Genomic DNA, 144,179 nt, shown 5'->3' on the forward strand with positions numbered 1-144,179 from the left:
ACACTATTGTGAGGTCAGTTGCTGATTCTGAACTTGTTCTAACATTCACTCTTGGACCACTTCCATCATTTAGACACGCATAATGAATGTTTTATTATCTCTATCGTTGCTTCAATCACTGCTCCATTCTGGCTGTTACAGTTAGCCCCATAATGTGCTGTGTGCATTAAAATCCACACACCAAATGACTCTTCTCCCAAAATATATGTCAAGTTTGTATAACGGTTTGTTACAAGGGTTTTACAAACTGACCACTCTGATGCTGCCATTATTCTAACTCCTAACTGTGTTCCTATAGTTACAACTCTATATTGAGTTTCTTGCCTTACAAATGTTACACATCCTCCTCCATTACCCTCCTTTCTATCTCTGCAGACACCATCTGTCAGGGACGGATAAAGTTAATAGACCCTGCGACCTAAGACTGGAGATGCCCAGGAAAGAGCTTTGTTGCGTGGTGAGAAAGCAGCGGCGAGAGACTTTGTGTTGTTTTCCCTGGGTATTGGATACGCTCTACCCGATACCCGTGGACAGAGATGGGCAGTAATGCGTTACAAGTAACGCGTTACTGTAATCCGATTACTTTTTTCAAGTAATGAGTAAAGTAAGGTGTTACTATTGCAAAAAAGGTAATTAGATTACTGTTACTTTCCTGTGAGCACGCTGCATTACTGTGTTACTAAAACTGTGATTTTTGTTTTGCGAGTGTCTCATGAGCAGTGTTGGGTAAGTTACTTTAAAATAGTAATTAATTACTAATTACTTAGTCAATATTGTATTTAAAATACTTATCTAATTACTGTGTCAGAAAAGTAACTTAATTACTACATAAGTATTTAACTAAATACTTCTTAAAATCCATATAAACCTTTAGTGGACAAACAATAGAAATTAAACTCTTTAAATAATAAATAAATTTTTTTAAAGATGGACACTCTACAGTACGCAGCGGTAGCATCTGTTCCACAATGTAGCCTGGCCGGGATGGACTGGGACAAAAAATCGGCCCGGGCATTTTGACTACAGACCGGCCCACCAGGTATTATAGGAAAAACCATAAAGCCTTTGAATGAAAACAAACGCTGTGGTCACAGTGATGTACACTGTCTTGTTGGTATATATGTATCAGTCTAATAAACGTAAACCTACACCATCCTCCCTATTCTGGTATTCTAAACAGTACCCGAAAGTAGACTGCTTGGTCGAGTTATCCTCCTGAACTAGAGGTGAGACATGATCATTACTGATTACTGATGACAGATTAAGATATATTTTTATAAACCATTCATTTGACACATCAATAAACACCATGGCAAGGCAAAATATTTTTTCTAACATGGCAACCTTTAAAAAGTGAGAGGAGATAGAAAGACAGGTGAGAAAGAAAAACTTAATTGACTTTTTGATGGCATTTTACACACAGTACTGGTACAGTATCTAGAAAATGTGGGAAAATGCTGGCATCATATACAGTACTTAGCTACTTCTGAAGAAATTATGATGGGACCCTAAAAAAAATACTATGTAAAATAATGGATTTCTATACATTTTACATCAGATGAAAACATTTGTTGTAAAATTCAGAGCGATAAACAAACAAGAGAGAAAAGCCGATCAGCTGATCACTGATCAGTTTCATGATTGAAGTAGAAACAGGAGAGGGAGGGAGAGAGAATGAGAGAAGAAGAGGCAGCCGTGCAGCAAAGACACAGAATAACTCCAGCTTTGTGTCTTTTTCATTGTAGCTGAACTCCGGGACAAACTGTGTTCCTTTTCACCTCAATACGAAACGTGCAATTTTTTCTCTGAATACGAGACGATTCCGTTTTTTACGGGACGGTTGGAAACTCTAATAACTAACCTTATAAATAAAATAAAATAAGTTCAACATCAATAATATCATAGCACCCGCCCAGCAGTATAGAAACGAGTTATTGTAACTGACTGTAAAAAGTCAGCATAACGAAAATAAACTCCACCTAAACTTGGTTTGTATCTGAACCAGATGGACTGCAGGTCATAACTTCTTACCTGAAGTTCAGTTCACCGCCTCGGGTCTCTGCTCCTCCTGCCTTTCCGTCATCCACCTGCCAGCGTGTTGCATGTGCTGGCCAATCCACCACTTGCTAATGTTACTGAATCTGTAGAAGCTCCGCAATAGCCACCACCAAACAATTGAGTTATTTTTACACATCTCCCTTCATCTGGCCAATCCACCACCTTTCAGTGTTTATACCGTTACGGAAACAAACGAAGAAAAAAAACCCATCGGCCCATAAAAACGAAAAATCATTTGCCCGGTATGTCCGATGGCCAGTCCAGCTATGTAGCCTGCAGTCATTTTTTAAGCTCACCTTCAGACACTTTCTGTGCTGCTGAAGTAAAATCACGTTTTGCTGCTTAGCAGGAGTTGCCGCGGTGTTATCCATGGATGATGAACACGAATCGGTCAGAAGTGTTTGTCTATGCTCTGTGTCAGGCGCTTCAGTAGATTACCATCCATTTGATGACATTTTATATGATGGATTGGAGAAAAAGTTGAATTGGGATTGAAGCGAGTGAAGATCTATCGCTTGCATACCTGTTCAGGGTGTAAATCATGTTTTAAAAAGTAACTAAGTACTTTCAAAAATAAGTAATCAGTAAAGTAACTGGATTATTTTTGGGGGCAAGTAATCAGTAATTAGTTACTGATTACTTAATTAACATACTCCGCCTCCACCCTCCGACCCAGGCAGCTAATCTGCTCGGGCAGCCGGTAGATTCACAGCCTGGCAAGTCAGAGTCATCGTCTACTTGGGCAGCAATATTCGTGCTGCCGCCACTCCTCACCTCACATGGATTTCCAGACATCTCAAAAGCTGGGTGTGGTGAGTAATAATGACAAATTTTCTTTACCCACTCCGTCTGTTTTTTCGTTAATAGTGGACAGTGAGACTGCAAATAGTAAGGTAGCGCAGCCTGTAGCTTATTGTTTTAGCGCCGACGGGGCCAGCTCAGACCAAGCTGGGGGTTTAAGCACCAGGGGCCTGCGTGCCGGAGGGACCGCTCAGCCCAAGCAAAACGTTTTAGCACCAGGGGTCTGTGTACAGGAAGGGCCCGCTCAGCCTGAGGTGGAGGTTTGAGCTCCAGGGGTCTGCATACTGGAGGGGCCCGCTCAGCCTGAGGTGGAAGTTTGAGCGCAGAGGATCTGCGCACCCAATGGTCCCACTCAGCCCAAGCTGGAGGTCTGTGCACTGGAAGGGCCTGCTCTGCCTGAGTCAGCGGTGGTCTGTTAGCTGTCCATACCTGCCACACCTGCACGCCCTCATCCAGCACGGGCTGCACCGCTTCCAAGTCCATCAGTGAAACACCAGCCATCAGCCAAGACCAATAATCACTGGCCACTTTCCAGGCCAACAGCTAAGGAGCTGTTGAGAGCCACCGGAGCCGTTATGTCATCACTGCCACAGGACCCGGGGCAGGCCGGTTGATCTAACACCACTGTCACTGGACCCATGGCAGGCTGCCTGAGCCACAATGCTGCCTCCACTGGTCACATGGCACGCCCCCTAGACTGTTTTGCTGCCACTGGACCTGCGGGAGGCCACCTAAACGGTCTTGCCGGTGTTGCCACCAACCAAGTCGGCCACCAGAACCCTGCTAGGGGGATGGCCATACCTGAGGACCATGCCATGCACCTGCTGCTGATGAGGCTCATCGGGGGGAGATATTTAAGAGTATGAGGAAGCTCCCACCTTTGATTGTTGTATAAGACTCCATGGCTGTATCCCAATTCAGGGTCTGCAGCCTCAAAGTACGCAGCCTCAACGATCCTCAAGGGCCGCGTACTCAAAGACCGCTAAGGCCGGAAGTGCGAGGCTTGTGAAATGGGACGGTCTCCGTCGCGCTGCCCAGGTTGTCTAGCAACCATGATACTGACAGCTGAAACGTGTCAAACGGCTTTGTTTGACAGAAATGAAGGAGAACACATTTAGTTCATTTGTTTCTACATGAGCTCTGTGTGATTTAATAGGTATCTGCACTGTTAGCCTTTGCAGTAATTTCCATAGCTTAGTACTGCAAAATCAACAGTAAAAAACTCTAAAGGATGTTAGCAGTTTAGTACCGTAATTTGCAAGTAATTGTGGGAAAATTCCATGAGATTACATTATTTTTACAGTAACTCACCGTACTCATGGAAACAGCTGTAAAATACAGCAAATGTAACAACTGGTGATGTTACTGAGATTATACTATTACACCATCTGGATTTCTGTTGTTTTCTACTGTAGATCTAAGAGTAACTACTTAAATCCTCATTCAGAGTGTATTACTATAAAATGCAATTCACTGTGAGAGCAGTATAACATATAAACTACAATATACAGCATCATTTGTAACTTAAGGAGTAAGTTGCAGCCACACTAAAATTGAATTCCTTGAACTGAATGGAACCTCAGATATTAATAAATGTATTGTGAAACATTATTACAGCCCACTTTGTATCAAACAAACAGTCTCACTCTTACAAAAAAGAATATTCAAGTATAAGTATACTTTAAAAACTAGAAAACAAGCAAGTATACCTTTAGTTTACTTTGTATGTATTTTCTTCCTTTTTTAGACCAAATTACATTTAAGCATACTTTAAGTACAGTTAGAAGTATACAGAAAAGTATAAGTACATTTAGTCTATACTTGTAGTATAGTAGTGCTTGTAGTATACTATGTAGTATGTAATTTATTTGAAGTATACCTGAGGTTTACTAAGAAGTACAAAGAAATACCCAGCATGCATTGCAGGGCTTTAACTGTGAAATTAAAACAACTATGAAACAAATGATTGATGTTTTAAAACAAGAATCTGTCAAAAATTCTTGTGCAATGTCTTTTACCTTTTGAACAGAGTAAGTGGGGTAAATCATTAATTTAAAAAATGAAATTGTTGAAACCGTGAGTGAAAAGGGTCAATAGTTAATAAACATCAACTCTCAAAAGACTTTCTAACCTATGCACAATATAATTCTGGTACTTGAACTATGGGTGCAGTTCTCTACAAATGAAGCTTTCTGATAGTTAAAACTGATATCTGGGGAATGAAGAGCTTTGTTACATGTGAAAAATATGTTTCAATTGCATTTTAATTACTGTTTTTCTATCAGAAATACCTCAAATATAAACTAAAAAGTAAATTAATAGTATACTTGTAAGGTTAGTATTGTGATAGAGTCGAGTATATTTTAATGATACTCTTGTAGACATTATGACATTATGCTAGTACATTTATGGTGAACAAAAAGTACATCTAAAAGTTAATTTCAAGAATACTGTTATGTACTAAAATGGGGGCCAATATAGTCCCAAGAAGCATTATTAGTATACGTACTAGGTAAGGTATACTTGGGAAATATACTTGAAGTATACTTATTTTTTGTATGGCCAGCAACAAAAACTAATGGCCACATTTAAAGCAATGTTTAAAAATGACTTCATTTAGCAGGGTGTTCCTTTTTTCTCTTCTTATTCTTTCTTATACTGGACCTTCATTTGTTTTGTATAAGGTGGTACTTTTTAAGACACCTCTGCCTAACTACAGTGAACTAACCTAATAATATGCTCTGATCATCATTTTACACAAGTTAAGGTGTCACATCCATGAAACCTACACCGCTAACCAGAATCAGTCCTGCGTCACTCTCAAAATTAATAAATTCTGGGACAAGCAGAAACTGTATTTTAAGCGGTGCATTTTGTGGCTGGCCAGACTGCTATTAAATGCACTCTCCTAAAGAAATAATTCCTTTGTAGCGCCACTTCGTCTTGGTTCAGAAGAGATGTCCTGGATATACGTGTTAATGTAGCACGGGTGTTTATGTTTGTTCATGCTTAGCGCGTTGGGTTGTGTTTTTAAAGCGATTGTTACATTTTTAAAGCTTTTTAATGCGATAGCCGACACCACACCTTCACCTGACGTACAATGTGACGTATGACGCACACGTCGGGTATTCACTTTCAAAACAACAATGGGGATTGAAAATATTGCTCGAGGTGGTTAATGCTCCTTTCGCTGGTTGCCAACGACCATTAAATAACAACAAGAAGAAAATATTGATCTGAAGATCGTATGCTATTCCTGACAACTATGCTAGATTCCAAATTGCTCGTCCATGCGGGATTATCTCAAATTAAATGAAACTACTTAACACTTTTCCCCCAAAACGGACTGACATGGGAAACATTAAAGTTGGATTGACACCAGCTAATCAGTCTGAAGGTAAGTGTTTTTTCACTTATTCGAGAGAAGTCCGAAATGTGTTATTACTGTTTGTTTTGACTTTTAAGCTACCCTACCAGGATATTTTCATTCACATGCTAAGACAAAATCTCAATATCTATGAATGTGGAGACTCAAAAGACTAGTTAGTTAATAGTTGCCGATGGATTTATGACACTTGATAGAAACTTGGACGTTTGCAACAGGTGAATCGGTGAACTACCGAGGTTGGCCCCAAATGCTTAAAGCTGTAAGCTGGTCAGTGTTTTTAGGTGTGCTTGTACTGCCTGTACGGTGCGGAGTGCTGACTAAGTCATGTTAAACCCATTAAAGCGTCGAGCTCAAATATCTTTTCATTTTTGTGCACTGTTCTCTTGTCGGCACACATTTTCTGTTTATTAAAGCCGGAATTGGTCCCTATTGACAATACTCTTATTTTTTTTTATTTTTTGCATTGCACATGTCATTTAGGAAAGGTAATTGGTCACTGAACTTTTTGCAACTATGTGTATTTGTAAATTTTGTGGCTTCCGTGCACACAAATTTATATTGTTCAGTTTGTATGTTAAAAGCCACAAACATATAGGCTGTCTTGTGGAACTGACAACTGTCCTGCCACTTTCAGAACATTTTCTGCCGTTCATATACATATGCATAGGAATCACAGAACAAGAAGGGAGACCACTGAGGAGAAGTTCCGTAAGTTCACTGGTGGCCTCAGCTGTCAAGTTCCTGGATGTGGGTGTCAAAGGAAAAAACCTTAGAGAAGCAAGAAACACAAACTCAATTTATGGCATGTACATGGGCGAGGCTTACTGCGTGGCAAGACACAGGCAAGTCGCACAGAGCCTCAGTCCATTCTTTATTTTATAGCAGAGAATAGATTACACAGCATCTCTAGGTGGAGCATACGTAATAGAAAAATATCTCTAGATATGGTTATCGCATGAGTGGCCGTTATCCATAAGACAAGAGGAACTAGTATCTTTTGTCATATCAGCTTCAGGTTGGAACTGTCTCTGCCTGAGCGTGTGTGACTTTGTAACTTCCTCATGCATGCTTCTGTTCCTTAATCTGTAGGTTGCAGGCACATCATGTTTTCACAAGAAATTATACTTAAGCAAAATAAAGGTTATCAAAGTAAGTAAATGTAAAAATCTCTTAACATTCCCTCCTGTTTTTGCTGATTTAATTTCTTCATAAAACATGCTTAAAACATCAAAGTCTACTTTCTTGCTGTCTACATTTTCAAGTAGCTCGTCATTGTGCATGTGATTTTAATCAAACATGGTTAGATTCACATTATAATTTTAAACAGTGGCATTTTCATCATTTTCATCTTCACTCTCATGATTAGGTTCTAAATCAAGTGGGATACTGACGTATGCTGCAAGTGAGGTGTTAATCATTCGTTTGATTATGGCTTTTAGACATGGGATAATACATGTGGCAAAGAAGCAGAACAAAATTAAAAACACTCCAACTCCAATGAGTAGTCTCTTCAGTACTTGTAGCCATGAGCCGTTGAAAAGCCAGGGGAACCAATCAGTGGTGTTTTTCACATAGTCCTGACTTTGGGCTTCCTTCAGTTGCCTTAAGGCATTCAGAGCATCAGTCATGTTTGAGGAATGCACATTGTCTGGGATGTAGGTACAGCAGGTGTTGTCGAAGAGGACACATAGTCCTCCTTTCTCGGCGAGAATCATATCCAATGCTACTCTGTGTTGCATTACTGCAATGCGCAGAGCGTCGATTTCTTGGTTTTGTTCGTCGTTGATTTTACATGACACGTTCAGAAAGAGTCCAAAGCGATAATCCAATGTTTCAATCCTTAACATGTTTTTTCCGGTTCCAACCCACGGAAACAGTGAGTGGAGGACCTTCTGTCCAGTGGTCCATAGTTTGAATTCCTCAGGCACATCACTGCTGTACACGGGGTCGTGTGGTTGGATACCTGGAGATGTTGATCTTCCTTTCCGTCGTGTGGTTGGGGTGGTGTTTACAGCGGTCATCCTGAAGGTGTGGTCTAGTATGAAGATGGGGGCACAAACTCCGGTCCAGCCTGGGGGTAGTATGAAATAAGCACGTTGTCCACATAGCCAGGCCATTCCTTGGACCCAGTAAGTGCCATTTGAGGGGCCGGTCATGTTCACAGGGGCACCTTCTCCACTTCCAGCGGTCTGATTACAGTTAGTGGTGTTTCCAAGCGGTCTGTTACCGTTGTTTTGCTGGTAGCACATGGAGTGGTTCTTCCCTGGGGTTTGGTCCAAGAACACTGGGAAGTGAATGGATGTGTTCCGGTTTGTCATGTTGAAGTTGATCCAGAAAAGTTGGTCACACGTTCCATTGTCAAGTCCAGCGTCTTCAATGGTGATTATCTCGTGTTGGGGTGGTCCCTGAAAGATACTAAGGAAGTTAAGCGAGTAGATGGTAGATGAGCTTGTCTCGTTGATGGTGATTTTATTATGCTGATAGCCAACGCCCGAAAAGCTGGCGGCACGTTTGGCTTGTGTTTTGTTCATGTAGTCTCCATAAAAGGTTGGATGCGTTGAGGTGCTTGGCATGTGGGAGCAGACGTAACACGCAGTGTTGTTAGGCTCTCCCTTGGTTCTCTCATGCACGTAGCGATACTATGCGTTATTCATCCATGGGTGAATGTGGTCTTGTGTCATGTCACGAAGATGTGAGTTGTCATGTGTCCATCTTGTCTGTAGGTGGTGTTGTTTGTCTTCTTTATTGTCCTCGAAAAGCGCAAGGAGTCCTGCTAGGAGCAGGAGGACAGCTGCTAGGACGGCGAGTGTCTTCATGACAGCCAAACACACCTAGATCCTCGGGTGAGTAGACTACTGGCGAGAAGTAGAGGGCGGGATATACCCAATCAGCCCTCTCTTCACCAGGTAGATCACCAGAAGGTAGGGGTGCTGGAGTCTGAGTCTGGGCTGTCACTCACTTTCTTGCAGTGGCTTTGGTGAATCCAAGATGGTCTCTCTGCTATCTTACAGGCAGTTGGTGTGGTGATAAGCACTTGGTATGGGCCTTCCCAGTGGGGCGAGCTCCAATTCTTTCTATGGAGAACTCGAATCAGGACCCAATCACCTGGCTTCAACCTGCAAGATACTGGAGAAGATTCAGGAGGCAGTTTATTGTTCAAAACAATATCTTTGTTTTCTAGTAGCTTCGACATCCATTCTGCTAGTGTGGTCTCTCTGATTGATTTATCTAAAGGTTCACTTGTGATTGGCAGTGGAAATGGTCTGCCATGAATGATTTCAAAAGGTGTGAGTTTCTGAGAACCCTGTGTTAGTCTCATTCACATTTTTACTAGGCCTATACACTCAGGCCATGGTCTCCCTGTTTCTTCCACACATTTTCTAACCTAGTGCTTCAGAGACTTTGCTGATTACCTCATTGACAAAGTGTGTCCCATTATCTGATCTTATCAGAGTGGGGATGCCATATGTTGGAATGAAATGGTTACATAAGCATTTTGCTACTGAAATGGCATCTGCTTTCTTTACTGGGTAGATTTCTGGCCATTTTGAGAATACGTCTATGATCACTAGAGCGTATTTTGAGCCTTGGCATTCATTTAGTTCAATAAAATCCATGTGGATTGTGTGGAAAGGATGAGGTGGTGTGGGAAAATGACCTCTTTTTGGTCTGAGATTCCCTTGTGCATTGTGGGTTTTTTTTTGGCAAATCATGCATGTTCTGACAAATTCTTTTGCTGAAGTTTCGAAATTTAGAGTGTAAAAGTGTTTTGGAGATTATATCTACTATCCCTCCTGTTGACACATGGAGAGTAACTCCATGTGTCACTAAGGCTGCTGTTTTGTGTAGAGATTTTGGAAGTATTGGTTTTCCTTCATAAATCATCAAGTCATCTTTTAGTTGCGCTCCGCATTTCAGCCATTTCTTTTGCTCAGCTGTGGGAGCTGCTTTTTGTTCATCCTTTAAAACATCAAGTGGTATTTGTGAGGGTAATGTTGACATTAGTGTGTCTACAGTTTGTTGTGCCGCTGATTTTGCAGCTTGATCTGCGAAGTTATTGCCTTTTGTTATGCTTGAGTTGTCTCTTTGGTGTGCTGCACATTTACATATTGCTAGCTGTCTTGGCAGAGTTATTACTTCTAAAAGTGTTTTTAGAAGATTTCCGTGTTGTACTGGATGTCCTGTGGAGGTAACCATGCCTCTATTTTGCCAGATTTTTGCAAAATGGTGTACTGTAAATGTCAACTCGTGGTTTGGTTTCTTCATCTACCTTTCTTATGCAGCAATGTGCATCGCCATCTTCCAGAGTGGGAAGAAGTGTGCTAGGGTTTAGAGTAAAATGCCTACATAGGAAAGTTGTCGTGCATGTGTGAGGTATGATAGATTTGCTTGCAGTAAGATGGAGGTCACAGCATGTGGGACTTTAATGATCAATGTGTGTCCTAAAACAATATCAGCGGACTTTTTAACTGCCTCTGCTGCGGCTGCACAAGCCTGCACGCACGTAGGCAGACCCGATGCAACGGAGTCTAATTTACACGAATAAAATGCAAGTGGGCGTTGTTTTTCCCCAAAGGCCTGTGTTAGAACAGCCTTCATATAACCTGCACCTCCATCTACATGCAAGTAGAAGGGCTTATCATAATCAGGCAAAGCCAAAACTGTATTTGTCTGTAATGCCAGTTTCAAGTTACTGAATGCTTCTTCTGCTTTCTTCTTTGTAAATGCAACACTATATTTTGACTTAGGGCATTTTAGGCAATTCCTTTTTTCAAAGAATTCATACGTGTCATACATCTTACATATTTCAAACTTTTAAGTTAGGAAAAAACTTTGCATTGCTTACAGCTCATAGCTCACAGCTCTAAAACTAGGCATTAATAAATCATATGCCTAATCATTATGTGTCACTGTGATCCACAAGTATGATCACAAATTTGTTTTTCAAACCAACAAAACAAACAAACAAAAACAAAAAACAAATTGCCGATGGCATGAAGGCTTTACACACATGAGTCAGGACACAAAAAGAAAAAGAAAAAGCTGCTGCCAGAAACAAAGCAGAAGTGTGAGGAAAAAAACTGAGCTCACAAACAGCTGCATGTGTGAGCTTTAATATGCAGCTTCTGCTCTAAAAAACAAGTAAAAATAAAATGTGTAATTTGCTCATCAGCTTGGTAGTGTCCACATATTTAATTCATTTTATTCAGCTTCTCAAACCTGTAGCTTTAGCTGTTGTATACAGGGTTTGGCTTATTAGTTGTTAGTATAGGTTTGCTCTTCATCTCAACAAAGTCTCATCTAGGATGACAGGTTTACAACCAGGTCAAGTGTCTCTATGCACTTGATTAGTGTAGTTATTTCCTTATTTTCTTCATCTCATATATCATTATACTGAGTTTGAGCAAACCTTAAGCTTGAATCAGACTACTTTTAACAATTATCCACCTCACATCATAACTGACTGAAGTGCCTCTTCTTATTAATAGTATGTCACTATTAATGTTATTATTGTTTTGTTTTTCCTTTTTTATAACAGCAATAGTATATTACAATACACTACTTTACTACTAATATACAATAGTTTATTATTTTATATTTCATTATGTATCCATCAGAGGCCGATGTGACCTGCAGCTTCACACCTTCCCAAGCTGGAGACATTTGCTTTTTCCTCTTGGAAAAACTCTTTTTCCTCTTGGAAAACACTCTTTCCTTGGCTGAACAATGACACAGCCTTAATATACCTTATGCATTTCTCTATTTTATTTAATATGTTTTGTGTGAATTATCTGCTTTCATTTATTCTATTCGTTCAGCTTGGTTGTCTTCACAATTTTGTTTCATTTGTTAGTACCAATTTACAGGTTGTTATTCTTCCTATTATTAGTTTGAATACATAAGCTCTAATTTAATTTAACCCTTTGTTTATTCCACTATGCATTCCTCTTGTATTTATGTGTATTCAGTTGGGTCTGTATCCAGCCCTTTTTAAACTTTGATCTCTAATCTTTTACTTGATGAGGGATTATTATGTTCTTCCTGATATGGGTGAATGTATAGTGGGACGTTTTGTTTTCTTAGGCTTTCTCCATCTACAAGCACTAATTTGTCCGGCGCCTGGACATCTTTTCTAACCACTGCTCGTCAGCAGTGAGTTTTGGTGGGCTGATTACCCATTGTTACAACACAACTGCAGAGCTTTCTCTGGTATGAGACTCAGGAGTGGTTGCTGACACGGCCTCCAACTCCGAGCTACTCGCGGAGCGGTGTCAGTTTTACGGGACGAAGCCCAACCTACTTCTCCTTTGTCACCAGTACTTCAGCGTCTTACAGCAAATAAAATAACAATAACAACTGGAAGCAACTCAGCAGCGTATTGTGCTGTAAAATTAGTTTACTTCCAACAGACAGAAAAATGACATACACAAAACACATATATTCACTCTTGTTTCTTTACGCGCGCGGGTCCTTGTGGCGGACCAGGCCAGTTTTAACTTTTTCAAGTTAAGTTTTAGACGTCTTAAACCCTTACAGCGGATTACTCTATTTATGCACTCGTGCAGTGGGTCAGCCTAATGCGCTATTAATCCTTGCGGCGGATAAGACCTATGCGCTTCTCTTTTGTGCACCCGTGCAGTGGGTCAGCCTAATGCGCTATTAATCCTTGCGGCCGATAAGACCTATGCGCTTCTCTTTTGTGCACCCGTGCAGTGGGTCAGCCTAATGCGCTATTAATCCTTGCGGCCGATAAGACCTATGCGCTTTTTTTTTTTTTTTTTAAACAAAGAGTTTTGTTTCTCACCTCTCCAAAGGATCTGTAGTTAGGACGGAGATCTCCTCACTGCACCCCAGCGCCATGGACCGTTCTAAATCACCCTGGCCTAGACCCGAATTCACGTCCTAGGGCGCTCACCTCTACCTAGAGAGGGCTGTCGACAGACTTCAGGGTCGGCTTCTCATGGCGTCAGGATGCACTGAGGGTCTCTGGTTAGGAGTCACAGCCAATCAGCTGTTATTTCCCATCCGGCTTGAAGGACCAAGAAATATGTCAAAGGAAAAAACCTTAGAGAAGCAACAAACACAAACTCAAGTTATGGCATGTACATGGGCGAGGCTTACTGCGTGGCAAGACACAGGCAAGTCGCGCAGAGCCTCAGTCCATTCTTTATTTTATAGCAGAGAATAGATTACACAGCATCTCTAGGTGGAGCATACGTAATAGAAAAATATCTCTAGATATGGTTATCGCATGAGTGGCCGTTATCCATAAGACAAGAGGAACTAGTATCTTTTGTCATATCAGCTTCAGGTTGGAACTGTCTCTGCCTGAGCGTGTGTGACTTTGTAACTTCCTCACGCATGCTTCTGTTCCTTAATCTGTAGGTTGCAGGCACATCATGTTTTCACAAGAAATTATACTTAAGCAAAATAAAGGTTATCAAAGTAAGTAAATGTAAAAATCTCTTAACAGTGGGTATGCTGCACAAAACTTCACAACTCTTTGTGCCCATCTCAGATTTCATATCAAAGATGGGGGGGGGGGGGGGGGGGGTGAGTGTTATGTCCATTTGAAGGTTGCTCTAATACTTCAGTGTCCGAACATCATTTTTCAGCCATATTTCTCAAAAACATAAGTAGACAGTTCAGCAGTCAAGGCAACAAGAAATTGTGGAATTTGCCATAATACAAGGACAGGACACAGTTAATCTATTAGAAGACAGTTGACTTTGTGTCATTTAAAAATGCAGGCTAAAATGTTCTTGCCAACCAGCACTATACAGAGCATCATAGAGGAATTTCAGGATCTTTGCAGCTGTGCAATGCACGAAACAGAAGAAGACTCTGAATCTAACACCATTAACCTTTCATTGGTAATGGCAGGACTAAGGGTGGAAATTGTGACAAATTGTAAAATATATTGTATTTTTCAATGTATTTTTCAACTTTTCAATGCAAGACCTTGAGTTTGTAGTTCTTTTGCAGTCCTGGGATTGATTTTCATCTTCAGACATGGTCCCCAAAACTGCCTTTCTGTTAGTACTCAATCCTAATTGCAGGGTTCATCTTTTAGTGAGGACATATTTGTTGAAATAGCCATATAAAGTTGCTTTTCCAATGATCTCTCTCTCTTATTTTTAGATGGCAACAGACCAAAGAACTTGAATGTCACCATTACTCTGGAGCTTGGGAAAGATTTCCACTCAAACTGTTGCATGCAATCACAAGAGGAGACAGAGCTCATCCAGAGGACAGTTGTGGAGGCCATGCAAGTTCACTGCAGAAACCCTAAACGTGCATCTTGTGAAGACGTTGCTAAGATCATTGTAAACAGATACCCTCAAACATTTGCAGATTTTACTGAAAAGGGAGAAAGACTGGGTTGTGGGCATTATTCACTACTAAGAAGCATCAAATCTAGAGTTGAACATGTTAATTGAGATAACATGTTCAGTGAAACTTAGTGAAACAAAGAGAACCAGGAATGAGGAAGACTGCAGTCCCAACAGTAATGCAACCTCCCCTAAAAAAGTTAGATGCCTTGTTGATAGCTATGGTTGTATAAATTGGCAGCCAGTTGAACTTCCTTAGGGGGAAACGCAAGCTTCTTTAGAGGAAAAGAAACACATCCTGTTAACAATTTTTAATTCAGAAGGACCTGGAGCTGTGGAGAGACCTGATGTGGATGACTACATGTGCCTCACATATATTTCTCAGTGGCAGCTTATCAACAGTTGTCGCTCACTTTCAGTAGCTGAAATTCAGGAGCAGTGGCCATTCTTGTTTACTCGGAAAGGTCTTTCGAACCACTTTCACAAACTCACAGGTATTGATATCAGTGAGCGCTTAGGTCAGGCTCTCATAACCAAAGGCAGGATTGTTAACTATTTCTCCAGCCAGAAGCTTAAATGGAAACTTAGTATAAGGACACTCATCCAGCAGAACATTCTTACAAATGCTACCTAAAGCTTTTATAGCCTCTGTTGACCCCCACCTAGTCGTAAAAAGCCTAAACTTACATACCCTCTAACTCTCAGAGAGCCTGTGTTATGACCTTGGCTCCCTGTCTTTCTGACATAGAGAAAGGTGGGGGTAGAACTTCTGTGGAATGTGGTGTCTCCTCCACTATAGGGCTTTGGAGCGTGATGTCACAGGGGTGGGCGTGGAAAGGATTTTGGCCCGATCCGCCATTTTCGGGGTCTAGCGCAAGTGAAAAGGGAGCGAAGGCACACACAACAGCCATGGTTCGTATTTGCTGTGTGGTCGGCTGCAATGTTCGATCGCACGACCGGCAAGAGAATAAGCTTGAAAAGGGTTTGTCTTTTTATTCTTTCCCAACCTGGAAGCAACATGAGGCAGCTCGTGTATCGATGTTACCAAACGAAGGCGTCTAGCCTGGATAGCAGCTGTGAGACGAGCTGATATCCAGCTCTCTTCCATCTCCAAATATCTGTTGGTGCTCCAGACATTTTCATTCCGGTAAGTTATAGATATGTTCATATCACTCTTTATAGCCTATTAGTTTTATTTTCGATGCGCTTTGAGGTCATAGCAAATTAGAACAAACATCCTACTGAGTGATTTTGCAGAACTACCTTCTCTTTATAGAGTTGCTAATTATTTGGCATTATTGCAGCAAACCAGCCTATGAAATGGATGAAACACATCGTGACTGTGTTCCAGCGCTACACAAGGGACCTGCTTCAAACATACCACCATGCCAATCAGATTACTTCTTCCATGTGAGGGTGAAGAGGTGACCCTTCTGGATAAGATGGTGAAGGTTTGCTGCGTTTGTTGAACAGTGTTATAGTAAAACCAGGGAAAATGAAACTTGCTCCTGTTAAATATTCTTAAGTCTTTTGCTGTATAAATAGTGGGGTTTTTTTTTCAAAAGATACAGTAAATAATGTTAGTAGTGGGTGATATCATGTAAACACTGTCATGATTTTATGTAAACATTTTGTCTTTTATAAACTATAAAAGACAAAATGTTAGTCAGTCAGTAACCCACGTCCGTCAGCACAGACCCTCCCCTAGCCCCGCTGCACGCAGCCACGAGGAAACCGTCACCTAAGAGCCAACAGAGCCCCTAATTGGCCATGACCGCTACCCCGGGTTGAGCCCCCCAAGGAAGATGCTCCCGGGGAACCCCCCGACGCCCTAAGCCTGTCCCTACCCCCACACCAATCACAACAGTGAAGGTGGGACCAAACTATGACCCCCCACCCCCACTAGGTGATGGAGCTGATCAAAGGAGCCCAGAGCAATTGATCTGATGTGGTGGCAGAGGCTGTATCAAGACTAATGTAATCTAATAGATAATTTCTATATTGGTTAGAATTAAGATTATTTTTATTTTTCCAGTTCATGAGGACTGTTTTCTTGGCTATGCATAGGGCAGTGAAAACCATATGGGCTATATTCTTTTCCGTAGTGACATTATCTAAGCTGCCCAACAAACATACTAAAGGAGAAGTTGGAATGTTACATTTCAGACACTTTGATAAGTCTTCACATATCTCACGCCAAAACTTCTGAACTGGTGGACAGAACCAAAGAGCGTGGATATAATTGTCCGGTGAATTGGTTTGGCAGTGTGAGCAGTTGTTGGTAGACGTAAAGCCCATCTTGAACATCCGATGACCTGTATAGTGCACTCTATGTAGTATTTTGTATTGAATTAATTGAAGACTGGGATTTCTAATTAGATGAAAGGTTTTTAGGCAAATCTGAGACCAGAAGTTTTGGTCAAAGTTAACTGATAAATCGGCTTCCCATTTTGCAATAGGAAGTGATATTGATTCATCTGTTTTAGAAAGCATTCTGTATATTTTGGATAGTAATTTGGGGGTTTTAAGAGTAAGAAATTGAACCACACTTGGTGGTGTTTGTAGTTCAACTTGACCCGGTTTAAATCTCTTTTTTACTATGGATTTAATTTGTTGATATTCTAAAAATCTTTTCTTGTTGATCCCATATTGTGCAACTAGTCTGTCAAATGAAATAAATTCTGTTCCTTCTAGTATATGTTCTAAATATTTGATTCCTTTACTACTCCAATCTGAAAAGTTTATCATATTATTGTTTTGTAATATGTCAGGGTTGTTCCAGATAGGTGTACGTTTGCATGGGATTAATGAAGACTCAGTCAACTTCAGAAACTCCCACCATGCTGTCAGAGAGGAGCTGATGTTGATGCTTTTGAAGCATTCATGTCGTTGGATGTTTGAGCTGATAAATGGTAGATCTGAAATCTCTAGATTATTGCAAAGTGCTTGTTCTACATCTAGCCAAGGTTCATCTAAGAGGGCATGTTTTTGCCATCCTGAGATAAACTGAAGCCTGTTGGCTAAGAAGTAGTGCTGAAAGTTAGGTAGTTCTAATCCTCCTTTATCCTTGGTCCTTTGTAATGTTTTTAAGCTTATACGTGTGGGCTTATTTTTCCAAAGGAATTTGGACATATATGAATCTAGAGATCTGAACCAATCTTGCGGCGGTTTAGTTGGGATCATTGAGAATAAATAATTTATTTTTGGTAATACCATCATTTTTATAGCGGCAACCCTTCCCATGAGTGATATGGGTAGACATTTCCACCTAGCCAGGTCACCTTCTACTTTCTTTAAAAGTGGGATATGGTTTAATTTAGTTAAATCTGCAAGCTTGGGAGAAACATTAATACCTAAATATTTTATATTTCCCGATTGCAGTGGAGTAGAAGAGGAATTATGGAAGGAGCAATTAATCGGAAGGACTGTAGATTTTGACCAGTTAATTGAGTAATCTGATATTCTTGCAAAAGAGTTTATCAGTTCAATCACCCCAGAGATATTGGTTTGTGAATTTTGGAGAAAGAGTAACACATCATCCACATAAAGGCTGATTTTATGTTCCACGTTCTTGCATTTTATGCCCTTAATTACTGAATTCTGTCTAATTGCTGCTGCTAGTGGTTCGATAAAAATTGCAAACAGTGAAGGGGAGAGTGGGCATCCCTGCCTGGTGCCCCTCAGGAGACAGAAGCTGGAGGATGTCTGGTCATTTGTTCTGACACAAGCTGTTGGGGAATTATATAATATTTTTAACCAGTTGATGAAAGAAGATCCAAAACCAAATTTGTGTAAAGTTGCAAATAGAAATTTCCAGTTAACTCTGTCAAACGCTTTTTCTGCATCTAAAGAAAATATTGTAGTTTCAAGGTTTTTACTGTATGAGTAGTCTATCAAATTAAGTAATCTACGTGTATTAGTTGTTGAGTGCCTACCTTTTATGAAACCAGTTTGGTCAGGATGAATTAAGAGGGGGGTTATTTTCTCTAGTCTCTTTGAGAGAGCTTTGCAGATTATTTTAAAGTCTACATTTATAAGGGATATTGGACGATAGCTTGAGGGATATACAGGGTCTTTGCCTGGTTTTAGCAGGAGATTAATGTTGGCAGAATTCATATTTGATGGAAGTCTGCCATTTTCTTTGATTTCCAACAACGTTCTGTAAAAAACTGGTGCTAGAATCGTCCAGAATTCTTTGTAGAATTCTGCAGGAAAGCCGTCTGGACCTGGAGCCTTATTATTGGGCATACTTATCAGGGCTTCCTGGAGTTCACCTGGCGTCAGTGGCGAATCCAGTGCCATTGCTTGAGTGTCTAATAATTTTGGGAGAGTTATGTTGTCTAAAAACTGATCAATTTCCTTTTTAGATGGGTTTATTTGTGGTGAATACAACTTTTTATAGAAATCCCTGAAAATGTTGTTTATTTGTTTCGGTTCATATATTGTGTTCCCAGATGAATCTTGAACAGCACATATAGTTGTTTTTTCTTTATTTATTTTTAGCTGGTTTGCTAGAAATTGACCGGATTTATTACTATGTTCATAATTTTGTAAGCGTAGTCTTTGTACTAAGAATTTTGTTTTTTTATCAATTATCTCATTTAATTCTAGTTTTGTTTTGCGTATTTTGTTCAGTGTTTCCTGATCTTGGTGGGACGCGTAGGCTTCTTCTAGTGATTTGATGATTTTTTCCAATTCCTGAATATTTTTGTTTTCTTTTTTCTTTTTATGTGATGAGAAAGAAATTATTTTACCTCTCATCACGGCTTTCCCTGCTTCCCATAAAACAGAAGCTGATGTTCCGGGAGTGTCATTAAAGTCTAAATATGAAGTCCACTCTTTTTTAAAATATTTAATAAAGTCTTCATCTTTAAGTAGTGATGTATTAAATCTCCAGTTTTTACTTGGCGTAGTATTATTCTTGTGCATTAGTGTTGAAGATACAGGAGCATGATCGCTGACAGCTATAGGATGAATCTCAGTGTCTGAAATGTCCCTCAGCAGTGAGCTGCTGACCAAAAAATAATCCAGACGAGAGTAGGAGTGATGAACATGTGAGAAGAAAGAATATTCCTTACTGTTGGGGTGAAGGGAGCGCCATGCATCGCAAAGACCAAAGTCGCTCATATACTGTTTGATTATATTTGTGGACTGCCAATTACGCTGAGTTCCTGCTGTATTGAGCCTATCCATTTCTTCATTTAGTCCAAGGTTGAGGTCGCCTCCAAGAACAAGTGTGCAATCTAGGTGTTCGGAGAGTGCACTGAAAAAACTGTGAAAGAATGAGGGATCATCAACATTTGGACCATATACACTTACAATACATAGTTTAATGATTAAGAATCTGCCCTCTGGATCTATAACTGTATCGAGTACTGTGAAATTAATATTTTTATGTATTAAAATTGCTACTCCCCTTTGTCTAGAATTATAACAAGCTGAGAACACATTAGGAAACTCAGGTGTTTTAAGTTCATTCGAACCTCTAAGAGGTCTGTGGGTCTCTTGTAAAAGGACAACATCTGCCTGTAGTTTTTTGAGTTGGTTAAATATTTTTAACCTCTTTTCTCTGGAGCCAGCTCCATTTACATTCCATGTAACAAACCTCAGTGCACCCATAGATGTCTGTGTATAACTAGGGGTGTATGCTGTGTGTGTCGCTTAGACAGGTGGAATGAATACATCACTTGTTCATAAATAAAGAGAGGGAGAGAGAGAAAAAGTGTGTGGCGAGATGCTCCCTGAGTCTGACTATGTGTTTGCATATTTACTAATATGAGTACGCTTGGCTTAAGTGTGTGTATCCTATACGACTGTGTGCGCTGTCTGACTGATGTAAATGTGCTGCCGTTGAGCGCATGACTGTGCGTGATCGTGCTGTGCGTATGTGTCGAAATAAAGGATGTTGTTTGTGGATGAGTGTGGAAGCAGGTGATCGAAGCAGTGAAAGAGAAAAAAGAAAGAAACCAAGGACAAGGGTGAGCAGCATAAAAACAAGAGGGGGAAAAGGAGAGAAGAAAAAACAAGAAGAAAAAAAAAAAAAAAACGGAAACATTCCAATCAAACCATTGACGGAGAGTGACGGTGTTAATACTGCTATGATATCACACTTAAGATGCGATTTGATACTGGTAAGTTAAACAGATAATGCAAGCAGATAATGTGTCCATCTATAGAACGCTGCATGTTATAGGGTAAATCAGCCTGTTCTCTGTCAGAAACCTGCCTGCAGAAAATGAACCTAAAGTATGTAATGCAAGGATGTAATCACTTTAGAGATGGAGAAAGCATAAAGTGACAATTATGAATCACTTAATATGATAAGGAGAATCTGCAGGTCATTAATCAATGTATAAAATTAAAATAAAATGCATTTTTCGTGACACAAGATACAAATATTGAAGCAAGATGTATAATTAGAATTATTTATAATAAATATGAATAAATCATTGCAATTTCTTTAACCATAAAGAATAACTAAATTCTTCAGGACAATGTCACATCAATGCACTGAACTCACTATGTTATCCCTCTAACAGCCTCCACATGTTCTCACTGTAATTTCCCCTCATGAATGAATTTATGCTGCACTAATCTGAATGTTTGCAGGGAAATCAAACGCATTTCACACGCAGTACTTGAGCTGACTTACCTTTGTTTGAATGACGACTTGTACGCGCTGACTCCATAGATAAGGTACGAAAATATGTCAGGCTATAGCGGTTGCTCTTCAGGGTTTCTACTCCACGGCCGTGTTTCATACGGGTCCACATTTCCAATGCACGCTATTTTCTGCAAGTACCGCTGCTTCGCCTCTGGACGCAATCGGTCTCTATACCGTCCGTTTTCTTTGGAGCTGCTTTTAAGCATGATTCTTGTCGTCGTCGTTCCAACACAGTGTCTCTTTTGATTCGTAGACCCCGAAAATGGCGCCGCGCTCCGCGGCGTGACGTCAACTCCAAAGCCCTATCAGAAAACAAGGCCTTCTGCACACAATATTCTCATCTTAACTCAACAGTATGAAATGCAATGAAACAGTGTAAATCATTCACATTAAATCAACAGTATAGGATATTATAGACCTATCTAATAAATCTAATGATTTTAACATTCTTTTTGATTCAGAAGTATAATGCAAACTAAAACTACATACTGATCATACTCTCTAGAATGAGTATGATGTGGCTTGCAGCAGTATAATGATTCAAGCAGTTCGATTATAGGGATATGATAACATATGATAAAATAAGAATCTTACAGACCTAAGACTGGAGATGCCTAGGGAAGAGATTTGTCGGGTGGTGAAAAAGCAGTGGCGAGAGACTTTGTGTTGTTTTCCCTGGGTATTGGATATGCTCTACCCGATACCCGTGTACAGAGATGGGCAGTAATGCATTATGAGTAACGCGTTTCAGTAATCCGATTACTTTTTTCAAGTAACAAGAGATGGACCGATCCGATATTATGTATCGGTATCGGTCCGATACTGACGTAAATACTGGATCGGATATCGGAGGGAAATAAAAAATGTAATCTGATCCATTAAATATCAAAAAAAGCACCTCACAAAACACGGCACGACACGGCGTAACTCGGCTCATAACCGTAGCATGTCGGAGCAGTATGCATCACGTGATAGAGCGGCTGTGTGTAGTTTGTAGCCTCGCTAGCAAACCAGCATTTAATCTCCGAGAAAGTTATCCCAGAGAGAAGTAAAGCAAGTGTGTAAGTTCATATCTGAATGTTTGTAAAGCATTCCCACGTTAAGAATAACAACCGATATATGGAGCGACTGCCTCTCTCTGTCCCTCCCTCTCCTGCTGCTATTTCAATCATCAAACTGATCAATGATCAGCTGATCGGCTTTTCTGTCGCGAGTCCGTCTCTCTTCTTTGTTTTTGGCCCACTTTGCACCAGAAAGAGGAAACCAGCGGCTGAACAACAGCAGCACGTTTAACATTGATAAACTGTTGTTAGAATTTATTTAATATTACTTTCTACACCAGGATCCTTTTCTACGCAGCTGACGGCTGGTAACTGTGCAGGGGCGGATCTAGCAAAGTTTAGCCAGGGGGGCCGATAGGGCATGAACAGGGAAAAGGGGCACAAAGACATACTTTTCTTTCTTATTCTCATTTAAAATGTCTAGCTTTTAATAAATAATTATCTGAATCTTACACCCAAAGTTTTAATCTGATGTCAAATGTATAGAAGTCCATTACTGTATATAGTAACTGTTAAGTCTAATATACCCTAGTAAGCTATAGTACTTTTTCCTTTGGGAAGGTACCATCTGTGCAGTCTGCAATTCTGTTGAAGAAAGATGTTGAATCTATTTAATTATTCTTGAAAAATAATTCATTTCTGTGCAATTTTTCCACACTGCATCAAATTAAAGTTGATTACGTCGATTAAGCATCATGAGGTGGAGAGTGGGGGGTGGTTCCCTTTTTTTTTTTTTTTTTGCTGGCAGTTTGCAACCCTATTAGTTAGGTTGCTTAATATTTCTGTTAAGTACTCTTTAAAATACCAAAACTTCCGACCGGTGGCACTGACATCACATCTTATGAAGACTCTAGAGCGGCTCAACCTCCTCCTCCGACCACAGGTACAACATGCCCAGGACCCACTACAGTTCGCATACAAGGCGGATGTCGGAGTGGAGGATGCCATCCTGTACCTCCTGCATAGAGCCCACTCACACCTGGATGGGGGAAAAGGCACGGTCAGGATCCTGTTTCTTGACTTTTCCTGTGCCTTTAATACCATCCGGCCCTGTATGCTTCAGGTAAAACTGAACAGGATGGAGGTGGACCCTTGCCTGGTGGCTTGGATCTCCGACTACCACACTGACAGACCACAGTACGTCAGGCTGAAGGACATCACGTCTGTGGTCAGCAGCACAGGAGCACCACAGGGAACTGTGCCGTCCCCTCTTCTCTTCACCTTGTACACCTCTGACTTCTGCTACAACTCTGAATTATGCCACATTCAGAAGTTTGCAGATGACACAGCCATCATGAGGTGTATCTGGGATGACCAGGAAGAAGAGTAAAGAAGTCTGGTGAGGAACTTTGTCACATGGATTATAAGATTGGAGAAACCTGCAGTCAGCTGAGACTGAAGAAGTCTCTTGGATGAGTGATGAAACGTTTGTCCCACTGACAATGCTACGTCCAGATGAACAGAATCAACTTCTGGGATTTCCTTACCTGGATGATTGAGCATGCATCAAGATGTTACCCACAATTACTTAGGTACACGAGAACAAAGGGACAGCAAGTCAGTTTCTTACAGAGGAAGAAATAAATAAATAATTATACTGCAATTAATTTGAAGCAGTGTGTAAATATTCAGAAAAACATGGAAAGATACATCACATCTTTCTACATTTTATTTTTCATAGGATTCAGTTAATCTTTTACATACTGCCTGGATGAAAATGAGTAAAATTTATGACTTAAAATAAAAGTATTTTTACTGCAACATAAAATGTAGGTTTGTCTCTTCATGGAGCAAAACACACTCACATCCTGTAAGAAAACACAGACCACTGAAAACATTAAATATATTCTTACCCATGTGTAGTTTTCCACATACTGCCTGTTTAAAAAACTGACAAATTTATGAATTTACCTTTTTTTTTTTGCTGTAACATTAAAAATTGCAGGAGGGGTTCAGTCTTTATGTAGCAAAACAGACTCACACAATATTGTAAGACAATAGAGCCAATTTAAAACACATTTCATGTGAGTTACAATAGAAGTGGCACAGCACTGACACTGATAATTACCTCACGATGAACAGCCAAATAAACAGTAACAGGTCTGACAGTTTGACCCAGAAGGTGAACTCTTCTGACATTTTGCTTTTCTTGTGATCAGATGATGGAGTAATGTTTGCTCTGTATGCTGTTTGTGGACACAGCCAGTGAAGTGTAACTTGCTAAACTTGTATTGGGATAACTAACTCCATAAGCTAAGATTTTGTGATCGCGGCTCGATCGCTTCACAACATTGATGATCTTCTCTTAAACTCTTTTTCTTTCCATCCTGTCTTGCAGCTCTATTGTCATCATCATGGTCCATTGACCAGGACATGTCCTTCAATGCACATATTAAACAAATATGTAAGACTGCTTTCTTCCATTTGTGCAACATCTCTAAAATTAGAAATATCCTGTCTCAGAGTGATGCTGAAAAACTAGTTCATGCATTTATTACTTCCAGGCTGGACTACTGTAATTCACTATTATCAGGAAGTCCTAAAAACTCGCTGAGAAGCCTTCAGCTAATCCAAAATGCTGCAGCAAGGGTACTGACAGGGACTAGAAAGAGAGAGCATATTTCTCCTGTTTTGGCTTCCCTTCATTGGCTTCCTGTTAAATCCAGAATTGAATTCAAAATCCTGCTCCTCACATACAAGGTCTTAAATAATCAGGCCCCATCTTATCTTAATGACCTTGTAGTACCATATCACCCTATTAGAGCACTTCGCTCTTGCACTGCAGGCCTACTTGTTGTTCCTAGAGTATTTAAAAGTAGAATGGGAGGCAGAGCCTTCAGTTTTCAGGCCCCTCTTCTGTGGAACCAACTTCCAGTTTGGATTCGGGAGACAGACACTATCTCTACTTTCAAGATTAGGCTTAAAACTTTCCTTTTTGCTAAAGCATATAGTTAGGGCTGGACCAGGTGACCCTGAATCCTCCCTTAGTTATGCTGCAATAGACGTAGGCTGCCGGGGATTCCCATGATGCATTGAGTTTTTCCCTTCCAGTCACCTTTCTCACTCACTATGTGCTAATAGACCTCTCTGCATCGAATCATATCTGTTATTAATCTCTGTCTCTCTTCCACAGCATGTCTTTCATCCTGTTTTCCTTCTCTCACCCCAACCGGTCGCAGCAGATGGCCCCGCCCCTCCCTGAGCCTGGTTCAGCCGGAGGTTTCTTCCTGTTAAAAGGGAGTTTTTCCTTCCCACTGTCGCCAAAGTGCTTGCTCATAGGGGGTCATGTGATTGTTGGGTTTTTCTCTGTATTTATTATTGTGCTATCTACTGTACAATATAAAGCGCCTTGAGGCGACTTTTGTTGTGATTTGGCGCTATATAAATAAAATTGAATTGAATTGAATTGAATCCTTTCCTGAGTATTGCCCTCGCTTTGAAAAAGAAAGAAGGGGCTCAGAATTGATGTAATCCTCCCCCCACCTTCAACCCAAGTATGTGTGGTAGTCACTGCTACCACACATACAGTGGCTTGCAAAAGTATTCGGCCCCCTTGAACTTTTCCACATTTTGTCACATTACAGCCACAAACATGAATCAATTTTATTGGAATTCCACGTGAAAGACCAACACAAAGTGGTGTACACGTGAGAAGTGGAACGAAAATCATACATGATTCCAAACATTTTTTACAAATAAATAACTGCAAAGTGGGGTGTGCGTAATTATTCAGCCCCCTGAGTCAATACTTTGTAGAACCACCTTTTGCTGCAATTACAGCTGCCAGTCTTTTAGGGTATGTCTCTACCAGCTTTGCACATCTACAGACTGAAATCTTTGCCCATTCTTCTTTGTAAAACAGCTCCAGCTCAGTCAGATTAGATGGACAGCGTTTGTGAACAGCAGTTTTCAGATCTTGCCACAGATTCTCGATTGGATTTAGATCTGGACTTTGACTGGGCCATTCTAACACATGGATATGTTTTGTTTTAAACCATTCCATTGTTGCCCTGGCTTTATGTTTAGGGTCGTTGTCCTGCTGGAAGGTGAACCTCCGCCCCAGTCTCAAGTCTTTTGCAGACTCCAAGAGGTTTTCTTCCACGATTGCCCTGTATTTGGCTCCATCCATCTTCCCATCAGCTCTGACCAGCTTCCCTGTCCCTGCTGAAGAGAAGCACCCCCAGAGCATGATGCTGCCACCACCATATTTGACAGTGGGGATGGTGTGTTCAGAGTGATGTGCAGTGTTAGTTTTCCGCCACGCATAGCGTTTTGCATTTTGGCCAAAAAGTTCCATTTTGGTCTCATCTGACCAGAGCACCTTCTTCCACATGTTTGCTGTGTCCCCCACATGGCTTGTGGCAAACTGCAAACAGGACTTCTTATGGTTTTCTGTTAACAATGGCTTTCTTCTTGCCACTCTTCCATAAAGGCCAACTTTGTGCAGTGCACGACTAATAGTTGTCCTATGGACAGATTCCCCCACCTGAGCTGTAGATCTCTGCAGCTCGTCCAGAGTCACCATGGGCCTCTTGGCTGCATTTCTGATCAGCGCTCTCCTTGTTCGGCCTGTGAGTTTAGGTGGACGGCCTTGTCTTGGTAGGTTTACAGTTGTGCCATACTCCTTCCATTTCTGAATGATGGCTTGAACAGTGCTCCGTGGGATGTTCAAGGCTTGGGAAATCTTTTTGTAGCCTAAGCCTGCTTTAAATTTCTCAATAACTTTATCCCTGACCTGTCTGGTGTCTAAATCCAATCGAGAATCTGTGGCAAGATCTGAAAACTGCTGTACACAAACGCTGTCCATCTAATCTGACTGAGCTGGAGCTGTTTTGCAAAAAAGAATGGGCAAGGATTTCAGTCTGTAGATGTGCAAAGCTGGTAGAGACATACCCTAAAAGACTGGCAGCTGTAATTGCAGCAAAAGGTGGTTCTACAAAGTATTGACTCAGGGGGCTGAATAATTACGCACACCCCACTTTGCAGTTATTTATTTGTAAAAAATGTTTGGAATCATGTATGATTTTCGTTCCACTTCTCACGTGTACACCACTTTGTATTGGTCTTTCACCTAGAATTCCAATAAAATGGATTCATGTTTGTGGCTGTAATGTGACAAAATGTGGAAAAGTTCACGGGGGCCGAATACTTTTGCAAGCCACTGTACATGTCCTGAACCACGCTCACATACTTCTCTGTCACTTCTGACTTCATCATGCAGTACCACAGTGCCTCTTTTTGCACCCTTTCATGTTTTCACTAGATCTACAAAGACATAGTGAAGCTCTGACTTTCTCAGGAAATTAAAGCTGAATTCTGTGAAGCCTGATCTCAAGCTTTTTAAGTTTGACGCAGCATCCAGAAGAACTTTTGTTCAGATCCCCTGTTTCTCCCACTGAGTTCAAATGAACCCTGTCAGGGTAATGTCCCATTGGTCTGCCCCTTTTCTCACAGGAGGACACTTTGTGGGTCTTTTGATGCCTCAATAGATTTTTGTTATGGAAGAAAGACTTTCCACACTGACCACACACAAATGATTTAGCACCAGAGTGGATGAGCTGATGTGATTTTAAGCTAGTCATGTGAGTAAAAGCCTTTCCACAGTCACCACATACAAATGATTTAACTCCAGATTGGATGAGTTGATGCATTTTTAACCTATCAATTGCAGTAAAAGAATTTCCACACTGATAAGAGCTGAAAGGTTTAACTTCACTGTGGACCCCCTGATGTTTCTCTAAGTGATCTCTATCCTGAAAAGACTTTCCACACTGATCACAGACAAATGATTTACCTCCAACATGGATCATATGATGTCTCTTTAAGTCACCTTTCTGAGTAAAGGTCTTTCCACACTGATCACAGCTGAATGGTTTAACTTCACTGTGGACGAGCTGATGTGCTTTTAAGCGGTAACTCTGAAAAAAAGACTTTCCGCACTCACCACAGGTGAATGGTTTCACACCGCTGTGGATCAGCTGATGTACCTTTAAATGATCTTTCAGAGTAAAGGACTTTTCACACTGATCACAGCTGAATGGTTTCACACCGGTGTGGATCACCTGATGTGATTTTAAGTGAGCTTTCTGAGTAAAAGACATCCCACACAGATCACAGTTGAAAGCTTTAAATTTCGTGTGGACGACTTGATGTTGATTTAAGTTCCATCTCTGAGTAAAGGTCTTTCCACATTGATCACACCTGAATGGTTTCACACCGGTGTGGATCAGCTGATGTGATTTTAAGTGAGCTTTCTGAGTAAAAGACATCCCACACAGATCACAGCTGAATGGTTTCACACCGCTGTGGATTAGCTGATGTTTTTTTAAGCTGCATCTCTGAGTAAAGGTCTTTCCACATTGATCACAGCTGAATGGTTTCACACCGGTGTGGAACAGCTGATGTGATTTCAAGTTCCAAATCTGAGTAAAAGACTTCCCACACTGATCACAGTTGAATGGTTTCACACCGGTGTGGATCAGCTGATGATTTTTTAAGCTGGATCTCTGAGTAAAGGTCTTTCCACACTGATCACAGCTGAATGGTTTAACTTCACTGTGGACGAGCTGATGTGCTTTTAAGCGGTAACTCTGAATAAAAGACTTTCCGCACTCACCACATGTGAATGGTTTCACACCGCTGTGGATCAGCTGATGTACCTTTAAATGATCTTTCAGAGTAAAGGACTTTCCACACTGATCACAGCTGAATGGTTTCACACCGGTGTGGATCAGCTGATGTGATTGTAAGCTACCAATCTGAGTAAAGGTCTTCCCACACTGATCACAGCTCAAGCTTCTGTCCTCCCTGTTGGCGCGCTTGCGTCTTCTGGGCTGCTTCATAGCAGGAAAAGTCTTTTCCACAGGGATCGCCGCTGGCTCATCTTTACTTGCTGGCGCTGGATGTTTTTGGTTGATATCATCCATGTGCTGAGGTTTCGGCCTGCTTTCACTTCTTTCTCCTGTAATGACAAAGAACCCAAACAGTGACATCAGGTCTATACCTTCAGCTCATCCCCAAGTGCCCCCTCTTACCTCACAAAGAAAAACAGTTTCACCATCTGCCAAACGTCTCAGGTGCCTGGGGACGCTATGCTGTGGTAAATATTTGAAGTGAGCTCATTTTGGGGATAAAAGTAGTAAAAGTTCAACTTGTGAATAAAATATTGGCTTGTGTGACTTCAAAGGTTTTTAGTTTTAACTTTGTTCAAATTTGAAGAACATCACACTTAGAATGTGTAGTTCAGGTTGTATGTGTGAGAGCTGTACAACCAAATCCACACCGACTCAGATTTCCCTCTGATTAACCACGAGGGTGTCACACAGTTATCAAAGTCTGCAGACACTGTCAGCTGCAATCAACACCTTTTTTTTATAATTCATCTCCACTAGAAGATGGTCCCCTGTTTTCTACTTTTTCACAGGTAAGCGTGGGCGAGAGTCTACAGCATTCTACCCCCCAAGGACACGTAGTCTAATGCCTTCATTTTTCAGGGCCATGTCCACTTAATACTACACTATATGGTTATATGGCATTTTAGTTAATATAAAGCATAGAATTGAGGCACTTCAAATATTTTCATCTCAACACCTCCTCCCTGGAGATAAGGAGAAGGAGTCTCACTATCTGCCTAATGTCTCATGGTGCCTGGGAGTGTCAGTCCAACTCACTCACAATACCCATCTGTGTGTGTGGAATAACCTGTGAAATACATATTTGATGTTTTCCTGTATGTAGAACAAAGCCACACAAAATGTACTATAGATATTACTAAAGTGATATTGTCAAAACATATGATCAACACATAAAATAAAGAAATCTCCATCACAACAGTTAACAGCTTTTACAAGAAAATACGTCAGAAAGAAAATGAAAGAAGAAAAGTGGAAAAGGAAAACAGAGCATTTTTAATGAGGTCATGCTGAGCCTCTTGTCCCGATTGTTTCATGTTGAGCTGAGAACAAACAACCAATACTCACATCAGGTCCAGTCAACAACAATTATGTATTAAGCACATATGTGGGAGACGTACACGATACCACCCTCAGTGTAGTCCAGTAGATCTCAAAGAGGAAGGACGAGAACTTCTTTATTTAAAGGGTTGGACACGCCCAAGATTCATGAGCAAGTTACATATCATGCATCAGCGACAGTTAGCTGCATCTCATTTTTACAACACTTAGAATGCTGTTTCGAGACCCTTTCACCCCCAGCTGTCTCCTGTTGTTTGTTATGAGGCCCGTGATCGTGTACGCCACATCCTGAGTACATCCTGTTCTAACCGCCCCTGTGCAGGCACGTATGCAGTTACAAGAAAAACACTTCTTTTAATGTGTTTTAGTTTAAATATTCTTTTGCTCCTTGACTGACTGACACTTATTGAAATACTGCTACATGTATATTTCCCACAGTCTCCACATAGATCACTCCACAGACATCACCTTCATATGAAGGAAAACAGAGAGTTTATCTCAAATGATAAAACATTAACGTACTGAGGCAGACAAACAGAGAGGCTAAACAGAAGGCAGAAATCAAACCAAAATGAGCTAAGAGAGAGAGAGACCCTGTAGAAAATGATAAAGTTAAGCAACCAGTGTAGTTATAACTGACTTACTCTGGATCTCCTCTCAGACTCAGGAGGGGGCGAGCGGGCCGGCTGTGTAGTTGGAGTCGGACCAGCAGAGACAATGGGCTCACTGACCTCCACTCCCCAAGTCAGTCACCACGAGGACAAGTTCTTTGTTTAGAGATGATTTAATCCAAGCTCACCAACAACATCACTCAGCTGTCCTCGTCAGAACTAATAAAATAAAAGCAGTTACATTTAGAGACGTCAGTTTACTAAACATAAAAATATTGCTCTTTTAGCCTCGCTCACATAGCTATTCTGTGAAAATTAAATGACTTAAATCATCACGTGGTTTACAAAAACACTTTGTTACCAAACTCAGCAAACAATTGCGCGTCCAGAATTAACTGTTTTTCTCGTTTGACATGGAAACTTAAAATTACAAAGACACACTGAACGCACCTTCCTACCAGCTGTAACCTAACAGGAGAACGTACGTTCGTCTTCACAGCTGCAATACATACCTGACAAAAAGCCGTTCATCGATTAGATTTAACACGACGCTTCTCCACAATACTTTGATACGGGTTCTTCAAAAAGTGTCCAAACGGCGGAAAGACAGCAAAGAGCACAGTACGCACACCCCTTCTTCTTCGTCTCCTCCCCCTGCTTCTTCTTAAGTTTTATTGGCGGTTTGCAAACAGTAAAATGGTGCGTTACCGCCACCACCTGGTATGGACTGTCGACCCTCAAGCCCTCCCCAAATGTTTATTCTCTTTTAAAAACTGGAATAAGGCCTGATAACTAGTGATGTGTCCTGTGTGTCGAAGCTTCGATACCTGTGTCGGGTAATCTCGGGGAGTTTTTGTGAAGCGTGTATCGAGGCTCGCTTTGATTACGTATGCAGTGACGTTCGAGGCCTCGCGGGCAGTCCGTACCATGTGACTGATTCAGGAACTAGCTCGCCGGTTCAAGAGCACCTGGCTGCAGCCACTGGCTGTATCCCAATTCAGGGGCTGTGTCCCAATTCAGGGTCTGCACGCTTTTTTTTCTCTCTTTTTTTTTAATACGCTTTATTGACAAAACACAGAATACAAATATAAAAAAATAACAAGCACAATGTCAGGGGGTTTCTATGGAAAAACAAAACAGTCTAATAACGAATCACATGATATTGAACAGGGAACATAAGTTTATGGTTTTGACAGCTTTTAAATTTTGAGAATGTTGTATGGTTTTTACATATTGTTTGGTTTCATTTACAAAGCACTGAAAGGATGGTTTTGCATTAGAAAATTTCGATTTATGTATATGAAATTTAGCTAATAATATCAATAAATTTATCAAATAAAATTCGTTTGCCCTGTGCATGGGGTACTTACAGAAACCAAACAATATTTTTTCATAACAAAGAGAGAACTCAGAAAAGATAAAGGAAACAACAAAAACACAAAATTCTTGCCAGAAAAGATTTGTGTATAAGCATGACCAAAACAAATGAGAAATATCTTCCTTCACACAGTTACAAAATGTACAGTTAACATCAATGTCCTTTTTATAACGTACAAGAAAAGATCTGGTTGGGTAAAAACGATGTATAACTTTAAAAGATATTTCCTTTACTTTGTTATTTAATAGAAATTTTGACGGTAAGGTCCAAATCTTCTCCCATTCCAGGTCCTGGAATAAGTTGTTCCAGTAGGCGACAGCCGTTGGGACACAAGTTTTGTCTTTTCGAAACAGAGTTTGTATTTCACGGTTGTTTTTCCTCTTTACAGAGGGGAAACACACCTGACCAACATAAGTAACAGCAGGATCCAGCGGTAAAGGGGTTGAATCATTAACAACAGGATTTCTAAACAACATTAAGACCCCAGCAGGGATAGCATCAAACACTATGGCATATTCCTTTGGTGGAACAGGAAGACCATATGTATTCAAAAATTCTGAGTAAGAGAGTAAACCTCCAACAGGGTTTATAAGTTGTGCAACACGATGAATCCCATTATCAAACCAGTTACTTAAAAACACAGACTTATGTTTGTATAAAATGTCTCTATTGTTCCAAATATAGTATCTATGTGGAGAAAAGTTGTGTTTATAAATCAATGACCAGGAAAGAAGCATTTGTTTATGAAAGTTGGATAGTTTTAAAGGGATTTTATCGATATTGTAATTACAAAGCAAAAGGAAGTCAAGACCACCAATTTTTGAGAAAATATAATTGGGAATAAAGTTCCAAATTGAGGTTGGGTTCCTGAAAAATTTTCTAATCCAGTTTATTTTAAACACATTGTTTAATGAGGAGAAGTCCAGAAAGTTTACTCCACCATGTTGGTATGAGTTGGATAAAACTGACCTTTTAATATAATGAATTCTATTCTTCCATATGAAATTATAAAGAAGTCTGTCAATATCCACCAGGGTTTCTTTATTTACGTCAAGAGACAAAGCAGCATAAGCTGCTTTTGTGAGTAAAACTCTCCCTTTAATGGATAAATCCCGCTGCAGCCAAGCATTTAGCTTACGTTGTGTTTTGTCCAAAATTGGAGTGAAATTAAGGGAGCACCTGGTGGATTGATTTTTATTAATGATGATTCCAAGGTAAGTGACAGACTCTTTCACTGGGATGCCAGCGATAGATAGACTGGCACAATTTCTAAGGGCAAGCAGTTCACATTTGCCAATGTTTAGGTGGAGTCCTGAAGCTAAAGAAAAGGCATTAATTGTATTAATAGCCGTCTGCACCTGTGAAGCATTTTTTAAAAAGAGAGTGGTATCATCAGCAAGTTGACTAATGAATAATTCTTTATCCGCAATTGTTATACCTTTCAGAGGACTGCGTTTAATATAATCAGAAAGGAGTTGAGAACAGATGAGAAATAAGTATGGGGAGATGGGGCAGCCTTGCCTGATACCGCGGTTCAAGTTAAACCTTGGTGATGTACCTGCTTGTAGTTTGATGGAGCAATTAACATTTTTGTACATTGTTTTAATTGCATTCTGAAAATAAGAACCAAAGCCAAATTTGTCCAAAGCCTGAAAAATAAAACCATGTTCAATTGTATCAAATGCTTTGCAGAAATCCACGAATAAGATAAAGCTATCATCCCTACACAAATCTGCATAATCAATTAGGTCAAAAACAAGTCTAATGTTGTTGGATATGTGTCTGTTGGCCATAAATCCAGACTGAGTTTCAAGGGTCTGCACGCCTGAAGTACGCATTTTAAGTGCGATTACGTCACCGCCACACGACAACGGCTGTCCCAATTCGAAGTGTACTTCAAATGCATACTTCAAATGCATACTCCAAATGTGACGTCGATTTCGTGTGCATGTAGTGAGGGGTTTTACAGTCTTAACATCTATAATAATTGTAAAAAATAAAGTTGGCTACTTCATGGATTTCACCTACCGCGGGTTATTTTTTTAACGTAACTCCTGCGATAAACGAGGGACTGCTGTATTATTAATAGTAGAGTCTGGGACATCTAATTGATTAACATCAACATTGATTATTATGAACTGTTATTTTTGTTCAAGGAGAGCAAAAAATATAAAACTCTCTCAGCTTGTTTGTTGCCAAAAATGGCCACTTTTTGTGTATGTTCACAAAATGCTATAAAATGTATATTTCTTAAAACATTTATCTACTTTTACCGACGTGACTCTTTAAAATAGCACCAGTCCTTTTCATCAAAATCGAAATTGTATCTAAATTTTTTACTCTTTATAGTCTGTTAGGTTATATATTACCATTAACTTTTCAGATAAAACGGTGATAAAGTCCTAATGTTTTCACGAAACTTCCTTTTTTCCCCATCTGAGCATTGGGGAAAAGGCTGTCTTGCAATTGTTGAGGTCACTAGTGTGCGCCCCATTTCTTCCAGGATCACTCTCTTTATAGGTTTTAGTGGACTCCTAGTACTGTGAAGTGGTTTCATGGGACAAAGGCAATGTATTCCAAGATCTGGGAGATTGTAGAAATGAGCAGTGATGCCCTTCCTACCATCTTTCCAGAAAAATAAGTGATCTGGAAGCTGTTAGGCTTACTTAAAGCAGCAGCACTTTCTGCACCTGCATAAACTCCAGGATACATTTACTAACAGTGTTTGTTGCTGTATGTGCTGCAGCTTTGAATTTTTTAATCATATATACTTTGTTAATATTTTGGCTATGGTGTCTTGTTATGAAATGTACAAGAGTAAAAGTGTTTTTAGCATGTGCTTCAAAGCTAAGTTTGACTGGGAAACAGAACAGGATCAACAGAAATTCTCTGCAGCCTGTGTAATATTTGATGCGTTATAATTTATTCTACTCTATCTTGCAAATACATATTTGTGTGGCAATGTCATGCACAACACACACAACTATTAGATCCTTAAGATCAAACCTGTGTCATTCTTTTGGTCCACTGCAGTGTAGTGGTCAAAACAAAAGAAGTGAAGTGGCCACAAATGGCCAGGATAGAGCCCAGAGTGTTAATGTTTAAAATGTATAAAAATATTATTGATTACAGTTCTTTACTGTTAATATCAACAATAATCTTTTTATTTTGAAATTACAAGTATAAATAAATGCTGTTACATTTACATTTAATGCTGTTACACTGTAATCCTTTATTATAAGTATGGACATGGAATCAAATAAGTTTAATTGGAATTTTGTACTATGCAAAAACAAAGCAAAAAACAACAACGACATATTAAACAAACAAACACAGCCAGTGCCTTCATTTGTCCATTACATGTCAAACATAGCACTGACCCTTAGTCCCTGCTCATCAGCACATGCTTTCAAAAAGAGCTCCATGTCCTCTGCAAACTGAAAAACAAAGAGGAACAAGTCCCTTGCTCCAGTGTCTTCTTCCTCTGACATGTCTCTTAAGACCCTCTGCTGGTCCCCTTGATTTAAAGACAGATATTTTGGCATTGTTACGTGTCCACGGAAAAGTGCCTTATTTTGGACAACCCACTGCACAGCAGGACGCAGATCTTCAACAACTGCTGGCTCCTGTGTCAGGCAAATGGGGATAAAAACATAGCTATTTCTCTGTTGCAGAACAGTTTTTTAACAGTTATTCAAATGTCACTAACCATGCAATTACACTACTGTTTAAAGCGAATACTGACCTGACTGACTTCCTGGAACTTGCGCTTTTTCAGTCTGAAAATGGGCACGTGTTGTCCTTCAAGCACAGCTTTGGCCTCCTCTCTCCAGTGTGCAAATAGCTTGCCAGAGCTTAACAGAAAATTTTGATATTGTTAAGGTGTGTAAACTTTGACACAACATAGAACAGAAGTCAAAATATAAATACCTCCTGAGATCAAAGTTCTCCATCAACAGCAAGCACCACCATTTACACAAGTAGGGCATGTCTGACTGTAAAATATTAATATGAAACATATTTAACAACTTTCAAAAGATTCAAGACTCCATTGCTGTGAAAGTAAATAGGATACTTACTATAGTATAGTCAAATGGTGCATCCAGTGCCACGTACAGAGCAGACTATTTGGAAGAAAAAATAAAAATGTCATTTTTTTAGAAGCTTAAATTAGCTTCTGTATGAATTTCAAGAAGAGAAGAAAAATTATCATCAGCATGAAGATCCCACAGTCAACTCCATAGTCTTGGCTTGAAAAACCCTGTATTACATTGAAAATAAAGGCTCGTTAATAAAATCCCTTAAAAGAAGACTAGTGTAATTCATATTATTCACCATACACTTAAACTAGCACATACCTTCAAGTCAAAGCTCTTTTTTTCTGACCACTGCCCGGGAATGAGCTTCACTGCAAGATTCCTTTTTTTCAAGACAGTTACATTCACAAGTTAACAGACATCATCATGATGGGTGTGAAATGTTTATTGCTAATAGCACCAACTGTAACTACAGGCCTTAGGAACACGACCTCAACAAAACAGCATAACAAAATGAAAAAGTACAGTCACATGCTCACAGTTGGTCAAAATAAAGCATTTTCAGCTTTAATTTAAGGTTGGCATATTTTATAAAGTAATATTTAATAGTGTTTTATGTTGAAGTAGAACATTTGAAGACCCTATTTATGTCTGAAACTCATCTAAAGACAGCATCACTGACTTGATCAGAATGTGAAGATGAGAAATAAAATGTTGAAGCATCATGCTGATATACTTTATAAAAAAGCATGTGAGTGTACTGTATGTGTGAACACTCAAGATCAGCAGAACATGATCTGGGATGCACTTAACCTGGAACACTGAACAGGTTCCTGAAAACTCTGGAACAAACCAAAAATGCTTATAAAAATGTGACCTCAAAAGTGAAACATATTGTTGGCCACCAAATCCTGCCTTTGTGTATAATGGGTCAAGAAAGAGGATTTCTCTTTTAGGTGGCTTCAGTACCTAAAAGACAGTTAGCCATGACTTCAAACCTGAAAACAATGTCATTGCAAGCGATCATAATCAAAGACTTTTGAAACTGCGTCATAAAAGCTTGAATACATCTCAGACACATAGCAAAATTCAAACAGTTTGTATGTGTCAAAAAACAAGACTTACACACAACTGGAAATGACCAGGTGTCCAGAGAGGGAGAACTATGATGTCCATCCTCTGAGCATCAGTCTGAAACAGAATTTTATTTTTAAGTATTCTGTATATGAACTCTCACCAAAGTTATAAAAAAATCATTTTGATTACTTGCTTGTTTCTTTAAAGGGCGGTACACTTACAGGAAAGGACTGCAATGGATCACAGCCATAGGGTGCAAGCCAAGTCCGAGTGACATACAGATTTTCTATGTAAATGCTTATCCCCTAGAATGTAAAAACAGCACATTTAAAACAACAACTCTTTAAATTAAAGCTTGACAATCATCATATACAACATACAGTACCTTTGACTGAACAATTTTAGTGATAAGCTCAAAACAGCCATTTCCAATCTGAAACAGAAAAAATCATCAACAAAATGAATGTACACTTTATTATTTCATATTCATAGAAACAAAATACTTACAGTCGATTCCATTTGTTTGTTTAAACCCAGTGTCCAAAAATCTGCCCGTGTGAGGCATCCAGAAGATGTTTCAACAATCAGCTCATCTTTGGGTCTGCTGATGTCCAGAACATAGTTGAGCTAAAAAAAATAGAGAGGTGTCATAGACTGTGGATGACAAAACCAGATAAGCACTAAAAGTTGCACTTTGCGACATCTGAAAACTTTAACATACAAGCTGTTGTTGGCCAGGGTGCAGTACAAAACACCAGGATGAACGGCTGGCCAAAATGTTCTCAGGCTTTGTCAGAGCTTCGCACGGTGGTCCACACAGGTCAGGAAAAGTTGCATCTGTTGACCTTCTATTGGCTTTCTTGTTGTCAACTCTTACCTGAGGTTCTGTAGGGATGTTAACAGGTTTCAGACAAAACACTATACAAATGCAAGAAAAATAAGCACTATTTACAGAAGGAAATTCATTTGAAACAGCATGTAACAAATTCGTTCATGAGCCCTCAACTACAACAAGATAATGAATGCAAGATTATTATTTCACCTATATATGACAATCACTATTCAAAATAAGAAATTTTACCAGTGTCACCAGACATTGAAGGTGCTGGGTTCAACACCGCTTCTGTGGTTTCTCTGGGTTTATTGCACACCTGTGGGGCTAGGGACACAAAGAAAACAACAATATACACACACAGATAGGAACAAATCTAACATGTGAACAATGGTAGTGTTCTGGTCATGAGACAATGCATGTACTTACCTACGACAGCTTGACCCAGTGCCAACAATGAGATATTGATCTTTCCAAGTCGACCATGTCTTAGCTGCCTCTCCAGAAGTTTCTTGTTGGTGACAGTGTTATAATGATGAGTTATATTTCTCATCAGAAACACATGTGTGGATGGACTCATGTTACTTAAAAAGTAATTGCTTTTCCTCATGTTTGCAAAGAACTGTTCAACAACTTGACTGTTCAGCCAGCCTTTCAGCTCTGGGACAAGTTGAATTCTGCGTAATATGTCCTTGGGATCTTTTGTATTTCCCTCATGAAATCTGTCATACAGGACATAATGGTCAGATGATCCAGTGACAGGATGAGGATTTTCATTTACACTATCCATCCTTTCATGTAGCCATGGAAGATTCACTTTCAGGCTTCCATCCTGTGCAGCCTTGACATTTTCCTCAGTGGGCTCAGCCAGTCGACCTTCATGTGGATGAAATGGCAGTTTATCAGGAACCCGCAAATTGGTGTGTGCCACCAAACCCCTCGCAAAATCGTAAACACAGACGTTTGGCATGTGCTTCCAGGACAGGAGAAGGTCAGCAAAATCCCGGGGACTTTCAGCATGAAGATTAAATTTAACACTGTATACAATGCCATGTGGAAATAGTATTACAGACCATCCTCCTGCAAGCAAAGATTTAAAAAGTTGTTTGTGATTGTAATTACATATTTTAATGCTACTTCTAATAATCGCTAAGTGATGCTTACCAGAGGCACCTCATATGCTTTGAAAGAGCTTATCATATGTCTGCCTGCTCTTCATCTTCTCCCTCAGTCTGGTGATGATATCAAAGCGGGAGCCTTTGGAGTCGATGTTGCATGCTTTACACAATTTTCTCACCACTCCAACCTGACAGTAATTAGGGAAAACTGTAAATGGAACAACTCCAGAACTTTATGTCACATATTCTGAAAACTTCAAAGCAATTTTACCTTTTGTTTGGCAAGTTCATCCAACAGACGGTCTTCTGTGACACTGCTAAGCTTTGCTTCATGTGAAGAGCTTGTTCCTACTTTTTGAAACTCTGTGTTAAGCACAATGCCACTTGTTCGAGTTTCACTCCCAATCCATGGTGCCCAGTGCGTGTAACTTGGTGGAACTGAAAATGGATTCTACACGCCGCCTACAGAAAATGGCATGTTTTTAATTACAATCTAAATTACTTTAAAACACTGAATGACTTTCAATAAGTTTTTGCCATCACTCACTTGGAAAAAACCCACGGCTTATCATTTCCAGGTGAATAGAGTTCCAAAAACCTTCAATGTCATGTTCACCATTGAAGTCTTCCGGGGCTTTGAGGTCACTCACTATAATAAATTGACTCATAAGAACAAGCACATAATGTACACAATGAACTATTAACACAAATGTACATTAAACTTACCTGCTAACTTGAACACCCCTTTTCTGTGTAAATCCATAACTACCACAGGGGGGTGAAACCCACAGTTTATGCAGGAGTACATTCTGCGTCAGTCAAAGCCTCAAAATGGCAATAAGCATGAAAAATGGTATCCCTAGAAGGAAACTTCACTCTTCTTAAGCCCTCCAATAAGTCAATGACCCTTGAAGCGGATACATGGTTCTGTAATATGATAATAGGGTGAAGAAGACTATGATTACACAGATATTTAAATTTGGGCACCAACATATCATAATGACACAAACACATTTTTAAAGCAATCTTCAGATGAGTATATTTGATTTTTGCGATCCTCACCTGCAGATTTTCTCTCAAAAATGGCAGAGTTCAAGAGACAAAACAACGTGGTTGTCAAAGTTGTGAAGCCCATCTGTCCACTCCTGGTATCTGTAGACCATGTGGCACTGAGGACACGATCTATGGTGTGTTGAAACATCTGTTAAAGACAAATCACATTAATGTCAAAACATTAGTATAGGAACAATTATAACTAATTATTTCACACTGATATTTAATCTTATTCATTAAAACTTACTCTCAATCACTCCCATCATGCTGACAATCCTCGCTTTATTGGTAATTACAATAGCCTCATCAAGTTTAGGGTGCTCTGGGCACACCTGGCACAACGTTTCACATGGAAAGAGCTGTTTCTGATGATCCATTTTCTGTGAGATGACATTTTCTGGAAGAGATCCAGGAATTTTTTTCTCTTTAAAAATATAGCGTATACTCCTTTCGACGGCAGCATTGTCCTCAAAGGAAGAACTCTCCTGAGTCATCTGTGATGGGGTGCCTGATGATAGTGGTACAGTTGATTTGAAGATGTCTCTCTGTGTCTGGAAGAGATGCCATTTAGCTATGTTTTTATGAGGACATGATATTCTTGGCTTTGCACAAGCACAATGCCAGGTGTTCCTCAGAGCATTGTAAGTCACAAATATTCTGCCAAGACGGCAGAAACTGTGTATTTCCGGTTCAAATACAGACAAACAGATCTGTGTTGAGGATCCACCAAAATCCACCCTCACACAAAGTGGAGCATGTGCCATCTGGGCAGCTTTCTGTCTCTTTCTGCATGTAGCAGCTTTGGCCTCTCCAAAAAATTTAAGGTCCACCATTTCCATCACGATGTGCTCTTGAAGAAAAACCTCCTTTTCTTTTCCAGTTTCTCGGCAGTAATCTAGTGAGCGAAGGTGCTCACATAAACTGAAGCCTAGTCCGCTCTGCTGGGCCAGCAACTGGTATTGCTGACATTCCTTCAGCTCACATCTGATATTGTGAGACATCCCCCATGTTTTCCTCTGAATGTGAACTGGCACAGAGAACCCATGGCCAGTTCTCTGCACAACAAATAACCCTGTAGTTTCATCTACACAAACACACTGCAGATGACTGGCCAGGCAAACATCTATTGATTGGTTGGAGTGCTTCCTCATCATGTGAGCCTTGTAGTTTTTTGTATGAAGAGTAAGGCCACAGTGAGGGCATGTCATTTTCATGGACTTTCCATCAGCTGCAATTTTATTGAACACAGAGGGTAGAGCATATGAATGTTCTAACAAAGATTCAGAAAATGGTTCAGATACCGAAGACAAAACCTTGGCTCCTCGAAGAGTACTGCCGGAGGAATACGGGTCTCCTCGGAGAGTTCAGCAGGGAGCAGTCCTGATAATGGTGGCTGACTTGGCATTGAAGAATGCTGACAAGACAATAAATGCCTTGCCATATCCCCACGCCGTATGATTGTAATCTTATAGACAGGGCAGTGAAAGTGTCCTGTTGTCCTACAAGGCAGCCTGCACCGGCATATCATTTTATCTGTAAGAGATAAAAACAAACAAACACACAAACAAACAAAAACAAACAAACAGATGTAATTTAAATGTAGTTGTATAGAATGCAATCAATTTATCTAACAATCAGATTGTACATGTTAACAAAAACATCCAAGCCAACCTCAATAATGAAAGCAAAATGGTATGGATCACAAAAGTTATGTCAAGAAAAGTGGTGAAAAGTAAATAAAAATATATTTTTTAAAAACACTATTTTGTGGCAGATGAATGCACTGAACTGTACAATGTCAACAGCAACTTTTAAGTCAACAAAGATACTGCAGAAGTGCTTAAAAAAGTGCATATTTATAACTATAAAGTATATTTAATACAAACATACCGTTGAAATGCAAAGCATTTTTTATATGCACACTTAGATGCTCCGCAATCTTTGCCCTGACAGTAGGGCTGAAAGTGGGGCACAGAGGGCAGTGAAAGAGTCCCCTGCAACACGTGTTGCATTCCTGCAATTCTGGCTTTAAGCCTGAATTCCAGATTGATATGTGCATCTAAAACAAACAAACACCATATACACATTTAAGTTCATGTTTTAGCAGAAATAACAATTTACAGTTGGCATGTAATAGATTTGGGAAGAAAATTCTTGAAAAAAAACCCCCAAATATTTAACAACACACTTTAATTTGTGAGATATGTTTCTATTGACATATAACAGTCAATTGAACAGGGGTTAACTAAAATCTGGGCAATAAAAAAGCGTACAGAATAGAATAACGAATAGAAGTATTGATAAATATATAAATCTTTTTGTGACGAAATTTACAGTGTTGACGCTAACCAAAGGTGTCAAAAGTACACACGTTCCTTACTACAGTTTAGATACCTCTGTTTAAAAATAATCAAATAAAAGTAGAAGCATTGACTCGACTATTTAGTCAAGTGGAAGTAAGAAGTACAGGGTCTAAAATATTCAATTCAATTCAATTCAATTTTATTTATATAGCGCCAAATCACAACAAAAGTCGCCTCAAGGCGCTTTATATTGTACAGTAGATAGCACAATAATAAATACAGAGAAAAACCCAACAATCATATCATATGACCCCCTATGAGCAAGCACTTTGGCGACAGTGGGAAGGAAAAACTCCCTTTTAACAGGAAGAAACCTCTGGCAGAACCACGCTCAGAGAGGGGCGGGGCCATCTGCTGCGACCGGTTGGGGTGAAAGAAGGAAAACAGGATAAAGACATGCTGTGGAAGAGAGACAGAGATTAATAACAGATATGATTCGATGCAGAGAGGTCTATTAACACATAGTGAGTGAGAAAGGTGACTGGAAAGGAAAAACTCAATGCATCATGGGAATCCCCGGCAGCCTACGTCTATCGCAGCATAACTAAGGGAGGATTCAGGGTCACCTGGTCCAGCCCTAACTATATGCTTTAGCAAAAAGGAAAGTTTTAAGCCTAATCTTGAAAGTAGAGATAGTGTCTGTCTCCCGAATCCAAACTGGAAGCTGGTTCCACAGAAGAGGGGCCTGAAAACTGAAGGCTCTCCCTCCCATTCTACTTTTAAATACTCTAGGGACAACAAGTAGGCCTGCAGAGCGAGAGCGAAGTGCTCTAATAGGGTGATATGGTACTACAAGGTCATTAAGATAAGATGGGGCCTGATTATTTAAGACCTTATATGTGAGGAGCAGGATTTTGAATTCAATTCTTAGATTTAACTTCAAGATTTAACAGGAAGCCAATGAAGGGAAGCCAAAACAAGAGAAATATGCTCTCTCTTCCTAGTCCCTGTCAGGACTCTTGCTGCAGCATTTTGGATTAACTGAAGGCTTTTCAGGGAGTTTTTAGGACTTCCTGATAATAATGAATTACAGTAGTCCAGCCTGGAAGTAATGAATGCATGAACTAGTTTTTCAGCGTCACTCTGAGACAGGATATTTCTAATTTTAGAGATGTTGCGCAAATGGAAGAAAGCAGTCTTACATATTTGTTTAATATGTGCGTTGAAGGACATGTCCTGGTCAAAAATGACTCCAAGGTTCCTCACAGCGTTACTGGAGGCCAAGGTAATGCCATCCAGAGTAAGAATCTGGTTAGATACCATATTTCTAAGATTTTCAGGGCCGAGTACAATAACCTCAGTTTTATCTGAATTAAGAAGCAGAAAGTTAGAGGTCATCCAGGTCTTTATGTCTTTAAGACATTCCTGCAGTTTAACTAATTGGTGTGTGTTACCTGGCTTCATGGATAGATAGAGCTGCGTGTCATCTGCATAGCAGTGAAAATTTATGCTATGTCTTCTAATGATGCTGCCTAGGGGAAGCATGTATAATGTAAATAGAATTGGTCCTAGCACTGAACCCTGTGGAACACCATAATTGACCTTAGTGTGTGAAGAGGACTCTCCATTTACATGTACAAATTGGAGTCTATTAGATAGATATGATACAAACCACTGCAGCACAGTACCTGTAATACCTACAGCATGTTCTAATCACTCTAATAGGATATTATGATCAACAGTATCGAACGCTGCACTGAGGTCTAGCAGGACAAGCACAGAGATGAGTCCACTGTCAGAGGCCATAAGAAGATCATTTGTAACCTTCACTAAAGCTGTTTCTGTGCTGTGCTGAGCTCTGAAACCTGACTGAAACTCTTCAAATAAGCCATTCCTCTGCAGATGATCTGTTAGCTGTTTGACAACTACTCTTTCAAGGATTTTTGATATGAAAGGAAGGTTGGAGATTGGCCTATAATTAGCTAAGACTGCTGGGTCTAGAGATGCTTTTTAAGTAAAGGTTTAACTACAGCCACCTTGAAGGCCTGTGGTACATAGCCGATTATTAGAGATAGGTTGATCACATTTAAGATTGAAGAATTAATTAATGGCAGGACTTCTTTGAGCAGTTTTGTAGGAATGGGGTCTAAAAGACACGTTGATGGTTTGGAGGAATTAATTATTGAAGTTAACTCAGAAAGATCAATTGGAGAAAAAGAGTCTAACTTAACATCAATGGTACTAAAAGTAGCTGTAGATAATATTACATCTGTGGGATGATTATTGGTAATTTTTTCTCTAATGATTAAAATTTTATTTGTGAAGAAGTTCATGAAGTCATTACTAGTTAACGTTAAAGGGACGGTTGGCTCAGTAGAGCTCTGACTGTTTGTCAGCCTGGCTACAGTGCTGAAGAGAAACCTGGGGTTGTTCTTATTTTCTTCAATCAGTGACGAATAGTAAGATGTTCTGGCTTTGCGGAGGGCTTTCTTATAAAGCAGCAAACTATTTCTCCAGGCTAAATGATGATCCTCTAAATTTGTGACACGCCATTTCCTCTCCAGCTTACGAGTTATCTGCTTTAGGCTACGTGTTTGAGAATTATACCACGGAGTCAGGTACTTCGGATTTGAGACCTTAGCTTTCACAGGAGCTACAGTATCCAGAGTCGTACGTAGTGAGGAGGTAAAATTATTAACAAGTGTAGAAATGTTTAGTTTATTTTAGAGTTTAGACATGTAGGAATGTTTAGTTTGTTTTAGAGTTTAGAAATGTGTTAAGATAGAATGTAGAATTATGGTAGAGACACTGACACTGCCCTGGATATAAATAAAGGCCTGACTGTGTCATGAACTTAGGAGTAGATCTTAGGAGACCCTCCCACAGTTGAACTGTGAAAGTAAGACAAAGAGGAGTTAATGCTGAGTGGAAATTCCCCAGAGGATACCTGTGTGGGGGTCTCAACATTGTAACTTGATAACTGTGGTCTGGAGGGGAGAGGGAGTTTTATGACTGTCAGGGAGTAACGTACGCAGAGACGCACACACACACACAGTGCTTAAACTGTTACACTCACACATCCACATGCACACTCACTCACGTGCACTCACATAGACACGCGGGTACGCGCACACACAGGCACTCATGTGCTCGTGCATACACACAGAGACAGAGTTTGGAGCACACTATGGGGGTTTTATGATGCGGCCGCCTCTATAAAGCTGGCTGTGACTAACAAAGGGGTGAAGATTGTTTCAGAGGGACACCGGCCTCGTCTTCCCTTCTAGAAGTGCATGCTTGAATGAAGATGAATAAAGATGAATAAAGATTTTGTAAAAATGACTACTGAGTTCCGGTGCCATCTCTGGATCCCTCGACGAATAAAAGAACCGGGGCAAAACTGATTTCGCAACAGTTTTGGTGCCGTGACCCGGATTCGCTCGAGGCCCAGAGAGGATGAATTGGCAGAGCTGAGATCGTGAAACAAGGCGAACAGAAAGCTAGCTCACATGATTAAAAGGTAAGCACCACCTGTTTATTTTCGAAGCATGCATATTGTTTAAAGCCTAAATTATCTGTTCGCTAAGTTGAGCGTATCGCAGTGTAAATTCACTCAGTATGTTAAAGAAACGGTGTTTGATCCGTTTTAGTGGCAGTGTGTGATCCGTCTTAGTTATTAGGAAAAAGTAGCGGTGTGTGATCCGTCCTCCGTGCGTTAAAGCAGGAAACGTGTGTTACTATTAGTTAGAAAGCGGGGTTTAAGGCCTCGTCGCCGGCTGAGGGCCGTGTGCGCTCCGAGTTTGGCAACTCCACCCTTGGTCGGACGCATCCTTGGGATTTGCCGGGGTGGTGACCTGGGCACTGAGGGCGCCTTAAATAACTAAAGCTAGGTGTTGGATCCTAGTCGCGGTTGATAACCTGCATGAGAGTGGGGGCAAGTTGCTTCACTGACTGCAGTGTTTGTAGACTGCGTTGTGTGTGTGAAAAGCGCCGTTAGAGTCGGCGTCTCGTTTGAATTACGGGAGTCAATTAAAGTAACAAAAAGAATTTGGGTCTAAAAATGTGTGTTTGTGGTGTGTAGAAATCGCGGCAGGAGGCCGTGTCGCGAATTGTTGCAAACTGTGAAGTCAATTGGGGGGTTTAATTTGGTTTTATTTTTATGGGGAAGAGAAACTGCGGTATCCAGTCCGTGGCGCAGTTTGAATAATTCGTGAGGCAAATGTGGCGCGATCTGAAGATTGTGAGCCTAATTGTCCTAGTTAGGTTGAGGCGTACAAGAGCGGACGGCACCCGCTCTGTGTGCTGATCAGGGCGTTGTCCTGAATCAGCAGAGAAAGTGTCTCGCAGAAAGTTTGAATAGGACTGTGAGAAGCATGAGGTGTGTGTGAGCCAGCCTCAGGGGGCGGGTTCACAGGTGGAACAAAGGAGGAGTAAAATGTGTGTGTGTGAGAGAGAAAGAAAGGTGGGAGCGAGTGACCAGCCTGTGTGTGTGTGTGAATTCCTTGATGACAAAAGAGGGAGAAAAGTACATTAGTTGATTTTCTGTGAAATAATAATAGTTAAGAAATCATAGTGATCAAATAGGAGAAAATGAACTAAAGTAATTAAAGAAAAACTAAACAGTGGATTAGTGTTAAGTAAATGATAAATAAATTGATAAAATTAACAGTGACATTTAAAGGTGACCAAGTACTCAAGGAGGAATGGAGAATTTGATTGCTGACTGTATGAGAGCTGTTGGGGTGAAAGGAAAATTAGGTTGGAGGAGTGAGTTAACAGGATTAATGTGTGGGTGTAAAACAATGGGGTAAAAAAAAAGAAAAAGAGAAAGAAAATAATGAAAATAAAGAAAATAAAAAGTGCGTAAGTGTGAGTGGGAAATTGTCTCCAACTGGAGGAAGCAGTGACACTACAGGTCACCTTCTTCCCCTGCTGGACACAAAAGAAAACATAATTTGGAGTGTTGTGGATGAAAATAATTAACAACAACATCAAGAAGATTTTTTGTGTGTTTGCGGTTAAGAACAAATAAAAATTTCATTTTCGGGGTTTAAAGTCAGTAGAGTTTAAAACAAAATAAGCGGCGATGTGTTGCTTTAGGAGTGATGGAAACATATGCAGTCACAGTGAATAATGAAAGTCTCTCAGTCTGTCGATTACAGGTGGGGAACGGACCTGGATCAATTCTCCACGGGCAGCAGTCAGAAGAAAATTATAGGTTAAGATCATTAGAAATTAAAAACAAAAAACAAAAATAAAAACCCCAGCCAGAATTTTTGGCTGAATTGTTTTGTAGCTTCCCATCCTCATCCTGAAAAAGCAAGCTTCACAGAAGCTAATCTCTCCCTGAAGACACAGAGTGCAGTTCCAGAAGCACGAGGATGAACATCAACAGTGGACAGCCGTCCAAGAGACAATACCAGAGACCTGAGCAGAGAGGTCCAGCACCACTATGGGCAAACGGCATCAGAAAGAGAAGATCCATCATCTTGATTGGATGAATGGAGATGCGTTTCCAGCAAGCTGCAACCTCACTGTGTGTGAAGGACTTTTGAGAAGATTGTTGGAGTTTGACATTTGCCATGTTTGGAGCAAGATGGCAATGAAAGAGACAGTGGGAGCAAACACGGGACAAAGCTGAAGAGAACTGACTGCCATTGGACTGCAAAGTGGGAGAGAAGAACGGAGAGAGAGGACCAGAGTGAAAGAAGAGGAATGCTGTTTTAGTGTGGGGAATCAAATTGGGTTAAGGAATCCGGGGAGACAAACGACTGCCTTGAAGTGGAGGATTGACAAAGTGTCCAGACCACCACAAAAGGGGGAGGAAGACAAGTACTGAGGTATGCAAGAGTACTGTTAGAGAAAAGGAAAGACAACACCACACATGCACATGATATGCACTACAGAGAATATAAAATCATACATAAAGTGTTACACATCAAAAGAGGGTATTGGTAGAAGGGGTTAATAACACACAGCGTGGTTGCCGATGGTAACCTGCAAGCATTTGGGGTTTAGCTGTGCCTGACTATGATAGAGATTTTCATTTAGATGTTTCTGAAACAAAACTTGGAGTGAACGGAGTTTTGTTTCAGAAAAAAGGGGGAAGGTACATAAATGGACATACAGAAATAGTAAATGTATTAACCTGACTAACACACACACACACGCAATGAAGCTTATTAGGACCAAACACAATTTTAAGTAGGTAATACTGTACCATCATCCTGTCTGGTTTATTGAGTAGGTTGAGAAATGATACATAGACAACTGCATTAGTATTATTTTGGGGAATATGATTGAATGATAGCAGAATCCTGCAGCCAGAGTTTAAATGAATAAAATTCGCAGATTTTTTGTTTTTTTGTTTTGTTTTGTTTTGTTTCTGATGTATGGGGAAGGTTTTATCATGGCACCAACTCTTAGACTTGGTGTGTTTTCACTTATTAGAAAAAGAATATTCTGGGACAAGTCCTAAGACCGGGCTTCTGTATTTTTATTTAATTTTGTTTTTATTTTGATCTGTTATTTTTATTTTTATTTTTATTTTTATTTTGTTATTGGACAGTGCACTCGGAGTTTTGTTTGACAGTTTTGTTTGTTATTTTTATTTTATTTTATTTTTTGTTTTTGAACAGTACACTGACTTGTGTTTGTGAATTTCTTTTCTTTAAGTAGATCTGCATGACGGGAATTAAAAGCGCTATACAACATGTCGAGAAAACCGTTGCCAGTGAGTTTCTCCAAAAATTACAATGGGCTCTGGAGAAAGCCGCTTATTTGGGACAATTAGAAATGAGAGTCCCTGCCCAAAAAGGATTCAGCGAGGTAATCCGATCTCAGTTCTTCTTTTTCTTTTTGAAATGACGTCATTTTGCTGAGGGTGGAAACGAAATGCGACGATCGATTCCACTATCAGCAAAGAATCACGGAATGAATGAATGAATGAGTGAAAAAAAACTGACGGACTGGTAAAAGCTGATAAAAGCTGACAAGACTTGACCACTATTCAAGGTTAACCTCCACCTAGACAGGACAAAAGCGTGGATGAATTTATGTGTGTTTTTTTACAGGAGCAGGAAGATGACGGCAGCATCCTAGGTTGCGTGACGATTTAACCTGTGAAATGCCATTTTCTGTGTTTGTGAATCTATCAGGGGTGTGTTATTCATGGGCTTGTGCGCAGCGTTAACATTTACATTTCTTTTCTACAGCAGAGAGTTAATCATGTGTTTGATTATGTGAGTTACAGCAGGACACACTAATGGTTGATGTTCTTTCTACTACAGGATTACTGGGTTTATGAGTGAAGGGAACTGTGTTTACAGGTTACAGTGGCTTGCAAAAGTATTCGGCCCCCTTGAACTTTTCCACATTTTGTCACATTACAGCCACAAATATGAATCAATTTTATTGGAATTCCACGTGAAAGACCAACACAAAGTGGTGTGCACGTGAGAAGTGGAACGAAAATCATACATGATTCCAAACATTTTTTACAAATAAATAACTGCAAAGTGGGGTGTGCGTAATTATTCAGCCCCCTGAGTCAATACTTTGTAGAACCGCCTTTTGCTGCAATTACAGCTGCCAGTCTTTTAGGGTATGTCTCTACCAGCTTTGCACATCTACAGACTGAAATCCTTGCCCATTCTTCTTTGCAAAACAGCTCCAGCTCAGTCAGATTAGATGGACAGCGTTTGTGAACAGCAGTTTTCAGATCTTGCCACAGATTCTCGATTGGATTTAGATCTGGACTTTGACTGGGCCATTCTAACACATGGATATGTTTTGTTTTAAACCATTCCATTGTTGCCCTGGCTTTATGTTTAGGGTGGTTGTCCTGCTGGAAGGTGAACCTCCGCCCCAGTCTCAAGTCTTTTGCAGACTCCAAGAGGTTTTCTTCCAAGATCGCCCTGTATTTGGCTCCATCCATCTTCCCATCAACTCTGACCAGCTTCCCTGTCCCTGCTGAAGAGAAGCACCCCCAGAGCATGATGCTGCCACCACCAAATTTGACAGTGGGGATGGTGTGTTCAGAGTGATGTGCAGTGTTAGTTTTCCGCCACACATAGCGTTTTGCATTTTGGCCAAAAAGTTCCATTTTGGTCTCATCTGACCAGAGCACCTTCTTCCACATGTTTGCTGTGTCCCCACATGGCTTGTGGCAAACTGCAAACAGGACTTCTTATGGTTTTCTGTTAACAATGGCTTTCTTCTTGCCACTCTTCCATAAAGGCCAACTTTGTGCAGTGCACGACTAATAGTTGTCCTATGGACAGATTCCCCCACCTGAGCTGTAGATCTCTGCAGCTCGTCCAGAGTCACCATGGGCCTCTTGGCTGCATTTCTGATCAGCGTTCTCCTTGTTCGGCCTGTGAGTTTAGGTGGATGGCCTTGTCTTGGTAGGTTTACAGTTGTGCCACACTCCTTCCATTTCTGAATGATCGCTTGAACAGTGCTCCGTGGGATGTTCAAGGCTTGGGAAATCTTTTTGTAGCCTAAGCCTGCTTTAAATTTCTCAATAACTTTATCCCTGACCTGTCTGGTGTGTTCTTTGGACTTCATGGTGTTGTTGCTCCCAATATTCTCTTAGACAACCTCTGAGGCCATCACAGGGCAGTTGTGGAGCTGTTTTGCAAAGAAGAATGGGCAAGAATTTCAGTCTGTAGATGTGCAAAGCTGGTAGAGACATACCCTAAAAGACTGGCAGCTGTAATTGCAGCAAAAGGCGGTTCTACAAAGTATTGACTCAGGGGGCTGAATAATTACGCACACCCCACTTTGCAGTTATTTATTTGTAAAAAATGTTTGGAATCATGTATGATTTTCGTTCCACTTCTCACGTGTACACCACTTTGTATTGGTCTTTCACCTGGAATTCCAATAAAATTGATTCATGTTTGTGGCTGTAATGTGACAAAATGTGGAAAAGTTCAAGGGGGCCGAATACTTTTGCAAGCCACTGTATATGTTGATTATGCTATTACACTGTGTTGTTGGGAAAATGTTGACTATTACAGGGGAGAAGTGAAAATAATGTGAAACACATCCTGTGTTGAAACCAGTGTCACTCCTTTTACCGCACCTCTGGAACCTGTCGACCTGCGCCTGACCATCAGGATTGTCCATCTGTTTTGTTAATGTTTGTTTTTCTAAGAGTGCATGTAGAGGATTTAGCAGAAAACAGACAAGTGACATGAGAAAACAAATAAGAGATGCAGTGTTTATGGAATAGTTTAATATGGGCTCATTAGCTGGCCACTATTGAGCTCACAGTGATAAAATGAGTGGAGTGACATTGCTTAAGGAAAGTCACCGATTAAATTGTGGAATAAATTGGGATGATTCATGATTTGGGACAAATTATGGTAATAATAGTGATTTAATGATTGGAGAAAACCTGCACATGATACTTGTCTTTTATGCTGAATACTTTATTATTTTTATGATCTATAGTTGGTTGAAAATGTGAAGTTTGATTTAACAGATTTGTTTCCCAGGATACAGGCTCCAGGTGGAGCTGGGAGTTAGACAAGCTAAACATTTAATTGCTGACTGATGTTTTTACACAGGGTTACAGGTTGGAGTATGGCTGCTCCAAGTGGGAAACCCTGGAGATTGTTTTAGGGAGACGGTGCAACATTCTTGTACATGTCTCATTGGGGAGTTGACACATGGTGGAAGCTATGTGGCGAGAGGAGTGTTATTTTTTAAATCTGTAGATGTCGTGAGGTCCCATGACGAGAAGGAGTGACTGAGGAGATCGGCCATAAGATGGGAGCTGAGGCCAGGAGAGAGTCTTCAGGAGGATCAGAGATCACCTTCAGCACAGCAGACATCGTGCAGGAGATCATCATGAGGAGACTCTGCACAGCAAAATCTTAAATAAAATGAAAGAGTTTCAACGTTGACGTTGAGGAAGACAACTAAGGTGTACGACGTGCTCTGCCTTAAAATCTTCAGCAGCGTTGGAACGTGAGAATCGAGGGATGGAGAGAGCGTGCCAAGCTCCAAGAGTGACGGCGCAGAGGAAGTCCAGCGATGGAATTGTGATTCTGTGAACAACTCAAATATTTGATGCTCTGCAGAGAAGCCTTCTGCGTGGGAAAAGATGTAAACAGACAAGCCTTTCATCTACATTTACATCATGTCAACTTCTCTAGGCTGGTTGAGGGGGAATTGGAGAGAAACGGTAGTGTTAGGTGTGATAACTGTTGCTATTGTAACTGATTTTTCTTCTAAGTGAATTGCCCAGAGACAGACCTGAATCCACTCCAGCGACTCCACCATCACAGGCCACGGTGAAGAGAACCAAACGTAGTGAAACAGGTAAATCAGATGAGTGTTTTGATTATTATGGCGGTATAAAGTTGGACCACGTTAAAGGGTCCACAGCCTCGTATACATTCGACCTTTGTGCTGTCATTAAATGTAAATGTTTAAATAGTTCATGGCGGGGATATGATGTCTGGGTAGGTTACAATCCAATGGTAGATATAGAGTGTAATAATTAGAAGCTTGGCTACCCCTATCACACTTATTGGAAGGGCCCGTGTGAGTACTGGTCTACCATAGTGGAGTATTCTGGCACCTGGCGCCCCTACGAGGACACCACGTGGCAGAAGCTTGGGTTTCAGCGGGACTTCTCAGCTGGGCAGAACCCGTTGACCCTCTCACTGAATCGTTGGCATGACACTGTGTGGCCCGCTCGATCCGTGGTGTACTTATTCATAGGAGTAGACGTCTCAGGGAAGGACCCATACGGTCTGGTTAAAATTAATTTTAGAGATTTTGCACCTGATGTGGCTGAAATAATTGTATTAACACCTCCCCCACCATTGTCACTTTCAGAATCGGGCCCACAAATACTTGAGGTAGATTATATAAGACTCAAACCTAAACAGCTCATTACAATGGCCACTGGCTTTCGTGAAAGCAATCTGTGGCCAGACTGGCTCATCCAAAATGCTAGAGAACAAAATGTTTCAGATTGTGTGGCGTGCGCAGCTGCCCGCCAACATCTTTTCACAGAACCAGCTCCTCTATATCCTGAAGACCAGTGGGGATTTGAGTGCATGCTAAGACTCACCAGAGAAGCGGCTTCTGAAGACATGAGCATGAGGCCGGGGAGATTAACGCCGATTGGTGCACTGTGACGTACCTGGCCAGAGGAAAGATACAAAGTCCAACACGAGGAGGCCACTTTTGGGAAATGGGGAGTCACAGTATGAAAACATTATGGTGAAAGATTTAGTTTAGTTTTATCTGCCATAGGGCAGATAAAAAGGGGGATTTGTAGAAATGTTTAGCTTATTTTAGAGTTTAGACATGTAGGAATGTTTAGTTTGTTTTAGAGTTTAGAAATGTGTTAAGATAGAATGTAGAATTATGGTAGAGACACTGACACTGCCCTGGATATAAATAAAGGCCTGACTGTGTCATGAACTTAGGAGTAGATCTTAGGAGACCCTCCCACAGTTGAACTGTGAAAGTAAGACAAAGAGGAGTTAATGCTGAGTGGAAATTCCCCAGAGGATACCTGTGTGGGGGTCTCAATATTGTAACTTGATAACTGTGGTCTGGAAGGGAGAGGGAGTTTTATGACTGTCAGGGAGTAACGTACGAAGAGACGCACACACACACACAGTGCTTAAACTGTTACACTCACACATCCACATGCACACTCACTCACGTGCACTCACATAGACACGCGGGTACGCGCACACACAGGCACTCATGTGCTCGTGCATACACACAGAGACAGAGTTTGGAGCACACTATGGGGGTTTTATGATGCGGCCGCCTCTATAAAGCTGGCTGTGACTAACAAAGGGGTGAAGATTGTTTCAGAGGGACACCGGCCTCGTCTTCCCTTCTAGAAGTGCATGCTTGAATGAAGATGAATAAAGATGAATAAAGATTTTGTAAAAATGACTACTGAGTTCCGGTGCCATCTCTGGATCCCTCGACGAATAAAAGAACCGGGGCAAAACTGATTTCGCAACACAAGATAATCGACCTCTGTTGGGGTAGCGTTCAGATAGCTGCTCTGCTCTATGTTGGTACAGGGCATTGAAGATGATAACAGTGGGTGGATTATATTCTTAAACTTAGTTACAGCACTTTCAGAAAGACATCTACTTTGATAAAGTCTACTCTCCACTGCTGTGTAATCAATTATTGTAAATGTAAATGTTATCAGGAAATGATCAGACAGCAGAGGGTTTTCAGGAAACACTGTTAAATATTCAGTTTCTATGCCATATGTTAAAACAAGATCTAGAGTGTGATTAAAGTGGTGGGTGGGTTCTTTTACATTTTGAGAGAAGCCAATTGAGTCTAATAACAGATTAAATGCCATGTTGAGGCTGTCATTTTTAGCATCTACATGGATGTTAAAATCACCCACAATAATTATTTTATCTGAGCTGAGCACTAAATCAGATAAAAAGTCTGAGAAATCAGAGAGAAACTCTGTGTAAGGCCCAGGTGGACGATAGATGATAACAAGTAAGACTGGTTTCTGAGTTTTACAGCTGGGTTGGACGAGGCTAAGCATCAGGCTTTCAAATGAATTAAAAGTCTGTCTTGGTCTTTCGTTAATTAATAGACTGGTGTGAAAAATTGCTGCCACACCGCCCCCTCGGCCTGTGCTTCGAGATTTCTGGTAGTTAGAATGACTCGGGGGTGTTGATTCATTTAAACTAACATAACATCCTGCTGCAACCAGGTTACGGGAATATAATACAAAAAATTATACAAAATATAATTTATGTACAAAATTTTGAAGTAATCTTGCGTCCAAAGCATGCGTGCGAGGGGGCTGATTTACAAATGTACGGATTACAAAGTACAGATACGCGTGCCAAAATGTGAGAAGTAGAAGTATACAGTAGGCACAAAAAAAGTACAGCAGTAAAGTAAAGATACCAGAAAATTCTACTTAAGTACAGTATTGAAGTATTCGTTATTTTGCATCTCTGAGGCCAACAATAAATCATATTCTAATGCAAAATGTGTTTTTTTTTCTTCTCGCCCACAGAAGCCGTTAATCCATCTCTCTTACTTAAACCAGGCCCAGGAAAAAGCATATCTGTGTGTTTCTCTGCCATGGAGCACGATGGAAAAAAATTAAAATAAGAACGAATGTTGTTGTAACGCAAAAAAGTGGCAACATGATCATTGTAAGAAAACTAGACGATTCCTAGAATTATGAAATTACTAACGGCAAATTTATTTAATAAATATATATATAATATATAATAAATAAATTTTATATATATATATATATACATATATATATATATATATATATATATATATATAAAAAACACCCATCTCGCCCCTGCGGGCGGTTTATCCTTCAAGCTCGGGTCCTCTACCAGAGGCCTGGGAGCTTGAGGGTCCTGCGCAGTATCTTAGCTGTTCCCAGGACTGCGCTCTTCTGGACAGAGATCTCCGATGTTGTTCCCGGGATCTGCTGGAGCCACTCGCCTAGCTTGGGAGTCACCGCACCTAGTGCTCCGATTACCACGGGGACCACCGTTACCTTCACCCTCCACATCCTCTCGAGCTCTTCTCTGAGCCCTTGGTATTTCTCCAGCTTCTTGTGTTCCTTCTTCCTGATATTGCTGTCATTCGGAACCGCTACATCGATCACTACAGCCGTCTTCTTCTGTTTGTCTACCACCACTATGTCCGGTTGCTTAGCCACCACCATTTTGTCCGTCTGCATCTGGAAGTCCCACAGGATCTTAGCTCGGTCATTCTCCATCACCCTTGGGGGCATCTCCCATTTTGACCTCGGGACTTCCAGGTTATACTCGGCACAGATGTTCCTGTACACTATGCCGGCCACTTGGTTATGGCGTTCCATGTATGCCTTGCCTGCTAGCATCTTGCACCCTGCTGTTATGTGCTGGATTGTCTCTGGGGCATCTTTACACAGCCTGCACCTGGGGTCTTGCCTGGTGTGATAGACCCCAGCCTCTATGGATCTTGTACTCAGAGCTTGTTCTTGTGCTGCCATGATTAGTGCCTCTGTGCTGTCTTTCAGTCCAGCTTTGTCCAGCCACTGGTAGGATTTCTGGATATCAGCCACCTCCTCTATCTCCCGGTGGTACATACCGTGCAGGGGCCTGTCCTTCCATGATGGTTCCTCGCCTTCCTCCTCTTTCTTGGGTTTCTGCTGCCTGAGGTATTCACTGAGCACGCTGTCAGTTGGGGCCATCTTCGTGATGTATTCGTGGATGTTTCTTGTCTCATCCTGGACTGTGGTGCTGACACTCACCAGTCCCCGGCCCCCTTCCTTCCGCTTAGCGTACAGCCTCAGGGTGCTGGACTTGGGGTGAAACCCTCCATGCATGGTCAGGAGCTTTCTTGTCTTTATGTCAGTGGCTTCTATCTCCTCCTTTGGCCAGCCTATTACCCCAGCAGGGTACCTGATCACGGGCAGGGCGTAGGTGTTGATGGCCCGGATCTTGTTCTTACCGTTCATCTGACTCCTCAGGACTTACCTGACCCTCTGCAGGTACTTGGTGGTTGCAGCTTTCCTAGCGGCCTCTTCATGGTTCCCATTCGCCTGCGGGATCCCCAGGTACTTGTAACTGTCCTCTATGTCTGCAATGTTGCCTTCTGGTAGTTCAATCCCCTCAGTTCTGACTACCTTCCCTCTCTTTGTTACCATCCGACTACACTTCTCCAGTCCGAATGACATTCCAATGTCATTGCTGTATAGCCTGGTAGTGTGGATCAGTGAATCGATGTCTCGTTCACTCTTGGCATACAGCTTGATGTCATCCATGCACAGGAGGTGGCTGATAACCGCTCCGTTCTGTAGTCGGTATCCGTAGCCAGTCTTGTTAATGATCTCACTGAGGGGGTTCAGGCCTATGCAGAACAGCAGTGGGGACATAGCATCTCCTTGGTAGATCCCGCACTTGATGGTGACTTGTGCTATGGGCTTGGAGTGTTGTACGCCACATCCCCATTGAGTTCCTGATGAAGGCTCTTAGGGTCCTGTTGATCTTGTACAATTCTAGGCATTCCAGTATCCAGCTGTGGGGCATTGAGTCATAGGCCTTCTTGTAATCAATCCAGGCTGTGCACAGGTTGGTCAGTCTGGTCTTGCAGTCTCGGCTGACTGTTCTGTCTACCAGTAGCTGGTGTTTTGCGCCTCTGGTATTCTTGCCAATCCCTTTCTGTGCCCCGCTCATGTATTGACCCATGTGCCCGTTCATCTTAGCCGATATGATGCCTGACAGGAGCTTCCATGTAGTACTGAGGCAGGTTATTGGTCGGTAGTTGGACGGGACCGGTCCCTTCTTGGGGTCCTTGGGGATCAGGACCGTCCGACCTTCGGTTAGCCATTCCGAGTGTGTCTCGTTAACTAGCAGCTGGTTCATTTGTGCTGCCAGACGCTGGTGGAGTGCAGTCAGCTTCTTCAGCCAGTAGGCGTGAACCATGTCGGGCCCTGGTGCTGTCCAACTCTTCATACTGGAGACCCTTTCTTGGATATCTGCCACTGTGATGGTTACTGGACCCTGTTCAGGGAGGTCGCTATGGTCTGCCCTCAGATCCACTAGCCACTGAGCATTGCCATTATGGGTTACGTCCTTCTCCCATATGCTCTTCCAGTATTGTTCCGTCTCCAGCCTTGGTGGTGCTGTTCTCTTATTGTTCCCTTGCCACTGAGAGTACACCTTTGCTGGTTCTGTGGAGAACAGCTGGTTTATTCTCCTGCCTTCTATCTCTCTGGTGTACCTCCTCAAGCGGCTGGCCAAGGCTGTGAGTCTTTGCTTGGCAGTTTCCAAGGCCTCAGGTATGGACAGCTTGCTGTATTTCTTATGCACCTTCTTTGTTGCACCTTTGAAGTATATATATATATATATATATATATATATATGTAGTGACTATTAACAAAAAGTGTGCTTTTGTGTGCTTTTGGAAACCGAATTTCCCAGAGGAACCCACTCAAGGGATTAATAAATTTTTATCTTATCTTTTCTATCTTATCTAATAGGAAGGATGGAGTAGGTTTAAGTTTATTAGATTGATCAGTATTGCTGAACTATGAATTATTTTGGGTGCAGTGTATTTTTTACATACAGGTATAACAGAATAGCTTTAGTGTTGTTGTTTATTCAAACATGAGTATGAACTTATACAAAATGCAGCAAGATATTAGAAAAAACAGTTTTATTGATTAAAAAACACACTATATCGGATTCATCGGTATCGGCAGATATCCAAATTCATGATATCGGTATCGGTATCGGACAAAAAAAGTGGTATCGTGCCATCTCTAGTAACAAGTAAAGTAAGGATTACTATTGCAAAAAAGCTAATTAGATTAATTAAACCAAGGATAATATATGGAGTGTGAGAGAGAGTATGACCGTGCAGCGTTTAAAGCGTGGAAGTACTGACCTTATTTTGAGCTTGATTCCATGAAAAGTGACGAAAACATTAGCGTCTGGTTGTTTTTACAGCAACCCCCCCCCCCCCGCCCCCCAAAAAAAAAACTTCAGCACAAGCACCGAGTAGGTTACGCTGCCACGGGAATGTGAAATTAACAGAGAAACTCAGGATTCCTCCACTGACATGATGGCTGCAACACACCTGCACCAGGGCAAACCTCCGCCTACCCGACTCCCGCTAAACAGGTGAAAATAGAGCAACAGGACGGCTGATTCTTTGATTTTATTTATTTTCTGCTGTGTTTTACTTGCATCTATTGGAAAGAGTGAGTGTAAACACAAAAAATGTTTTATTTTATGTGCTGGAATGTGCAGAAAATAGGTTTAAATGTTAAACAAATTTCTTCCAGTCAGAGAATGTTGCATATAATTCAGTTTTTGCTTGATGCATAAAGTTAAAAGATTAAAACTAATAGAAGAAGTTTCAAAAAGAGACTTTTCCATTTGATGACATTTTATATGATGCTTTGTGCAGACATAGTTGAATTGGCATTGAAGCGGGTGAAGATCTATCGTTTGATTACCTGTTCTGGATGTAAATCATGTTTTTAAAAAGTAACTAATTACTTTCAAAAACAAGTACTCAGTAAAGTAACTGGATTACTTTTTGGGGGAAGTAATCGGTAATTAGTTACTAATTACTTAATTCACATGCTCCGCCTCTACCCTCCGACCCAGGCTGCTCATCTGCTCAGGCAGCAACATTTGTGCTGCCGCCACTCCTCACCTCACCCGGACTTCCAGACATCTCAAATGCCGGGTGGGGTGAGTAATAAGGACAAATTTTCTTTACCAACTCCGTCTGTTTTTTTGTTAACAGTGGACAGTGAGATGCAAATGCTGAGGTGGCACAGCCTGTAGCTAATTGTCTTAGCACTGATGGGGCCAGCTCAGCTCAAGCTGGAGGTTTGAGCACCAGGGGCCTACGTGCCGGAGGGACCGCTCAGCCCAAGCTAGACGTTTTAGCACCAGGGGTCTGTGTACAGGTAGGGCCCGCTCAGCCTGAGCTGGAGGTTTAAGGGTCGAGGGTCTGCACACTGGAGGGGCCCGCTCAGCCTGAGGTGGAAGTTTGAGGGCAGAGGATCTGCGCACCGAATGGTCCCACTCAGCCCAAGCTGGAGGTCTGTGCACTGGAAGGGCCTGCTCTGCCTGAGTCAGCGGTTTGAGCACCGGGGGTCTGCGAGCTCTTCATACCTGCCACACCTGCACGCCTGTGTCCTCATCCAGCACCGCTGCTTCTAAGTCCATCAGCGAAACACCAGCCATCAGTCAAGACCAATAATCACTGGCCATTTTCCAGGCCAACAGCTAAGGAGCTGTTGAGAGCCACCAGAGCCATTATGTCATCACTGCCACAGGACCCGGGGCAGGCTGCCTGAGCCTCAATGCTGCCACCACTGGTCTCATGGCAGGCTGCCTAGACTCTTTTGCTGCCACTGGACCCGTGGGAGGCCACCTAAAGGGTCTTGCTGGTGTTGCCACCAACCAAGTTGGCCACCAGAACTTGGCTTGTTGGACTGTGTCCCGCTGCTGAAGGTGCAGCCGGGTTTTTTAACTGTTTGGACTAAGGCTCTTTTTTTTTTTTTTTTTTTTTTTTTTTTTGTGTCTGTCCCATTTGGTTCTTAAGCCGTCAGAATTGTTGTCTGAAGACCAACAAGGATACCAAATGGATTTATTTTGCCAAATGGAACATCATGGCATTGCCGTATTGGTCCATTTGATCAAACTTTGTTGTTATTATTTATTTTATTTTCAGTTGTTACAGATGGGACAGACATGACTGGGGGATAGGAAAGGGAGAAAGAAAGAGAGGAAGGAAAAGAAAAACAGAAGGGAAAAGGGACAGTGAGAAAGGGCACTTACAAAGAGAAAGAAAAAAAAAAAATCTCCTGGATCACCTGTTGAGAGAAAAAGAAGAGAAGACAAGCAAAAAAAACCAAACAAAAACAAAGCAACATACTAAACACAACACCATCACGTTAATCTAGCTGAGTGTGAACAGCAGTAAATACTAAATATTGAAAGTTGTTGTGCAGCACGCAGGACAGACAGCGCACAATGTGCTTTGAAGTAGCAGCTAAGAAAGGTGTAGTTTATGTCTACGAACAGTGAACACCCGTGTGCACACCTGTGTGGATCAACGCGCTTGTATACAAAAGGTTTTCCCATGTAACGGTCTGCTAGAGGGTGTGGAGGCCCATAGCCCCGTCCCCCAGGGCATGAAGCAGGCATGGAGGAGATCCAGGCTCCAGACATCCAGAGGACCCAGAGTGCGAGAGCCCAAGGAGTACCACCGGAGGGGCATCCGTGCCACCTTCCTGGGAAGGGCTGAGGAGATCCCCAGACGAGGGGGTCACCCAGTAGCCATGGAGCAGAAGCCAGAGGGGGCTGCACCGGCGTGCCCGCCGGCTCTGCCGGCAGCCAGCTGTGCCAGAGTGAACCGAGTTGCAGGCCCCGAGGCCGGAGGCCCGAGGGCCCCCTTTGCCCCGGAAGAGGCCTGGCCAAGCGACAGGCATCGGGCCCCGCCAAGTAGCCACCGGGAGTGAGCCGGTGCATACCTGAGCGCCCAGCCCCGGACATCAAGAACCACCAATGCACCAACCCCTGAGGGCATCAGTTACCAGCAGGGAGTGTGGTGAGGGGAGATAGGCCTCCACACTTGGAGGGCCTGGGAGTACCCAGGGAGGTTGAGTCTAAGACCCGACCTGACATAGACACAGACAAACAGGCACACACAGACATAAACATGCTTTCCCACCCTCATGCACACATATACAAACACTCAGCACTCACCCAACGTAGGGATAGACATACATAGACATGTACACACAATCATACTCCCCAAACATACTCTATGCCCCGGGTCCAGGTACCCTCGCCCCCAGAGGGGGAAACGGCACCCAGACCAAAGAGATGTTACCCTTTCCCCCGGGGTGGAGGCAAGCAGACCGCCCCAGGCTCCGCAGCAGCAGGGAGGCCAATCGGACAGCCAACACCTCCTCCCAGCCCCCCGCCCCGATGGCTAGTAGAGAACGGGGGTGTGTGAAGACCCCATACCTCCCTCCTCCCGCTCATGTGTAGTGTTGCTGCGTGTTGTTCTAAAGTGCATTTAAAACAAGGGAGGGCATGGTGCTGCTGCCAGAGAGCAGCAGGTGTTAGCACGGCCCCTCCCGAGAACCCTCAATGTCTACATGGATTTAAAATTGAGAGGTGGGCACCGGCGCCAGAGGTAGGGTTGAATACACAGACCGTCCTCTGGACGCCGTTAACGTGGTCACCCTCAAGGCCCTATATATATATATGTGTGTGTGTGTTATGAGAGTGTGAATAATGTGGATGTCTAAGTTGTGAAATAAAATTGAGGCACAGGTGGCCAGAAGGGGACAGAGGGGGGGGGAATGCCTCCCCTGCACCCTGGTGACACACCCGCACCCCAAGGCCCTACCTGTGTGGGTGGGTGTGGTGGAGCGGGAAGAGGGAGGCAGCCGGGGATGGGGAGGAAAAGAAGGGAGGGGCAAGATGCCCCTCCTTAGGGCCAGCTCCCCGGCTGACCCCAGTAGGCACCCCCGTCCTCTAGAACCCACCAAGGCAAGGGAGCCCAGGCCCATCCCGATCGGGGCCCACGGCAGCAGCACCGCCAAGCCCCACAGGACCTGGGGAGGCCCACCCCACCCCACCGCAGAGGAAACTATACCCACCCCAACATTCAATCATCTCCAGACTACACAAGACAACAGACACCCAGGTTAGGTTTATTCTCCACCTTTCCTGTGTCTCTTCCCCACCTGCAGAGTGGACTTCTGCAAGGATGGAACAACCTCCCTGCCAGTTGAAGAGTCCCCCAGTTAGGTCGATGCACCAGAGGCCCCCTGCGCCAGGGCTGAGCCCCCGTGCACCCACCGGCCCACAACCTCGGCGACACACCGACGAGGACCGAAGCCCCCAAGGCCCAGCCAGTGCCCCATCACGGAGACGAAGCACCCCCGAACCCCAAGCCCCCCGCCTGCCCCGGACTAAGGCTCTTTTTGCCTGTATATTGTTTTGTAGTCCTCCGTCCTGAACCCCCCCCCCCCAGCAGGCCTAAAGGTGCTAGGGGGATGGCCATACCTGAGGACCATGCCATGCACCTGCTGCTGATGAGGCTCGTCGGGGGAGATATTTAAGAGTATGAGGAAACTCCCACATGGGATTGTTGTGTAAGACTCCACGTCAGTTTCTTAGCTTAGTTCAGGGGTGGGCAACTCCAGCCCACTGGGGCCGGTATCCTGCAGGTTTTAGATATCACCCTGGGTCAACACACCTGAATCAAATGATTAGTTTATTATCAGGCCTCTGAAGAACTACAAAACACGTTGAGGAGGTAATTTGGTCATTTGAATCAGCTGTGTTGGATCAAGGACACATCTAAAACATGCAGGACACCGGCTCTCGAGCCCTGAATATGCCCACCCCTGGCTTAGTTTAAAGTCAGTTAGTGCCTGCCTGCGAGAGAGTGTGGTTTTACCGCTGCATCTGGTATTTTTCCCCCAGGAGAAACGTGAAAACAGGAGGGCAGTGAGACCGAGGATTGCGAAGACACTGGAGCGGAGAGCACAAACGATACGCAATTTTGGCAGAAGACATGACATGGGAGTCAAGGGAGAGCACGGGGATATATTGTCATTTACTGCACTGTAAATAAACGCACTGTTTGCAGTGAAGAGTCCTGCGTTATAGGTCCTATTTTCCCCACATCCTGCAATGCAGACCTTTACACCAGCATAACCTTTAATAACAAAATCCAAAGTAGGTTTAGGCCAGTTGTCCTGGATACAGACTATTTCTGGTTTTGTTTTGTTTTTTAAATTTTTTTTCATTTTTTGATGAATTCTTTAAACTCTTCTGCATTTGTAATTACATTACTTATCAGCCTGTTGTCTAAGGAGCTTGCAAAGAAAAGTGTCTGGACTTCTTTAAGTTGCTTGAAGACGTTTCACCTCTCATCCGAGAAGCTTCTTCAGTTCTAAGGGTCACGGGTCTTTTCTTTCCAAGCTCCTTAGACTACGATGACCTGGATGATTAAGAACCTTCACAGACTTATTAGCCTGTTCATTTCCATCTGCATCCATAAAAATATATTGCTTTTCCTCTATGTTTAATTCTAAAGATCAAATTAATTATATCAAAAGGAATATCTTGTCTAGAATCCGAACACATATTACATAGAATTGGCGTAGAGCGTAGATGTCGTGGTCCCAGTGTCTGCCCGGTCGGTTGCACAAGGCCATATGTGTTTTTGTGTATGTTCTCCTCTCACCTCCGCGCCGGGGCGGAGCTCACTGCAGGCTCCCACCCTCGGCGCACACACCTGTGTCTCATCAGGCTCCAATTACGGGTTGGACACTCAAGGCCAGGACGCAGACAGTCTCATTGCTGGATGATTGTGCGCGACGCGTTAGTGAACCTCAGCTCAGTGTATCTCTAGCTCTGTGAATTTTCCTTGTGATTCTCTGCGTTAGCATAACCCATCTTTTCCTGTGCACAGTTTCCCCGGACCCGTGACCGACCCGATGTGTGAACCTTTTGTGAAGAGAGGAGCGAGAGTGAATGTGATTCCCTTCCTGGACTTTCCTTTATGACCTTGGACCCCTGTTATACCCCTACTGTATATTTCTTCACCTGGTGACTTTGTAATTAAACGGTGTTCTTTGCATTGAACTGTGCTCTGCACCTGAGTCCTACTACAGTCCGTGACAGTAGAGGGTCTTTTTCCTTCCTGCTTACACATCACATCAGTCAGGAGGATATTTTCTGGGCCAAAGTGAGTCTGAACACAATGAACCGGAAGTAGATAAATAAGAATCAGTAGTAGAATAAAATCAAATAATCAAGGCAGGCAGGTGTATTTGTCTCTGCCATTCCAGGGAAAGAGCAGATAACAAGAGTCGTGAGCGGAGAAGGCGACTCAAAGGGAGACCACAGGACTGTCACATCAGTTCCTGAAGAAGACTATTAATAGTCATACACTGTAAAATCTAATTAGTTCCCAGAACTCAAAAAAATTGAGCAAACTCGTTGCCTCAAAAAAATTGAGTAAAGCTTAGCTAAAAATGACTAAGTTAGGACAACTTATTTATCTTGAGTACTCTGTACAAGCTCATTTGTTCCCAGAACTCAAAAAAATTGGATCAATTTTACGTAAGATGACCAAGTTAGGGCAACTTACTCATTTTGAGTACACTGTACAGCCTTGTTAGTTCCCAGAACTCAAAAAAATTGAGGAAACTCGTTGCCTCCAAAAAACTAAGTAAAGCTTACTTAAGATGACTGTTAGGACAACTTATACATTGCAAGTCTGCAATATTAAGAATAACTTGATATTTCTGACTGTACAATACTAATTGTTTACCTGCTGACAAACATTTCAAGTTCAACTAAATGAAAAAACAATTTATGGTAACCTGATTATGACTAAAAATAATTAACAACACTTTTTGTAATGATGTTAAAATCAGCCCAAATTTTATTTTCAAACACAACAAAGTATAACAGCCAACATACTGGACACTGTTCTGCTGAACAACAAATATTGCCATCACTGTTATAATCTTACAATGAAACAAAGTCTCAGATGTAATTATTCTGAAAATAAGTTTAGGTCTAGCACAAGTTTGTTTTGTACTTACATTACTTATATAATCAAAATAAAATATTTGTTGTTCTGTCACAAGTGCAGTCTCTAATTTAAACAACACATTTGTTTTCCATTCCAACACATGAGCTGGAATGTTGTATTATTTTAAGGATGCTTGTTTCCAGGCCAGGCATTACTGCCTGAATGACTGTCATGGATCGAGGTGATCCAAATGTAGGTGCAGAAGAAAGTCTTTAACTTCCCTTCAGTACAGTGGCAGTGGATGTGGGTTGGCGATGCAATGAGCTTGAACCTGCAGGCGACCATCTTCACTGACCACACCATCTGTGACGGAGGACTCATCTCTCCTGGTGTCCTGCAAGCAAACAATCATATTTTTTGGAACATGAACTTAATTGCTTTCTTAAAACATTTTTTTCTGCTTTTGGTATAAAACAGACTCCAATTTAGACAATCTCAGGCTCCCTCCCCACCGGAGAGGTGACATTCAATGTCCCAATTGTCAGTCTGGATAGCCCTGACCACCACCCAACACACAATAATGTCATGAAAGCATCATTTTAAAAAGGGCTATGCAAACATGGCCAATAACTTTCATTCTAATGATCTGCAAAATGATTTGGGCACAAAACAAATTTTTGCTGTTAGAAAACTTGCAGACTTCACTATATACAGTGTAGACCCTCTAAACTAAGTTTGGGGGCTGTGATCTTTCAAGAAATGCAGACCAAACTGTTGTTGTTTGTTTACTTACACAGCATGTCTTGTAGAATTAACTGGAGTCACCAGCAACAGCATAGTGCAGTCATATCTCGAGTCTAATAACAGAAGACAGGAAAAGATCAGTAAAGAAACAACTTCCCCAAACCAAAGCACAAATAAAACAATAAGTAAAACAGGCTGATCTAAAGTATGATTAAAGTTCAGCCTGATTGATATAAATGTCACTGGCAGTTGCTAATATATTGGAAAACCAAAATACTTACTGATGTCTTTCTGTCCAACAACAGGAGTGCTGGTCCCGAGCCTCAAAGACAGTAAGAAGCAAACAGAGGGAGAAAAAACAGAACATTTTTCAGAAACTGATTTCATCCTTAATGGCTGTGCAATCATTGTAACATAGAGTTTGCTTATGTTGTTAAATAAAGGCTAGATTTGAAATTAATAGATGCCACAGATGTTCAAAAGCTGCCACAGAGCATAAACAACAAATGGACGTCTCCGAAAACCTCGTAGCATTTTTGCAAATATGTGATGTTTTGATAACTCGAGCAGATATTTGAACTTTACACAGCTACATTCTCGCCTGAAAATATCTTAAAAGTTTATTTTGTGACCCAGAAAAAGTAATAAGTTTTTTAGCCGCGCTCCTCCGCCATTGCCGCGCTTACAAGTACACAGGCTCCGACAACCGGCAGAGAAATGCGATCCTCCTTTTCCCCAGATTACCCTTTCTGGGTCACAAAATAACCTTTTAAGATATTTTCAGGCAAGAATGTAGCTGTGTAATGCTCAAATATCTACTTAATTTATCAAAATATCACATATTTGCAGAAGTGCTTCCACGTTTTCGGAGAGCTCTATTATCCACCAGCGCGATAGCTGACCGTGAGGTCAAGGCTTGATAGAGTCGCGAGCACAGCCAACTCCTGGCATATTGTTTTCAACCCCCCTGCACTCTTTGGCTACTCAGGTTAAACGTGATGTATATATAGTTAGTTAGTTAGTTAGTAGTTAGTTAGGGCTATGGATCGAAAATACCCCCCACACCCCACCCCTAACGGCTGCACCTCCCGAAGAATTTTGTCTGGGCTCTTATCTCACTTTTTTACTTCAAACAATCAACAGAAAATTTCACCACATAGTTTTATGTAAGGTTTTTAAGGCTGTGGTGTTAATTTTTAAGTAACATGAGACCAGTGGCAACAGCAACGCTAGGCTAACACTAACTAGCTAGCAAGATTAGAAACCTGGTGCTAAACTAAGAGAAGCCACAAAATCAGTTTGAATAAGAGTAAACATTTACTCACCAAGTCAGTAAAGATCCACAGCAATGACAACAATAATATCTCCAGGTTTGCTCAATATATTCCATAACAAATGCTGGTGCCATGAACATGCGGACTGATCCGGGAGGGAGGAGGACGGTAGTCACGTGGCATTTTCAACCACATCTTTCATCCTTCTGCACTGAGAAGCAAAACTTCCAGTTTAGTTTTTCTAAGTTAAGACAACTCAAATAAATGGAGTTTATCAGCGTTTTTTCATAAAAAGTACTGGTAACATATTTAAATCGAGTTAAATGGTAAAATGGTAAATGGCCTGTATTTATATAGCGCTTTTCTAGTCCCTAAGGACCCCAAAGCGCTCTACATATCCAGTCATCCACCCATTCACACACACATTCACACACTGGTGATGGCAAGCTACGTTGTAGCCACAGCCACCCTGGGGCGCACTGACAGAGGCGAGGCTGCCAGACACTGGCGCCACCGGGCCCTCTGACCACCACCAGTAGGCAACGGGTGAAGTGTCTTGCCCAAGGACACAACGACCGGGACTGTCCGAGCCGGGGCTCGAACCTGCAACCTTCAGATTACAAGGCGAACGCCCAACTCTTGAGCCACGATCGCGAGCTCTGATAACAAATTGATAAAAATTGAGTTCAGCCTATTTAATATTTTTAATTAAACACAATATTACATTTTACAGTGTAATAGTCATAATAATGATGTGTTGTTGTTGGGGTATAAAATTTCTGTGAAGTCAGATAGCTGTTTTCATAGAGGTCCACTGCTGGTAAAGGTAACTCCGGTGTGGCACCACACCTGAGTTCCCTTTACCATCAAGCATCATGCCAGAAGAGTGACAGGTGTATTGTCTGTACTGCTCCAGTTGTGAGCATCTGAAACAACTTCAGAAGTACATGTGTGAAGGTTTATAAGAACTGCTGGTGCTGTGGCCATGCCTACTAGGCTGCAAAGTGTCAACTTAAGACTACTTGCAAGCAATGTACAAGGACCCACCTGGATGCCCTCCATGCTGTAAATATAAAGCATGTTCCAGACGACGGGCCTGCTCCCAGAGAAAATTATTCAATCTGGATCAATAATATTTAATCATGGAAAGTACAACTTTAATTGTCAGATAGACCCTATAACATATCCTTGCATCCTTGCTCTCATACACAGCGACTTTACCATTTATGGTTCGGGACCACTGTCTTCTAAAGGCTGGTAAATCTTCTGGTACAAAATGTGATGAATTCAGCTAGAAATGGACTGATCACTAAATCCAATAGTGGATTTAGTGATCAGTGGTCATGACACTTTACATACTAATGATTAACAGCCTATTGTTCATTAGTATGCAAACATACTCTTTATAAGATTGGAGAAACCTGCAGTCAGCTGAGACTGAAGAAGTCTCTTGGATGAGTGACGAAACGTTTGTCCCACTGAAAACGCTACGACCAGATGAACAGAATCAACTTCTGGGATTTCCTTACCTGGATGATTGAGCATGCATCAAGATATAACCCACAATTACTTAGGTACACGAGAACAATAGAGCCCATTTAAAACACATTTCATGTGAGTTACAATAGAAGTGGCACAGCACTGACACTGATAATTACCTCACGATGAACAGCCAAATAAACAGTAACAGGTCTGACAGTTTGACCCAGAAGGTGAACTCTTCTGATATTTTGCTTTTCTTGTGATCAGATGATGGAGTAATGTTTGCTCTGTATGCTGTTTGTGGACACAGCCAGTGAAGTGTAACTTGCTAAACTTGTATTGGGATAACTAACTCCATAAGCTAAGATTTTGTAATCGCGGCTCAATCGCTTCACAATATTCATGATCTTCTCTTAAACTCTTTTTCTTTCCATCCAGTCTTGCAGCTCTATTGTCATCATCCTTTCCTGAGTATTGCCCTCGCTTTGAAAAAGAAAGAAGGGGCTCAGAATTGATGTAATCCTCCCCCCACCTTCAACCCAAGTATGTGTGGTAGTCACTGCTACCACACATACATGTCCTGAACCACGCTCACATACTTCTCTGTCACTTCTGACTTCATCATGCAGTACCACAGTGCCTCTTTTTGCATCCTTTCATGGTTTCACTAGATCTACAAAGACATAGTGAAGCTCTGACTTTCTCAGGAAATTAAAGCTGAATTCTGTGAAGCCTGATCTCAAGCTTTTTAAGTTTGACGCAGCATCCAGAAGAACTTTTGTTCAGATCCCCTGTTTCTCCCACTGTGTTCAAATGAATCCTGTCAGGGTAATGTCCCATTGGTCTGCCCCTTTTCTCACAGGAGGACACTTTGTGGGTCTTTTGATGCCTCAGTAGACGTTTGTTATAGAAGAAAGACTTTCCACACTGACCACATACAAATGATTTAACTCCAGATTGGATGAACTGATGCATTTTTAACCTATCAAACGCAGTAAAAGAATTTCCACACTGATAACAGCTGAAAGGAATAACTTCACTGTGGACCCCCTGATGTCTCTCTAAGTGATCTCTATCCTGAAAAGACTTTCCACACTGATCACAGTTGAAAGCTTTAAATTTCGTGTGGATGACCTGATGTGCTTTTAAGTTCCATCTCTGAGTAAAGGTCTTTCCACATTGATCACAGCTGAATGGTTTTACACCGGTGTGGATCAGCTGATGTGATTTCAAGTGACCAATCTGAGTAAAGGTCTTCCCACACTGATCACAGCTCAAGCTTCTGTCCTCCCTGTTGGCGCGCTTGCGTCTTCTGGGCTGCTTCATAGCGGGAAAAGTCTTTTCCACAGGGATCGCCGCTGGCTCATCTTTACTTGCTGGTGCTGGATGTTTTTGGTTGATGTCATCCATGTGCTGAGGTTTCGGCCTGCTTTCACTTCTTTCTCCTGTAATGACAAAGAACCCAAACAGTGACATCAGGTCTATACCTTCAGCTCATCCCCAAGTGCCCCCTCTTACCTCACAAAGATAAACAGTTTCACCATCTGCCAAACGTGTCAGGTTCCTGGGGACGCTATGCTGTGGTAAATATTTGAAGTGAGCTCATTTTGGCGATAAAAGTAGTAAAAGTTCAACTTGTGAATAAAATATTGCCTTGTGTGACTTCAAAGTTTTTTAGTTTTTACTTTGTTCAAATTTGAAGAACATCACACTTAGAATGTGTGTTGTTGAGTTGTTTGGTACCAGGCCGTGAGAGTTGAGGCTCGGGTGTGAAATGTATGGGTTTTTATAGGTTTTTAGCGTTATTGTGTTATCGTTTTTATCGTCAACTCGGTTTTCGTGGGTCTTTTCACGTTTGTTATGAATAAATCTTATTCAGGATAGGAAATACATATTTGATGTTTTCCTATATGTAGAACAAAGTCACACAAAATATGATATTGTGATATTGTCAAAACATATGAACAACACATAAAATCTCCATCACAACAGTTAACAGCTTACACAAGAAAATACATCAGAAAGAATATGAAAGAAGAGAAAGTGGAAAGAGAAAACAGAGCATTTTTAATGAGGTCATGCTGAGCCTCTTGTCCCGATTGTTTTATGTTGGGACCAGGTGACCCTGAATCCTCCCTTAGTTATGCTGAAATAGACGTAGGCTGCCGGTGATTCCCATGATGCATTGAGTTTTTCCTTTCCAATCACCTTTCTCACTCACTATGTGCTAATAGACCTCTCTGCATCGAATCAATCATATCTGTTATTAATCTCTGTCTCTCTTTCACAGCATGTCTTTATACTGTTTTCCTTCTTTCACCCCAACCGGTCGCAGCAGATCGTTATTGGTATTCCACGTGAAAGACCAACACAAAGTGGTGTACATGTGAGAAGTGGAACGAAAATCATATATGATTCCAAACATTTTTTACAAATAAATAACTGAAAAGTGGGGAGTGCGTAATTATTCAGCCCCCTGAGTCAATACGTTGTAATAGTAATAATAATGGATTGCATTTATATAGCGCTTTTCAAGGCACCCAAAGCGCTTTACAATTCCACTATTCATTCACTCACTGGTGGAGGCAAGCAGGTTGTTGCCACAGCTGCCCTGAGGCAGACTGACAGAAGCGAAACTGCTATACCACGCCATCGGCCCCTCTGGCCGGTAGGGTAAAGTGTCTTGCCCAAGGACACAACGACCAGGACAGAGAGATCGAACCGGCGACCTTCCAGTTACAGATGCGCTTCCCAAACCTCTGAGCCATGATCGCCCCACCTTTGTAGAACCGCCTTTTGCTGCAATTACAGCTGCCAGTCTTTTAGGCTACGTTCACACTGCAGGTGAAAGCGCATGAAATCCGATTTTTTTTTTACCCTATGCGACCCATATCCAATCATGGTATGACAGTGTGAACGGCACAAATCCGATATTTTCAAATCCGATCTGGGTCACTTTTGTATGTGGTACTGAATCTGATACATATCCGATGCTACTTCCGGCGCCCCCCGTGTGCGGCAGCCTGTTACAGCAGCTCTGCTCACTCTGAGTTTCTTTCTTTCTTATCTTTTTCTTCTCGTAATTTTTTATAACTAACGTATTAGTAATTAGACTCTGCAACCATGTTCTACCGTTTTGTGCTAGTTCTGGTCGTTTTTCTTAGTTTTTTTCTACTTTTTTCACCCGTGTCTGGAGACCCAGAGCAGGGATCCTTTGTCTATAGTAAGGATCAGCTGTTAGCGCTACGTCCCGCAGCTGTACTGCCGGCAGACAGACCTGACATTCCCAGCGAGCTGAGGAGGAAAAGACGGGGGTGTCGTGCTGGGAAGGAGCGCCGTCGCCCGAGAAGGAGACGTTATCGACCATCTCTTCCTTCTGTAATTATTGGAAACGTAAGATCTTTGCCCAATAAGATGGATGAGCTCACGTCGCTAACCTGGTCACAGAGGGAGTACCGGCAATGTAGCATCATGATGCTAACGGAGTCGTGGCTAACACCGCTAACTCCGGACACGAGCGTGACACTACCGGGAATCCAGCTACTGCGAGCGGACAGGACAAGAGAGAGCGGTAAGAGGAAAGGAGGGGGACTGGCAGTGTTTGTGAATGACAGATGGTGTAACCCCTGGCACATCACTGTAAAAGAACAACTCTGCAGCAGAGACATTGAGCTGTTAGCCGTTAGCATGCGTCCGTACTACCTGCCCCGGGAATTCTCGCATGTTATCGCGATAACAGCGTATGTCCCCCCCTCAGCCAACGCGGATGCAGCCTGTGACTCTCTCCACTCTGTGGTCAGCAGACTGCAAACACAATCTCCGAGAGCCCTTCTCATAATATCAGGGGACTTTAATCATGCCTCACTGGACTCCACACTGCCCACCTTCACCCAGTATGTGACCTGCCCAACCAGAGACAATAAAACACTGGACTTACTGTATGCCAATGCAGAAGAGGCATACAGTTCATCACCTCTCCCTCCCCTGGGCAGATCTGATCATAACCTGGTGCACCTTGTCCCTGTGTATGAGCCCTTAGTGCGCAGGGAGCCACCAGCCACCCGCACAGTGCAGAGATGGTCGGAGGAGAGCGAGGAGGCTCTTAAGGATTGTTTTGAGTCCACTGTGTGGGAGGTGATCTGTGACGACCACGGAGAGGACATCGACAGCCTTACTACATGCATTACTGACTATATTAATTTCTGTGTGGATAACACCGTACCTACCAGGACTGTACGGTGTTTCTCCAACAACAAACCCTGGATTACTTCAGAAATTAAAGCCGTCCTCAAGCAGAAGAGGAGGGCCTTCAAATCCAAAGACAAAGAGGAGTTGAAAAGGGTGCAGAGAGAGCTGAGGGGTCTGATAAGGAATGGGAAGGACAGCTACAGGCAGAAGATGGTGAACCAGCTTCAGCAAAACAACGTTGGTGAAGTCTGGAGAGGCCTCAGAACCATCTCAGGCCACAAACATCAGAACTCTCTGCCTGGGAGGGATGTGAGGTGGGCAAATGAACTGAATCATTTCTTCAACAGATTTGATTCAGCCATGAGGCAGTCTCCAACATCGGCTGCAGACTCACCCACCCCCACTGCTGCTGTTCCACCTCTGACACCTCAGACACTTCACACCTCCTCTATTCACCCTGCTCACTCCTCCCCACCCCCAACAACAGCATCCAATACACACTCAACACAAGGCTCCAGCCTGTCTCTCTCAACCACCCAGGTTAGGAGGGAACTGAGGAGGATTAAAGCCAAGAAGGCAGCGGGTCCAGATGGCATCAGCTCGAGGGTCGTCAGGTCCTGCGCGGACCAACTGTGTGGGGTGATGGAGCACCTCTTCAACCTGAGCCTGAGGCTGGGACGAGTCCCACAGCTCTGGAAAACCTCCTGTGTCGTACCAGTGCCAAAGACTTCACGCCCCAAGGACTTCAACAGCTACAGGCCGGTGGCTCTGACATCCCACCTGATGAAGACCCTGGAGCGGTTGGTCCTGGCTCAGCTTCGACGCCTTGTGAGCTCATCACTGGACCCACTTCAGTTTACCTGGCATTGGAGCGGATGATGCCATCATTCACCTCCTACATCGTTCCCTCGCTCACCTGGAGACCGCTGGGAGCACTGTGAGAATCATGTTCTTTGATTTCTCCAGTGCCTTCAACACCATTCTTCCCACGGTTCTGAAGGACAAGCTGGAGAACTCTGGAGTGGACCATCACCTCACTACCTGGATTCTGGACTACCTCACCGACCGACCACAGTATGTGAGGACTCAGGGCTGTGTGTCGGACAGGGTCGTCTGCAGTACGGGGGCCCCACAGGGAACGGTTCTGGCTCCGTTCCTCTTCACCATCTACACTGCAGACTTCTCCCACAACTCCACCCAGTGCTTCCTGCAGAAGTTCTCTGATGACTCTGCAATAGTCGGCCTCATCACTGATGGGGACGACAAGGAGTACAGAGGACTGACTCAGGACTTTGTGGACTGGTGCCAGCTGAACTACCTCCAGATCAATGCCAGTAAAACCAAGGAGCTGGTGGTAGACTTCCGCAGGCACAAGCATCCTCCACTGCAACCACTGAACATCCAAGGTATGGACATCAAGGCTGTGGACAGCTACAGGTACCTTGGTGTTCATCTGAACAGCAAACTGGACTGGACTCATAATTCAGACGCCCTCTACAGGAAAGGGCAGAGCAGGCTGTACCTGCTGCGGAGACTCAGGTCGTTTGGAGTGGAGGGCCCACTCCTGAAGACCTTCTATGACTCTGTGGTGGCCTCAGCCATCTTTTACGGTGTGGTCTGCTGGGGCGGCAACATCTCTGCTGGGGACAGGAAGAGACTGAACAGGCTGATCCGCAGGGCCAGCTCTGTTCCAGGATGCCCTCTGGACCCGGTGGAGGTGGTGAGTGACAGGAGAATGGTGGCTAAGCTGTCATCCCTCTTGGACAACATCTCCCACCCCATGCATGAGACTGTGACAGCACTGAGCAGCTCCTTCAGTGGGAGACTGCTGCACCCACGGTGTGGGACGGAGAGATTTCGTAGGTCTTTCCTCCCCACTGCTGTCAGACTCCACAACAAAGACTTCAACTGATCAAACATACACATCCACACATGTGCAATAACACTAATGTGCAATACTCTTTTCTGGCATCGTTGTATTTTTACTCAGTTGTATATAGCATTTGTATTCTATTTTTATCTTATTGTATATTTTATTCTATTTTATTCTACTGTATATAGTATTTTATTTTATTCTATTCTGTACAGTTGTGTACTGTATTTATTCTTATTTTATTTTATTCTAATTTTTCCTTCACAACTTTTGCACTGTCCACTTCCTGCTGTGACAAAACAAATTTTCCACGTGTGGGACTAATAAAGGTTATCTTATCTTATCTTATCTTATCTTATAGAAAGCGACTGCTGTTTGAACGGTCAAGTCGCATTAAATCCGTCTTTTACGTCACTGACACAAGACAGACGCCAATTATCAGCGCCCGATAAGACATCGTGAACGATTCCTGGCCATCCGGTGAAACTGTTGGGAAGACCACGTTGGAGAAACGTGAACATTTTATTTGTACTGTATTTTCTGCAGATTCTGACAGAAATCTGCAACTATCCTTTGAAGCACCGCTCCTCTAAAACAGCAATAAGGATCATTATTAGGTTATCTACATTATTATGTAAATAACAAAATAACTTAAAGCAAAAATTAGGAAACATAAAGTCCGAAGTCTTTATATTAAGGGCCATCAGTCAAACAATATTGTTTGCTCTGGGTCTAAACAGAGCGAGTTGTGTGTGACATCTTCTTTTGTGCATGCGGTCTGCTTTGAGCGTTCACACTAGAGCGCGTTTGCTGTCGCATTTTATTTGTAGTGTGAACAAGCAGACAAAAAAAATGGGATTTGATCAAAAAATCGGAATTGAGCATTAAGACCTGCAGTGTGAACGTAGCCTTAGGGTATGTCTCTACCAGCTTTGCACATCTAGAGACTGAAATCTTTGCCCATTCTTCTTTGCAAAACAGCTCCAGCTCAGTCAGATTACATGGACAGGGTTTGTGAACAGCAGATTTCAGATCTTGCCACAGATTCTCGATTGGATTTAGACACTGTGAGATTATTATTCTATATTATTCTATCATCTGTTATCCTATGCCTGTAATCGAAACCTGTGAATCATTACATTGCTGTAAGCCATACCATACTTCTTTTTATAAAGTATGATCAGTATGTAGTCTAGTTTGCTGTCAAGAGATTTATTCTAAAGACACTTCTTCAGCTAAGAGTCTAAGGGTACTTTGTTTTGGTTAGCATCAGATTTCTGCCTTCAGCCAGTCTGTCAAGTTAGTAAAGTGCTCTACAAATACAGGCCATTTACCATTTCTTGATTGATTGACACTTATTAAAATACTCCTACATGTATATTTATATATATATACATATATATATATATATAAAACATATACACATATATGTATAAATGTTTTATATATATATATACATATATATATATATATATATAAAACATATACACATATATGTATAATCTCCACATAGATCACTCCACAGACATCACCTTTATATGAAGGGAAACAGAGAGTTTATCTCAAATGATAAAACATTGACGTACTGAGGTGGACAAACAGAGAGGCTAAACAGAAGGCAGAAATCAAACCAAAATGAGCTAAGAGAGAGAGAGACCCTGTAGAAAATGATAAAGTTAAGCAACCAATGTAGTTATAACTGACTTACTCTGGATCTCCTCTCAGACTCAGGAGGGGGCGAGCGGGCCGGCTTTGTAGTTGGAGTCGGACCAGCAGAGACAATGGGCTCACTGACCTCCACTCCCCAAGTCAGTCACCACGAGGACAAGTTCTTTGTTTAGAGATGATTTAATCCAAGCTCACCAACAACATCACTCAGCTGTCCTCGTCAGAACTAATAAAATAAAAGCAGTTACATTTAGAAACGTCAGTTTACTAAACATAAAAATATTGTTCTTTTAGTCTCGCTCACATATTCTGCAAAGATTAAATGACTTAAATCATCACGTGGTTTACAAAAACACATTGACATAGGAGTTCATAAGAACTGTTTTTTTTTTTTAAATGTAGTGTGTCCTATTTTTCCAAATAAAGTTGAAAAGTAACTTATCAACCTCTTTTATGAGTTTATTATCAAGGTGAAATGCCAATGCAGTGTATGTAAGATGAGAGATGCCTTCTGCTTTAGTTATTAATACTCTGCCTTTTAATGATTTATCTGAGTAAATCTGTGTTTGAGTTTCTCTAGAGTAAGATAGAAATTTTGATCAATTCTTCTTTCCTGGTTTTTGGTTATTACAATACCTAAATAACAAACTTCTTGTTTTATTGGAAGGTTACACAAAGCTGTTTTCAAACATTCTTTTATCGCCATAAATTCACATTTAGGAATATTCAAGTACAATCCAGAAACCTTGGGAAAAGTGGAGATCGTTTCAATAGTAATAGAAATTTGATACTCATCTTTTAAAAAAGCTAAGCCTTTCCTGTCCCCCAAGGACCTTGAAAAGCTTATTCATGCATTCATTACCTCTAGACTGGACTATTGTAACTCCCTCTATTTAGGCCTCCCTCACTCCTCTCTTCACCGGTTGCAATTAGTACAGAACGCTGCTGCACGCCTTTTATCAGGTGCTAGAATGCATGATCATATGACTCCAGTTTTAGCCAAGTTACACTGCTTCCTGTGAAATTTCGCATTGATTTTAAAATTCTTTTATTCACTTATAAAATCTTAAATAACACTGCCCCTAGCTATTTAACAGAACTTCTTCATTTGTATAATCCTATATCCTGTATCCTATCCTATAAAAGCACTAAGATCTTCTAACCAGATGCTTTTAATGCAACCTAAGTCTAGGTTGAAAACCAGAGGCGACCGTGCCTTTGCTATTGTAGCTCCTAGACTGTGGAACAACCTCCCTATTGCCATTCGCTCTTCTGAGACTGTTCAGTCTTTTAAATCTTGTTTAAAGACCCATCTTTTTACTCTGGCTTTGATGTAAGATAGTTTGATTATCATTTGGTTGGTTTCTATGTTTGTCTTGTCTTGCGTTGTATTTGTCTTATTTTATTTATTTATTTTCATAATTTGTGAAGCACTTTGACCAAAACTGTTGTTTTTAAATGTGCTATATAAATAAATTTTGATTTGATTTGATCTTTTAGGAATAATGTAGTGTCACCAGCTACCTGTGTTATGTGTAAATCTTTGCCAATTAGCGATATACCTTTTACATTGCTTGACTTCATCTGGTTAAACAATAGTTGGGCAATTAACAAAAACAGGTACAGGGATCTCTTTTGGGACAGCCTCGTCTTTTCCCTCTTTGTATGTTAAATCTGGGTGAAGTACCGTCTGTTAATTTGATACTGCTGTTACTGCTATTGTATAATGTTTTAATCGCTGTAGAAAGTAAGTACCAAAACCATATTTATCTACAGCTTGAAATATAAATTCATGCTCCACCGTATCGAAGGCCTTGTAGAAGTCAAAAAATAATTTATTAGGTCAGAATAATCCAGAATATCTAAAACCAATCTGATATTGTTATATGTCTTTTAAGCATAAAGGCAGATTGTGTTTCATAAATAACGAGTCAACAATCATCTTAAGTCTGTTAGCTAAAATAAGAGCAAATATTATTTAATCATTATTTAATAATCTATTTGGTCTGCAATTATCAATCATTAAGAGGTACTAAGAGGTTATTTGGCTTCAGAAACAATGTGCTCAAACCTTGATGCATCGTAGTGGGAAGTTGGTGGTTTCCTATGCTTTCTGCTAAAACCTCAAGAAGAGAGGAAGAGAACTCTTCAGAAAATGTTTTATATAATTCTGCAGTATGATCAACTGTGCCTGGAGATGTATTATTTTTAATAGCCCAATTGCATCTTTGACTTCTTCTAATGAGACAGGTAGATCACATAATATAGAATCTTCTTGGCTGACAGATTTAACATTCAGCAATTCTAAGAGGTGATCTGAAGCTTCCTGAGAAAATGTACAGCTATAAAGTTCCTTATAAAAATGACTAGAGATCAGGGGCGGAGCGTGGGGGTGGCTTACTGGGCTTAAGCCCGGGCTGTTTTGTCAGAAGCCCGGGGTCTTTTGGAGTGTAATTTTTTCATAGTTAGATCCCTGGCTGACAACTGTATAAAACAAAAACTACACACAATATTCGAAGCACATAGTGCACACTGTGGGAATTACGACTGTGCGTGAATCCCCCCTGATATTGGTATGATCCGAGCTCAGGCACTAAGCGACTGAGCGAGAGGGCGGGGCAGCTGCTGCCTGCGCTGTTGATGAAACGCAGCCATACTAAGGAGAGCTTAAGTTCGGCCAGGTACCAAAGCAAATCATTCATACTGTACAAATAATGTAAATATGACGGTGTATCACGAAAGATTGATATCAAACTGATCACTTGACCAATATTATGTTACTTGCTCTTCAAGTGAATCAACAAATGGCGAAATGAAAAGCCGAACAAATGCTATTTTTTTAGAGAGTCTTAGCTTACGTGTGTTTATTTCATATTTTCAGTTCTTACCCTCCCGGCTAAATCGGTTTCAGTAATGTACTGAAATATAAGAATGGACATTAAAGGGTTCTTTCAAAGAAAAAACTCAGGTAAATGTTATTTTATATATTATGCTTTGTATGTTGTTCAGTATATTTCTATGCAAAACAAGAGGGATTTCAGTACACAGCAGTATATTCACATTTGTAACCAGATATTTACATACACTTTAGGGAGAAAACATAAAACATTTTTACTGTACAACATCAATTTAGAGTAAACTTTTGTTTTAGATAAATATTGAAAAATATTTTGAATTAGTTAAATGTCAGAATAAAGAGAGAGAGAGAGAGAGCTGTCTATTTTTATCACTTTCATCAAATTTAGGAGTACATATACACTAAGTTTATTGTTAATTAATAAGAAAACTCCAGACGATTCCATTCTGAGCTGAAGAAGCTTCTGATAGGTTAGTAGAGTCCATGTGAGTAAATTGGTAGCACAGCTGTGGATGCATATAAGGCAAAACACAGAGCCTGTTTCTTTGAAACGGGAAAATCAAGAGATGTCAACCAAAACACCAGGAAAAGAACTGTGGAGCTCCATAAGTGTGGCTCAGTTTTGAATACAATTTGGTGCCATTTACAATTAAGAAATACAGATAGTTTTTCTCTTTACTCTTAAAGTTAACAAATATGTTTTTTTATATTCATCAATCTAAAAAAATAAACATTTAGTCTGATTTGATGTTACAATTAAAAAAGTGTTTGTGTTTTTATCTGAAGAGTGTGTAAATATCTGGTTTCAACTGTATATTTGATGATTGTCAGCACAAAGAGGGGGAGAGAGGAGCAGAGAGGGAGAGAGGTGCAGAGAGGGAACAAGAGCAGGTGAGACACACATGTTAGTCAAATGGTTGTTTACCAAAAGTATCACCGTATCATAGGTACTCATGTATCTCGTACCTAGTGTTTCTTTTTAGGTTTGTTATTTTTCAAATTCTACATTTATTAAGTTATGCAGGCTTGTTTGCACAACAAGGCTAAATAATTATATAAACTTTTCTGAGTCTAAATAGTGTAGTTTGGTTGAATAAAAAAATAAGTGTAGTGCAGGTCTATGATGATTTTTAGTGCTACTACCATCTAGTTCTGATTCTGGTTCTGTCTTGGTTAAGTCCTCAGTAGTCCTGATTTTGAGCTGTGGTAGTCCTGTTTTAATTCTGGATCAGTTCTGGGTCTGGTTGAATTGGGGTTTAGTCCCTGTGTCTTGATACAGCCCTGACTTTGTTCTGCCTTGCTGCTTAATTAAAAAAGTAGTTTAAGGTGTCCTGCATATGATATATATTTTCCCTATATGAAGTCATTCTTTTTTGAACAAAACTCAAAACAGAGCCTATTAATCTTTCAGTCATTTCTAACCCCCCCCACAAAAAAAAAGTCCCACGTGCATACTACCCTTTAGGGCTAAGCCCCGGGTGTTTCAAATGTCTGGCTCCGCCTCTGCTAAAGATTAATCTGTAATCCTCTGTTACCACATGTATCATTAATTTGCTAATATTATGCTTGAGTGTTTCTTTTCTAAGCTGAAGAAATAATAGGAATTGTGCTCACCTTCTTCAAGCCATTTAGATCTGGACCTGATAAAGGCTCCTTTTGCTTCGTCTGAGTATAAGCCATCTAATTTATCTTGTAATTTAGCAAGGTTCAGTTTATCCTCTTCAGTTAGTGTCAATTTGAGAGATTGTATTTTCTTCCTCTAATCTTTTGGTTTCACATTAAGGCTGCCAACCTTCCTTAAATATTTGTCAATTTCAAATTTTAATAATTCCCAGTTATTTGCAAATTTTCTCGAGCTATAGATCAATAGTTTGAGATCAGTTCTTTAAGATCCTTTCTCACATCATTTTTCTCTAAAAAAGAGCTGTTGAGTTTTCAATATGTAAATTCAACAACAGAAGATTTAGGAGGGGATGTTAAATTTATTTTAATACAGCTTTATGATCTGTTGCTTGTGAAGGCCACCTACATCTATGCTATCGCTATCAAAACTTTCCAAAACTGTCATGAATCGCTGTGTGGCAGACAGGAATTGGACCCAAAATGCAGGCTCTTAGACATGAGGGATGAACTTAAAACCTCAGCTTTATTTGCTGGCCAGGAAAAGCATACAAAAGCAAAAGCAAACTAAACTGAACTGAACTGGACTGGACTGGACTGGACTGGAAAATGACAAACTAAACACTCAGGGAGACACAGGGAGATCCACACAGCATGAGGGGCGACACGACACTGATTCAGAGAAACACAGGGTTTAAATACACTGGGAAGTGTGTGAGACACAGAACGAGGGCACAGCTGGGAGAAATCAGAACTGACGAGACAAGGAAGCGTAATCTGAACACACTGAGATTAGACACGGACCTTCAAAATAAAACGGGAAACACACACGCAAAGACACAGACTCAGAGACGCGGGCTTAACGCAGAGACCTGACTACACTAGAGGGGACACACAGGCAGGGACGACAGAAAACAAAGGGAGCACAGAATAAACACTGGGAAACCAAAACCACAAACAGTTATCATTCATACTATCAAAAATAAGAGTACAAAATCAAAAACACTGGGTCACCGACCCAGAACCATGACAGAAACTAACCAAAAGTCTATCCTTGAATGTCTCGAGTTAGAATTGTTTCACTAAGTAAACGTTTTGGAATGAGGATATTTGAATCTCCAAATGTCTATGAGTTAAGGCGTACTATAACAGCTTTCAATGTAGTAGTAATTCTTTTTTTTTTTTAACACTTGTAGTTTTCCAATTATCATACATAGCATTCTTATTATATTACAGAAAACCACAAAACAACAATCCCACAGATCATAAAGACAGATAATACCAAGACAGGAAAAGGGAAACAAAAAAACAAAACAAACAAACAAACAAAAAAACACAGCAACAACAGCAAAAAAAAAAGAAAGAGATGTTATAGGCATAGGCTTTGGAGATGACTTCAAAAAACTGATGACCAGAAAGGAGCAATTTTCGGACAGGACCAAAACATATGAAGGGAAGTAGCTGGAGTCTGTTTGCATCTATCATACGATGGGTCTATGTCTATGTTCGGAAATATTTTTGCTAGTTTAACTTTTGAAAAATGTAACCTGTGTAACACTTTGAATTGTATTAGGGAGTGTCATATAGAAGACGAATGGACCCTGGTAAGAGCCATATCCCACTCTTCGTCAGACAGCTGGGCACTGTCGTGGAAAATTTAACAATAACCTGCAACACACCCAGCGAGCTTGATTTGAAGTGGGTTTAATAAACACATTGCAATGTGGAGAGAGCATCGCAGTGAAACACCAGGACCATCTCCGGATTGTGGCCACCGCCCTTACATCTTATATACAGACACACAGACATAGAACATTCCACAACCTCTCACATGTTGGCCCTCTCACAGGGGGCTATACCGCCTCCCTCACAAAGAGAATTATGACCTTGTTTTCTGCTTGGCCGTCACCTAAAGATTTAAATCCCTGATAAGCAGAAGAAGTCCCACTATCTGTTTAACGTCTCCCATTACATTGGCCTCACTGTGTTAACATTCCAGATGCATGTAAACTAGTGACAGGAGTGCTCTTACTTAAAGTGATATTACTATAACTAATGTGATATGATTAAATATGTGATTAATACATGAGAAAAGAAATCTGCTACTACAGCACCTAAATCATTCTCCCACTGTTCTCGAATGTATGAAATAGACAGGTTATAACTGTCTATGATATGTGAGTAAATAAACGATATTCTGCCTTTTTTCCTCTCATTGACCCTTAGTATAGAATCCAAACAGGAAGGAGGGGGAGAGTAGGAAAATTAGAAACCTTTTTACGTATAAAATCTCTGATTTGCAAGTATCGCAAAAAATGGTTATTAGTCAGACCAAATTTTCAAGATAGTTGTTCAAAGCTTGCAAATGCATCATTAATAAACAAATCCTCAATACTGTGAATGCCCCTGTCGTGCCATATTTTGAAGCCATTGTCCATTAAACATGGTTGAAAAAGATGGTTATGTATTATTGGAGAGTGAATAGAAATACTCTGACTACCCAGATGTTTTTTAAACTGATTTACAATGCGAGCGATTGAGTAACAATTATGTTATCTTTAACATTATTAAGTAGAGGTGGTAGGGGTGCGCAGAGTAAAGCTGGGAGTGAAAGTGGCTGTCACAATCCTGGGTCTTTTTACCTAGCATTTTAAGTTTGAGTTTATTTTGTTCATTAGGTAATCTAAGTTCATTTGTTTATTAGATTCCCCTTGTGTATCCAACCCCTGTTAAGTCTCCCTTGTCCTTCATGTGTTTCATGTCTGTGTTTCATTATATTTCCCATTTTATTTTGAAAGAGGTCCTGTGTTCCTGCATTTTGTTTTACTCTTCCCCTGTGGCGTCATGTTCATGTTGTGTCTACTGTCCCTTTCTGTCCCATGTTTCAGGTCCCTATGTTCTGTCTCCCCAGTCTGTTAAGTTTACATGTCTTGAGTTCAGTCAGTGTGTTTCCTGTTTTACTTTCACAGTCTATGTCCTATGTTAATGTTTCTAGTTTTGCTTCCCTTGTCTCGTCCTGCCTAATTACTCCCAGCTGTGCTCGTCTCCTGTGGCTCATTCCCCCTCGTTATCCCTCAGTGTATTTAAGCCCCATGTTTCTCTTTGTCAGTGTTGCGTCTTCCACCATAGCTGTGTGATTCTCCCTGTGTTTCCATGTATGATTGAGTATTAGTTTTCCCAGTTTAATTTTATTCTTTGTTTCCCTTCCACACCAGCAATAAAGCTGTGTTTTTTGAGTTTACTTTTTGTCTCTGCAAGTTTGCATTTGGGTCCTACTCTTGGCTGCACACAGGATCAGCTCCGTCACCACCGTTGGACTCGTGGCCGACCCCCTGAACCATTGACCTATGGAATGTTGTGCCCTCGACCTCCGGGTCAGCCCCCTGAACTAATAAACTGTGGGCTGTTGTGCCGCTGGCCTCCAGGTCGGCCCCTGGATCTATGTTTTTGGATTTGTGATCAATCAACCTCGACATGCCTGTTCTGCTTTAGACAGAAGCGCCGTTGTTTTTATTCTGGAGACTTTGATTTGGACCGTTCCCTGAGCTCTAGTGCCTTCCATTGACTATGTGTTAGACTATTCATGAGCTCCAGTGGAACATTTTTGTTTTGGACTCTTTTGTTGTTTATGATTTAATATTAGTTTTCCCAGTTTAGTTTTATTCTTTGTTTCCCTTTCACGCCAGCAATAAAGCTGTGTTTTTTGAGTTTACTTTTTGTCTCTGCAAGTTTGCGTTTGGGTCCTACTCTTGGCTGCACACAGCCGTATTGTGACAGTGGCCTGCTTGTGACCCTTTCAATCCGTACCCACACAGGGATCTGATCATTCCAGTGCTTTAGCCATAGAGGGATGGTATTGAGATTCTCCGCCCAATAATATGTGCCCAGGTTTGGCAGTGTGAGCCCACCTATATTTTTAGGTCTTTCCATAAATTATTTTCTTATACGAGGCGGTTTATTATTCCATATAAATGAAGACACCATTTGGTTAAATGACATGAAAAAAGACTGTGATATGTAAACAGGTAGCGCCTGAAATAAATATAGGAATTTTGGCACAATATTCATCTTTACAGAATTGGCCTTTGTGACTGAGAGATAATGGTAAAATAGACCATCTTTTAACATCTTGTTTGCACTGTTCCAATAGAGGATTGAGGTTACTTTTAAACAGACTGTAAAAGGATTTGGTGACTTCTACACCCAGATATGTAAAGGACTCAGTAAACAACTTAAATAGCAGATTGGGGTATTCTCCTGCATTATTACTAATGAGGAAGTATTCACTTTTAGCTAAATTTGTCATGGTCTGTGTCGGCAGACCGTGGGGAGGTGGGGAAATAGGACCCAAACGCCGGACTCTTCAGTGCAAACAGTGATTATTTACAAGGTGGTGAATCAAGCAACAATAAATCCCCTAGTGTCCCAGACTCCCATGTCGTGTCTTCTTTCCAAAAGTCCCAGTGTAGTGCTCTCTGCTCCAGTGTCTCTGCACTCCCCGTGCTCACTGCTCTGTCTCGTCCCACATTCCTCCTGAGGGAAAACAATAGAGGCAGTCGTTAACACACCTTATCCCAGCAGGCATACACTCACAGACTTTCCGACTATGGTAGAAGACTGACGTGAAGTCAAACGCAATAATCCAGCGTCGGTGGAAGCTCCATCGCTCTTCTAAATAGCTCCCCCGACGAGTCCAGATGAGGAGCAGGTGTGTGGCAAGGACTTCGGATGTGGCCAGTCCTCAAGCCAGCCCACGCCCCTAGGGCTGAAGGTGCCTGTAACTTGGCCACAGAAAAAAGGCAACACACACATACCTGCCTACATACAGATGCGAACAGAGGCAGTGCAGTCAACACACCAAATGATAATAATAATAATAATAATTATAATAATAATAATAACGATCATAGTCCCCACTGCTCATGGACCCCGAGTCCCCAGAGCCGGTTCCGTGACAAAATTTAGTTTGTATCCATATATGCTTCCAAAGTCCTGTAAGACTCTGAGGATTTCAGGGGTAGATGTGATTGGATTTGTTACATATAACAACAAATTGTCCACATACAGTGAGACAGTGTGAGTTATGCCACCACACAATTATTGCTTCTAAGAGCTATTGCAAGTAGCTCTATAGCTAAAACAAAAAGTAATGGACGTACTGGATCCCCCTGCTTGGTCCCTCTGTGAAGAGGAAAAGGTTCTGATGAGATACCGTTGGTATAGACTGAAGCAGTGTAAATGAGCATGATAAAATGAATAAAGTTAGGACCAAAACCAAACCTCCAAGGTGTGTGAAAAAGACAATCCCACTCAATATTATGAGGAAGAGTTTTCTCAAGTCGGAGTGTAATGGCTTTTGAGAACACTTTGCCATCACAGTTTGTTAAGCTGATTGGTCTGTAGGATGAACAATCTCGGGGGTCCTTATTATTCTTCAATAAGAGTGTAATAGATGCCTGCTGAAGCGTAGGCGGAAGAATGTTATTCTCTTTTGCTTCCGTGTAAACCAAAAGAAGAAGCGGGGCAAGTTTGTCTATAAATTTCTTATAAAAATCAGTTGGAAACCCATCTGGACCAGGGGCTTTTCCACTCTGAAGAGACATTATTGTATTCTTAATTTCTTCCAGTGTCAGACTTTGTTCCAATTGTTCTTTCGAGTCAGAGTCAATTTTAGGAATATTCAGATTAGAAAAAAAGTGTCAAACTTATTTTGAGCTGGTGCTGATTCTGAGGAATATAATTTAGCATAAAACTCTCTAAAATAGTTGTTAATAGCTTGATGATCCTCAGTTGATGAGCCATCTGATAAGATAGGTTGTGAAATAACATGGGATGCTGCTTTTTGGCAGAGCTGGCTAGCTAATAATTTGGACGGTTTATCTCCCTCTTCATACAACATACTACGGGATTTTAAAATGAGCTTCTCTGCTTGGGCAGTAGTTAATAGATCAATTTCAGTTTGTAAGGGCACTCTCCTCTTAATCAAATCAGGGTGCGGAGAACCAGATATGAGTCCGTCCAGGGTCTTGATTTCTAAGGATAACTCCTCAATCCTCTTATACTTCTTCTTCCTCATATAAGCAGAATGAGAGATAATCTGTCCCCTGAGATACGCTTTAAGCGTCTCCCAGAGGGTTGAAGCTGAGATGCCATCCATTCTATTTACCTGTAGAAGAAAATCTATTTGTCGTGTAATGAACGTCACAAAGTCTGAATCAGCCAATAGGAGTGGGTCCAGCTGCCATGTCCGCTTTGTCCTCAGAGTGGGAAGAGTTACCTTAATACTAACCGGGGCATGATCAGAAATGACAATTGGATCATATTTACAGTCTGTAATAGCACTCAGTAAGTAGGGGCCAACCTTATAAAAAATCTATCCTAGAAAATGACTTACGCACATTAAAGTAAAATGAATGCTCCCTTCTAGTGGGATACTTAAATCTCCAAGGGTCTACAAGTCAGTTAGTGCCTGCCTGCGAGAGAGTGTGGTTTTACCGCTGCCTCTGGTATTTTCCCTCAGGAGAAATGTGGAAACAGGAGGACAGCGAGAACGAGGATTGCGAAGACACTGGAGCGGAGAGCACAAAAGATACGCAATTTTGGCAGAACACATGACATGTCAAGTGAGAGCACGGATATATATTGTCATTTACTGCACCGTAAATAAACGCACCGTTTGCAGTGAAGAGTCCTGCGTCGTGGGTCCTATTTTCCCCACATCCTGCAATGCAGACCTTTACACCAGCATAACCTTTAATAACAAAATCCAAAGTAGGTTTAAGCCAGTTGTCCTGGATACAGACTATTTCTGATTTCTTTTTTTATATTTTTTGATGAATTCTTTAAACTCTTCTGCATTTGTAATTACATATCCCAAGAGATATATTTCTTGTGTTTTATATTTATATCTGCATGACTTCTTCTTGTTGCACCTTTTGCAAACTCATCAGTAGGGATGGGTATCGTTTAGGTTTTATCCGATACCAGTACCAAACCGGTACTTTTGAAATGGTGCCGGTGCTTAAACGGTGCTCAAACCGGTGCTTAAAGAATGGAGAAGACAAAATTGGTCCAAAAACCTCTCATGTTCAGCTGTTTTTTTGTAAAAAGATAACAATGTCAGCCTTTTCTGCAGCTATAGGGCATATATGGTCACTCTTGGCTGGAAGCAGTGCTTAAACAATGGAAAAAACACAAAGTTTGTCCAAAAACCTCTCATGTTTAACTGTTTCCAATTTTTCTTTGGTCATTTTAGCCTTTTTGGCCAGGGTAAAGGGAGTATCTGCCATCAAACAAGAAGATAGCCGCATGTAGCTACGACGGTGTTTGCTAGTTCAACAACATTAAGCTACTCACGCAGAAAAGAACGGCTGCTGCTGCCATCGTCATCCTCATCATTTCTGCTACACTGGCAGGGCTAGGGGCCAGGACTCTCCTCTTTGGGTTTTTGGGGGATGTTGCTAACTCCGGGTCCGATAACAGGCACCAGACCTGCAGTAGATGTGCTCAGTGTGAGGTCTCGCAGCAAGCTATCAAATACGGCACAATTCATGGCTTTTAAAAAACACTATGCGTCGCCAGGTGTTTCATCAGATTCGAGGAGTTGCCTCCTCCTTTGCACAGTATCACCTTAAAGCACTTGTTGCAGGCTGCTGATTTTGCATCTTTTGCTGTGAAGTACAGCCAGACTTTGACCGATTCGCCTTGGGCATTTTTAATCCGTAGCTCTGCTCTAAAAGAACGTACGTACCTGGGCCCGCCTACTATCCTCGGAAACGTAAAATGATTGGCTAGAATCTAAAGTGTATCACATCTCAGGAAAAAAAGCACCAAAATAAAGCACCGAAATGTGCGCTGCTTTTCGGTCTGGTTACTACCGTTTATGTCAGAACCGGTAAGAAACCGGTACCCATCCCTACTCATCAGCCTGTTCGTTTCCATCTGCAGGAATCCATTGAAATTTATTGCTTTAAAGATCTAAAGATCAAGTGAATTATATCAAAAGCAATATCTTGTCTAGAATCCGAACACATATTGTATAGAACTGGCGTAGAGCGTAGATGTCGTGGTCCCCGTGGCCGCACAAGGCCATATGTGTTTTTGTGTACGTTCTTCTCTCACCTCCCCACTGGAGCGAAGCTCACTGCAGGCTCCCACCCTCGGCGCACACACCTCTGTCTCATCAGGCTCCAATAGAGATTGACAGACCACTTGACTTTCGCGCATTGCATGCTGGGAACCCGTGGCAAAACAATCCAAGTACCGCATCAAATGCAAGCATTTGTAGCACCGCAAAACGTTCATTCTCCCTTTCCAATACGTTCTTGGTTTTTCTTTGCCCCCCAAAAAAGTAATGTACAAAACGAAGGAGAATAATGCCGGACCGTACAAAGACAGACTCGACGAAAAGGCAAAGAAAAGATACGAGGAAAAAAATCAAAGGATTGAAAGGGTCAGACCCTTACGAGCACACAAAGTGGACAAAAAACGTTAGCGTGCTGCCCAACTTTCACTTTCATTATACGGTTCTTGGAGTGAGTACATACACATACACAAGCCCGGGTACAGTTTACAGAGGGATGGGTACAGGACCTTGAAATGCACCGTGTAGAACGAAAGACCATCATACGAACAAAGGTAAGTTTACCTCACAAATCGTCTTCATAAATACACATTCGTTAACCGTTTATTAATAGGACCTTTGAGCTCGATGGTAATTAATTAGTAGTGGAAATTACAGTGGCCCTGGGAGGCCAAACGGACTGCAACTTCAGAAAACACTTGCAAAAAGAAAAATGCTGCAAGAAGAAAAATGCTGCAAGAAGAAAAATGCTGCAAAAAGAAAAACACTTGCAAAAAGAAAAACGCTGCGAAAAGAAAAATGCTGTACTTTCCATTAATCATGGAAAGTACAATTTTAATTCTAAGGTGTACCCTATAACATATCCTTGCATCCTTGCTCTTATACACAGCGACTTTACCATTTCTGGTTCGGGACCACTGTCTTCTAAAGGCTGGTAAATCTTCTGGTACAAAATGTGGAGAAGTAAATTTGATGCATTCAGCTAGAAATGGACCAGACAATGTACACTCCAATAGTGGATTTAGTGTACATGGAACATGACAGTGCAGTTACAGTGGTGTGTGTGTGGTCCAGTGACAAACAATTATCAGTTGATCAGTGGTCATGACACTTTGCATACTAATGATCAAGGAACTGACCTCCCAGCCTATTGTTCATTCATTATGAAAATGTAGTGTTTATAAGATTGGAGAAACCTGCAGTCAGCTGAGACTGAAGAAGTCACTTGGATGAGTGATGAAACGTTTGTCCCACTGAAAACGCTACGTCCAGATGAACAGAATCAACTTCTGGGATTTCCTTACCTGGATGATTGAGCATGCATCAAGATATTACCCACAATTACTTAGGTACACGAGAACAAAGGGACAGCAAGTCAGTTTCTTACAGAGGAAGAAATAAATAAATAATTATACTGCAATTAATTTGAAGCAGTGTGTAATTATTCAGAAAAACACGGAAAGATACATCACATCTTTCTACATTTTATTTTTCATAGGATTCAGTTAATCTTTTACATACTGCCTGGATGAAAATGACTGAAATTTATGACTTAAAATAAAAGTATTTTTACTGCAACATAAAAACAATGTAGGTTTGTCTCTTCATTGATCAAAACACACTCACATCCTGTAAGAAAACACAGACTACTGAAAACATCAAATATATTCTTACCCATGTGTAGTTTTCCACATACTGCCTGTTTAAAAAATGACAAATTTATGAATTTACCTTTTTTTTTGCTGTAATATTAAACATTGCAGGAGGGGTTGTGTCTTTGTGGAGCAAAACAGACTCACACAATATTGTAAGACAATAGAGCCAATTTAAAACACATTTCATGTGAGTTACAATAGAAGTGGCACAGCACTGACACTGATAATTACCTCACAATGAACAACCAAATAAACAGTAACAGGTCTGACAGTTTGACCCAGAAGGTGAACTGTTCTGACATTTTGCTTTTCTTGTGATCAGATGATGGAGTAATGTTTGCTCTGTATGCTGTTTGTGGACACAGCCAGTGAAGTTTCACTTGCTAAACTTGGAACACAAGCTGAATTCTGTGAAGCCTGATCTCAAGCTTTTTAAGTTTGACGCAGCATCCAGAAGAACTTTTGTTCAGACCCCTGTTTCTCCTACTTTGTTCAAATGAACCCTGTCAGGGTAATGTCTAGGGCTGCCACGATTAGTTGAATATAAAAATCGCCGACGACTAATTTAAAAGTTGACGCGTCGTTTGAAGCTTTGTAAGATCCCAAAAGACGCAGGAACAAGTAGTAGGATTTAAGAGTGTAATAACGGACTGAAACAGAAGATGGCAGCACTGCATGAAGAAGGATGACAGCTGCCGTTAAACCCCGCAGAAGAAGAAGCTGTGTCCCAGAATTCATAGCGCGGCCCATCTCAGTTTCCAACAATGGCGGCAGCTAGTCATTTTTATTCTTATTATTCTTTCTGGGTCACAAAATAAACGTTTAACATAGTTTCAGGCGGGAATGTAACTGTTGTTGGGAAATCAGTTTTACCCCGGTTCTTTTTTATTCCTCAGGCCTCCAGAGATGGCACCGGACCCAGTAGTCATTTTTACAAAAACTTTATTCATCTTTATTTAAGCATACATTCTTCTAGAAGGGAAGACGAGGCCGGTGTCCCTTTGCAAAAATCGTCACTCCTTTGTTAGTTACAGCCAGCTTTATCAATCAATCAAAGCTTTATTCGTCACATGCAGGTTGCCCTGCAGTGAAATGGGACCCCACCCGACCTTACACACACAGCACAGACATTACATGGGGATACAAGTCGGAGATTGGTAGCGTTACAGAAAAACACTGAAATGTACACTACAATGGGAAAGTACAAGAGGAAAAAAAAGAGACCTCTACTCATGCATGGAAACAGGAAACAAAAAAACTCCTCTGCACAAAAGCACATAAATGTCCACAGCACAACATTGTGAGAGACATGACAAGCCACAGGGTTGGGTGGGGGGGTGAGGAGTAATTCGAAGCAAACACAGCAGCCATCCTGCACAGCGCTATCGTTCCAGCGCGGCACACAGACCTGCCGTGTTCCCCCGCAGGAAACAAGCATCGAAGGTGTTTGGAAAGGGAGGGGGGATAAGTGTGTGCATATCAGTATGTGTGTATGTGTATGCGTGTCCAGAGTCAAGCTGAGACACTGTCCTTCGCCCTGCCAGGCTAAGTAAACAGTCTTCCAGCCAACTCAGGTTATAGAAGCGACTCCATCATAAAACCCCCTGTTGTGCTGCAAACTCTGTCTGTGTGTATGCACGAGCCTGTGAATGCCTGTGTGTGCGCGTACCCGTGTGTCTATGTAAGTGCACGTGAATGAATGTATGCACGTACCTGTGTGTATGTGTGAGTGCACGTGAATGTGCATGTAGGTGTGGGTGTGTCGTAACAGTCAAAGCACTATGTGCATGTGTCTCTATGTGCGTGACTTCCTGAGGGTCATAAAAGTCCATCACCCTTCCAAACCACAGTTATCCAGTTACAAATGTTGAGACCCCCACCCAGGTATGCCCTGGGGAATTTCCACTCAGCATTAACTCCTCTTTGTCTCACTTTCACAGTTCAACTGGGGGAGGGTCTCCTAGAAATCTACTCCTCAGTTTATGACACACTCAGGCCTTTATTACATCCAGGGCAGTGTCAGTGTCTCTACAATAATTCTACATTCTACCTACACATTTTTAACCTCACAAATAAGCTACGCATATCTTCACTGTGTAAACCTCAAATATCTGCTCAGTTTATCAAGACACCACATTTTCAAAAGCTCGATAGCGAGCCAGTGAGAACACCGGACTCCCGGCAAATCGTTTTCAAACCCACCGCCGTCTTTCGCTACTCAGGTTAAACATGATATATAAGTCACTTAGATAACTTAAAAATGTTACTGTTCTGGGTTTTTTTTTTTTGTATTTTATTTGTTCCTGAGTAAATCGGTTTGGCTGAGATTAAAGTTTTTACACAGCTGAATAAACGTCAAGCAGACAACTGATTATCAGAAGTGTGAGATGCTCGAGAATATACTCCGGTGTCCTGTTGTATTTTAGATAGCAAGGAGCAGACGGCTGAGTTTATTAAACTTCATTGAAACAATCTGCAGATTTCATTAAAATGTAATAAACTATCATCTTGTCTCTATTCTTAGTTAGCACAGACCTTAAACACTTAAAGCTGTAAGTTAATGATAGTTATATACAGGGAGTGCAGAATTATTAGGCAAGTTGTATTTCTGAGGAATAATTTTATTATTGAACAACAACCATGTTCTCAATGAACCCAAAAAACTCATTAATATCAAAGCTGAATGTTTTTGGAAGTAGTTTTTAGTTTTAGCTATTTTAGGGGGATATCTGTGTGTGCAGGTGACTATTACTGTGCATAATTATTAGGCAACTTAACAAAAAACAAATATATACCCATTTCAATTATTTATTTTTACCAGTGAAACCAATATAACATCTCCACATTCACAAATATACATTTCTGACATTCAAAAACAAAACAAAAACAAATCAGCGACCAATATAGCCACCTTTCTTTGCAAGGACACTCAAAAGCCTGCCATCCATGGATTCTGTCAGTGTTTTGATCTGTTCACCATCAACATTGCGTGCAGCAGCAACCACAGCCTCCCAGACACTGTTCAGAGAGGTGTACTGTTTTCCCTCCTTGTAAATCTCACATTTGATGATGGACCACAGGTTCTCAATGGGGTTCAGATCAGGTGAACAAGGAGGCCATGTCATTAGTTTTTCTTCTTTTATACCCTTTCTTGCCAGCCACGCTGTGGAGTACTTGGACGCGTGTGATGGAGCATTGTCCTGCATGAAAATCATGTTTTTCTTGAAGGATGCAGACTTCTTCCTGTACCACTGCTTGAAGAAGGTGTCTTCCAGAAACTGGCAGTAGGACTGGGAGTTGAGCTTGACTCCATCCTCAACCCGAAAAGGCCCCACAAGCTCATCTTTGATGATACCAGCCCAAACCAGTACTCCACCTCCACCTTGCTGGCGTCTGAGTCGGACTGGAGCTCTCTGCTGTTGCCTAATAATTATGCACACCTGATATAGGGTGTTGATGTCATTAGACCACACCCCTTCTCATTACAGAGATGCACATCACCTAATATGCTTAATTGGTAGTAGGCTTTCGAGCCTATACAGCTTGGAGTAAGACAACATGCATGAAGAGGATGATGTGGACAAAATACTCATTTGCCTAATAATTCTGCACTCCCTGTAGGAGCAGATGCTGCTGGTGCAATAAGCTGTACGTTTTACGTCCAATGGATGTATGATCTGATTATTCGACTAATCGCAAAAATGATTGGTGACTAGTCGACTATCAAAATAATCATTTGTGGCAGTCCTAGTAATGTCCCATTGGTCTTCCACTTTTCTCAGAGGACACATAGTGGGTTTTCTGATGCCTCAATAGATTTGTTTTATGGATGAAAGACTTTCCGCAGTGACCACATAAAAATGATTTAACTCCATAGTGGGTGAGCTGATGTGATTTTAAGCCAGTCATACAAGTAAAAGCCTTTCCACACTGACCACATACAAATTTTTTAATATGCGAGTGGGTGAGCTGATGTGATTTTAAGGCAGCAATGTGTGTAAAAGACTCTCCACACTGCTCACAGCTGAAAGGTTCATCTCCACTGTGGATGAGCTGATGTGATTTTAACCTATCAATCTCAGTAAAAGCCTTTCCACACTGATCACAGTTGAAAGCTTTAAATTCAGTGTGGAGGCGCTGATGTGCTTTTAAGCTGGATCTCTGAGCAAAGGTCTTTCCACATTGATCACAGCTGAAAGGTTTAACTTCACTGTGGACGAGCTGATGTGCTTTTAAGCGGTAACTCTGAATAAAAGACTTTCCGCACTCACCACAGCTGAATGGTTTCACACCGGTGTGGATCAGCTGATGTGATTTCAAGTTACAAATCTGAGTAAAGGTCTTCCCACACTGATCACAGCTCAAGCTTCTGTCCTCACTGTTGGCGCGCTTGCGTCTTCTGGGCTGCTTCATAGCGGGAAAAGTCTTTTCCACAGGGATCGCCGCTGGCTCATCTTTACTTGCTGGTGCTGGATGTTTTTGGCCGATATCATCCATGTGCTGAGGTTTCGGCCTGCTTTCACTTTCTCCTGTAATGACAAAGAACCCAAACAGTGACATCAGGTCTATACCTTCAGCTCATCCCCAAGTGCCCCCTCTTACCTCACAAAGATAAACAGTTTCACCATCTGCCAAACGTCTCAGGTGCCTGGGGACGCTATGCTGTGGTAAATATTTGAAGTGAGTTCATTTTGCGGATAAAAGTAGTAAAAGTTCAACTTGTGAATAAAATATTGGCTTGTGTGACTTCAAAGGTTTTTAGTTTTTACTTTGTTCAAATTTGAAGAACATCACACGTACAATGTGTAGTTCAGGTTGTATGTGTGAGAGCTGTACAACCAAATCCACACTGACTCAGATTTCCCTCTGATTAACCACGAGGGTGTCACACAGTTATCAAAGTCTGCAGACACTGTCAGCTGCAATCAGCGCCTTTTTTTTTTTTATAATGCACAGGTGAGTTATAATGCATCTCCACTAGAAGATGGTCCCCTGTTTTCTACTTTTTCACAGGTAAGCGTGGGCGAGAGTCTACAGCATTCTACCCCCCAAGGACACGTAGTCTAATGCCTTCATTTTTCAGGGCCATGCCAACTTAATACTACACTATACGGTTATATGGAATTTTAATTAATATAACTGCAATATCTCAACTCCTCCTCCCTGGAGATAAGGAGAAGGAGTCTCACTATCTGCCTAATGTCTCACGGTGCCTGGGAGTGTCAGTCCAACTCACTCACAATACCCATCTGTGTGTGTGGAATAACCTGTGAAATACATATTTGATGTTTTCCTGTATGTAGAACAAAGTTGCACAAAATGTACTATAGATATTACTAAAGTGATATTGTCAAAACATATGATCAACACATAAAATAAAGAAATCTCCATCACAACAGTTAACAGCTTACACAAGAAAAGATGTCAGAAAGAAAATGAAAGAAGAAAAGTGGAAAAGGAAAACAGAGCATTTTTAATGAGGTCATGATCACTCCACAGACATCACCTTCATATGAAGGGAAACAGAGTTTATCTCAAATGATAAAACATTAACGTACTGAGGCAGACAAACAGAGAGGCTAAACAGAAGGCAGAAATCAAACCAAAATGAGCTAAGAGAGAGAGACCCTGTAGAAAATGATAAAGTTAAGCAACCAATGTAGTTATAACCAGAGATGGGCAGTAACGCGTTACTTGTAATGCGTTACTGTAATCTGATTACTTTTTTCAAGTAACGAGTAATGTAAGGGATTACTATTGCAAAAACGGTAATTAGATTACAGTTACTTTCACGTAGGAACGCTGCGTTACTGCGTTACTAAAACCGTGATTTTTTGCGAGAACGTCTCATGACAGTGACATAAGCCAGTGCGACGTTCGTGACAACAGCTGTGTGCAGATCATAATATATCGAGTGCGGGACAGAGTGTAGCATGCAGCGTTTAAAGTGTGGAAGTACTGACCTTATTTTGAGTTTGATTCCATAAAAAGTGACAAAAACATTAGCGTCCGTTGTGCGTGGGAAGAAAACTTCTTTTTACAGCGAAAAAAACCCTAAACTTCCAAGCAAGCACGGAGTGAAATTCACAGAGAAACTCGCGGATTCTTCCACTGACCGCTGCAGCACACCTGCACCAGGGTAAACCTCCGCCTACCCCAGTCCTGCTTTACAGGTGAAAATAGAGCAACAGGACCGCTAGTCTTTGATTTTATTTGTTTTCTGTTGTGTTTTACTTGCATCTATTTGAAAGAGTGAGTGTAAACACAAAAAAATATTTTATTTTATGTGCTGGAATGTGCAGAAAATAGGTTTAAATGTTAAACAAATTTCTTCCAGTCAGAGAATGTTGCATATAATTTAATTTTTGCTTGATGCATAAAGTTAAAAGATTAAAACTAATAAAACAAGTTTTAAAAAGAGACTTTTCCATTTGATTACATTTTGTATGATGAATTATGCAGAAAAAGTAGAATTGGGCTGAAAGATCTATCGCTTTATCACCTATTCAGGTTGTAAATCGTGTTTTTAAAAAGTAACTAAGTAACTAAGTAATTAATTACTTTTGAAAATAAGTAATCAGTAAAGTAACGGGATTACTTTTTGGGGGAAGTAATCAGTAATTAGTAACTGATTACTTTTTTCAAGTAACTTGACCAACACTGGTTATAACTGACTTACTCTGGATCTCCTCTCAGACTCAGGAGGGGGCGAGCGGGCCGGCTTTGTAGTTGGAGTCGGACCAGCAGAGACAATGGGCTCACTGACCTCCACTCCCCAAGTCAGTCACCACGAGGACAAGTTCTTTGTTTAGAGATGATTTAATCCAAGCTCACCAACAACATCACTCAGCTGTCCTCGTCAGAACTAATAAAATAAAAGCAGTTACATTTAGAGACGTCAGTTTACTAAACATAAAAATATTGCTCTTCTAGCCTCGCTCACATATTCTGTAAAGATTAAATGACTTAAATCACGTGGTTTACAAAAACACATTGTTACCAAACTCAGCAAACAATTGCGCGTCCAGAAATAACTGTTTTATCTCGTTTGACATGGAAACTTAAAATTACAAAGACACACTGAACGCACCTTCCTACCAGCTGTAACCTAACAGGAGAATGTACGTTCGTCTTCGCAGCTGCAATACATACCTGACAAAAAGCAACGACCATGCCATGCACCTACTGCTTCATAAATTGGATTTAACACAATACTTTGATGTGGGTTCTTCAAAAAGTGCCAATTTTTAAAACTGCGATAAGACACAGAAAAGTCCAAGGTACTAACACATTCTTCTTCTTCTTCTTTTTAAGTTTTATTGGTGGTTTGCAAAAAGTAAAATGGTGCGTTACCGCCACCAACTAGTATGGAGTGTCGATCCTCAAGCCCTCCCCAAATGTTTACTCTGTGTTAAAAACTGGAATAGGGCCTGATAAGACTCACGTCTTGAGTCCTTTTGCAGTAAATCAATAAGATCCAGTTTCATTTTTATGTTACTGAGGTTTTGGATCAGTTACCTTCTCTCCACCTGATATTTCTGACAGTGTAATCTAACATGTTCTATAGTTCACCCTTCTCTGCAGTAATCTCGTTTCCCTGCATCATGTTTCCCTGTCATGAATAGTTTTGTGTTCAAACCAGTATGTCCAAACCTTATTCTAGACATGACCACCTCCTCCAAATTGTGCTTCTCATTTCTCCTGCTCTCCTTTGAATGTTATTACAAGCATCGTCCCCTCCTTTCTTTATCCATTGTATTCCTCCCTCTTCTGAAACCACTTTGATGTTTAGATATGCATCCTTTATTTTCTGTATAATACATTAATTTGTCATTTATTATTCGCTCCGTTATTTTAAAGATGCCAGATGTTAAAGCCATGAATCTGTAATTTCCTGGATTTGTATCATCCTTTCCTGGTTCATGTATGGACACAACCTCATTTTTAAGCTGATTTGATAAATCATCCGTATCTTCTGTTTCAGTAAATCCCTATTCTCTATGATGGCATTTCTCTTCCTCTTCGCCCTGCTTCTCTAATATTGCCTGAACTGTGGATTTTAACAAACGTTTTTGCCAACACATTTGCCTTCTCCTTATTTTTCACTGCTCTTGCCTCTCCGTTCCTCAAGATTGGATATCCATACTCCTCTATTATTCCATCCATCCGACCGTACCAGCTTTATTTATATGGTTTTATGTTAAAGTTCATACAGCACTTTACAAAGTACTGTATATATACACACACAGGTAGATTTGAAAAAAATAAGTGAAATAAAAATTAAAAATGTTTTTAAAGAAAGTTGAGTCAACCCCTTAAAATAGTGCCAAAGGCTTCAGCAAATCAATATGTTTTCAGATAAGTTTTAAACTCAGAAAGAACCTGCCTAACGTGCAAGTACAGATTATTCCACAACAACGGATGCATCACTAACCCCACAATAAAGTGTGTTACAATATTCCAGCCTAGATGTAACAAAGGCATGTATTACTGTCTCATAACACTCCTTTGATAATGTGACCAAGTGGTCGGCGGGGTTCTAAAAGAAATAATAAAATGACAACGCCACCTAAGGGAATTTCACCCCCAGGAAATATATGTTTAAGAAAAATAGATTAAAAAAAGGAATAAAAAGAGGCCACACAGATTCAAGGATGCACACTGAGGCAGGTTGGCTCCAATATTAAAACAGTTTTATTTATAGTAAAAATAAAATATTTAGAAACCAAGATGTAGCGTCATTGTTGACAGTGTCCTAAAGTGAAAATAAAACAATCATGGAACTTGGACTTACCAGCAGCCGTGGACCCAAAAGAAAATCACACAAAACAAAAATCACTGCAGCCCACCAGGTGCTGTACAAAAGAAAGTGTGAAAACGACTCACCACCTGAGGTCCCAGGGCCACTGGCACGTCCTTCGTCCACTGAAATAAAACAGAAATATGTTAAAAGAATAAAAGGGACACTGAGCGTCTGGCTCGCTACAGATCATAAAAACTAAAAACACACTTTAATAAAAGAAACCGCACACACACCACACTGGAAGGCTTATGCCCCACGGGTCCACTCGTACTGGTAGTAGTTGTCCAAGCCTCAATCGCAAGCTGGTCTGGCTCCCCACAGGCTAAGACCAGCAACGGAGGCAATTTAAAATTCCCGGTACGACACTCGGGCAAAGGATTGCTTCAGCCCGATCACAGAAGCGTGGGCACACGCAACAGTCCAGAGATAAAATAAAACCAGGCGAACCAGGAAATGGTAGGCCTACTTAATAAAACAAGATAAGACACGATAAAACAATTCAAAACCAGACAAGACAAGACAGCAGGCTCCACTGAGGAGGAGTCCTCACAACAGCGGCTAGGCAGGCGTCTTGATTCTTCAATTAAAGCTGTGTGAGTTGCCACGGAGGTGAAGGCAGCGATCAAACCCTAAAACAGATAAATGTAGCCTTAGCCTCTGGTAGCTGTTAATGCTAATAAAAATAGTTTTAACGGCTTACCCCAGGACCGGAGGCGCTATACTCTCACTGGTGGAGGATCACACAAGCACCTCTCTAAGCAACGCCGGAATAAAACAACCTGCCGCGCTACAACAGACCGCAAAAACTATTACTATACATCCCAATACTGAGAGGGAATCTGAGGTTAAGCAAGAGCATACCTGTGGCTGTCATACGATCTACTCTTGCTGATCAGTCCGTCGCAGAGTGCCAGCATTTACTGCTGCTTTGCGCTGAATGCATGGGAGGAATGGTCCAGAGAAGCACCAGCTTAGCTTTATACCTGATGCCAGCCTGCAATCAGTATGCAGGTGGGTTCCCAATTGACCTAGTTTTGCAGTGAGAGCGAGCGCAGGAGAGAGCAGTAGAGCGAGCGAGCAAGAGAGAGAAAAGAAAGGCGAGTAGCCCATCCGGCTACAATAAGATGGGCTTTATTTTGGCTAATTGCCTCAAATATAAAAGCTTGATCTTACGATCTTATCTTTGCCACCTCTAAGACTGCATTACAAGTACAAGAATTTAATCAGCAACATCAACATTTATATCAATCTTTTGTATTTCCTGGTCACCGACTAATCTAAATGTTTACCAATCAGCAGTACTGAAACACCACTTCTAAACACCCCCTTTGTCATGTTTCTCTACACTCAGCTCTATCTCAGTCATAGGATAGCGGTCTTTACCTACGGTCGGTACCTGCCATGAACAAATACCTTCCAATGAGTCTGACACTATTGTGAGGTCAGTTGCTGATTCTGAACTTGTTCTAACATTCACTCTTGGACCACTTCCATCATTTAGACACGCATAATGAATGTTTTATTATCTCTATCGTTGCTTCAATCACTGCTCCATTCTGGCTGTTACAGTTAGCCCCATAATGTGCTGTGTGCATTAAAATCCACACACCAAATGACTTTTCTCCTGAAATATATCTCAAGTTCGTATAACTGTTTGTTACAAGGATTGTAAAAACTGACCACTCTGATGCTGCCATTTCTTGACCAGGTTTCAGTTACAATATATTCTAACTGTGTTCCTATAGTTACAACTCTATATTGAGTTTCTTGCCTTACAAATGTTACACATCCTCCTCCATTACCCTCCTTTCTATCTCTGCAGACACCATCTGTCAGGGACGGATAAAGTTAATAGACCCTGCGACCTAAGACTGGAGATGCCCAGGAAAGAGCTTTGTCGCGTGGTGAAAAAGCAGCAGCGAGAGACTTTGTGTTGTTTTCCCTGGGTATTGGATACACTACCCGATACCCGTGGACAGAGATGGGCAGTAACGCGTTACAAGTAACGCATTACAAGTAACATGTTACTGTAATCCAATTTCTTTTTTCAAGTAACGAGTGAAGTAAGTGATTACTATTGAAAAAAAGATAATTGGATTACTGTTACTTTCCCGTGAGCAAGCTGCATTACTGCGTTACTAAAACCGTGATTTTTTTTGCGAGTGTCTCATGACAATGATGTAAGTGAGTGCGACGTTCATGGCAAAAGCTGTGTGCAGATCAACAATGGTATAATATATCGAGTGTGGGCAAGAGTATGAGTGTGCAGCGTTTAAAGCGTGGAAGTACTGACCTTACTTTGAGTTTGATTCTGTAAAAAGTGACAATAACATTACCGTCCGCTGTTCGAAGAAAACCTCTTATTACAGCAAAAAATTCCCCCAAACTTCCGCACAAGCACCAATTAGGCTACGCTGCCACGGGAATGTGAAATTTACAGAGAAACTCAGGATTCCTCCACTGACATGACGGCTGCGACACACCTGCACCAGGGCAAACCTCCGCCTGCCTCACTCCTGCTAAACAGGTGAAAATAGAGCAACAGGACCGCTAGTCTTTGGTTTTAATTATTTTTTTTGCTGTGTTTTACTTCCATCTATTAGAAAGAGTGAGTGTAAACAAAACTAACAATTTTATTTTATATGCTGGAGTTGTACAGAAAATATGTTTAAATAATAAACAAATTTCTTCCAGTCAGAGAATGTTGCATACAATTTAATTTGTGCTTGATGCATACAGTTAAAAGATTAAAACTAATAAAACAAGTTTTAAAAAAGACTTTTTCATTCGATGACATTTTATATGATGGATTATGCAGAAAAAGTTGAATTGGGATTGAAGCGATTGAAGATCTATCCTTCATTACCTGTTCAGGGTGTAAATCATGTTTCTAAAAAGTAACTAAGTAATTAATTACTTTCAAAAATAAGTAATCATTAAAGTAACTGGATTACTTTTGGGGGAAGTAATCGGTAATTAGTTACTGATTACTTAATTAACATGCTCCGCCTCCACCCTCCAACCCAGGCTGCTCATCTGCTCGGGCAGCTGGTAGATTCACAGCCTGGCAAGTTGGAATCATCGTCTACACGGCAGCAACATTCGTGGTGCCGCCACTCCTCACCTCACCCGGATTTCCAGACATCTCAAAAGCCAGGTGTGGTGAGTAATAAGGACAAATTTTCTTTACCCACTCCGTCTGTTTGTTTGTTAAGAGTGGACAGTGAGACTGCAAATGCTGAGGTGGCCTGTAGCTAATTGTCTGCGTGCCGGAGGGGCCCACTTGGCCCGAGCTAGAGCTTTAAGCGCTGGATGGGCCAGCTCAGCCAGAGCTGAAGGTTTGAGCACCGGGGATCTGCAAGCTGTCAGTACCTGCCACACCTGCATGCCCGTGTCCTCATCCAGCACGGCCTGCACTCCTGCCAGTCCAGCAGCCAAACACCAGCCATCAGCCAAGACCATAATCACTGGCCACTTTCCAGGCCAACAGCTAAGGAGCTGTTGAGAGCCACCGGAGCCGTTATGTAATCACTGCCACAGGACCCGGGGCAGGCTGGCTGATCTGTAATGCCACTGCCACTGGACCCGTGGCAGGCTGCCTGAGCTGCAATGCTGCCGCCACTGGTCTCATGGCAGGCCACCTGAACTGTTTGACCGCTGCTGGCTGACCTGCGGGAGGCCGCCTGAACGGTCTTGCCGGTGTTGCCACCAACCAAGTTGGCCACCAGAACTTGGCTTGTGGGACTGTGTGCCCCGCTGCTGGAGGTGCAATTCTGACCGCAGAATTTTAATCCCTACTTGCATTTTATTTGCCCCAAAAACAGTTATGTACAAAACAACGGTGAACACAGCAGGTCCGTACAAAGACGGAGTTGACGAAAAGGCAAGAAAAAAAAGCACGAGGAAAAAAACTCAAAGGATTGAAAGGGTCAGACCCATACGAGCATACAGTGTGGAGTAAGGACGTTAGCGTGCTGCCCAACTTTCATCACGCACATATTTATTATTATATGGTCCTAAGTGTGAGTGCATACACTCTCAAAATGTTTAGTAACTTCAGATCCCTGCAACAAGCCCAGGTCCAGTTTACTTTGGTGATTTGGACTATTCCATTTCACAGCTGTTGGTTTTTTCCTTTATCTCGTGTACAGGCCAACGCAATCTATTTGTCGTTTCAGGTTGTAGTATTACACAACATTTTCGGTTCTAATAGAAATAAAATAAGTGTTTTATAATTCATTCATCTTATTTTCTTTATTTATAACTGGCATTATTGTTTCACTCTATTATAGATAGGGATGGGTATCAAAAACCGGTTCTTGTTGAGAACCGGTTCCCACTGTTTCAATTCCTTGGAATTGTTTGCCACTTTTGCAAACGATTCCCTTATTGATTCCAGTCTCCCCGAATGACGTCACCACGTTGCGGAGCATCATTTACCTGGCAGGGCGCCTAAGCGGCTCAAATGCTCAAAAGTTTGGTTATACTTTACGAGAACGGATGACAACAGGGCAACTTGCAATACTTGCAAAGTAGATATTTAACTTAAGGGAGGAAACACTACGAATATGCAAAAGCATTTGCTCACAAAACACGCGATAACCTTAAATGAAGGTCGTGTTTTTAATTCCGCTCTGGACTCGTGAATCTCAACCCAGCAGCAGCGGTAACGTTTGCACGTCCTCTCCCGTTAATGCGGCGGGTAAATAATCAACTAACAGTGCATATTATGTTAGCGCCATCTGCCTTATTACAAAACCTGCCATTACTGTGCATTTAGGTGACCATGATGAGAGAGACAGAGTCTGGCTGGCTCAGAGGCTGGCAGTTCTCACTGCAGTCTACCGGTAGCGTCTCCTTTCAGGCCAGGATAGATGAATGTCACCGAGCAGTGACTAAGTTTGTGGTCAAAGGCTTGCACCCATTTGCCACAGCAGATGCCCCCGATTTTCGGTAAGTGAATGTGTTTAATTGTAGGCAGGGACATTACTGGATATTCTTGTGTAATTGCTACAGAATAATTTATGTTATACTTTGTTATTGCTACAGAAGAATATTTATTTTATTATTTTACATTTACAACTTTTTTTCCTGGGGACCCTGTGACACCCCATTGAAGAGCCATAGGCTGTGGATCTCTTACGATCTCACTGTTGGGTTTGTAAGGCCATGTTACTCCTAAATTTCTATCTTGTTCAAAGAGAAGATATAAAACAAAGTTCTAAGCTAATCGACCTTAGTGTTCTCCTTTTTTAAAAAGAATCGATAAGAGAATTGATAATGAATCGAATCATTAAACAGAATCGAAAATGGAATCGGAATCGTGAAAATCTTATCAATACCCATCCCGAATTATAGAATCTTACAAGAAAGAGGCAAAATTGTAAAAATCCATTATACTTTATTAGCTGCTTTGGTGAAAAACAAATCAACAATGCAACAAAAAACATTGCAAACAACATACTGGAAAACAGTTATCACTTGATTGCTTCAATACAACACTTGGGCACATATATGCAGGACTTTTCGTGGCTGTTTTGATCTCGCTCTCTGTCTTAACCGATCAAATCTCGCTGTGGTAGCAGCTTTAAACTCGGTATGACCCAGGTTGATAGAGGGTGCCCAGTCTGGATGGTTTCCATTGTGTTTCCTACAAAACACAATAAACATTAGCCCGCAAAGCCACAGTGAACAAAGCAGCATAGCGCAACGAATTCAATTCAAATCAATAGAAGACTTATTTGTAACCTACATCAACAATTATGTTATGATAAATTACGTAATAATTACAACAGAAGACTTACCTTTGTGGGAATGCTTGGAGCAGACTAACATGTGAGCTGGAGAGTTCTGGAACGTTATATTTGGTCTTCGAATGGCTGCAATCCAGGCCATCCATTGGCTGTTTGTTACATCGGAAACATGGCTTAAACAATTTCTCTTCCACAACGTAATCCGATAAAAAACGATGTCTTTGCCCGTCGGCTTCCTGTGGCTGTCATGCGATCGGTTATTGCAGTTAATAATACAACAGCTTCTTGCCATTCTTTGTGTTTCTTTTTATTGCTGTGTGACTGTTTTCATGTGAAAGCCTGCGTGCGCTAGTACCGCTTGCCACTCGTACCTACAATTCTTTGCGGTTTTACCCCGGAATGACGTCACATTTTCAATCTCTATAAAAGCGCTACGAAGAAGGCTGCTTTTTGAAGGATTTTAGCTGGAGCCACGAGCCAGCAGCCTTTCCTCGCTAGCGAGCAATTTGGAACCTTAACAGTTGCAGTCCGGATGGGCCTGGGCCCCCTTTCCCTGGCGGGTCGCAGAGTATGGGGGTGCCTACTGGGGTCAGCGGGGCAGCTGGCCCCCTTCCTTCCCTCCCCATCTCCAGCTGCCTCCCTCTTCCCGCTCCACCACAATGACCCACACATGCAGGGCCTTGGGGTAAAGGTGTGTCACCAGGGTGCAGGGGAGGCACCCCCCCCCTCCCATCCCCTTCTGGCTGCCTGTGCCTGAATTTTATCCCACAACTTAGACATTCACATTACTCACACTCTCATAACACATACATATAGGACCTTGGGGGTGGGCACGCTACACGTCATCCAAAAGACCATCAGGGTGTACATCCTTTTTTGCCTTTAAACAATAATTCTGATGGCAAAAGAACCAAATGGGACAGGCAGAAAAAAAAGAAAAAAAAAAAAAGAATATGCTCACCCTGGCTTAGTTTAAAGTCAGTTAGTGCCTGCCTGCGAGAGAGTGTGTTTTTACGGCTGCCTCTGGTATTTTTTACCCCAGGAGAAATGTGGAAACAGGAGGCCAACAAGGAGTGCGAAGACACTGGAGCGGAGAGCACAAAAGATACGCAATTTTGGCAGAAGACATGACATGGGAGTCAAGGGAGAGCACGGAGATATATTGTCATTTACTGCACTGTAAATAAATGCACCGTTTGCAGTGAAGAGTCCTGCGTTCTTAGTCCTATTTTCCCCACATCCCCGTGTTCTGTAATGCAGACCTTTACATCAGCATAGCCTTTAATAACAAAATACAAAGTACAGGGTGGGCCATTTATATGGATACACCGTAATAAAATGGGAATGGTTGGTGATATTAAAGTCCTGTTTGTGGCACATTAGTATATGTGAGGGGGCAAACTCCTCAAGATGGGTGGTGACCATGGTGGCCATTTAGAAGTCGGCCATCTTGGATACAACTTTTGTTTTTTTCAATAGGAAGAGGGCCATGTGACACATCAAACCTATTGGTAATGTCACAAGAAAAACAATGGTGTGCTTGGTTTCAACGTAACTTTATTCTTTCATGAGTTATTAACAAGTTTCTGACCACTTATAAAATGTGTTCAATGTGCTGCCCATTGTGTTGGATTGTCAATGCAACCCTCTTCTCCCACTCTTCACACACTGATAGCAACACCGCAGGAGAAATGCCAGCACAGGCATCCAGTATCCGTAGTTTCAGGTGCTGCACATCTCGTATCTTCACACCATAGACAATTGCCTTCAGATGACCCCAAAGGTAAAAGTCTAAGGGGTGAGATTGGGAGACCTTGGGGGCCATTCAACTGGCCCACGACGACCAATCCACTTTCCAGGAAACTGTTCATCTAGGAATGCTCGGACCTGGCACCCATAATGTGGTGGTCACCATCTTGCTGGAAAAACTCAGGGAACGTGCCAGCTTCAGTGCATAAAGAGGGAAATACATCATCATGTAGCAATTTCAAATATCCAGTGGCCTTGAGGTTTCCATTATTGAAGAATGGAGCCACTATCGTTGTACCCCATATACCACACCAAACCATCACCTTTGTTGTTCCAACAGTCTTGGAGGGATCCATCCAATGTGGGTTAGTGTCAATCAATCAATCAATCAATCAATCAATCAATCAATCTTTATTTATAAAGCACTTTTCATACAAAAAAAACTGTAGCACAAAGTGTCAGACCAATAGCGGTGGTTTTGTTTGTTAACTTCACCATTCACATAAAAGTTTGCCTCATCACTGAACAAAATCTTCTGCGTGAACTGAGGGTCCTGTTCCAATTTTTGTTTTGCCCATTCTGCAAATTCTGTGCGCCGATCTGGGTCATCCTCGTTGAGATGCTGCAGTAGCTGGAGTTTGTAAGGGTGCCATGTGTGAGTAGCTAATATCCACCGAAGGGATGTTCGACTAATGCCACTCTCCAGTGACATGCGGCGAGTGCTACGCTGTGGGCTCTTGCTGAATGAAGCTAGGACAGCCACTGATGTTTCTTCATTAGTGACAGTTTTCTTGTGTCCACATTTTGGCAAATCCTACACTGAACCAGTTTCATGAAACTTAGCAAGCATTATGCTGACTGTAGCATGGGAGATGGGTGGTCTCGTAGGGTGTCTTGCATTGAAGTCTGCTGCAATGACCCGGTTACTGCGTTCACCAGATATCAACACGATTTCGATCCGCTCCTCACGTGTTAATGAAAGAATAAAGTTACATTGAAACCAAGCACACCATTGTTTTTCTTGTGACATTACCAATAAGTTTGATGTGTCACATTGCCCTCTTCTTATTGAAAAAACAAAATTTGTATCCAAGATGGCCGATGATAGGTTTGTAACATAAACCTATTCGCTGGAACGTTCAAGACAATTCTACTACACAGCAAAAACAAGAAACAAGCAGGCAAAGTTCTTTATGTTTCTCATATACAAGGAAGACCAACTGGACAAACGCCGTTCCTTCACTTGACCCCAGTTGTTCTTGTTTGCTCCCTCGCAACAATGCTCTTTTATTGAGGTTACATGAATATACATAGGTTCATTAACATATGACGTCTACATACACACGAGGAATACCTTGCCTGTGCGTTGTGTGTGTGTGTGTGTGTGTGGGGGGGGTCAGAGTGTGACCCCATAAACGACTTCCCTAAACCTGCTGGTCTGGAAGTCCAGCAGTTCATCCAAACAAAACGCACTTAGACTAAAACAGATATAGATATGTTTATCCTACCATAAAACAATAAGAGAAGGTACGACCTCTCCCATGCTCCCAGGATGTGGGTGTGAATGCCAGAACACTCTGGAATGCACACAAAGTCTTTGCAGACTCCTAAGGATCACACATCCTATCACTAAGTAAGTAAGTAAGTAAGGTTTATTTATTAAGCGCTTTTCATAGACAGGTAGTCACAAAGCGCTGCACACAGAGATTAAAATAAACAGTACAATAAATAGCAAAATGCACAATATACACAATATAGAATTTAAATGTAAATTAAAAAAAAAAAATATATATAAAAATGTAAAAAGCACTGGTCAACAGAAAGCTTGTTTAAACAGTAAAGTTTTTAACTGTTTTTTAAAGGATTCCACAGAGTCAACCAAACGTAGTTGTAGAGGTAGACTGTTCCACAGCCTTGGTGCCACAGCCTGAAAGGCTTTGTCCCCTTTCGTCTTCAGACGTGTTCTGGGAGCAACCAACAAACTCTGAGTCTGTGAGCGGAGACGGCGAGCAGTAGTGTATTTTGTGAGAAGCTTGGATAAATAATCTGGGGCCTGGCCATTTAGTGCTCTGTATGTTAAAACAATAATTTTAAAACGAATTCTAAAATCTATTGGGAGCCAATGTAAAGAACATAAAATAGGAGTGATGTGAGCTCGCTTGCTAGAGCGAGTTAGCAGTCTGGCTGCTGCGTTTTGTATAGCTTGGAGGCGAGAAAGAGATGATTTATCCAAGCTGGTAAACAGGGAATTACAATAATCTAAACGTGATGACACAAATGCATGGACAATTTTTTTTGTCCATGCATTTGTGTCATCACTACACAATCGATTATACGCCTCTAAGCATATATGGTTAAATATTTCCCAATACAAATGACAATAGGGCCAGGCAATAACATGAGTGAGGCACTCGCTTCCCCCCCAAGACCCAAGCAGCCACAGGAAACAAATCTATTCTTTATAATGTGATTTATTTACAAAGTGAAAAAAAAGAGGAACAACAAAACGGGAGTGTCAACACTTCAGGGTGAGCCAATGCCAAAATAATAAACAAAAACAAATCTACACAAATCCCGCACCCCTGACCTTAGCAAAACAAAGTCCAAAAATAAAGACAGAGTCTGACCTCCTTAACTAATTCAAAACAGGAGAAAACTGGTGATCAAAAGAAACGGCAGCTCACCCCTACCCACTCCACTTCCACAACGTTCAAACAGCACTGCAGCCAGCGGCTGCCACAGGTACACTGCTGGGTCATGAGGAGAAACACGAGGACCTCTCCCGCCGTACTCCAGCCTCCTTTTCATGGGCGGGTCCTCCGGCTGGAACCAGTCACGTTGGGGCGGTGTGTCCACGCACCAATCGGAGAAGGGCCCTGGCACAGCTGAATTAACATAAAAAGATACATCACCTGCACAAAATAAACACATGAACAAGCACGTTCGTAACACATATACTAATGTGCCACAAACAGGACTTTAATAGCACCAACCATTCCCATGTTATTACAGTGTATCCATATAAATGGCCCACCCTGTAGGTTTAAGCCAGTTGTCCTGGATACAAATGATTTCTGGGTTTTTTTGTGCATTTTTTCATGAATTCTTTAAACTCTTCTGCATTTGCAATTTCATATCCCAAGATAAATATTTCCTGTGTTTTATATTCATATCTGCATGACTTCTTCTTGTTGCATCTTTTGAAAAATTATCAGCCTGTTCATTTCCATCTGCAGGAATCCATAAAAATGTATTGCTTTTCCTCTATGTTTAATTCTAAAGATCAAATGAATTCTATCAAAAGGAATATCTTGTCTAGAATCCGAACACATATTACATAGAATTGGCGTGGAGCGTAGATGTCACGGTCCCTGTGTCTGCCCAGCCGGCCCCACAAGGCCATATGTGTTTTTGTGTACGTTCTCCTCTCACCTCCCCACCGGGGCGGAGCTCACTGCAGGCTCCCACCCTCGGCGCACACACCTGTGTCTCATCAGGCTCCAATTACGGGTTGGACACTTAAGGCCAGGACGCAGACAGTCCCATCGCTGGATGATTGTGCGCGACACGTTAGTGAACCTCAGCTCAGTGTACCTCTGTGAATTTTCCCTGTGATTCTCTGCGTTAGCATAACCCACCTTTTCCTGTGCACAGTTTCCCCGGACCCATGACCAATCCGATGTGTGAACCTTTTGTGAAGAGAGGAGCGAGAGTGAATGTGATTCCCTTCCCGGACTTTCCTTTATGACCTTGGACCCCCGCTATTCCCCCACTGTATATATCTTCACCTGGTGACTTTGTAATTAAACGGTGTTCTTTGCATTGAACTGTGCTCTGCACCTGAGTCCTACTACAGTCCGTGACAGTAGAGGGTCTTTTTGCTACCTGCTTACACATCATATCAACATAACAGTCAGGAGGATATTTTCTGGGCCAAAGGGGGTCTGAACACAATGAACCAGAAGTAGATAAATAAGAATCAGTAGTAGAATAAAATCAAATAATCAAGGCAGGCAGGTGTCTTTGTCTCTGCCATTCCAGGAAAAAGAGCAGATAACGAGAGTCGTGAGCGGAGAAGGCGACTCAAAGGGAGACGACAGGACTGTCACGTCGGTTCCTGAAGAAGATCATAATAATGATGTGTTATTGTTGGGGTATAAAGCTTTCTGTGAAGTCAGATGGCTGTTTTCATAGAGGTCCACTGCTGGTAAAGGTAACTCAGGTGTGGCACCACTCCTGAGTTACCTTTACCATCAAGCATCATGCCAGAAGAGCGACAGGTGTATTGTCTGTACTGCTCCAGTTGTGAGCATCTGAAACAACTTCAGAAAAACACATGTGTGAAGGCATATAAGAACTGCTGGCGCTGTGGCCATGCCTACTAGGCTGCTAAGTGTGATCGTACGACTACTTGCAAGCAATTTATAAGCACCCACCTGGATGCCCTCCATGCTGTAAATATAAAGCATGTTCCAGACAACGGGCCGGCTCCCAGAGAAAATTATGTATTCAATCTGGATCAATGGTCAGGCTGCTGCCAAGTACTGCTGTTAATATTTAATCATGGAAAGTACAATTTACATTGTAAGGTTGACCCTATACAACAGGGGTCTCGAACTCCAGGCCTCAAGGGCCGGTGTCCTGCAGGTTTTAGATGTGTCCTTGATTCAACACAGCTGATTTAAATGGCTAAATTACCTCCTCAACATGTCTTGAAGTTCTCCAGAGGCCTGGTAATGAACTAATCATTTGATTCAGGTGTGTTGACCCAGGGTGAGATCTAAAACCTGCAGGACACCGGCTCCAGTGGCCTGGAGTTCGAGACCCCTGCTATAAAATATCCTTGCATCCTTGCTCTTATACACAGCGACTTTACCATTTCTGGTTCGGGACCACTGTCTTCTAAAGGCTGGTAAATCTTCTGGTACAAAATGTGGATAGGTAAATATGATGCATTCAGCTAGAAATGGACCGGACATTGTACACTCCAATAGTGGATTTAGTGTACATGGAACATGACAGTGCAGTTACAAGTGTGTGTGTGTGTGTCTGTGTGGTCCCGTGACAAACAATTATCAGTTGATCAGTGGTCATGACACTTTGCATACTAATGATCAAGGAACTGACCTCGCAGCCCATTGTTCATTCATTATGCAAATGTACTGTTTATAAGATTGGAGAAACCTGCAGTCAGCTGAGACTGCAGAAGTCTCTTGAATGAGTTACGAAACGTTTGTTCCACTGAAAACGCTACGTCCAGATGAACAGAATCAACTTCTGGGATTTCCTTACCTGGATGATTGAGCATACATCAAGATATTACCCACAATCTGCTTCTCCCCACCGCATCTGCTTCTCCCCACCGCAGGGAAAAGGGTAACACCACCTGGGTCTGGGTGCAGTTTCCCCTCCAGGGGCAAGGGTACCTAGACCCGGTTCTTAGAGTACGCTTGGGGAGTGTGATTGTGTGTACAGCGTCTCTTTATGTCTGTCTCCACGTTGGTTGAGTGTGGAGTAATTGCATATGTGAGCATGAGGGTGGGAATGGATGTTTGTATCTGTGTGTGCCTGTATGTCTGTGTCTATATGTCAGGTTGGGTATCAGACGCCACCTCTCTGGGGACATCTCAGGCCCTCCAAGGTTTGGAGGCCCATCTCCCCCCACCACTTCCCCTGCCGGTGGCGGACGCCCTCAGACATCGGTGCGTTGGTGGTTCTTTGTGTCCGGGGATGGGCGCCCAGGTACACACCGGCTCACTCCTTGGCGGCTGCTTATCGAGGCCTGGAGCCTGGGGCTCGCTCGGGCCACTTCAGGGGTGGGGTGCCCTCGGCCTCTCGGCCCGGGGCTCGGTCACTCAGGCACAGCTGGCTGCCGGCGGAGCTCACGGGCACGTCACTGCAACCCCCCTGGCTTCTGCTCCGCGGCTGCTGAGTGACCCCTCATCTGGGACTCTTTCTGGGATAGTGGCGCGGCTGCCCCTCTGTTGGTCTTCCTTGGTCTCTTGTGTTCTGGGGGCCTCTGGATGTCTGGAGTTTTGATCTCCTCCATACCTGCTTCATACCCTGGAGGACGGGGCAGTGGCCCCCCACACCCTCTAGCAGATCATTACATGAAGGAACCTTTTAAAATAACAAGCGCGTCCATGCTCACAGGTGTACACACAGGTGATCACACACACAAACTACACCCTTTTTGGCTCCTACCTCAAAGCACACTGTGCGCTGTCGATCTCACGTGCTGCACAATAATGTTTAATATTTAGTATTTACTGTCATATTCCCATATATCATTGTGATGTTGTTTATTACTCTCGTTTTCTTCTGCTTGCTTTCTTTTTTCTTTCTCAACAGGTGATCCAGGTGATCGATATGTATTTTTTGTCTGCTTATTCTGTTGGTTTTTGTTTTTTGCCCTTTTTCCCCGTCCCTCTTCTCAGCTGGTTTTCTTTCCCTCTTTCTTTCTCCCCTTTCTTTCCACCAGGCAAGTCTGTCCCGTATTCAGCAAGTGAAAATAAAATAAACAATAAAAGGTGAATCAAATGGACCATTACGGCAAGGCTGGGATGGTCCATTTGGTAAAGTAAATCCGTTGGGCATCTTTCTTCGCCTTTAGACAATAATTCTGATGGCAAAAGAACCAAACGGGACAGGTTTAAAAAAAAAGAAAAAAAAAAAAGATACCAATAGAGGCAGTGATCAGATTCACTGGTTTGATGAACACAGTTTTATTGTTGTTTCATTTATTTATCTGACTACTGGAAAACAATTGTTTTTGTTTTAAAGGTTTTCATTAACATCTTTATCACTGTCAGTTTTACAACCTTTTTGCAGACAGACATCAGTCATAGCCATCACACCAAACCAAAGAAGTAACGATTAAACAAGCTATTAAAAAAAACAAAAAAACAAAAAGGAGAGTTCTTGGCCATCGCTCGTCTCACTAAAGAAGAAAAGAAGAAGAAAGAAAGGAGAGAAAAAAAAAGATATAACCCACAATTACTTAGGTACACGAGAACAAAGGGACAGCAAGTCAGTTTCTTACAGAGGAAGAAATAAATAAATAATTATACTGCAATTAATTTTAAGCAGTGTGTAAATATTCAGAAAAACACGGAAAGATACATCACATCTTTATACATTTTATTTTTCATAGGATTCAGTTAATCTTTAACATACTGCCTGGATGAAAATGACTGAAATTTATGACTTAAAATAAAAGTATTTTTACTGCAATGTAGAAAAAATGTAGGTTTGTCTCTTCATGGAGCAAAACACACTCACATCCTGTAAGAAAACACAGACCACTGAAAACTTTACACATGGGTAAGAATATATTTAATTTTCTAAATACTGCCTGTTTAAAAATAACACAAATTTATCAATTTACCTTTTTTGCTGTAACATTAAAAATTGCAGGAGGGGTTGTGTCTTTGTTGAGCAAAACAGACTCACACAACATTGTAAGACAATAGAGCCAATTTAAAACACATTTCATGTGAGTTACAATAGAAGTGGCACAGCACTGACACTGATAATTACCTCACGATGAACAGCCAAATAAACAGTAACAGGTCTGACAGTTTGACCCAGAAGGTGAACTCTTCTGACATTTTGCTTTTCTTGTGATCAGATGATGGAGTAATGTTTGCTCTGTATGCTGTTTGTGGACACAGCCAGTGAAGTTTAACTTGCTAAACTTGTATTGGGATAACTAACTCCATAAGCTAAGATTTTGTGATCGCGGCTCAATTGCTTCACAATATTCATGATCTTCTCTTAAACTCTTTTTCTTTCCATCCTGTCTTGCAGCTCTATTGTCATCATCCTTTCCTGAGTATTGCCCTCGCTTTGAAAAAGAAAGAAGGGGCTCAGAATTGATGTAATCCTCCCCCCACCTTCAACCCAAGTATGTGCGGTAGTCACTGCTACCACACATACATGTCCTGAACCACGCTCACATACCTCTCTGTCACTTCTGACTTCATCATGCAGTACCACAGTGCCTCTTTTTGCACCCTTTCATGGTTTCACTAGATCTACAAAGACATAGTGAAGCTCTGACTTTCTCAGGAAATTAAAGCTGAATTCTGTGAAGCCTGATCTCAAGCTTTTTAAGTTTGACGCAGCATCCAGAAGAACTTTTGTTCAGATCCCCTGTTTCTCCCACTGTGTTCAAATGAACCCTGTCAGGGTAATGTCCCATTGGTCTGCCACTTTTCTCACAGGAGGACACTTTGTGGGTCTTTTGATGCCTCAATAGACGTTTGTTATGGATGAAAGACCTTCCACACTGACCACACACAAATGTTTTAACTCCAGAGTGGGTGAGCTGATGTGATTTTAACCTTTCAATCTCAATAAAAGCCTTTCCACAGTCACCACATACAAATAATTTAACTCTAGAGTGGATGAGCTGATGTGAGTTTAAGCCAGTCTTTTGAGTAAAGGCCTTTCCACAGTCACCACATACAAATTGTTTAGCACCACTGTGGATGAGCTGATGTCTTTTTAAGTGACTAACGTAAGCAAAAGAGTTTCCACACTGATCGCAGCTGAAAGATTTCTCTCCACTGTGGATGAGCTGATGTGATTTTAAGTTGCACTTCTGAGTAAAAGACTTTCCACAAAGATCACAGCTGAAAGGTTTCTCTCCACTGTGGATGAGCTGATGCATTTTTAACCTATCAATCCCACTAAAAGAATTTCCACACTGATCACAGGTAAAAGGTTTAACTTCACTGTGGACGCCCTGATGTTTCTCTAAGTGATCTCTATCCTGAAAAGACTTTCCACACTGATCACAGACAAATGATTTACCTCCAACATGGATCATATGATGTCTCTTTAAGTGACCTTTCCGTGTAAAAGACTTTCCACACTGATCACAGTTGAAAGCTTTAAATTTCGTGTGGACGACCTGATGTAATTTTAAGCTCCATCTCAGAGCAAAGGTCTTTCCACATTGATCACAGCTAAAAGGTTTAACTTCACTGTGGACGACCTGATGTGTTTTTAAGTTCCATCTCTGAGTAAAGGTCTTTCCACATTGATCACAGCTGAATGGTTTCACACCTGTGTGGATCAGCTGATGTGATTTCAATTTACAAATCCGAGTAAAAGACTTTCCACACTGATCGCAGCTGAATGGTTTCACACCGGTGTGGATCAGCTGATGTGTTTTCAAGCTGCATCTCTGAGTAAAGGTCTTTCCACACTGATCACAGCTGAATGGTTTAACTTCACTGTGGACGAGCTGATGTGCTTTTAAGCGGTGACTCTGAATAAAAGACTTTCCGCACTCACCACAGCTGAATGGTTTCACACCGCTGTGGATCAGCTGATGTACCTTTAAATGATATTTCTGAGTAAAGGTCTTCCCACACTGATCACAGCTGAATGGTTTCACACCGGCGTGGATCAGCTGATGTGATTTCAAGTTACAAATCTGAGTAAAGGTCTTCCCACACTGATCACAGCTCAAGCTTCTGTCCTCCCTGTTGGCGCGCTTGCGTCTTCTGGGCTGCTTCATAGCGGGAAAAGTCTTTTCCACAGGGATCGCCGCTGGCTCATCTTTACTTGCTGGTGCTGGATGTTTTTGGTTGATATCATCCATGTGCTGAGTTTTCGGCCTGCTTTCACTTCTTTCTCCTGTAATGACAAAGAACCCAAACAGTGACATCAGGTCTATACCTTCAGCTCATCCCCAAGTGCCCCCTCTTACCTCACAAAGATAAACAGTTTCACCATCTGCCAAACATCTCAGGTGCCTGGGGACGCTATGCTGTGGTAAATATTTGAAGTGAGCTCATTTTGGGGATAAAGGTAGTAAAAGTTCAACTTGTGAATAAAATATTGGCTTGTGTGACTTCAAAGTTTTTTAGTTTTTACTTTGTTCAAATTTGAAGAACATCACACTTACAATGTGCAGTTCAGGTTGTATGTGTGAGAGCTGCACAACCAAATCCACACTGACTCAGATTTCCCTCTGATTAACCACAAGGAGAAAAGACGTCAGAAAGAATATGAAAGAAGAGAAGTGGAAAAGGAAAACAGAGCATTTTTAATGAGGTCATGCTGAGCCTCTTGTCCCGATTGTTTCATGTTGAGCTGAGAACAAACAACCGATACTCACATCAGGTCCAGTCAACAACAATTATGTATTAAGCACATATGTGGGAGACGTACACGATACCACCCTCAGTGTAGTTCAGTAGATCTCAAAGAGGAAGGACGAGAACGTCTTTATTTAAAGGGTTGTACACGCCCAAGATTCATGAGCAAGTTACATATCATGCATCAGCGACAGTTAGCTGCATCTCATTTTTACAACACTTAGAATGCTGTTTCGAGACCCTTTCACCCCCAGCTGTCTCCTGTTGTTCGTTATGAGGCCCGTGATCGTGTACGCCACATCCTGAGTACATCCTGTTCTAACCGCCCCTGTGCAGACACGTATGCAGTTACAAGCAAAACACTTCTTTTAATGTGTTTTAGTTTAAATATTCTTTTGCTTATTGACTGACTGACACTTATTGAAATACTGCTACATGTATATTTCCCACAGTCTCCACATAGATCACTCCACAGACATCACCTTCATATGAAGGGAAACAGAGAGTTTATCTCAAATGATAAAACATTGACGTACTGAGGCGGACAAACAGAGAGGCTAAACAGAAGGCAGAAATCAAACCAAAATGAGCTAAGAGAGAGAGACCCTGTAGAAAATGATAAAGTTAAGCAACCAATGTAGTTATAACTGACTTACTCTGGATCTCCTCTCAGACTCAGGAGGGGGCGAGCTGGTCTGGAGTCGGACCAGCAGAGACAATGGGCTCACTGACCTCCACTCCCCAAGTCAGTCACCACGAGGACAAGTTCTTTGTTTAGAGATGATTTAATCCAAGCTCACCAACAACATCACTCAGCTGTCCTCGTCAGAACTAATAAAATAAAAGCAGTTACATTTAGAGACGTCAGTTTACTAAACATAAAAATATTGCTCTTTTAGCCTCGCTCACATATTCTGTAAAGATTAAATGACTTAAATCATCACGTGGTTTACACAAACAAATTGTTAATCTCAGCAAATAAGTGCGCATCCAGAAATAACTGTTTTATCTCGTTTGACATGGAAACTTAAAATTACAAAGACACACTGAACGCACCTTCCTACCAGCTGTAACCTAACAGGAGAACGTACGTTCGTCTTCGCAGCTGCAATACATACCTGACAAAAAGCCGTTCATCGATTAGATTTAACACGACGCTTCTCCACAATACTTTGATACGGGTTCTTCACAAAGTGCCCATTTTTAAAACGGTGGCAAAACACAGCAAAGAGCACAGTACGCACACCCCTTCTTCTTCGTCTCCTCCCCCTGTTTCTTCTTCTGTTTTTTAACAAACCTTTATTTAAACATCAGTACAATACAAACTAGAATTAAACAGTACTATATTAAAGGTGTTATGCTTACAAAGAATTGTATACAATAAACAAACAAATAAACATTATTCAGAACCTACAGGGGGAACCTGCTAGGGGGAAAAGTTTAACTGATTAAAGCAAAAAGTAAAGTGATTGAAGGATCTTCATTTTTTTACACACAACCATAGTTTTTATAGCTTTTGGATTAGTAGAGTTCTTAATTGAATTAAGATATTGCACAAGCTCATGGGAAAATACATAAAAAGAGGGATGTCTTCCTAAACATTTGCATTTGTGAACATGACATTTAGCCATTAAGATTAACAAGTTAATCACATATCTGTTGTAAATGTTGAAATGTGTTTGGTGTTTGTGTAGACCAAATAATAAATAGTTCCAAAACAGTACAAATCCTTTAAATAGATTTTCTGAGATAAAAACACATAATCTCTGCCAAAAGTCTTGCACAAGGTTACAAAACCAAAAAAAGCTGCAGAGTAGATTCCTTGCACTTTTTACAAAAGCTACAGTTTGCATCAATGTGTAATTTGAATTTGCTTTGAAGGTCATCTTTAGATAGGTAAATTCTGTGTATTAATTTATAATAAATGTCTTTAACTTTGTTGTTAATTAAAAACTGATTAGTTAGTCTCGAAACTTCATTCCACATAATATCATCAGACAACCGGTTCCAGAAAAAAATTTCATACGGTTCTGTGGTTATACTATCCTGAAATAAAGATCTGATAGATTTGTTGTTGTTTTTAGAATGCTTAGAAAAGCATATCTGCCAACGAAAGTTTGTATTAAAGATGCCAACGGCCTGTGGAATGAAGTGATACTAGGTTTATTCTTAAAAAGCATACAAACCTGTGATGGTACTGAGCCAAATACTTTTGTATAATCATCACGATTTATAGCTAAATTTAAAACCCACCAACTGAAACCAACTCCCTAATGAAGCGAGATCATTCAACTGCAGACCAGACAACAAACGACGGAGGCTCCAGAAAAGTGCAATTGAACGATGAGTTTATTAACACAGGAGAACAACCATCAGCATATGGCCTGTTTTGCTCTGATAAAAATACACTGGGTTCTGGTTTTATAGCATAGAGGATCACACCCCCACATACACGTCAAATACAAGTCAAAAATACATTGTGTACAGTCATTGTTTACAGACAAGGGTACATCTTGTACATCTTAATAACTATAAACAGACATATAACTTCTCTTTTTGATAACACCTTCCTTTTAAGGTAATAAACTTCAAGCTTCAGGGCCTCTAAGGGCTAATAATTGACCCTCGTCCTCAATCTCTAAGTAGACTGAATTGGCGCATGTCTTAAAAAGAAGCAGAAGACACTTGGGCCTTCGCTCAGGCCTGCTACTAGATTTATGTGTATTGTAAGCATGCATGCAATTAACCTGCTATGTTCTCATCTTCCCTCAACATGTATCACCTGGACACTCTCACCAGTGAAGCTTAAAACCCTCTTGGATAGAACATCAACTCTAAACAAGCACAGATATGCAATGTGTATAAAATGAACTAGACCTGTGAATAGAATGAATGTGATTCAATGCAATATGAACCTTATAAGAAATATTACTGATAAAATAATACTGCAAAACATGTTATTAATGCATTTATCATAAGGCAGGTTATGTGGTAACAATAAAAGAATCTCTAAATCCCAACATTCCCTCTTTTGACATTCCAACAAGGAATGTCACCACACTTCGTGTTGTATCACTCCCTGCCCCACTCTATGGGTTCTAAGTTCATCTGGTAGATGCCCTCAACCCAGCCAGGGTTCGCAACCCTCGCCATTACTTTTACCAACAATCCTCTGACACAAGGAATGATACAACATCCAACAATGACCAGTATTCCCAAAAGTACAGTCAAAGAAAACATCACTGACATAGCCACACCTTTCCATTGTCCAAACACAGATGTCATCCAGGACGCCAGCGGATTTTCGATACCTGAGTGTTCATGCATAGTTTTAGACAAAGTTTTCAGTCCCTCCAGAGCTCGGGTTACTGAGCCATCTGCGGCAGTATTATTGGGAATAAAGGTGCAGCACATGTCTCCGAACATGGCGCACACCTCCCTTCTCATGTTAAGGGCCATTCGATTCTGCACGCCCATCAGCGAACTCGGACCTAATTGTTCTGCGAACCCCATCATGGCGTCCCTGGTTAGGTTAGAGAGTCTCAGCAGGTTGTAATGAACATAGTTAATGCGATCAACATTCTTGTTAGGTGTTACCCAAAGAAATATGCTTTCAAATCCTGCAGCTACCAGATTTACCAGCTTGTACTCATCTGGAACTCCCCTGGCACTCCTATGGAGTCTATCCAAGTCGGTGAGTTCAGGCGAGGATCATAAGCATGTGTACCCCGGGTCCCTCTTTTGGCCAAAATATGTCTCTTCCATCTGGCGGCTAAAGTACGTGTGCTGTGTTGTGGAATAGCCTTTACCTGGTTACCAATAAACATAAGCGGAGCTCCCAATCGCACCATCGCACATGTCCCTACGCTTCCCATAGGAACACGAACTAACAGAGTATTTTCCCCACAGTAATAATAGAGCCCACTTCTTGCCCATGTTCCAATTACCGTGCTAGAGTCGCTTACATTGTTGGTGGTTCGTCCCGTGAGTGTGACAGCACACCTAGTTGGGTCGATCTCTCCCACCTTGTACTTTTCATTATCTGTAGAAAACTTAAAACATGTATAGTTATCTTGTTTTGGCATAAATGGTCCCACTATCGTCTGCTTTGAAACGGCAGGGAAAAGTCTGGACAACAAAGTACAGTTGCCAGCAGTCACTGCACTTCTAGTTAACTGTAACATACAATCATAGCCCCACTCATCCTCTAAATGCAATGGTGCGGGCTCTATAAACAAACGTGGCCTAGCTGAAGCACAGGCAACACAGTCAGATACATGTTGTTCTCTAGCATTTTGAGCCACCCAATCAAGCCAGAGGTTACTGTCCTTGAAACCGGTGGCACGCCCGATCAAATCCTGCGGCTTCAGTCTAGAGTAATCTGTTGTCAGAAGTACTCTCCCTTTTGGTTCCTGTTCCTTTTGAGCAACTGTTCTCGAAGTTACCATCTGATCAGTCAGAATGGTGATTAAGCTTTCTGCGAGCGGCTTAGACTATGCATCAACTAAATTTGCCCTAAGCATATCATGGGGTGATTGCAGACCCATACATCATACGCTCTCCAACTACTACTAGCTCCTGTACACTTAATGACGTCACACAAATCAAACGTGAATGAGCGGGTAGACCCTTTAACATAATTCAACTCTATGCCATTATTCATGCTGAGACACTCATCACCTTTACCTGACACCTCGCGCTTTTCTCTTTTTACCGATCCTGTTTTAGCAACTACAGTCTCAGGAAGTGCTGGGCTGGACTGGCCTCCGTGTTCAGACAAGGGGTCCGGAGTGCCCTGCAAAATATAGACAATAAACAACACAGCCATAGTTAATATCATTGCATACAATAGACATGTAGTTGTAAGGAACATTTTAATAAGTTTTACTCATTACGTGTCTCTGACTCGTGTGTTTGCATCATGTTATATAAACTTTATATCCTGGAATGAAACTCCCCTGCTTTTGTGGAGTCCTCAACTTGTCACCGCTCCTTTCTGCTGGCGTGGCGACCTTCTAAGCTGCTGCTCTTCTTTCTTCGGCCTTCCAGGTAGACTACTGGTTGGCCCGTTGCACAGGTGAGAGGATTTATTTTGCCTCTGCTCGTTACCACCTGTGTTGGGTGTAGAGGAGTTTTCCTCTACCAAACTCTCATGTGCTGGTGCACACTGCGACCAATGATACCAAGTATCGCCTTTCCCTTTCAGTTGAACTGCTGTGGTTGTTCTGGCAACGACCTCATACCGACCCGTCCAGCGTGGCTCCTTCCACTGCTGGAGTTCCTCGTGGGCTCAAATTCAGTTCCTTGTTTGCAGACTATAGCATAGCCTGCTTTCGATCCTTCTTCATGTGTAAATGTCAGATTTGGAGCATCTAAAACTTTACTCAGTCTCTGTTGTGCTAATGATGTCATAGTGAACACTTGCAAGTTCACATATGCCACCACACTGTGTGTAGTCAGAACTTTTAGTGGGTGTTCTCTCACTACATGTGCTGTTTTCTATATTATTTTGGCAACCCCTGCTGCATGCTGTATGCATGTAGGGTGCCTTGCTTCTGTTGGACTCAACCTTATGCTGACATACATAAGTACCTGTCTTTCTTTATTCAATCATCTTCCGGGGGTGAGAGACCTCTGCACAGCTCAGACGCCAGTTGCAAGAGGTCTCTAACATTAGAATCATCAGCTGTGACTTATATGGTGTTATTTCGGTACTTTACACGTCACACAGGCTTGAACATTGTTTTATATGGGGAGTTCCTCTTTTTTGTGTCTATATCTATTAATATGCCTTGTGCACTAAAACTTCCTGTTTTTCAGTCTGGCTGAGCACTTGTTTGTGAGTCAAAGGTGGCCTTGCTCTACAAGCCTTCACTATTAAAGTACATAAAACAAGATAATGAGCAGGTACACATTAAAAATATTTCTTTTATTCCTAACACCAGTCCCCCTTTTTCATTTCTCACTTGAGAAATGAACTAATTCCTAATTTATCACTTTTAAGTTTACTTCAATACAATCCAATTGAATTTTATTTATATAGCGCCAAATCACAACAAAAATTGCCTCCAGGCGCTTCATAGATACAGAGAAAAACCCAACAATCTTGTGACCCCCTATGAGCAAGCACTTTGGCAACAGTGGGAAGGAAAAACTCCCTTTTAACAGGAAGAAACCTCCGGCAAATAACTTAAGCTGTGTGACAGCACCTTGCGTTTACGCCAGGCTGTGAGCTGCCCTAAATCTACTTGCTACACCCCCTTTTCACCTAGTTTAATTTTTTCAATCCTTTTTTTTTTTTTTTTTTTTTTTTAACCTGTCCCGTTTGGTTCTTTTGCCATCAGAATTATTGTCTAAAGGCGAAGAAAGATGCCCAACGGATTTACTTTACCAAATGGACCATCCCAGCCTTGCCATAATGGTCCATTTGATTTACCTTTTATTGTTTATTTTATTTTCACTTGCTGAATATGGGACAGAGTTGACTGGGGGAAAGAAAGGGGAGAAAGAAAGAGGGAAAGAAAAAGAGCTGAGAAGAGGGACGGGGAAAAAGGGCAAAAAACAAAAACCAACAGAATAAGCAGACAAAAAATACATATATCGATCACCTGGATCACCTGTTGAGAAAGAAAAAAAGAAAGCAAGCAGAAGAAAACGAGAGTAATAAAGAACATCACAATGATATATGGGAATATGACAGTAAATACTAAATATTAAACATTATTGTAAGATCGACAGCGCACAGTGTGCTTTGAAGTAAGAGCCAAAAAGGGTGTAGTTTGTGTGTGTGATCACCCGTGTGTACACCTGTGAGCATGGACGCGCTTGTTTTTTTTTTTGTTTTTTTGTTTTTTTAAAAGGTTCCTTCATGTAATGATCTGCTAGAGGGTGTGGGGGGCCACTGCCCCGTCCACCAGGGCATGAAGCAGGTATGGAGGAGATCAAAACTCCAGACATCCAGAGGCCCCCAGAACACAAGAGACCAAGGAAGACCAACAGAGGGGCAGCCGCGCCACTATCCCAGAAAGAGCTGCGGAGAGTCCCAGATGAGGGGTCACTCAGCAGCCGCGGAGCAGAAGCCAGGCGGGGGGTTGCAGTGATGTGCCCGTGAGCTCCGCCTCTACTGTATTTGGACTCCATTTGCCTGGATTGTGGGTTAACGTGTTCTCCGTCTCCTGTGTTCTCCAGATACATCACCTGGTGTGCTCATCAGCAGCGCTGGTTCTGTTTCTACTCCGTTCTCCCATCTGCCTAGAACCCTAGGACTACACACTCACCATCTCCTCGGCCTGCCCTCCAGCCCGTACTTCAACAGTGGATACCTGCCCCCTGGACTGAACCTGTACCAGCTTCCCCACATTCTCAGCCATCCCTGGGACGGTCCCACGGCAACCCCTCCTCTGCCTAATAGCCGGGGTTTGAGCTACAGGGGTCTGCGCACCGGAGGGGCCTGCTCAGCCCGAGCTGGAGGTTTGTGTGCCAGGGGTCTCAGCCTGTTGCTTCATTATTAGCACAGCCTTAAGCTTCATCGTCAGTACAGCCTGCCTGAGTCATTTCTTCAGCCACCAGTTACCACCACGTTGCCATCATCAGTTTAAAAGCTTGAGGCTGCCACACCACCAACAACGCAGACGCCCACCACCATCACCTAACCTGCCTGCAGATGCGACACCACCATCTTCTCCACCCTCTGCAAGGTCAATGTCAAGGTCAAATTTATTTATATAGCACATTTCCAGACAAACAATGCTGCACAAAGTGCTTAACAATATAAAAATGCCATAAGAAACTATGTAAAACAATAATAATAATAATGTAAAACAATGAAATGACAATAAGAAAATTTAAACAATAACTGAGACTATTAAATAAGACCAGAATGCTTGGATCATAGTGTGTTAAAAGTCAGGGCATAAAACTGTTTCTTTAGTAGTGATTTAAATTCATCAAGTGTTTGTGAAGATCTAATATCTAAGAGAAGACTATTCTAAAGTCTGGGACCTGCCACAGAGAAGACAGAGATTTGAGAGAAGTCTGTGGGATGTGCAGCATTAACCTTGAGTGATACCACATGGTTTTTCCTGGAGCATAAACAGAAAGGAGCTCAGACAGGTAAGAGGGGACTTGGGCGTTGAGTGACTTAAAAACACAAAGTAAAAGTTTAAATTGGATCCTGTAGGAGACAAGAAGCCAGTGTAGAGATGCTAAAAGTGGGGTTATAGGCTCTCTCTGTTTGGTACCAGTTAGCAGGTGAGTACCTGCATTTTGGACCATCTGAAGACAATGAATGGAGGCCTGGTTGAGACCAAAATACAATGAATTGCAGTAGTCCAATCTGCAAGTAAGGAAAAGGTGAATGACACGTTCGAAGACATTCGCGGGGAGGTGCGGTGTTACCTTGGCTAGCTGTCTCAACTGAAAGAAGCAGGACTGGACTACTGCACTCACCTGCTTATTCAATTTAAAAGAACCATCGAGGTAGACAAGGTAGGGTTTTTACGTGTGTTTTACAGTTGGAGGAAAGGAGGCAGAGTGCTATTGATGTGATTATTGACAATGTTGCCGAAAATGACAACATCAGTTTTGTTTTCGTTTAGCTGTAGAAAATTTGATAGATATCCACTGTTTGATGTCATCAAGGCAGCGTAATAAACGCTGACCCTGCTTTTAAAGGCAGATAAATCTAGAAATCATCAGCAAAGCAGTGGAATAAAATGTTGTAACGCGAAAAGTTGGAACCCAATGACAACAAATACAGTGCAAACAGGGCAGGACCCAAAAAAGAGCCTGGAGGTACAACATATTTAAGAGGTGCTATTTTAGAGCTATGGGCCCATATATTTAGCTTTTTTCCCCTCGCCTGTCCTGTTTGGTTCTTTTGCCATCAGAATTATTGTCTAAAGGCAAAGGAAGATGCCCAACGGATTTACTTTACCAAATCGACCAACCCAGCCTTGCCATATTGGTGTATTTGATTCACCTTTGCTTTTATTGTTTATTTTATTTTATTTTCACTTGCTACACACGGGACAGACATGACTGCGGGAAAGAAAAGGGAGAAAGAAAGAGGGAAAGAAAAACAGTGGGGAAGAGGGACAGGGATAAAGGGCAAAAAACAAAAAACAACAAGAAAACAGACAAAAAATACAAATATCAATCACCTGGACCACCTGTTGAGAAAGAAAAAAGACAAAACAAGCCAATAATAGAGCAATATAATAAACAACATCATCGCGATGATCTATGTGAATATTACAGTAAATACTAAATATTGAATATTATTGTGCAGCACGTAGGATCGACAGCGCACAGTGTGCTTTGAGGTAGGAGCCAAAAAGGGTGTAGTTCGTGTGTGTGAGCACCCGTGTGTACACCTGTGAGGATGAACGCGCTTGTATTTAAAAGGTTCCTTCATTTAATGATCTGCTAGAGGGTGTGGGGGGCCACTGCCCCGTCCACCAGGGCATGAAGCAGGTATGGAGGAGATACAGGCTCCAGACAAGTGACAAGTGACCATGGAAGACTAACGGAGGGACAACCGTGTCACTGTCCCAGAAAGAGCTGAGGAGAGTCCCAGATGAGGGGTCACAGCAGCCAAGGAGCAAAAGCCAGGGGGGGTTATAGTAATGTGCCCGTGAGCTCAGCTGGCAGCCAGCTGTGCCAGAATGAGCGGGCCCCAGGCCGAGAGGCCGAGGGCACCCCAGCCCCGAAGTGGCCCGAGTGAGCCCCAGGCTGCAGGCCCCGACAAGCAGCCACCAGGAGTGAGCCGGTGCGTACCTGGACGCCCATACCGGACACACAGAACCACCAATGCACTGATGTCTGATGGGAATCTGCCACTGGCAGGGGGAGTGTTGGGTGGGAGATAGGCCTCCATACCTTGGAGGGCCTGAGATGTCCCCAGAGAGGTAGCGTCTGATACCCGACCTGACACATAGACACAAATAAACAGGCACACACAGATACAAACATCCATTCCCACCCTCATGCTCTCATATGCAATTACTCAACACTCACCCAACGTGGAGACAGACATAAATACACATTGTACACACAATCACACTCCCCAAGCGTACTCTATACCCCAGGTCTAGGTACCCTTGCCTTGGAGGTGGAAACTGCTCGCAGGCCCAGGTGGTGTTACCCTCTTCCCTGGGGTAAAGCAGAGAAGCAGACCGCCCCGACTCCGCAGCAGCAGGGAGGCCCCACATTCCAACTCATCCTCCCAGCCAGCCCGCCCTAACAGGCAACAGAGGGGGTGTGAGAAGACTCCAAATCTGTCTTTGCCCGCTCATATGTACTGTTGATGCATTCGTGTTCTAAGGTGCATTTAAACCCAGGAGGGCATGGAGCTACCTGTCAGAGAGCAGCAGGTAAGTGCATAGACCCTCCTGATAGCCCTCAATATCTACGTGTATTTAAAGTTGACAGGTGGGCAAGAGGTGAGGTTGTACACCCTGATGGTCTTCTGGATGACGTGTAGCGTGCCCACCCCCAAGGTCCTGTATGTATGTGTTATGAGAATGTGAATGTCTAAGTTGTGAGATAAAAATTGAGGCACAGGCAGCCAGAAGGGGACAGAGGAAGGGATGCCTTCCCTGCACCCTGGTGACACACCTTTACCTCATGGCCAGGCATGTGTGGGTGATTGTGGTAGAGCAAGAAGAGGGAGGCACCTGGAGATGGGGAGGGAAGGAAGGGGCAAGTGGCCAGCACCCCCGCTGAACCTGGTAGGTACCCCCTGGTGGGTTGCAGTGTATGGTATCCATATTCTGCAACCCACCATTGCAAGGGAGCCCAGGCCCATCTGGATCGTGGCCATGTTCAGCAGCGCCGCCTGGCCCCACAGAGCCCAGGACAGCCCACCCGACCCCACCACAGAGAAAACTGCACCCAACCTGTCATCCACTCATCTTCCAGACTACACAAGACAATAGACACCAAGGCTGAGATCTTCCTCCACCTCTCCTATATCTCCCCCACCTGCAGAGTGAGTTCCTCTGCAGGTGCAGGCCAATATTAATGTAAAAAGACCTTCCCGACAAGTAGGGCAGAAACCACTGGAGGGCAGATCCTTTTAGTCCAGGATGAAACTCTAGCTGTGATTACAGGATGTCATGGTTGACCGTGTCAAAAGCTGCTGATAGGTCCAACAATAAAAGGGCAGCAGGGCTGTATTAAATTTGGTTCCTTGCATTCTTTTGGAGGCGAAGAAAGACTGGGCTCAAAGTGGTCTAACTCAAAAAATAATCTTTATTTTGCATTCCCGGGAATGGGGAGCTGTTAGGCGCTACCATGCACCCACAGCTCTGAAAAAATCACAAGATGAATCTGTATGTGTCTAGTTCGGCTACGTCACACACCCCCTCAGTTTACTCAGTTCCTCTTTCTTTGTGTCAGATTTCCAGTGCAGCTCTGCACTAAACTTCCTCTTTTCTTTACTTCTCCTTTCTAAAGTCTGTTGCCAGGGCAACAGGGGCAATATATATATTAAATACATGACAGCTGCCGGATTCCAAAGTTAAAAGAATATAATAAAAAATCCTTAAAAGTGCAGTCTCAGTGCAATTTAGTGCCATTCCTTTGATCCTGATCACGTCTCCACCGACTCTGTGCTGGGGGAGGTTTTATTGCAGATACATTCTATCTGGAAGATCTGTTTCTTGTGATGTTGCTTCCTGCTTTTATGACCCTTTTGGTGAGCAGGAAGTCATGCATACACACACACACACACACACTCACTCAAACACACACACACATTCTTGCACATGCATACAGATGTTTACACATACAGACACATATTGTCTTGTTTTAGAACCATTTGGGGGGGGTTACGGTGGGAGGTGCTTTTGCTGTGATGTGTATTGTGTGAACTATTTTCCCAATAAAAGGCAGCAAGCGGAGGCCGGATCTGGGGTCATTTTGTGGTAGATACCGATGAGGCCTCCCTTGCAAGAAAATCGATCAATCGCTGACTGTCTTGTTTTCCTCATGATGAATAAGTCCCTAAACTAGCGGGGCTTGTGGAAACACAGACCCAACAATCTTCTTCTTTTTTTACTTCAATTGCTTCTTCTACATTGTCCAACTAGTTTCTATATACTATAATAATTTCTATCTTTTCAATTGTGCCTGCTTTTTTCCTTTAACATTACCTTGATTATACCCTATAAACCTTATCTCTACTGTGTTTTATATTCATGTCTACATGACTTCTTCTTGTTGCACCATTTGCAAACTTATCAGCCTGTTCATTTCCATCTACACTCATATGTGCAGGACTGTCACATTGGTTCTGGAAGAAGATCATAATAATAATGATAATAACGTGTTATTGTTGGTGTACAACATTTTCTGTGATGTCAGATGGCTGTTTTCATGGAGAGGTCCACTGCTATAAACTTTTATTTCCAACTGCTGACTCAGTTGGAAATAAAATTAAAAATTAAATTAAATTAAATCCTTTTAATCTCCTGTACTTCCTTCAAAGAAATTGTGTCCTCAGCAAATCCACATGTCCTGAGGATGCAGGAATCTGTGTTTGAAATCCTTGGAGATAGTGTTAAAGAGAATAGGGACCCACAAAACGACAGGACACAAGAATCAAAAGGTCAAAACGGTCCACAAACATTCTCCATGGTGTTGCCAGGAGGTGGCACCACACCTAAGTTACAGTCAGCTGGGACCGCAGTCTGCAATTTTTCAGACAATAAGAAAAATGCGTTACATCTCAATACATTTTATTATTCATAGGATAAAGTAAATGTTTTTACATATTGCCTGGTTAAATGACACACATTTACGACTTACAGTAATAATATTTTCAGTGCAACATAAAAAAAATGAGGTTTGTCTCTTCATGAAGCAAAACAGACTCACATCCTGTAAGACAACAGGGACCATTGAAAACACACTGCACAATGGTAAGCTGCAACAGAAGTGGCACAGCACTGACACTGATAATTACCTCACAATGAACCGCCAAATAAACAGTAACGGGTCTGATAGTTTGACCCAGAAGGTGAACTGTTCTGACATTTTGCTTTTTCTTGTTATCAGAAGATGGGAGTAATGTTAAGTCTGTATGCTGTTTGTGGACACAGCCAGTGAAGTTTAACTTGCTAAACTTTGGCCAAAATATAAGACAACAAAGATGCACCAGTCAATTAAATGCATGAAACAAAATGGAACACAGGCTGCGATTCTGTGAAGCCTGATCTCAAGCTTTTCAAGTTTGATGCAGCATCCAGAAGAATTTTTGTTCAGATCCCCTGTTTCTCCCACTGTGTTCAAATGAACCCTGTCAGGGTAATCTCCCATTGGTCTGCCCCTTTTCTCACAGGAGGACATTTGTGGGTCTTTTGATGCCTCAATAGACGTTTGTTATGGATGAAAGACTTTCCACACTGACCACATACAAATGATTTAACTCCATAGTGGATGAGCTGATGTGATTTTAAGCCCTTCTTTTGAGTTTAAGTCTTTCCACAGTGACCACATACAAATTGTTTAGTACCAGAGTGATGAGCTGATGTGATTTTAAGTGACACATGTCAGTGAAGAATTTTCCGCAATGGCTCACAGCTGAAAGGTTTATCTCCACTGTGGATGAGCTGATGGATTTTTAACCTATCAATTCCAGTAAAAGACTTTCCACACTGATCACAGTTGAAAGCTTTAAATTCAGTGTGGACGACCTGATGTGCTTTTAAGCTGCATCTATGAGTAAAGGTCTTTCCACACTGATCACAACTGAATGGTTTCACACCGGTGTGGATCAGCTGATGTGATTTCAAGCTACCAATCTGAGTAAAGGTCTTCCCACACTGATCACAGCTCAAGCTTCTGTCCTCCCTGTTGGCGCGCTTGCGTTTTCTGGGCTGCTTCATAGCAGGAAGTCTTTTCCACAGGGATCGCCGCTGGCTCATCTTTACTTGCTGGTGCTGGATGTTTTTGGTTGATATCATCCATGTGCTGAGGTTTCGAATGGTTTCACACCGGTGTGGATCAGCTGATGTGATTTCAAGGTACCAATCTGAGTAAAAGACTTTCCACACTGATCACAGCTGAATGGTTTCACACCGGTGTGGATCAGCTGATGTGATTTCAAGTTACCATTCTGAGTAAAAGACTTTCCACACTGATCACAGCTGAATGGTTTCACACCGCTGTGGATCAGCTGATGTGATTTCAAGCTACCAACATGAGTAAAAGACTTTCCACACTGATCACAGCTGAATGGTTTCACACCGGTGTGGATCAGCTGATGTGATTTCAAGTTACACATATGAGTAAAGGTCTTTCCACACTGATCACAGCTGAATGGTTTCACACCGGTGTGGATCAGCTGATGTGATTTTAAGCTACCTATCTGAGTAAAAGACTTTCCACACTGATCACAGTTGAAAGCTTTAAATTCAGTGTGGACGACCTGATGTTGTTTTAAGCTGGATCTATGAGTAAAGGTCTTTCCACACTGATGACAGCTGAATGGTTTAACTTCGCTGTGGACAACCTGATGTTCTTTTAAGCTGGATCTATGAGTAAAGGTCTTTCCACACTGATGACAGCTGAATGGTTTCACACCGGTGTGGATCAGCTGATGTGATTTCATGTTACAAATCTGAGTAAAGGTCTTTCCACACTGATCGCAGCTGAATGGTTTCACACCGGTGTGGATCCGCTGATGTGATTTCAAGTTACCAATCTGAGTAAAGGTCTTTCCACACTGATCGCAGCTGAATGGTTTCACACCAGTGTGGATCAGCTGATGTGATTTCAAGCTACCAATCTGAGTAAAAGACTTTCCACACTGATCACAGCTGAATGGTTTCACACCGGTGTGGATCAGCTGATGTGATTTCAAGCTACCAATCTGAGTAAAAGACTTTCCACACTGATCACAGCTGAATGGTTTCACACCAGTGTGGATCAGCTGATGTGATTTCAAGTGACCAATCTGAGTAAAGGTCTTTCCACACTGATCACAGCTGAATGGTTTCACACCGGTGTGGATCAGCTGATGTGATTGTAAGCTACCAATCTGAGTAAAGGTCTTCCCACACTGATCACAGCTCAAGCTTCTGTCCTCCCTGTTGGCGCGCTTGCGTCTTCTGGGCTGCTTCATAGCAGGAAAAGTCTTTTCCACAGGGATCGCCGCTGGCTCATCTTTACTTGCTGGTGCTGGATGTTTTTGGTTGATATCATCCATGTGCTGAGGTTTCGACCTGCTTTCACTTCTTTCTCCTGTAATGACAAAGAACCCAAACAGTGACATCAGGTCTATACCTTCAGCTCATCCCCAAGTGCCCCCTCTTACCTCACAAAGATAAACAGTTTCACCATCTGCCAAACGTCTCAGGTGCCTGGGGACGCTATACTGTGGTAAATATTTGAAGTGAGCTCATTTTGCGGATAAAAGTAGTAAAAGTTCAACTTGTGAATAAAATATTGGCTTGTGTGACTTCAAAGTTTTTTAGTTTTTACTTTGTTCAAATTTGAAGAACATCACACGTACAATGTGCAGTTCAGGTTGTATGTGTGAGAGCTGTACAACCCAATCCACACTGACTCAGATTTCCCTCTGATTAACCACGAGGGTGTCACACAGTTATCAAAGTCTGCAGACACTGTCAGCTGCAATCAACACCTTTTATTATAATTCACAGATGAGTTATGTTATGATTTAATGTTGTCAGTGTTTTGTTTTATGTCATGTTTAAGGATTTTGTTCTCGGTTGTATCTCACGTTTAGTTTAGTTCAGGTTCCATGTGTCATTCTGTCTGTCTGTCTCTCAGTGTCAGGTCTGCGTTTTGGTGTAGAGTTCTCGTTTCCTGTTTTATTGTGAAGGTCTGCGTCTCATGTGAGTGTGTTCAGTTTTACCTCTGTCTCGTCTGGTTGATTATTCCCAGCTGTGTTCCCCACCTGTGTGTAATCTCCCTGTGTTTCTCTGTGTGTATTTAAGTCGCGTCTTCTGTCGACAGGGTGCTGGTCCGTCTGTGTATCCACCATGTTCCACTCGCGTGTCTGGTGTTAGTATCTCAGTTTTGTAAATAGTTGTAAATAGTCTTGTCAAGTAGCAATTGTGTATTTTGTTCACCTTGTACATATTCTTCACTGCAGCAGCCTAGTAGGCGTGAGAAGCCATTTTTGTTGATTAAGTTTTCTCCTGTTTTTTTTGTTAGAAAGTTAGGTAAGTGGATTATCTTTTGGTTGGTGTTTATTTTGTGTAGGAAAGCATAGGGATCAGTAGGGAGTTTTGTTTGTTATTTTCGGCACTGCTCACAGCTGAAGCAAATAAATGGCTGCTTAGCATTTTAGAAGACATTGTTGTTTGTGTTCTTGCTTTGGTGGAGCGTGAGTGGGCCAACTTCTTGTTGCGTTCATACACGCCTAGACAAAGAACGTAACAGTTATAATGCATCTCCACTAGAAGATGGTCCCCTGTTATCTACTTTTTCACAGGCAAGCGTGGGCGAGAGTCTACAGCAGTGGTCCCCAACCCCCGGACCGGTATTGGTCCGTGAGTCGTTTGGTACCGGGTCGCGAGAGTTGAGGCTCGGGTGTGAAATGTATGGGTTTCAGGGTTTTTTATGAGTTTTCAGCATTATTTTGTTATCGTTTTTATTGTCAACTCGGTTTTCCTAGGTCTTTTCACGTGTGTTATGAATAAATCTTCTTTTTTTAGGTACCGGTAGAGTTGGATGTCTCGAGTTGACTTTTACGTGGTCTTGGTCTCGTCTTGGTCTCAACTGACATTTTTCTTGGTCTTGTCAAAAACAATACGAAGCACATAGCACATCCTCATAAATTCCCCCTAATTTTGGTACGATCCGAGCTCAGGCACTGGGCGACTGAGCACAGCAGTTACGCATGTGAGCGAGGGGGGCGAAGCTGCTGCCTGTGAGTTTGCTGCAGACAGAGGAGAGCTTAAGTTTGACCAGGTACCAAAGCAAATCATTCGTACTGTACAAATAATGTAAATATGACCGTGTATCACCTAAGATTGATATCAAACTGATCACTTGGCCCATATTACGCTACTCGCTCTTTGAGTGAATCAACAAATGGCAAAATGAAAAGCAGATCAATAATGCTGTTTTTCTTTTTAGAGAGTCTTAGCTTACATGTGTGTTTATTCTATATTTTATTTTATTTTTTTTTGCCTGTCCCATTTGGTTCTTTAGCCGTCAGAATTGTTGTCTGAAGACCAACAAGGATACCCAATGGATTTATTTTGCCAAATGGATCATCATGGCATTGGCATATTGGTCCATTTGATCGACCTTTGTTTTTATTATTTATTTTATTTTCAGTTGTTACAGACGGAACAGACATGAGTGGAGGATAGGAAAGGGAGAAAGAAAGAGAGGAAGGAAAAGAAAAATAGAAGGGAAGAGGGATAGTGAGAAAGGGAGAAAAAAATCTCCTGGATCACCTGTTGAGAGAGAAAGAATAGAAAACAAGCAAAAAAAACAAGACAAAGCAACATAATAAACACAGCACCATCACATTAATCTAGCTAAGTGTAAACAGCAGTAAATACTAAATATTGAATGTTGTTGTGCAGCACGCAGGACAGATAGAGCACAATGTGCTTTGAAGTAGGAGCCAAGAAAGGTGTAGTTCAAGTCTATGAACAGTAAACACCCCTGTGCACACCTGTGTGGATCAGCGCGCTTGTATTCAAAAGGTTTCCCCATGTAATGGTCTGCTAGAGGGTGTAGAGGGCCATAGCCCCGTCCCCCAGGGCATGAAGCAGGCATGGAGGAGATCCAGGCCCCAGACATCCAGAGGCCCCAGAGTGCGAGAGCCCAAGGAGGACCACCGGAGGGGCATCTGTGCCACCCTCATGGGAAGGGCTGAGGAGATCCCCAGACGAGGGGTCACCCAGTAGCCACCGAGCAGAAGCCAGAGGGCGCTGTACTGGCGTGCAGAGTGAACCGAGCTGCAGGCCCAGAGGGCCGAGGGCCCCCGCGCCCCGGAAGACGCCTGACCAACCAACAGGCGCCAGGCCCCGCCAAGTAGCCACCGAGAGTGAGCTGGTACATACCTGAGCGCCCAGCCCCGGACACCAAGAACCACCAATGCACCGACCCCTGAGGGCATCAGTCACCGGCAGGGAGTGTGGTGAGGAGAGATAGGCCTCTACACTATGGAGGGCCTGGGAGTTCCCAGAGAGGTGAAGTCTAAGACCCGACCTGACATATAGACACAGACAAACAGGCACACACAGACACAAACATGCATTCCCACCCTTATGCACACATACAGTGGCTTGCAAAAGTATTCGGCCCCCTTGAACTTTTCCACATTTTGTCACATTACATCCACAAACATGAATCAATTTTATTGGAATTCCACGTGAAAGACCAACACAAAGTGGTGTACATGTGAGAAGTGGAACGAAAATCATACATGATTCCAAACATTTTTTACAAATAAATAACTGAAAAGTGGGGTGTGCGTAATTATTCAGCCCCCTGAGTCAATACTTTGTAGAACCACCTTTTGCTGCAATTACAGCTGCCAGTCTTTTAGGGTATGTCTCTACCAGCTTTGCACATCTAGAGACTGAAATTCTTGCCCATTCTTCTTTGCAAAACAGCTCCAGCTAAGTCAGATTAGATGGACAGTCTTTGTGAACAGCAGTTTTCAGATCTTGCCACAGATTCTCGATTGGATTTAGATCTGGACTTTGACTGGGCCATTCTAACACATGGATATGTTTTGTTTTAAACCATTCCATTGTTGCCCTGGCTTTATGTTTAGGGTGGTTGTCCTGCTGGAAGGTGAACCTCCGCCCCAGTCTCAAGTCTTTTGCAGACTCCAAGAGGTTTTCTTCCAAGATTGCCCTGTATTTGGCTCCATCCATCTTCCCATCAACTCTGACCAGCTTCCCTGTCCCTGCTGAAGAGAAGCACCCCCAGAGCATGATGCTGCCACCACCATATTTGACAGTGGGGATGGTGTGTTCAGAGTGATGTGCAGTGTTAGTTTTCTGCCACACATAGCGTTTTGCATTTTGGCCAAAAAGTTCCATTTTGGTCTCATCTGACCAGAGCACCTTCTTCCACATGTTTGCTGTGTCCCCCACATGGCTTGTGGCAAACTGCAAATGGGACTTCTTATGGTTTTCTGTTAACAATGGCTTTCTTCTTGCCACTCTTCCATAAAGGCCAACTTTGTGCAGTGCACGACTAATAGTTGTCCTATGGACAGATTCCCCCACCTGAGCTGTAGATCTCTGCAGCTCGTCCAGAGTCACCATGGGCCTCTTGGCTGCATTTCTGATCAGCGCTCTCCTTGTTCGGCCTATACAGGGAGTGCAGAATTATTAGGCAAGTTGTATATTTGAGGAATAATTTTATTATTGAACAACAACCATGTTCTCAATGAACCCAAAAAACTCATTAATATCAAAGCTGAATGTTTTTGGAAGTAGTTTTCAGTTTGTTTTTAGTTTTAGCTATTTTAGGGGGATATCTGTGTGTGCAGGTAACTATTACTGTGCATAATTATTAGGCAACTTAACAAAAAACAAATATATACCCATTTCAATTATTTATTTTTACCAGTGAAACCAATATAACATCTCCACATTCACAAATATACATTTCTGACATTCAAAAACAAAACAAAAACAAATCAGCGACCAATATAGCCACCTTTCTTTGCAAGGACACTCAAAAGCCTGCCATCCATGGATTCTGTCAGTGTTTTGATCTGTTCACCATCAACATTGCGTGCAGCAGCAACCACAGCCTCCTAGACACTGTTCAGAGAGGTGTACTGTTTTCCCTCCTTGTAAATCTCACATTTGATGATGGACCACAGGTTCTCAATGGGGTTCAGATCAGGTGAACAAGGAGGCCATGTCATTAGTTTTTCTTCTTTTATACCCTTTCTTGCCAGCCACGCTGTGGAGTACTTGGACGCGTGTGATGGAGCATTGTCCTGCATGAAAATCATGTTTTTCTTGAAGGATGCAGACTTCTTCCTGTACCACTGCTTGAAGAAGGTGTCTTCCAGAAACTGGCAGTAGGACTGGGAGTTGAGCTTGACTCCATCCTCAACCCGAAAAGGCCCCACAAGCTCATCTTTGATGATACCAGCCCAAACCAGTACTCCACCTCCACCTTGCTGGCGTCTGAGTCGGACTGGAGCTCTCTGCCCTTTACCAATCCAGCCACGGGCCCATCCATCTGGCCCATCAAGACTCACTCTCATTTCATCAGTCCATAAAACCTTAGAAAAATCAGTCTTGAGATATTTCTTGGCCCAGTCTTGACGTTTCAGCTTGTGTGTCTTGTTCAGTGGTGGTCGTCTTTCAGCCTTTCTTACCTTGGCCATGTCTCTGAGTATTGCACACCTTGTGCTTTTGGGCACTCCAGTGATGTTGCAGCTCTGAAATATGGCCAGACTGGTGGCAAGTGGCATCTTCGCAGCTGCACGCTTGACTTTTCTCAGTTCATGGGCAGTTATTTTGCGCCTTGGTTTTTCCACACGCTTCTTGCGACCCTGTTGACTATTTTGAATGAAACGCTTGATTGTTCGATGATCACGCTTCAGAAGCTTTGCAATTTTAAGACTGCTGCATCCCTCTGCAAGATATCTCACTATTTTTGACTTTTCTGAGCCTGTCAAGTCCTTCTTTTGACCCATTTTGCCAAAGGAAAGGAAGTTGCCTAATAATTATGCACACCTGATATAGGGTGTTGATGTCATTAGACCACACCCCTTCTCATTACAGAGATGCACATCACCTAATATGCTTAATTGGTAGTAGGCTTTCGAGCCTATACAGCTTGGAGTACGACAACATGCATGAAGAGGATGATGTGGACAAAATACTCATTTGCCTAATAATTCTGCACTCCCTGTAAGTTTAGGTGGATGGCCTTGTCTTGGTAGGTTTACAGTTGTGCCATACTCCTTCCATTTCTGAATGATCGCTTGAACAGTGCTCCGTGGGATGTTCAAGGCTTGGGAAATCTTTTTGTAGCCTAAGCCTGCTTTAAATTTCTCAATAACTTTATCCCTGACCTGTCTGGTGTGTTCTTTGGACTTCATGGTGTTGTTGCTCCCAATATTCTCTTACACAACCTCTGAGGCCGTCACAGAGCAGTTGTGGAGCTGTTTTGCAAAGAAGAATGGGCAAGAATTTCAGTCTCTCGATGTGCAAAGCTGGTAGAGACATACCCTAAAAGACTGGCAGCTGTTAATTGCAGCAAAAGGTGGTTCTACAAAGTATTGACTCAGGGGGCTGAATAATTACGCACACCCCACTTTTCAGTTATCTATTTGTAAAAAAATGTTTGGAATCATGTATGATTTTCGTTCCACTTCTCACATGTACACCACTTTGTATTGTTCTTTCACGTGGAATTCCAATAAAATTGATTCATGTTTGTGGCTGTAATGTGACAAAATGTGGAAAAGTTCAAGGGGGCCGAATACTTTTGCAAGCCACTGTATACACACACTCAGCACTCACCCAACGTAAGGATTGACATAAATGGACATGTACACACAATCACACTCCCCAAACACACTCTATACCCCGGGTCCAGGTACCTTTGCCCCCAGAGGGGGAAATGGCACCCAGACCCAAGAGATGTTACCCTTTCCCCCGCGGTGGAGGCAAGCAGACCGCCCCAGGCTCCGCAGCAGCAGGGAGACCAATCGGAAAGCCAACACCTCCTCCCAGCCCCCCTGCCCCGATGGCTAGTAGAAAATGGGGGTGTGTGAAGACCCCATACCTCCTTCCTCCCGCTCATGTGTAGTGTTGCTGCGTGTTGCTCTAAAGTGCATTTAAAACAAGGGAGGGAATGGTGCTGCTGCCAGAGAGCAGCAGGTGTTAGCACAGCCCCTCCCGAGAACCCTCAATGTCTACATGGATTTAAAATTGAGAGGTGGGCACCGGCGCCAGAGGTAGGTTTGAATACACAGACTGTCCACTGGACGCCGTTAACGTGCCCACCCTCAAGGCCCTATATATATGTTTGTGTTATGAGAATGTATGTAATCTGGATGTCTAAGTTATGGAATAAAATTGAGGCACAGGTGGCCAGAAGGGGACGGGGGGCGTCCCCTTCTGGCGACATGCCCCTCCCTAGGGCCAGCTCCCCCGCTGACCCCAGTAGGCACCCCCGTCCTCTGGTACCCACCAAGGTAAGGGACTCCAGGCCCATCCAGACCGGGGCCTATGGCAGCAGCACCGCCAAGCCCCACAGAAACCGGGGCAGCCCACCCTACCCCACCGCAGAGGAAACTGTACCCACCCCAACATTCAATCATCTCCCAGACTACACAAGACAACAGACCCCCAGGTTAGGTTTATTCTCCACCTCTTCTATGTCTCTCCCTCACCTGCAGAGTGGACTCCTGCAAGGATGGAACAACCTCCCTGCCAGTTGAAGAGCCCCCCAGTTAGGCCAATGCACCAGAGGCCCCCTGCGCCAGGGCTGAGCCCCCGTGCACCCACCCGCCCACAACCTTGGCAACACAACGACGAGGACCGAAGCCCCCAAGGTCCAGCCAAAGCTCCAGCACGGAGGCGAAGCACCCCCGAACCCCAAGCGCCCACGCCTGCCCCGGATCCAATCGGGGCAGCCAGGCCACCAGGCCAGTAACCTACGTCCGCTAGCACAGACCATCCTCCAGTCCAGCTGCACGCAGCCACGAGGAGAACACCCTCTAAGAGCGACCAGAGCCACTAACCAGGTTATGAACACAACCCCCGGGTTAAGCCCTCCAGAGATAACGTCTCTAGGGGTCTACCAGGCGCCCTAAGCCCGTCCCAACCTCCACATCAACCACAATAGCTAAGGCGGGACCAAACCATGACCCCCCACCCCCGCTAGGTGATGGAGCCAATCAAAGGAGCCCAGAGGGATTGATCTAATGTGATGGCAGAGGCTGTATCGAGACTAATGTGATCTATTAGATCAGTGGTTCCCAAACTTTTTTTGCTGGGCCCCCCTTGTTTTACAAGAAAAATGTTCGCGCCCCCCCACCCGCCGCGCGTGCACGCGCGCACGCACATGCACGCACATGCACGCACATGCACACACACACGCACACGTCCTCCAACCACACACACCCATATTTTGCTCCATTGCAGTTTATTTCACACCTCAAACATTTAGTAAACAATTAAGCAAATACAAGTAATCTGCAATAAATTACAGGTAGTAATAAAATAAACTCCTAACTCTTTTACGCTGCGTCCGCATCTACACGGGTATTTTTGAAAACGCAGCTGTGTCGTCCACACGTAAACGGCGTTTCAAATCACCGAGAACGGAGATTTTTTAAAACTCCTTTTTTGCGTTTACGTGTGGACAAAGGTATGTGCCTTTTTTCACGTCACGCTGTGCGCCACATTATTGTTTACATGAGATGAATTGCAAAATGGAGGATCGAGACAAAATACTGTTAATCTGACTATCTTCGGTTTTTACATGCTTACATATACACACGCAGTTACTGTCCCTCCATTTAGAAAGCCAGAGGCGTCACGATGTGATTATTTTACATGTAGTTGTTTTTTTCCCTGTGTAATTATATTCAACATTGCTATCAATACATTCTTCAATCCCTCTGAAAAATGGGTTCAAAAGCATAAACAACTGTGGGATACTGTTTGTCCGTGATTTGAACCGGGGAACAAATTGTGGCAGGATGAGCCCAATGTTCCCTCTAATTTTTCATGTGTCTGAGCGAACACACAAACTCCCTGAGCGATCCCTTGGACCACTGTGAGCGACATCAGACGTGTGCACTGTGGTCACGCCAGCATCTAATCCATCCAAGTTACATGGTTTATTAAAATCAAATCCAATTACAGCATTTACATTTATGTTAGACTACCTTTAATTAACTACTTTAGCCCATTTACAATGAAAATTTAAAAAAAAAAAATCTAGCCATTGGCCTGTGTAGTATGTTAACACTATTGGAAGTAAAAATATTTTGAACTCCAATTTCGAAAACACAACTTTCTTTCTTTTTTCCTTTCTTTTTAAAAAAAAAATAAAAGCTCTGACTTGTATTATGAGTATGAGTCTGTGGTCTGGGAGAGAGTCCTGTAACTCTCTGTCTGCAAAATATAGTATATAATGACCAATGTTGGGCAATTAATTATATAGTAACTCCTTCAAAAAAGTAACTCAGTTTAGCAAACAACGTTTTTTGCAGCTATGTTTTTTAAATGCAGCCAATGCATTTTTAAATAAACATTTCAAACTATTTACAGAACAATCAGCTGTTCTGCATCAAATCTGATGCCACACAAATTATTTGTGCCACTCCAAAAAATAATTTCTGTCCACTATGAGATAAAGGAGAACAACAGCCTGATACCTGCAGGCCTGACAACAGGAGATGTATCACTCCTGTAACACCTGTAACATTCAGCAGTCGCCTCATTGTTCTGACACACACAACAAAACTATTGACTACTCTACACACTAACTACACAAGATTTGCGCTAAACGTCGCAAATCTCTCACATCTCAAAACCGTCACTCCTAAAACTTCACCCCGTTTCTTAACAACTAGATGCCACGTTGCCATATCATTTTTTGATTGGTCGACATGGTACTTTTTTCAACCAATAGGAAAGAGTGGGGTTTTTTTTGGTTTTGTCTTTGCTCACAGGCAGAGAGTGCTTTCGAGCGTTTTTTCTTATAAAACGTTTGGTCCCGCAGTAAATATAAACAAAGATAGTATTCAGGAAGAAAACCAAACATTGCAGATATTTTTATCATAACTCTGGTTTTACGTGCCCTATCAACACAATTTAAAAACTGGTATAAAGTCCACACTTTTCCCGTCAGTTGTTCCGTCTGTCCTGCTCACATCTCCAATGGTTGTACACGTTGTCATTAACGTGGCTTCACTCCACATCAGCCACGCCGCTTTGCTAGCTAAAACACCGGTGTCGGCACATAAGGGCGCTGTCATAGCCTGTCAACGACGTTGATTAGCTGCGTATATACGAATGTGAATTGCATTATTTGCTGGACTATGGGATAAGGTGGCATCGTTCTAATCCAATACAGGAGCAGCCAGTCACTTACTGACTAACACTGCAAAACAGAATTGTTAAAGTTTTAATTTTAATTTCAATTCAGGTTAGATGTGCGCAACGCAGATTTTCAGTGCGCAGAGACCGTGCCAGCAGTGCGCAATTAGCTTAGAGGGAACATTGGATGAGCCTGATGTTATTTGTATCCCACTGTAACTTTACTGTATAAAGAACATCTCAAAAATGCCAGGAGTAGTTAGTCGCTACAACAAGTGTTTGTGAACTAAAAATCATGAATGTGGGATACTATTTGTCTGTGATTTGAACAGCCCAGCGCTGCTTCTGACGAAGGGAAAACCAATTCTGCAGGGAGACCTACCTCGGCACTTGTGCAGGTGAAACCAAAGGGAAGATATTCAAAGGAGTTTGCAAAGAAAAGCGTCTGGACTTCTTTAAGTTGCTTGAAGACGTTTCACCTCTCATCCGAGAAGCTTCTTCAGTTCTAAGGTCAAATGGCCGAGAGTCCCAGATTTAAACCCAGTGGGAGTATCCCCCCCAATGAGGGACAAAGGACCCCCTGGTGATCCTCTAATCACATGCGCCAAGGTGTGAAAGCGGGTGTGGGACCTAATCAGCCAGGGTTTCGGGTGAGCCCATTGTGAAACCTGGCCCCACCTTGTCATGTGAATTCCTGAGGTCAGATGGCCCAGGATGTGAGTGGGCGTTAAGGCGTCTGGGGAGGGAACTCAAAACTGGATTATAGATGGCAGACAGTTGGTGTCGTAAACCACCGCCTCTGTTCAAAGATGGTCGCTCACAGTGGACATAGATGGCCTCTTTCACTCCTCTTTCAAACCATCTGTCCTCTCTGTCCAATATGTGAACATTGGCATCCTCAAAAGAGTGACCTTTATCCTTAAGATGCAGATGGACTGCTGAGTCTTGTCCTGTGGAGGTGGCTCTTCTATGTTGTGCCATGCGCTTGTGAAGTGGCTGTTTGGTCTCTCCAATGTAGAGGTCTGGGCATTCCTCGCTGCACTGTACAGCATACACCACGTTGTTCAGTCTGTGTTTTGGAGTTTTGTCTTTCGGGTGAACCAGTTTGTGTCTGAGTGTGTTGCTGGGTCTGAAGTACACTGGGATGTCGTGCTTGGAGAAAACTCTCCTGAGTTTCTCTGATACACCGGCTACATAGGGGATGACAATGTCATGACAGTGTGAGCAGTTGATGGAAGATGTAAAGCCCATCTTGAACATCCGATGACCTGTATAGTGCATTCTATGTAGTATTTTGTATTGTATTAATTGCAGACTGGGATTTTTAATCAATTTAAAGGTTTTTAAGCATATCTGAGACCAGAAGTTTTGGTCTAAGCTGACTGATAAATCTGCTTCCCACTTTGCAATAGGAAGGGATATTGATTCATCTATTTTAGAAAGTGTTCTGTATATTTTAGATAATAATTTGGGGGATTTAAGAGTAAGAAAATGTACCGCACTTGGTGGTGTTTGTAATTCAAC

At 42.1% G+C, this 144,179-nt stretch overlaps 5 protein-coding genes and 1 long non-coding RNA gene across 24 annotated transcripts in view; all 6 read right to left on the reverse strand.

Annotated features, from left to right (window-relative positions):
• Positions 1-27,514: 27,514 nt before the first annotated feature.
• Positions 27,515-77,251, reverse strand: LOC102080440 (gastrula zinc finger protein XlCGF26.1). Of its 7 annotated transcripts, none has more exons than XM_019352895.2 (4): positions 31,402-31,732; positions 30,923-31,108; positions 28,507-29,266; positions 27,515-28,338 (listed from the first exon to the last, which is right to left on the reverse strand). In XM_019352895.2, the coding sequence occupies exons 3-4, from the start codon at positions 29,229-29,231 to the stop codon at positions 27,609-27,611; spliced, it is 1,455 nt and encodes a 484-aa protein (XP_019208440.1). In that variant the 5' UTR covers positions 29,232-29,266; positions 30,923-31,108; positions 31,402-31,732; the 3' UTR covers positions 27,515-27,608. The 7 variants fall into 7 exon arrangements, with proteins under 7 accessions (XP_019208440.1, XP_013120849.2, XP_019208437.1 ...); XM_013265395.3 differs by having other exon boundaries at positions 27,515-28,170; positions 31,402-31,730; XM_019352892.2 differs by having other exon boundaries at positions 27,515-29,266; positions 31,340-31,735.
• On the reverse strand, positions 35,410-39,256 carry LOC109197426 (uncharacterized). Its single transcript, XM_019352420.2, has 14 exons — positions 38,643-39,256; positions 38,463-38,540; positions 38,103-38,266; positions 37,889-38,008; positions 37,767-37,814; positions 37,603-37,686; positions 37,430-37,495; positions 37,182-37,273; positions 36,626-36,686; positions 36,478-36,528; positions 36,347-36,391; positions 36,198-36,262; positions 36,013-36,121; positions 35,410-35,893 (listed from the first exon to the last, which is right to left on the reverse strand). The coding sequence occupies exons 1-14, from the start codon at positions 39,181-39,183 to the stop codon at positions 35,624-35,626; spliced, it is 1,794 nt and encodes a 597-aa protein (XP_019207965.1). The 5' UTR covers positions 39,184-39,256; the 3' UTR covers positions 35,410-35,623.
• Positions 40,324-41,242, reverse strand: LOC112847822 (uncharacterized). The gene is made up of 2 exons (XM_025910319.1): positions 40,632-41,242; positions 40,324-40,532 (listed from the first exon to the last, which is right to left on the reverse strand). The coding sequence occupies exons 1-2, from the start codon at positions 41,221-41,223 to the stop codon at positions 40,408-40,410; spliced, it is 717 nt and encodes a 238-aa protein (XP_025766104.1). The 5' UTR covers positions 41,224-41,242; the 3' UTR covers positions 40,324-40,407.
• An 18,219-nt stretch (positions 77,252-95,470) lies between the features above and the next one.
• Positions 95,471-101,075, reverse strand: LOC106096760 (uncharacterized). Of its 5 annotated transcripts, XR_003221620.1 has the most exons (6): positions 100,872-101,075; positions 100,711-100,797; positions 100,244-100,639; positions 98,360-100,132; positions 97,887-98,072; positions 95,743-96,073 (listed from the first exon to the last, which is right to left on the reverse strand). It is a non-coding gene; the product is annotated as an uncharacterized LOC106096760 (long non-coding RNA). The 5 variants fall into 5 exon arrangements; XR_003221622.1 differs by lacking the exon at positions 95,743-96,073 and adding an exon at positions 95,471-95,736 and having other exon boundaries at positions 98,360-100,639; XR_003221623.1 differs by having other exon boundaries at positions 95,743-95,869; positions 98,360-100,639.
• Positions 101,076-114,208: 13,133 nt separating this feature from the next.
• LOC100706509 (gastrula zinc finger protein XlCGF26.1) lies at positions 114,209-118,896 on the reverse strand. Of its 5 annotated transcripts, XM_019352923.2 has the most exons (4): positions 118,743-118,896; positions 118,281-118,455; positions 115,962-117,160; positions 114,209-115,877 (listed from the first exon to the last, which is right to left on the reverse strand). In XM_019352923.2, the coding sequence occupies exons 3-4, from the start codon at positions 117,123-117,125 to the stop codon at positions 115,587-115,589; spliced, it is 1,455 nt and encodes a 484-aa protein (XP_019208468.1). In that variant the 5' UTR covers positions 117,126-117,160; positions 118,281-118,455; positions 118,743-118,896; the 3' UTR covers positions 114,209-115,586. The 5 variants fall into 5 exon arrangements, with proteins under 5 accessions (XP_019208468.1, XP_019208464.1, XP_019208465.1 ...); XM_019352919.2 differs by having other exon boundaries at positions 114,209-117,160; XM_019352920.2 differs by having other exon boundaries at positions 114,209-117,160; positions 118,681-118,896.
• Positions 118,897-130,347: 11,451 nt separating this feature from the next.
• Positions 130,348-144,179, reverse strand: part of LOC109194563 (gastrula zinc finger protein XlCGF26.1) — a 20,861-nt gene continuing 7,029 nt past the window's right edge. For 2 of the 5 annotated variants that reach the window (XM_019352931.2, XM_025910300.1), the window contains one exon: positions 130,348-132,870. In XM_019352931.2, the coding sequence (XP_019208476.1) occupies positions 131,588-132,835 (1,248 nt within the window). In that variant the 5' untranslated portion in view covers positions 132,836-132,870 and the 3' untranslated portion in view covers positions 130,348-131,587. Of the gene's footprint in view, positions 132,871-132,943; positions 133,497-136,885; positions 136,940-144,179 lie in introns of those variants that run through there. The other 3 variants (XM_025910301.1, XR_003221611.1, XR_003221612.1) reach the window with 3 other exon arrangements.

Source organism: Oreochromis niloticus, linkage group LG9, assembly GCF_001858045.2.
Source record: "Oreochromis niloticus isolate F11D_XX linkage group LG9, O_niloticus_UMD_NMBU, whole genome shotgun sequence".
Classification (NCBI taxonomy): domain Eukaryota; kingdom Metazoa; phylum Chordata; class Actinopteri; order Cichliformes; family Cichlidae; genus Oreochromis; species Oreochromis niloticus.

What these genes read in the sequence shown, in the direction of transcription:
- LOC102080440 (XM_019352894.2), bottom strand. Translation starts at nt 29,231, where the DNA reads ATGGATGATATCAACCAAAAACATCCAGCGCCAGCAAGTAAAGATGAG.
- LOC109197426 (XM_019352420.2), bottom strand. Translation starts at nt 39,183, where the DNA reads ATGCCAAACGTCTGTGTTTACGATTTTGCGAGGGGTTTGGTGGCACAC. An exon ending in CTGGTCATTTCCAGTTGTGT is followed by an intron (nt 37,274 to 37,429) that starts GTAAGTCTTGTT and finishes ACTGTCTTTTAG; the next exon opens with GTACTGAAGCCACCTAAAAG. An exon ending in CAATATGTTTCACTTTTGAG is followed by an intron (nt 36,687 to 37,181) that starts GTCACATTTTTA and finishes CTTGAAAAAAAG; the next exon opens with GAATCTTGCAGTGAAGCTCA.
- LOC112847822 (XM_025910319.1), bottom strand. Translation starts at nt 41,223, where the DNA reads ATGGAAATGGTGGACCTTAAATTTTTTGGAGAGGCCAAAGCTGCTACA. An exon ending in CATGATGGGAGTGATTGAGA is followed by an intron (nt 40,533 to 40,631) that starts GTAAGTTTTAAT and finishes TGTCTTTAACAG; the next exon opens with ATGTTTCAACACACCATAGA.
- LOC100706509 (XM_019352919.2), bottom strand. Translation starts at nt 117,125, where the DNA reads ATGGATGATATCAACCAAAAACATCCAGCACCAGCAAGTAAAGATGAG.